The sequence below is a fragment of the Adiantum capillus-veneris genome, chromosome 3 (assembly GCF_014529385.1).
Source record: "Adiantum capillus-veneris isolate H3 chromosome 3, ASM1452938v2, whole genome shotgun sequence".
NCBI lineage: Eukaryota > Viridiplantae > Streptophyta > Polypodiopsida > Polypodiales > Pteridaceae > Adiantum > Adiantum capillus-veneris.
In genome coordinates, this window is record NC_140933.1 from 79,560,609 (window position 1) to 79,704,787 (window position 144,179).

Genomic DNA, 144,179 nt, shown 5'->3' on the forward strand with positions numbered 1-144,179 from the left:
AGGTTTTCCTTCCACCATGTAATGTGTTATGAAGGCATCAACAATTTGGGCTATGAAAGTGTTGATTCCAAACTTAAAGGTGGAGATGTCATCAGAGGATAGTTTTGCATATTCAAATAGAATATGCCTGATTTCAAGGATTGCTTCATTACATTTGCAGGTGGTTATGTCACACATCTTTTTCCATAATTGAAACTCATTGTGACTTTGAAAGTCACATACTTCAAAAGCAAATGCCTTGTATTACTTCCCCTCATACATATTTTATATGGTCAATCTTGTGTGCTTCTTGATGCCTTCTTATCCTCTCTTGGCTCAACCACACCACTATGGAAACCAACACTTGATGGAATGCCTTCAAGCTCACTTATACACTCTTCCCTTCTTCTGTCGGGTTGCATATCTTAAGCATACACGATAGGAGGAAAAATCAAGAACCGCCTCTATTGCTACAGATTACTAAACGGGAATGGAGAGAAAAAACTTTGTGTTTGTCGTCATAGGTACAGTAGTAGACACGATAATGCTTGCAAATAAATATCGACAAATATTACCGCGCTTACTGCCACGCTTATTACCACGGATATAACCACTACACAGCTTCTCAACAATCAAGGTGCTCATTTTGGGTGGCCAAAATTAGCACCTTTAATTTTTACTTGCATAAAATATATGAAAAATCAATTGCATTTTGAAGACTAGTGTATTGAAAAAAATAAATGATAGACTTTGAAATTCCAAGTTAAACCTTATCTTGATATTTTAAAGTACAAAAGAGCAATAATTTAGAAAATTACATATAAGATTAAAATTTAAAATGAATTTTATATGCATGTGATTGTAGAGTTTTTTGTGCCACATTTTGCACTCGTAAAAGACGACTATAAAGAATTATCTATCTGTTCAAGTCCTCCTTCTCTTCCTCATCCTCTTCCTCGTCCATAAGTATATACATATGATAACCCTGACTCTACAATTACCAGAACCAAATTAAACAAATTAATAACTCAATTAATTAATACAATATTATTTCTCCACATTTACCGCCTTTAGAGATTTGACTGCTAAGTCGAATTGCTTGCGAGAGATGTGATGGTTCTCCAACAACCATTACCAAGTATCAAATTTTGTGTGCCGCTCTTGATACTTGACCATCTCTCTGGTCGGACGACTAAGAGTGATATTTTCCTAAGTTAACAATAACAAAAGAAATTAATAAACTAAATTTTTCTTTGAACCGGTTCAAGATCCAATTTTAATAAACTTACATATTTGTCCTTCCAAGCTACTTTGCCTCCCGAATCATAGTGTGTGGGAGTTTGTCTTACTAGAGCATCACGTTGGTTACTATAGGATCAGCCTATGCAGCTTGTTTGCCCTTTTCATACATTTCCACTCCCACTCTGCATCTGCCATGTTGTTGCCCTATGTTGTACCAAAGTCAACTTCACCCGCCATACTTTACTCTGTGGTAGTGCCCATTTGTGTCTGGAATGGGTGCGCCAATGTCCTTGTCCTCTGCATCTAGAGAGGCACTCTCTGAAATAAGGGACAATGTCTCCCCTCCACCATGGAAAAAAAAAAACCTACATCATCCCCCATCGCCACTCTGCCTTTCATGGTGCTCGTTGCGCTGAGACAAACAACCCCCCTCCACCCTTAGGTAGACATGATTTCATACATAGACTTTTGTTTTATGTTTATGGTTCCTTTTTTTCCTATTGAATATTTTATACTAACATGTACTTAAATAATTAGCATATGTTTATTTGTAGCACTTTTAGATGTTTTTCATATGAGTTTTATATTCCTTTTGTACCATTTGAGATAAAAAATTGTATTAACACGCTTGTTTGTTATAGTTTGATGGGCAAAATTTTGCCAAAAGACCACCACATGCCTCTAGATTGTCCACAAGTTAGATCATATGCCACTGCACTTGCATAGAGTATGAGCGCATCCACACGTACATCAATGGTTGCATACTACCGCATGTCCCGTGTGCGAAGAAGCATGCTACAAAACCGGAGTGAGTGGGGTGCACCTACCCCACAAGGTATTGAGACATTTTTAATTAATCCCTCGCATTCAACATGTCATGTTTAAAAGTAGTTCTATCGTGGAGCTTCTCATGTGGCATGTCAACCACCGCACATCACTTTGAGCTTGAGGATGAGCACATGCTCGACATGGTTGATGAGTTATTGTCTCATGAAGGCAACATGTACGAGGAGCATTTTAAACCATGCACTCAACAGGGAGTATCAAATGGAGACTGGGTTTCTATCAAGTACCCAAACACCTCTTGACGATGGTGTACAGTACTCGGTGCTCCGGGAATCGTTGGAAGTCCTCAGTCTAAAAGCAAAAAATTGTTTGGAGCAATGCAAGTATAGATACACTCCTTGGTTAAATTCTATTTCCACATGGCAGTTTCTTCTTAGTTTGGGCTTGCATCTATATTAATACTCTTTCTTCTTGTACTTTGATGGGTAAAGTGATTCCTAAAGATTAGCATGTTAAGTATGGAGCGTGATTTAACCCTTGTAAATTTTTGTGGTAAAAACACACATTTGTAAGGCCCCTAATATGAGGAGAATCCATCGTCCGTGAAGAAAAATCACTGGTCGAAAACCAAAATTTTCACAGAATATTCCTTTTCGCCGAAATATTTTGGTCGGACGGTGGTTGAAAAGTGGTCGAAAAACAATCGATCGGTTGGCCGATTGGCCGGTGGCCGATGGCCTTCTGTCAATGGCCAGGCCGGTAGCCGAATTCAATGGCCGGATTTGTCTTCTCAAGGGTGGCCACACATGGGCGGATTGGAGGGTCCGATTTGGAATTATCTACACAAGGGCGGCTACACACGCCTGCCTCTCATGAGAGAGGGCAGCCCTTTTTCCCTATAAAAGAAAGCCATTTCTACACACATTTAACAGTGTAAAGTTGATGCAACAAGTTGGGTGTGAGTTGGTGAGAGTAGAGCAATGCGGGAGCGCTATTACGGGTTTAATCCCTATGTAACCTACTTCTTGTTTGAAGTACGAAAGCCACTAAGTGGCTTCTTTCCCGTGGATGTAGCCCAAATTGGGTGAACCACGTATATCGTGTTACTCGATCTCTCTCTCTCTCTACTCTATAATATTTTGTGTGTGAAAATTATCTCTCTCCATTAAGTAACATACTCAATTATCTACTTAGCTACGTCATATTTCCTAACAATTGGTATCAGAGCAAGGTTTGCTCGTAGCTAAATTATCTCAAGGAAAGGATTCCTTGAATCGAGAGGGAGTAATGACGGAGGAAGTGAAGCTCGATATTGATAAGTTCAACGGCAAATACTACCAACATTGGAAGATGTAGATTGAAGACTATCTCTACCAGAAGGACCTCTATTTGCCACTAGGCGGTCTTGCAAAGGATCTTGCAAGGATGGCAGATGAAGCATGGATTGTCCTTGATTGAAAGGTAGTGGGAACAATCCGGTTAAGCTTGGTGTCAATGGTGGCCTTTAACGTTTCGAAGATGAAGACCACGACGGACTTGATGAAGTCACTTGACGACTTCTACGAGAAACCATCGGCATCCAATAAGGTATTTCTAATGAAGTGCTTGTTCAATCGAAAGATGGCAGAGAATTTCGAGTTACATAACACCGAAATGACTTTAACACCAACATAAGTCAACTTTGATCGGCGAAAAAAAAAATTCGATGACGAAGTGCGAGCTCTCCTTATACTATCGTCTCTATTGGATAGTTGAGGCAGCCTTGTGATGGCTGTAAGTAATTCTATTTTTGGCACAAATACTCTTAAGTTTGATGATGTTGTGGGTGTTCTCCTAAACGATTAAATGTGAAGGAGAAGCACAGGAGAATCATCAAGTGTTGCACTGTCAGTGGAAACAAGAGGAAGGCCTAAGGAGAGGTTCAAAAACCAAAAGGGTCGTGATCGCTCAAGGCGAAGCAAGTCACATACAAAGTCAGTTTTTTCAATGTTGGAACTGCGGCAAGAAGCGCGACATCAAGAAGGATTGTTGGTTAAAGAAGAAGAAGGAGTTGGAGTCTCAAGACAACAAGCCAACATGAGAGGCCAATGTGGCAGGTAAAGTAGAGCAAGATGCTCTAATTCTCTCATTAAACAATGCGTCTAACTCCTGGATAGTAGATTCCGGGGCTTCATTCCATGCAACACCACACAAGCAACATTTCCAAGATTATACCAAAGGTAATTTTTGGTATGTATACTTGGGAGATGATGAATCTTGTGAAATTGTTGGGTCGGCAAAGGTATAGTTTGTGTCAAAACTGCTAACGGAAATGAATAAAAGCTTAAAGATGTTTGGCATGTTCCTTCTCTTTGCAAAAGTCTGATCTCTACAGGACAGTTGAAGATGAAAGTCACAACATTGCATTCGGAAACAAACGGTGGAAGATCTCAAAGGGATCTCTGGTGGTTGCCGAAGGAGAAAAGGTTGGTACACTTTACTTGTACTCTTAGCACGCAACCTTCAGCTTGTGTAGCAACTACGAAAGTTGACAGTGCGGTGTGGCACTACCGGCTTGGGCATATGAGTGCCAAAGGAATGCAAATCCTTCAAACAAAGAAGCTTCTACCAGGTTTGAAAGAAGTGGACTTACACTTCTGTGAAGATTGTGTTTATGGTAAACAAAAGAGGGTAAATTTCAAAAATCAGGAAATGAAAGAAAAAATAAAAAACTTGAGTTGGTTCATTCTGATGTTTGGGGTTCTGCAAGTACACCATCACTTGGTGGTTCATTGTATTATGTAACATTCATAGACGATGCGACTCGGAAAACATGGGTTTATGTCATGTAGAATAAATCTGATGTGTTTCCCATATTTTAAAGGTGGAAAGCCTTTGTGGAGAATGAAATTGGTACCAAGGTTAAATGCCTCAGATCCGACAATGGAGGTGAATATTGCAGCCAAGCGTTTGAAAGCATTTGTGCTAGCAATGGAATTTAGAGGCAAAAGACAACCCCAAGGACACCTCAACAAAATGGGATTTTAGAAAGGATGAATAGGACAATCATGGAGCGATCATGAAGCATGCGGCTACATACAGGCCTATCGCTTGAACTTTGGGCGGAAGCTATAAGTACGTTTGTGTACATAATCAACCGATCACTCTCAATGGCATTGGATGGGGGAGTTCCAGAAGAGGCATAGAAAGGTAAACCGATGAATTATGCATTTCTCAAAGTGTTTGGGTGTGAGGCTTTCATGCACATAGATGGATGTTGGATCATGGATTCACAAGATGCAATTCGGATCACTACATCTACACGAAGAATTTGGGAGATGGGAAGTTCTTCATCCTATTGTTGTCTATTGATGACATGCTGACTGCAAGTGGTAACATGCAAGACATCAAAGACCTAAAAGAGGAGCTGTCTAAATATTTTTCAATGAAAGATTTAGGTGCTACAAAGAGGATACTTGGTATGAAGATATCAAGGGTAAGGGCGAAGAAGACAATAAAGCTATCAACTACTATAAACGTTTGCAATGCAAAATGAAAAAATGGCTTCTACACCTTTGGCTGGTCACATTAAACTAACCAAGGATATGTGTCTAAAGACACAAGAGGAGATAGCCTATATGTCTAAACTTCCATATGCTGCAGCGGTAGGTTCTCTTATGTATGCTATGGTCTGGACAAGGCTAGACATTGCACATGCAGTGGGAGTTGTAAGTAGGTTCATGAGAACCTAGGTAGAGAGCAGTGGCAAGTTGTAAAGTGGATACTCAGGTATCTAAAAGGGACAACAACAAAAGCTTTGTATTTTGGAGGAAATGATATTTTTCTAGAAGGGTATGCTGATGCAGATATAGAAGGTGACAATGACACTCAAAGGAGCACTATTGGCCATGTCTTCATGATTGGAGGCATAGCAGTAAGTTGGGCTTCAAAGTTGTAGAAAGTGGTCTCACTTTCTACCACGGAAGCAAAGTATGTAGCAAAGACGGAGGCAAGCAGAGAAATTTTGTGGCTTCCCAGATTCTTAGAAGAGCTTGGATTCAAACAAGACAATTGTGTCTTGTACAGTGATACCAAAAACGCTATCCATCTTACGAAGAACTCAACCTTTCATTCAAGGAAAAAGCACATTGAGGTGAGATATCACTTCATACGCACTCTTTTGGAAGAGGGACAACTAAAGCTAGGAAGGTGCATACAAGTGAAAATATTGCAAACATGTTTACAAAGGTTGTCAACAAGGAGAAGCTGAGATTTTTCTCATCTTCAATCGACACTCAAGGATAAGAAGCCAGGATGGAAAGCAGTCTCATAGGTTTGGTTTGGAGATCAGTCTCCAAGTGGGAGATTGTTAAGTATGGAGCCTGGTTTAACCCTTGTAATTTTTTGTGGTAAAAACGCACATGTGTAAGGCCCCCATTATGAGGAGAAGCCATCATGTGTGAAGAAAAATCACTCGTCGGAAACCAAAATTTTCATGGCTAGTCAGAAAACGATCGATTGGTCGGTCTAATGGCCGGTGGCAAGTGGCCGAAGTCGAAAGAGGATTTGTCTTCTCAAGGGCGGCCACACATGGACAGATTGGAGGGTCCGATTTGGACTTATCTACACAAGGGTGGCTAGTCTCGAGCCCAAGCTCGAGACTGGCTTTGCCAGAATATTGTGGCCGGACGGCGATCGAAAAGTGGTCAGAAAACGACCGATTGGTCGGTCGGATGGTCAGTGGCTAGTGGCCAAATTCAAAAGCGGCTTTGTCTTCTCAAGGACGGCCACACATGGAGGGATTGGAGGGTCCGATTTGGACTTATCTACATAAGGGCGACTACACATGGCTGCCTCTCATGAGAGAGGGCAGCCCTTTTGCCTTCAAAAGGAGGCCATTTCTACACACATTTCACAGTGTAAAGTTGTTGCAACAATTTGGGTGTGAGGTGGTGAGAGTGAAGCAAGACAGGAGCTCTATTAAGGGCATAATCCTTTTGTAACCTACTTCTTGTTTGAAGTACTAAAGCCATTAAGTGGCTTCTTTCCCATGGATATAGCCCACATTGGGTGAACCAAGTATATCATGTGTACTGTCTCTCTCTCTCTCTCTCTCTCTCTCTCTCTCTCTCTCTCTCTCTCTCTCTCTCTCTCTCTCTCTCGTTCTCTTTACTCTATAATATTTTGTGAGTGAAAATTATCTCTCTCCATTAAGTAATATACTTAATTATCTACTTAGCTACGTCATATTTCCTAACATACCACATACCTCTAGATCGTCGATGAGCAAGATCATATGTCATTGCACTTGGCATAGAGTATGAGCGCATCCACACGTGTGTCAACAATTGCATACTCTATCTCAATGAGCACACTCATGCTACCTCATGTCCCGTGTGCGGGAAAGTACGCTACAAATCCGGAGTGAGCGAGGTGCACCTACCTTTAAAGGTATTGAGACATTTTTCACTTATCCCTCACGTAGGTCTACGATGAATCTTCTCACATGGCAACCACCCCTCAAATGTTGGAATGATGTGTGTCCCCACCGATTCACTACCGATTCTTGGGCTAGGAGAAATTTTTGGTATGTTATATTCATCCCCCTCACGTTCTACCATTTGATGTTTGAAGGTTTTTTCTAACGATGTGCTATGAGTGCAAGGTTTTCCACATCGGGACATAATGCATGTCCTACTTGTGGGCCATCATTGGTGATGGAAATGCAAGATGCCTTGCGCAAGGTAATCTATCCAAACAACCATTGTTTTTTCCCCAAGGTCATGGAAAATACAAGGCTACAACAAATGGAAAGATTCCACTAAAGCGCACGATGGTAGATTGGGAAACTATTTGGGAAGACCAATACAACAGTGATCCGACCCCAATTACTCCACCAAAAGGTATGTTAAGCGATTCCATATTTTTCAGTCTTCCATATTTTTCTTGGATCCCATGCACATATTCAAGAATGTAGCTCACACCCTCTGGGACCACATTATTGGCAAAAAAGACTCTTTGGGAGCGAGGGAGGATCAAAGGCCATGAAACTTCTCCCCACCTTTGCTACTCCAAGTCCAGCCCCCAATGGGAAGTTTGTGCTTCCTAAAGCACTATGGATGCTAACGAAAGATGAGCTAGATCAAGTCAAGGGTTGCATTGCATCTATTCGCACACCAACAAGATACATGAGGTTTCTAAAGGGAGCTTTCACAAAAGCAAAGAAGTTCCGAAGTCTTCAATTGCATGGGTTGGAGTCCCATGATTGGCAGAAGATAGTACTCATATACTCTAATCATATTGCATAGTTTTAACTTGATTTTATCTTTGTAGTTGATAAACTAGATTTTGATTTTATAGAACCTTTCCTTCTCCTTTCCTTTAACTCAATGTCGTCAAAGGGTCGACACTGTTGTACATGCCACATTGACGAGCTTTGAACCACCATGGATTGTGGCATCATGGGAAATTTTGACACGAATCGTGATGAATCTAGGTAATGTGGGACTATTGAAAGTATACTAAAGGTCAGGTTTTATACCTTCATTTTTGAGTGTAAGTGGTTTGCAAATTTTTCTAGACGGCATGAAAATGGCCTCTACATGGTGGACTCTAGTGTGCATTACACGGGAAGGTATCAAAATTTAGTTTTGTCACGCAATTGTGAGCAGGTGAGTGATTACCTTGTTTACCCTTATTTGCTTGTAACATTAATTATATCAATGTCACTTAGTTTGGACTTCTCTTCTACAGGTAATCTATATCCCAACAATCCACCAACCAAAAAATTGGTTCATAGTTCACGTAAGACCTCAACGGAGAACAATTTTTTCTCTAATGAAGTGGAGACCATCTTTGACCCTCTCCCACCTACTACTTTGGATGAGGAGGACACATAGGAGAGAGAGAGAGAGATCGATGATTCATGTCCCACGGGCACTGTCATTCTTAGTGAGGATGATTGCCATGATGATGATGAGATGAAGGATGAGCAATTTGAAGGTAATGAATCCAACACATCCACAAACGACAGTTCTATTTTTCTCTTTATTGATTTAGGAGCCATAGGCTTAGAATTGGATGACGCTTCTTGTAGAGATCTTTTGAAAGATGATACATAGCATTTTGTATACTTCAAGTTATGAAATTTTTTTGTCGTGTTGTCCATTCATCTCTCTCTCTCTCTAGCTCTCTCTCTCTCCTCCTCTTTTTTCTCTCTCCATTTTCCTAAAGCATGCTAGGTGAGGATGCTTTTTTTATCGAGGGGCTATCTAGTTCATCACAAGGAAGGCCATCCCTAAGCTTGGAGGGTGTAGGTAGAAGACGAGGTGTTTCATTTGTAAAACAGTCTTGAATGGGTTTTTCTATAACATAATGAATTGGTTGTCTCAATTTGTGAGAGCCAATCCAAAACATGATGGATGGATGCCCTGGAGGACACTCCTATGGGCATATGCGAAGTCTAAGAAAGTAGTGTCCATGCCTCAACAAAAGATGTCTTCCATTTTTTGCTTCTCATATCTGATGGTGCTTACTTTACATGGAGGTGCATGCACATAGCCATTGTTTTATGTTTTAACATCATTTTTTTTGCATTTTTTTGAAGTTTTAAATAATGTTCTTTAATTATTATTCACAAGCAAAAAAGAGGAAAACACCAAAATGTGAATGTTTAAGTGCTAAAGCGGGGTTTGGTAATAAGCACGACAATTATAACGACAATACTGGTAGTAATAAATGTGGTAATAGGAGCGGTAATTGTTGAACTAGAGGGAGAGACTGTAGGTAGACTAGAGGAGAGAGAGACGACACCATCATATGCAATCCCCAAAGTGTATGTAGAGCACACACTGAGTACACATATTTAGTGGGGACTCCTACCTATATATATCATAAGTGTGGGCTCTCTATATAGCTGCAACACCCCCACTCAAATAGGAGTCCCTAACTATGGATGACAAAAAAACTTGGGGGTATAAGGGAGAAACCCACAGCACCATATACAAGCATTGTTACATTAACAATTATTGAAGTTTACAAGATTAATTTTTCAAGAGCTACATCCTTCCATAATATACAATATGTTCTTTCAAGCATCTTTGGAAGTACAATAACCCTATATATACAATTGAGTTGATGCAAATTCTTCAAAATCTTTGAGCAGCATCAATATCTTCGAGCCGATGTACACACTACTTGATGTAATTTTTATGTTGTAAACAATATCAACTCAAACAACATATCGATACGTGAAGGTTAGAAATAACCACGCCACATTGTCTTTAGAGACAGTTCGCGGTGCCGCTCTAGAGGAGACATCAAAACAAATGTAATGCCGATGCAATCACATGTACAGATGACATAGAAACAAATGTAATATCAATGTAATCACATGAGCACACATATACACAAAGCCAAGATATATTGAACATACTAGGGTCCCCAAGATCTCAACTAGCTGTTAGATATCATCATCATGGCTTTACGTACCATGGCATCACGGTATTCACCATGGCATTAGAGACGCTTAGAAAAACTTTGAAATAGCAATCACCATCATGGCTTTATGTACCATGGCATCACGGTATTCACCATGACACTAGAGATGCATAGAAAAACTTTGAAATAGCAATCATCATCATGGGTTGACGTACCATGGCATCATATATGCTTTCAACAAATTTAATAAAAGACGTGAAATAGTAATCATATGTACGTACCATGGCATCAAAGACTCTTTCAACAAATCAAATAGAAACTTTGGAATAGCAATCATTATCATGGTTCTACGTACCATGCATCACGGTACTCACCATGGTACATTTTCTGGACATCTCCATGCACTATCAGAATTACTAAACCGTTAGTACATAATAATCAATAGACAGATGATTGCATGGAAGAATCGACTCATAAGGCAAGTCTCTTAGACAAATATGCATTTATTTAAGATTGGTTAGTATAAATGTTTAGAACCTCTTAGAAGACAAATATACACTCATTTAGGATTGGCTCTTATCCCTAGCCGATGAAGATAAGGAAACAACTTGAGTTTTTAGGTCAAAATTGAAGCTTTTGCACTAAAACTTGTGTAAATCTCTCGAAGCGAATAGCACAGTGTGAACGGTTGCACAATGCCAACCACAAAACTGGGATATTTTTTTTGGGGTTATAGAAAGCAGGGCGAGATTATAATATCTAGCTAGCATTACTTTTGGGTGTTCAACGTTCTAGGTAAAATGGCGTAGGTGCCTGGTTCAGGATAACTTGATATCTTATTCTTAAAATGACACCACATGCGCTCTCACTTTAGCACTAAAAACATGGACGCATGTACAATTGCATCGAACAACATCAATAGATAGTGGTGCAAGGTTTACACTACTTTTGGATGCAAGCTATACGTATCCAAGATAGTTAGAGTCTCTACTAATGTAATCATTGTGCAACTCTGAAAATCAAATAGCATCAAATCGGGTTGAACCGTCAAGCAACAAAATCTTTATATGGCCAACGCGCTTCCGTTGTGTTAGCTCTAAAAAGCAACAAACTTTATGGGCCAGTACGCTTTTGCTGCTCAAGTCTGAAAAACAAACAAAGAGATGGTGTATAGAATAGATCACGATATCATATTGGGTGCAACAGTCATAGCCCACTGTTGCAATTGTTTCAAATACGACCATAGTTATTGTGAGTGTTGCTGCAATGCTTCTTATCTCAGACCTTATTGACTGCAGATTTCTCTTGGCCTCCCACCACTTATTGGCAGACCAGCGGGCTCATGGCACTTCATCAATATAGCTTATTTACAATATAACTAGATGCGCTCATCAATTTAACTTGTTAGACTAGGAAGGATAGCACCATAGCAGTGCAGGGCAACAAAAAAGCATTCTAAAAATAGCAGTGCACAGACATAAGAATAGAATCTATGTAGGAAGCAGTGCACGCCAGCAAAAAGCGCTTTTGATTTGCAACTGTAAAACATAGACAACATGAGCAACTTCTCTCTCTTTCGCGTGCATGCAGTGTGTGGATCCACTCTGCTCCTGAACCTTTAGTGAAGCACGTTTTTCTTGGTAGCCTTCACGTTTTTCTGAAGTGCTTGTCAACGCAACCAGAACACACAACAGGTTCATGGTGCTATAGATGCTTGTTGAATCAATTCTTAGTCCGAACTCCTCACCTTATATAGATGAAACTCCTCACCTTATATAATAGGGCTGCCACGTTCCATGCTGAATAGCAAGGATTGACGAAATAGAAAATACTAGATCAGACAAGCCATAGAGCTATTGTAGGACGGACAAGCCATGATCTTACATGCGTGCAAAGGGCACACAAGCCATAGGCTGTAGGGTGTACAAGTCATTAGCAGGGATTACAAGGGTACAAAAGTCCATCATTCATCTCTGTATGACTCGCAGAGTTTAGCGCTCCCTTTAAAAATCCATCTTACTAATCTTAATTAGCAAGAAAAAAACTTATTAAATTTTGTGTGACCATGCTACAATAAAGTCCATAAAGAAATTTATTATTACGAGCAGTAGGAAGATAAAAACTACTTAGCTTCATTGAGGATTGTGCTCTCATACCATGTTGAACTAGAGGGAGAGACTGTAGGTAGATGAGAGGAGAGAGAGAGAGAGACAACACCATCATATGCAATCCCCAAAGTGTATGTAGAGCACACACTGAGTACACATATATAGTGGGGACTCCTAGCTATATATAGCATAAGTGTGGGCTCTCTATATAGCTCCAACAATAATAACCGCAAACATATTTGAAATAAAAAAATATGGCCCCCTTGTCCCCCTCTCTCTTCTTTGGCCAGCCCATTTTGGACTCTCTCTCTCTCTCTCTCTCTCTCTCTCTCTCTCTCTCTCTCTCTCTCTCTCTCTCTCTCTCTCTCTCTCTCTCTCTCTCTCTCTCTCTCTCTCTCTCTCTCTCTCCGCAATTGCTCCACAGTCCGGGCCTGCAACTCGACAAAGTGGACAGTTTCTGCTCCTTGGCCCCTCAACAGCCCACGTGGATCTGGCCCCTCAAAAGCTGAAAACGTAAAGCTCGTTAGCATAGTCTTGATGTAAAGCTCTAAAATAAAAAACACCACCGTCAAAAGCCCCGAAGCTCTGAAAAAAACAGCACCGTCAAAAGCCCCGAAGCAGAATAAAAGTAAAAACAACCCAGTTCCATCATTCTTCTCCACAAGCAGTTTGACAGCAGGTTGACAGTTCGCAGTTACATCGATTTTCTCCACAAGCAGTTTGATTGCAGGTTGACAGTTCGCAGGTTCAGGTTCTCTCTCTCTCTCTCTCTCTCTCTCTCTCTCTCTCTCTCTCTCTCTCTCTCTCTCTCTCTCTCTCTCTCTCTCTCTCTCTCTCTCTCTCTCTCTCTCTTTCTCTCTCTCTCCCTCCCTCGCTTATCCGTAATTGCTTCACAGTCCAGGCCTGCAACTCGACAAAGAGCAATACTCTCGAAATCTACTTCTTGCGTTCTCGTTCTAGAGTAGCCGTGAAGATGCAAGTGTAGGTGATTATCGTTGTGGATACGTAGGAGCTCTAAGGGGCTCAGCTGGGTGACAATGCATTGCTGGCTACTGAAGCTAGAGACAACACACGTGGACAGGAGCGTTGCAATTAGTGGACGCAACAGGGAGACGAAGCTGGGGACTCTCAAATGCATGCATAGTAGGTAGACTCTCTAAACACATTTTGGGCCATCAACTCTAGCTGATAGCACTTACAAAAGTATTACACTTAAAATTTCTTCACTCACTCTAAGTCTTAGGTTTTTACTCAATGGGCACCCCTTATTTGGTGATACTGAACTCCACTAGGCACCCACCAACTGCAATTATTGAGACACTCATCAAGTACAAAAGCCCACCAAAGGCACAACACATATTTTCTTTAATAAAGCAAGGTATGAGTCTTTAGATAGTAGTTGTTCAAACCCAGAGTGTCTGGATACTCTTCTCTCAGATTCTTTTATTGGAATATGTAAAAGATGTATGCAAGGCATGATGGTCTAAGCCAGCTTGGACTTAATTAGCCTCACCTTGTTTCTCTCTGTGGATGGTCGCACATCAAGAATATGTAGGAGGACCTCAAGGGCCATGGAGTACACAACTGGCATTAGCAGACCAGGGATAGTCACATCGCACAACACTACTAGCAAATCCCTCTTTTCAGCTCTAATTGTTTGCTTGGTGATTTACTCGTTTCACAATGCTGCCATTTGTCTTGTAGACCTTCATTACTTGGTAGTGCAAAAGCTTGGCGGTTTCTGGCTAATCGCCATGTGGTTGCATTCAAGGCTTTCCAATCAATCGGTCACAAGACTTTTCCAATCAGATCTTGCGCAATTTGTTGTCCCACTTTGCACTCTCGAAAATTCAATGCTCCAAGGTTTGTGGCGATGATGCAAGGTGTGGTAGTAGTGTTGATGCAATACGATCTACTGCATGCTGTCGATAGGAGTAGTTAGAGGACCTCGAGGGCCATGGAGTACACAAATGGGGTTAGCAGACCAGGGCTAGTCACAGCGCACAACACTACTAGCAAATCCCTCTTATCAGCTCTAACTGTTTGCTTGGTGATTACTCGTTTCACAATGTTGCCAATAGTTCTATAGACTTCATTACTTGCTTGTGCATCTTGCATGGATAACTTATTTGATGTTTTGAGACCATGTCCACCTTGTGCAACGTCTAGGAGGGGAGAGTTATTATGCACGGGTAGGGGGTGTCCATGTTGAGGATAAAGGGGTCTCACTGGAAATTATAGCATCTTTGTGTGTATGTCCACGTTCAACTACCGTACTCAGCTCGTTTCTGCAGGCGCAACTATTTATGGCCTAACTCTACCGTGTCTCATTGCAAACAGACCAAGAGAAACTTGGACAAATCTCCTCTTCATTTGCAACCGCTACATATTCCAGCATGTGGCGAGTAAAAAGTGCCACATTTTAATCTTGAATGTTGAGGACACAGTAAAAAGGAACACACCAAAAATTGCATGCTGCCATGGGAATGGCACGTTCCCTCGTATTATAAAAATTGGGGAGGACATAAGAAGTAAAGAACACATACAAATAATTAGATTACTCTTATAACCTTTAACATTGTGCTATTACTTTTCTAATGCTTCGTATTTATTCTTTGCAAGGGATATTCAGGAAATCAGCTATCGCTTGCCTCTTGCCAGGTCGAAACCCCACAACAGCACAATCCAGCACCAGGTACATGGTTGTTTCAAACGCTTGAACTGTCCGTTGCTTAGACATGACTAGTAAGTAAACATCACAAGGTTCTCATCACATTGAATCATTAAGATTGAGTTCGACTTAAGCCTTCAATGGACCATCACCGAAAGCATAGGATACACCTCAACAGATCGAAAGCGAGACACCGCACTTCAATCAAGAAGAAGGCTAGATTTCTACCATGCTCACAATCATGGATTGATATCGTCAATTTAGTATACCGATGGAGTTCAGACGTTGCAGCGATATTCAGACCTTTAAGCATATGATTTGTTTGTGGTGTAGTTTTCATCCAAAGAAGTGCCTCTTTTGATTGTACTCGAGCTCCAGACGAGAACGATTGCAATGTTTGCTAGCAGCCTATTGGAATCCAGCTTAGAGGCTACACACATAGAAACGCAATGGGTGCAGTGCTCCACTTGTGAGAACTGAAGTGCACGTCGCAGATATTGTGTGCCCTTACTTCCAGACTACACAAGAAGAATATTGAACGGAAATCAGCTTCACATACAACTACTGAGCGTCATTGACATATCTATCAATGCCATCTCAACAGTGACAACAATTGCATGAGGTACACTAGAGAGACGTTCAATATTACATAACCCTCTGCTATCATGGAGTAAAGAGCATAGAACAACCTTCATAGAGAAAGACCTAGCTACATCACAAGTGGCAGACATACTTGCATTCAATCTTGAGAACAACTTGGTACTACAGAAGTACATGTCGATGGCTGAACGACCGAATAAGAAGCTTGGCCTCTGCATACTAAGTCAAGATAGTGTGAGCAAGATCATTCAACAACAACAAGACGACGCATCGTTTGCACTGATGGCGCAGCTTGACACAAGTTTGATGTTTGGTATCATCGAAAACATCGTTGAACCAGCCAAGAGAAGAGCATCATCGCTAGCGATACTTACGAATTTTCTTCTCTGCAGCTCCGTGGCCGTCAACAATTGCTCGAGAAAACATTTACTTTCAAGCCCAATGGCATGCCTGCCGCATCAAGCTCTGTGAACGACATCACAATAGAGACGGCAGCGTTTCCATTCCTGTTCTTTTTTGGGAAAGGCCAGTATGATGGTAAAATCAACTTCAGTATATATGTAGAGGTAGGTGCCTCGACTCTGTTCTCCATTTACACCCTGTACAAGCTACCTGCTCATAATGTACCACTAAAGCAGGCACTTATGTTTTCTAACAATACATACAGAAGCTTGTTGCAAAAGGACATTGACAACTACAAGAGGGCCAATTGTACAGCAACTGTCGAACATACTGTGAGACATGTGCTTCGGTACATCACACCTTCCAGCATGCCCGGTTCTTGCTCGTGGCACCGCAAGAACCTAAAGGACTTGATAGCAATGGTGGATGAATGGGGAATGCCTGATTTCTTTTTGACTTTCACTGCCGATGAGGTCACAGACACAAGATGGCCTGAGTTTGACACGATGGAGCTAATTGCACGTATGTTGAACTCCTCCTTCACTTGGAGAGACTGCAAGTCAAATGCACCCTCACCTTCCACTCTAAGTTCCAAATGCTTATGTCCAAATATATACTTGCGAAAGGTGTGTTGGGCCGTGTGCAACACCACTTGATTAGATATGAGGTCCAAAATAGAGGATCATTGCATGCTCATGTCATACTGTGGATGAATGAAGAAGACAAAGAGCAACTATCTGCTGAAATAGCTGCATATATCCCGACAGAAACTGCCTTTGTGGTTTTGCCAGAAGTAAGCAGGCTCCGAGAACTCATACTTAGGAAACAACTTCACAAGTGTCGTACAAGTTGTTACCACGGTCAAAGAGATGGAGTATGTAAACACGGGTTTCCATTTCATGCGCATCCAAATCCAAACCGAGTCTTCAACAAACAAAATCACAGATGGCAATACTTTAGGCCCCGGCATGAAGACAGAAATGTCGTACAGTACCACCCTACACTGCTCTTGCTATGGGGTGCACATATGAATATACAGTGGGTCACCAATTCATCGCTGTCCTACTACCTCTTGAAGTATGCACTCAAAACTAAACCAATGGGCCATCTCAACATCCGGTCAGAAGATGCAGAGCGCTTAGGCCTGGGTGGCCTTGACACCGTAAAGTTGAAGCTTATCTCAGCCTCTTTACTATTGAAACCTATCTCAGAAAAAAAAGTGGCATTAAATTGTTTGCAAATCCCAATCATTTCAAAGAGCGATAGTGTCCAATACGTCGACTCATCACCCCCGGCACTACGACAACAAATCATTTCTCACAACAATGATGTCGTGCTGCACCCTATTGATCTGTATTGCGGACGACCACAAACTCTAGAGAAGCTTACATTCTACGACTTCCACAAAAATTACATAGTGACAAAGGGAAAACAAAGGAAAAAAAGTATTTCAGAGGAGAATACCTACGGCCAATCGCTGCAGCGGCAACAACGACTGGTCCATTTCACAGACTTTCACCCAGGGAATCACCCGGAGGCTTTCTTTTACAACGTGCTGCTAAAGAGCATCATCTTCAGAAACAAATCCCAGCTACTATAATAGGACTAAATTTTGAAGTTCTTAAAGTCGAAAAGAATGTAGTAAGCCATATCTTTCGTTTAGCACGATTTGAAAAATTGTTGAATAGTCTATTAGATAGAGCTTATATGAATGAGTTTAAGATATTAAGAGAGAAAATATACTCTCTTCTTTTCAAATACTACACCAAAGACATATTTTATAAAGATTAATGAACAACAGATAGTTTGTCTATGAACAATATAATAAAAACGTAATTAAAACTGAGATTTTTATTAGTATCAATGTGTTATATTTATGTGTTTTAGCTTAAAATGCATGGTTAGGCTTAAAATAAGTTGAAAAAGTAGTGGAGACCCAAAAATAGTGTTTTTAGGAGTCGCGACCTAAAAGTTGCGTTTTTTGCCAAATAAAGAGGTTTTTTCAAATTCTGTTTGCGCTGCCTTGTAGACCAAGCCTGTTCCCGTCGTTTTGAGTACCTGGAAGTCTATGTTCTAAGTTTGTTTGATCAAGTTATGACAGAAACAAATTGCCAGCAGCAACACGATAACCTACAAGCAGCAACAAGCTAGCTTACAAACAGATATACACAAGGTAATATCTCTTTTGTTTGATCCAATCAAGAAGTGATTATAATCTTTTATGATGGTACAAAATGATGTTCTGAATTTGATTACCATGTTGATTTGGTTGCAAGAGTATGTTCTTTTGGCTATTTTGTAGACGATGCAGGGTGTCATGATATTGGGATTGTGATCGTGTTGCGATTTTGATTATGATCATTGCTGCCATCAAGAGATTGAGATTGAGAGTGTGATTGTGATTGAGATTGAGAGTGAGAGTGTGATTGAGATTGAGATTGTGCACAACATTGAGATTGAGAGTGAGAGTGAGAGTGTGATTGAGATAGCTCGGGGGTGGTCGGGAGGTTATGAAACGAGCTATGCTCTTCTTGTAATGATTAATTTGTATCCATACAGACTCTTTATTTCCATTTGTTTACTCTGCGTACTCTGTATATTCTTTGTTTATTATCAATGTATTTCGCTCTCCCGTGTCGTGTGACAACTCCTCTCACCAGAGAACACGTCCATGTCATACTATCTTGAGTGCAAACTTAGAAATTTGATAATGACAGATCAGGATCTTGAGATGTACATCACAGAGTACACACAACGAAATATGCTCACGACAGATCAAACACACCAATTTCACAATATGATACTACAGAAGACATCCTCAACAAAGGCTGCCTCATTTCAATCTCCAGATGTCCAAACAGATGACGAGAAACAGGACACATCATCTCGTATCTCTGCCTTTCTAAAAGAGCTTCAAAACGTCCAAAACGCGTCACTGACATCTGAACAAGCAGAGATCTACAAGAATCTCACGCAGCAGAGGGTGGACTGCATGTGATCACAGGCACTCTTGGGAGTGGCAAAAGCTTCCTCATAAGATATATCACAATCCAAGGGAAAACTGTCACACTCGCTGCTTCGACTAGTGCAGCAGCCACGAGGTTAAGCAGCATCGCAACAACTATCCATTACCAATTCAAGATACCAGTGCGCACACAACAATATCCCCTGTCAATCTCCAAAACTAATGACAGATACGTCAGTATTAAAGAAGCGGACACAATTGTCATAGACGAGATTTCTATGTTGACAAAGCAAACTTTTGATCTCATAGTACGACAAATTGTGAATGTCACCAAATGCACACTGCTAGACCCATTCAAAGATAAAAAGATCTTCTTGTTCGGTGATGTGACACAGTTGCCACCAGTATGCAGGCATAAAAGTGATCAGTGCTACTCATGCCACATCACAAGCTCTACTTATTGGTCCACTGCTACTACGTACATTATGTCTTGCTCAGTGCGCCATGCAAAAGATATCTCTTTCATAGAGTTCCTCAATACAATAAGAGTCAGGATCCCCACAAAGAAAGAGATCCACGATGCGCTCGGTGACCGCATCATAAAGCAGGATCAAATAGAGCAACACATGGATAGGAATATGACAATCATTTGCACACACAAGAGTGACGTTAGTTATTATAATAACCTTCTCTTGGAACGCTTCCATCGGCATAGTCACATCATCCAAATTGGCCTCAAAACAAATGCACACAACGTCCCTGAGCTCCAATATGGCTTGAAGATCCCGACATCCACACAATTGACAAAATAGGAGAAGGAGCAAAGGCGTTGATAACAGAGAACAGAGACTTAACAATGGGAGTAGCAATGGATCAATATGTCGTGTAGACAAAATCCTCCAAGATGAAGAAGGAGGTGTCAAAGCAATCAAAGTCACATTGGACACATCCAAACAAGAACTTACACTTCGACGGTCTAAGCATAGCAATCGGACATTCAATGGGCACTGGTACCATAAATCCACATTCCTAGTAGCTCTCGCTTATGCTATGACTGGACACAAGTCCCAAGGCGCAACAATCAACACCAACATTTTGCTCATTATAAAAGAAGTTTTCGCCCCTGGCCTTCTATACGTGATACTGTCACGCGTCATTGAGCAAACTCGGCTACATTTACTAGAGCTCCCTATGCCAGAGATATTCACACCATCTAGATTTTGACCATCTAAACGTGAAAGTTTCCTTCCCCCTCTTCAGTATCAATTCCTCTTTCTATTAAACAGATTGAATCGCGTTGTAACTTCCTTCTATACAAAGTAGAAATTTTTGTTCAACTGCTCATCTTCTCTTCTTTCGACTTGTCATGTTCAATATGTTGCATTGCCGATACATCTTCCCTATCACCCTTGCTCACTCTGATCCACCTTTTGTAAATTTACTTCTCTTTCTTTCCTCACTTCATTCATTTGTGTTTAAATGTTTGTCGGATCTTATGCTTCAAAAATATTGTAAGAGATCATCAAAATAATTATTTTTATGTGCAGGAAACTGAATCAAACAATGGATCACAACACGGTACATTTTTCACGCTTGTCTGATCTTGCATCTTCCTGCGAATCAATCACTCATCTTACTGTGTAGCTCTTCAAGCAATACACGAACAACGCAAAGGAAACGCAACCAATGATACAACCTAAGATATTTTACCTCAAGACTAAGCAGATGAGATTGGCTAACTCAGCAGCCGAGAAACCCCATGCGTATATTGAGGGGTTCCATACTTTTCAAGAGCGTCGCAACTTCATGAATAAGTGCGACTCAAGATATAAAGCTCTAGACCAAACGATGGCCACACCAAACACAGAGACGATGACAACAGGTACTATTAGAAAAGAAAAATATAATGCCTTCTGTCTGTTGTGCTAACCAGCTTGCTCCTACATCCTGCAGGTCTCATGAAGCAAATACTTGAAGAGCTTGATATCCAGTACGAGGATGATGAGAGTATGTTGCGTAATGTTGAAGCACAATAACTCCTCGACACAAAAACTGAAGGAATTACATTGTACGCGATGGAGCAGCTGCGGTTTGGTTACAACATTGATTTGAATGAACTTTCAAAAGCTACTCAAGAAAAATGTGTCGCTATATTGAAAATTTCATGACTTCGGCAAACCACACGCACGATGCAACTAATCCACCTATCACAATCCAAAAGGTAGCATGGCACTACAACGAACACAAGGCAGTAAATTACGTCCAACCAGCCTCCCCATACGAGCTAGTTGCAACAGACCAAGGCAAGTATGGATAACAAGTATCAATAGCTTCCATTCATTTCTCCGTAGCACCGTCATTTTTTTATTTACCTAACAAATCTGCATGGACTGCAGATTTAGACACTCATCAACAACCAGAGACAAGCATTGTCCTTCCACCCGAGAAAAAGCAATGTCACGGGAAGAATACATAGTCTAAAGTATACGATGCACGAAAAACAATAGGAGATATATCGGAGTTACGAATAACATCCATAAACGCATTGGCCAACAAGCGCAATCATTCGAAGAGAATGCGAGCGGACATGCAGACACATATTCCTTTCGAGAACAATTTTAAAATTACCACTTTAGCAACTAGTACCAATATACATAAAGCTAGAAACTCAGAACATTTCTATATTAAACAACACAAAACAACAACTGCATTAGGTTATAACGTTTGTCCCGGACATCCACCAAGGTTCAGAATATATTATTTTCTGAAAAATCACAAGAAAATGTAGCTGCAAACTACTGCCTTCTTTATTTCATTGTTTTGCTCACTGTCTTTGTCACATAGCTTTGATCATTGCCTACAACAATGTCTTTTTGTTTCCATTCAAACTATGACAGACATGACAAGTTATCAACTGCTTTGATTTAAATGCTTTTTCTTTTCAGTTTAGAATGGGTAGGCCAATTTCAGCTGATCTGATTGAGCAGAAGCCAGAATTTGAGACTGCAATGTATAAGTTGCAATATTGTCTTTACCCAAATTTGCAAGAGCGGGTGCTCAGACACTACATGCATAAATGGAGTGAGTTCATTCCATGGCCAGTTCAACCACCTACCCCATGGCATCCACATTACATCACTTGGAATACACTGAGTCGACAAATCACCATCGACATCGCCATGCTGGCTAGTTGCTCCACAAAACACCCTTGTATGTTGTTCGTGCAATTGCGGACGTGCTCGGCCTACTCGAAACTATAGAATTAAATTACTCTGGTGGTCTCCAATATCTCGGACCAAGTGCTATTGAATTAAATTGTCTTGTACAATATTTTACTTGTACTATTTAGGCCCTATCTGCTAAAGGAAGCACTACGTCTGTTCTAGCTTTCATAAGGTTTTCATGTAATCTAAGACATATTCAAGTCTTGCTTGTGCTTGATAGTTATACCCAAATTTAGTTATCAAGGAAATTAAGACTTCTATTGAATGTAGTTTTTTCTTATGCCATATACAATCGAGTATAAAGATAACTTCCATGCTTGTAATCTTCAAAGTAAACCTTTCTAAAAAAATAACTGCAGGGTAAAAGAATCACCTTAGCGAAACGGGGACAAAATGAGCACTCCTCCATGCAACTACCTATATTTATTTCGCCTTGATACTCGACAGAGAGATGATCAACGTCGTCATCGTCTACTATTGTAGTGCACGGGAGTGACGTCTTCCTTGGGGTCGAAGCCGACGCAGCAAGCTGGACACGCTATCTTTTTACAAGCGGCCCGAACGGTGGTCGAATATGGCCCAGATGGCGGCATCTTCTCGTCGGACGGCTGCTCCGTCTCCAGGTTATGCAGCTGACCGCAGTCGACAGTATTGCTGCTTTGCATTTGTGTGTGGATGTGAGTGTAAAGGCGGCTCCAGAAAAAGACGTGGCCCCAGGTGGCCAGCACCACGGGCTCCTGCATTTCATGATTTGGGCGGCTGCCATGAAGGGCTGATTGGGTTGTCATGCCAGCGTTTGGTCGGAGACGAATGAGGGGGGTGGTGGCAGGGGCTTGCGGGATGAGAATACGGCACGTGGGGTAGCTGCGTCGCGTGCACCAGCTGATGTTGGGCCCTGCACGCGTGAGCCACTTTCCAATGCAGGCCTCGCAAAAGACATGGCCCAGGCATACGGCGCATGTCCTGCACCTTGACCTCTCCATATTCGCCAGGAGACTTATATTCTGAGTTTGTGTGAAGCTCTTCGATTCTAATTACTAACATAAACCAAAGTCCCTTCCACGTTTGCATGCCCCTCAGGTCTCACGACTCCTGATTCGACCCATATTGACAATGAGACAGAATGCACAAAGGGAAACTATATATGCTGCGCTTCTTTATAACAGATATATATCGATGGACCTTGGCTTTTTGGCCTAAGTATATTTGCCTGACTAAAGTGTGGACCATATTTGGATAAAGCTTGTCCATTAGCGCCACATGGCAAGCTAATGATGGCAAACCTTTTACTTCCTATTTCTTTGACTGCAACCTCCCTTGGATCAATGCTTCTTCCTCCTTATGATCTTAGTGTAGCCTTTCTTCTGCAGCCTACTCATTGCAAGATTTTGACTCCCGAATTACTCACAGACTCCTGTTCTTATAGGGCATCTATAGGCCTCTAACTTTTCTTGTGCTATCAAACTCCTTCAAGCCACACCCTCCCTAGCTTCTTTAGCGCCATGGTTTTCCCACACACGCCTTCCTCTTGCTTCTTTTGCACTAATAACTTTTCTGCTAATTCGTGTTCCTTTTGCTTCTCTTTGGCTCTCTTGATTAGCTTGGCTTCTCTTGATTCGGATTTTGGATTACTGAAATTGACCTTCCTAACCTTTTTCTCAACATGTAGGTCAAAATTTTGTGGTGTGGGTCACTGCTTGGGCTATAAGCTATGGCATGGGTGGCACTATCTCTGCATTTACTAGAGGGCTATGATATCCTGTATGTGTTGGTTTTTCTTGTTTCCTCCTCTGCTCGTCTTCCTACTTGGGCCTCCTTAGCCCTTCTTCCTGCATCTCCCTCTAAAGCTGGAGCTCTTCTTCCATTTGAAGTATGGAAAGGGGGGAAGTCCTGGGGGGGGATTCTTCTCTGAAAGGTGTGCTTGTGGCATGCATTAAAAATGTAAGATCACCAAAAGTCTATCTCATGCATGATGAATCCTCTCTATTTGTTGGTGGTAAAGGATGTGGGCTTCACAAGCATATTGTGGACGTTACTTCATCACCAATAGAGGTTGCGGATTCTCTATGGTGGATGCCATTTGCGGTGATGTTTGTCTATCAATCATAGACTTGACATGAGTTATTGAGGTTGTAGGTTGATGTAGTGGATTTTGCATAAGTTGATGGTAGCAGATTTATTGTGTGTGATGGGTGGAGGTGCCATTGGCGTGTGTACTGGTTTTTTACTTTCTAGTGTCATCCATGGCATGCAAAAAATGATTGCATGTTGTTCTGTGCTTAAGAGGGTGGCTTAAAATGTGTAAATCAGAAACAATTGATAAGTTATGAGTTTTAAATTAAATAGCTCTTATTTAAAAAAATAAAATAAAAACCTTAGTTAAATTATTTAAAAATTCAAAACCTAAAAAAAAGACCAAAATATGTGCATGAAACCATCAATTGTGCCACAAACAAATGAATTTGCATTACTATATATGTTTACAATAGAGATATTAAATCTGATAGAAATTTGTCAATTCTCTATCCAATGCTTGCCGTTTCATCACTTGCGCCATGCTTTTCCCACATACGTTGTCATGATGCTTCGTGTTCACTAGGAGAAAAGCACAAAATTCATAGATTTTTTTAGAGGTTTTTTTTTTGGTGAAAGCATATCGAGTTTTTTGATGCGGTGTTCACGTTGATGGGAGATAAGTATTGCCCCATGCAGAGAAGTTCATGGTTTGAGGACTTTATTGCTCAAGATGGTGTATTTTGGAGCTCATTGACTATGCAATCGTGACCAATAAGGCAAGATATGTATGTCTATTGCCGTGTGATTTAGAAGGCACAATAAGTGCTTGGGATAGCTTCGATCGAAATGTATGCTAAAAGTCAATGGTGAAGATGTCAAGGATGCGGGTTACTCAATGTTTACTAATCAGTTGATTTTGTATCCTCCTCTGAGAAAAATTATAAGGATAACCTTCTATGAGGATCGTCCAAATGTCATGGCCAAGTTTATGATACACAATATTGAGGTGAAATTGTCTGGTGCTATTTGTAGCCAATATTTGACGGCTTTGTTGATGGTAGCTCGTTTGGCACTTGGGGATGTCGAGATAGAGATAGTAGACAAACTGCGCTCATGGTCTCAATCTTGAGAAAATGGATGTAAATACGGCATTCCTCATGATGACTTAGAGGAGGAAATTTACATGCTTCAACCAAAGGGGTATGAAGTAAAAGGGAAGGAGAAAATGGTTTGCATATTAAAGAAGAGCTTGTATGGTTTAAAGCAAGCATCAAGACAATGGTACTTGAAGTTTGATCAATGGATGTTGGATCATGGATTCACAAGATGCAACTCGGATCACTACATCTACACGAAGAATTTGGAAGATGGGAAGTTCATCATCCTAATGTTGTTTGTTGATGACATGCTAATTGCAAGTGCTAACATGCAAGACATCAAAGACCTAAAAGAGGAGCTATCTAAATCTTTTTCAATGAGAGATTTAGGTGCTACAAAGAGGATACTTGGTATGAAGATATCAAGGGAAAGAATGAAGAAGACAATAAAGCTATCTCAAGAGGATTACATCAAGAAGGTACTAGAAAGGTTTGCAATGCAAAATGCAAAAACGGTTTCTACACCTTTGGCTGGTCACTTTAAACTAACCAAGGATATGTGTTCAAAGACACAAAAGGAGATAGCCTATATGTCTAAAGTTTCATATGCTGCAGCGGTAGGTTCTCTTATGTATGCTATGGTCTGGACAATGCTAGACATTGCACATGCAATGGGAGTTGTAAGTAGGTTCATGACAACGTAGGTAAAGAGCAGTGGCAAGTTGTGAAGTGGATACTCAGGTATTTAAAAGGGACAACAACAAAAGTTTGTATTTTGGAGGAACTGATATTTTTCTAGAAGGGTATGCTGATGCAGATATAGCAGATGACAAAGACACTGAAAGGAGCACTATTGGCTATGTCTTCACTGTTGAGATGTAGAGACAAAGAGAGAGAGAGAGAGAGAGAGAGAGAGAGAGAGAGAGAGAGAGAGAGAGAGGAGACAAGAGACACACCATATACGCTCCCAAAGACTGATTCATATTGAGGACAAGATACAAATATATAGGTGAGACCAAGTTGAGTAGAGTGAGCCATATATAGCTCCAACACCCCCACTTAAACAAAGGTCTCTAGATTGGGATGAAAAAACCCTTGAGGAGTTCAAGGGAAAAACCCAAGCCCCTATACAATGTGAAAATATGAACCAGCGATGATGATGTGAAAGTAAATTGTGCATCTATGTACAAATATTCAAGTGACTCAGAGATCACAATGTGCAAATGTGGAGTGTGCATAGTGCGCGTGCATGGTATCTAAAAGATTACAATGTCATATGTACAAAGCTATTACAATAGCAAAGAAGCTAATCTAGAAAGAGTGAGGCCGGAGCAACTCCAAGCTCCAAGCGCAAGAGGATGAAACGTGACTCATTGAGGCCTTTGGTCAAAATGTCTGCAATCATCTGGTCACTTGGACAGTGTTCAACCATAATGGTTCCTTTGCGTACTTCATACCTGACATAATGATAATGGACAACAATGTGCTTTGACTTATTATGTTGAACATAGTCTTTTGCAAGACTAATAGCACTTTGGTTGTCACACCGAAAGGGTGTGCTAGAAAGAGGAGAGTGACCAATATCAACTAGCATTTGTCGAAGCCAAATCAACTCACAAGCTGCGAGTGATGCCGCAACATATTTTGACTCAGTCGTAGAAGCTGCAACACAACGTTGTTTCTTGCTGGTCCAAGAAACAAGACAACCATTTATAAAGAAGCAATTTCCACTAGTAGATCGCATAGATAAATGTGAGATTGCCCAGTCTGCATGTGTGTAACCCCAAAGAGAAAGAGATTGCATAGAATCTGATGTGAGTTGTCGTCGATAGACTAAACCAAAATCTGTAGTGCCTTTCAAGTATTTCAATACACGCTTTGCAGCAGACCAATGCTTAAGAGAAGGACATGCAAGATGTTGTCCAAGATAATTAGCAGCAAACAGAATATCAGGACGAGTGTTCATGCCAACAAACTGAAGACATCCAATCAAGTTAGCATAAGGTTGATTTGTAACAAGTTGACTGCCATTGTGTGAAGTGTTCTTTGTAGAACTCACAAGACAAGGTGTGTTGGCTGAATGTGCAGATTCCATACCAAATTTTTGAATAGTATCTGCAATAAACTTTGATTGTCGAAGGAATAAAATACCTTTTGTATGGTTCCGTTGGATTTGAATGCCAAGACACGAGTGAATCTCTCCAAGATCCACCATATCCAATGCAGAAGACAATAACTTTTTCACTTGCTGAAGAAATCCCAAATCATTGGAAACAAGGTGAAGAAATCCACATAAAGAGCAGGAATCACAAAACTGCTACCTTCGCGTTTTATGTATAATTTGGGGTCTGAAGAGCAAGAGATGAATCCTTTAGAGGTGAGAAAAAGATCAAATTTTGTATACTAGGCTCGCTGTTTGAGACCATATAGTGCCTTATGGAGTTGAGCAACAAGGTCTTCTTTACCTGGAATAACAAACCCTTCTGGTTGTTCCATATAAATTTCCTCTTCCAAGTCACCATTAAGAAAAGCAGTTCGCACATCCATTTGATGAGATTCTAAATCAAATTGAACAGCAAATGCCAATATAACTCGAACACTTGTAATGCGAACAACTGGTGAAAAAGTCTCTTGATAATCAACACCAGCTACTTGGGAGTAACCTTTTGCAACTAAACGTGCCTTGAACTTGTCAAAAGATCCATTTTCTTTTACTTTTGTCTTATACACCCACTTACATTTAATAGTTGTACGACCAGGAGGTAATTCAGTTAGTATCCATCTACCTTTAGAGATAAGAGAATCGTACTCTGCTTCCATAGCCTCTTGCCATTGATCCTTTTGTGGTGAAGAGATACCTTCATCATAAGTAACGATATCTTCAGCAGTAGAAAAAGAATATATTATCAGCAATATCATCATCATAAACATGACATGAGCCATGTTCAAAATCAATAGGCAGATCAACAAAAATATCAATATCATCATTGGCAACATTTGGAATGGATGGTTGTGAAGAGGGAAGTTGCTCTATAGGAAGAGTTTCATCATCTGAAAGAAATGGAAAAGCCTGAAGCAATGATTTAGTATCATCAGAATCATCCATGGACCGTGAGCCTCCCATAAGCTGTTCGTTAAAAGTAGCTTCACGGTTCACAATTACTTTCTTGGAGGAAGGGTCATAGAATTTGTAGCCTTTAGAAGTGTCAGAATATCCAATAAAAATAACTTTAAGACCAAGAGCATCAAGCTTTGTTCGTGTCTCTTTGGGAACATGAATATAAGGAATACATCCAAAGGTTCGAAAATGAGATACAGAAGAAATGTCACCTGTCCATGCTGTGATGGGTATCTTACCAGAGGGTGCAGTAGTAGGAAAATAATTCTGAATAAATATTGCTATCAAAGTAGCTTCAGCCCAGAAAACACGAGATAAGCCAGAATGAATCAGCATACATCTTATAGCATTGAGAATAGTGCAATTCTTTCGCTCAGCAACGCCATTCTGTTGAGGCGAATATGGAATAGTGTGTTCATGATGAATTCCACTGTCAGCACAATAACTCACAAACTCTCGAGAAACATATTCGCCTCCATTGTCACTACGAAGCTTCTAAGGCGATGACCAGTTTGAAGTTCCGCAACCTTGTGGAATTGTTTGAAAATAGAGAAGGCTTCAGATTTTTGTCTAAGTATAAATACCGTCGTATATCTTGAGAAATCATCAATGAAAGTAATGAAGTAGAGATATTGTGATCTCGAAGAAGGTAGAGGTCCACATATATCAGTATGAACAAGATCCAATATGTCTTGAGAATGAGTTGTATTTGAAAGAGGAAAGGGTTTACGATTGTGTTTCCCAAGAGCACAAAATTCACAAATTTCCAAATGGGGATGGGCTTTAAGATCCATGCCATGAACAAGATCACGACCTTGAAGATCAAGGAGTTTTGAGAAATCAGCATGAACAAAATGGTGATGCCATACTTTGCAATCATGATCACGTGGAGCAGTGACAACATTTGCTACAGCATCGTTGAGAGAGAGTTCAAACAAATTACCATTTCCAGGAGCAGTGGCTATAGTCTGTCCATCTTTCTCAATTCGGCATTTGGTATGATCAAACCCAACAAACAGACCAATCAACAAGTCTAGCAATTGAAAGAAGATTATGTTGAAGATCTGGTACATGTAATACTCCTCGCAAAATTCGAGTTGAAGAAGATAAGGTACCAAGATATAAATCTCCAATACCCTTTACTTGACAAGTAGTATCATCAGCAAGATAAACAACACGTTGAACTGGTAGTGGATGATAGTTATGGAGCCACTTAGACTGATATGTCATATTTCCTGTAGCACCAGAATTGACAATAAAAAGTGATCCATCACGTACATGAAGTATTCTGTCTGGAGCAACTGAACATATGACGCAGCTTGTTTCTGGTACAATGTTGTTTTGATGTTCAGTAGCATATTCTCTATTACGATCTGTGTCGAATCGACGCTTATAGCACATATGAGTGGGATGATAAGATCGTCCACATTAATATTCACAAGAAGAAGAAGAAGAAGAAGAAGAGTCTCTAGATAAACGTGGTTGTTTCGTTGGTAATATTGTGTTCTTCATCATATTGACGTGCCCAAAAATCATCTTCCGTATGGCCATTTCTGTTGCAGTAAGAACTTTGCTTATTAGGAAATTTGAGACGAGAGAAAATATTACCGCGACAGCCACCTCTGCGGTTTTCGCGTTGAAATGGACGCCTTGGAGCATAAAAATCACGTTCCATCTGTTGTGACTCAGTCTCCTCTTGTGAAATCATAACTGCATCGTGACCAGCCTGACATTCTTGACGTTGAGAGTATTCAATTAAAGACATGCAAGCTTGGTCAAAATCAAGACCATCTTTATTAGAGAGAATAGTAACAATGTTATCATAAGAAGAGTCCTTCACCGTATCAAGGAGAAGTGTAATCAGTTGCTTTTGTGGAACAGGATCACCAGGAGCAGCAAATTGATTAATAATAGATTTGAAAGATTCAATATGTTCCGTCATGGCAGTACCAACTTCATATTGTAACTTGTTAAGCAACCCTCTCAAATAAAGTATTTTTGTAACAGATTTCTTCTGAAAGTTTGCAATAAGGTACTTCCATACGTCGTGGGAAGTAGGCAGTTCATACATATCAAGCAAAAGGGAATCAATAAGAGCAGAAACAATATACTGACGAGTTGCTTTATCACGTCGTTGCCAATCCGCAGAGGCAACATTCCAATCTTCAAATATAGGTCCTTCAGTAATAAGCACGTTATCATTATCCGTATCAACACGCTGAGGCGGAAAAACACGATTTCCAAGAACAACATTAGAGAGTTCATCACCTTCAAGAATTAACAACATCTTTGCTTTCTAGCCTGGAAATCCTTGGCCTTGGAAAGGAGGAACAAAACGTTGGACAGAAGGAAAGCCGTTGACGAGAATAGTCATAGCCATATCTTGTTGCGAGAAGACGTTGTGGGCGGGATGGAAACACACACAGTGCCTCTATAACGACCCGACACACACTCTTGGGAAGATACACACACACACTATGGGGCACCACTCGGCTTACACAACACACCTGGCGGAGACAGGGAACACACCTCTGGAGTGAGAGGAGAGAGACTATCCACTTGCCCACTCCACACAGAGATACACACACACACACACACACACAAAAACTCAGCTCAAAAGAGGAGAACTTATGATGTTTAGATACAAATGAGCTTGGGCCAACACCAATGGGGCAAACAGCTCACACAATATGGGTAAAAGATACCAGATACAATCACAAATTGGAGAAGAAGCTTCACTCACCGGAGAAGATTACACAGAAAAACAACAGAAAAAGAGTGAGGAATTTGGCAAAATGGACAGTGCCATCGCGTCCGGAACGGCCCAAAACCCCAGTCTACAATGTCAAAGTGCTCAAATCCGACCTCGGATGAGCAGTTTACGGCCAAAACAGGCTCCAAAAACCCAAAAAACACACCTGCGGCTGTTCCTCCTCTCTTCTCTACGTTTTTTCTGGTCTTCTCTCTGTTTTTTCAGTTCCCACACTCAGCTTTGTTAGTTGGGCACCCTTGGCCTTTTAGATGACCTCAAACGGACCCCGAACAGGCCAAAAACTGACCTCGCAGTGCATAGTTGTCACCTTTTTGCATCATTCGCACACCTGGCACTCAGCTTTTTTCCAATAATGCATCTCGCCACCACATGAAGTGGCCCCAAAAAGTGGTCCTAATGATGACCTTTCTGCATAACTCTCACCACGAAACACCCACGTTGTGTCCGTCCTCATCCGCGTGCAAATATTGACCTCGTTCGCCCTCCTGACGCCACTAGATGCCATCTGACGCACCTGCTGACCTCACGTCGTCAGCCCGCGGATAGCTTCCTTGAGAAGTTTTAGGCGCTATAAACTCCTCATTATTGTAGAAAAAACATACTGGTACTGATGATAGTGAAAATCGTTGCACTATGTACATGCTGTCCTACCTGTACACATGTGGGCCCCACGTAACCACCTGGCTATGGAAATTGGGCAATCCTTTATTTGATGCACCATGCATGTATATGTACATATGCGCAATACCTTGCTCCAAAAAACTCCTGACATAATTTGCCCATCCCCTAGCCTGCTAGATCATTCATGATCAGCAACAGCAAAGAGAGATATGAGACTCGCCGCATCACAGGTCTCCTCATCCTTCACAGACATCACTCGCTCTTCAGAAAACTCATCTTGCTCCACCATCATCAACCTGGCATGATACAACTTAAGACGCAATCCATTTACCCTTGACGTATGTAAAATCCCATCCAGGTTAGCCAACTGATATGTACCATTCGGGAAACACTCCACTACCTTGAAAGGGCCTTCCCACTTAATTTGAAACTTCTTTTGGAAGGTGTTGTCCAGCTTACTGTTGTAGCGCAAAACCAAGTCATGTTTCTTGATACCCTTACTTTTGACCTTTTCATTTATCTTTGCCAAAGCCTTATCTTGCATCTGCCCATAATGCTCCAATGCGCTCATCCTATCCAACTGGACCTCTTGTAACTGCAAGAGCCTCTCTTTGAATGCATCACTAGGCGGCCCAAGCAACTTCTCTAACATCTTGACCGCAGGCAACTCTACCTCCACAGGCAATAGTGCTTCCTTTCCATACACCAAATGAAATGGAGTAAACCCTGTACCTGTCTTCACCGAAGTACGGTAAGCCCATAATGCACTAGGCAATTCCAAATCCCAATTCTTTCCTTGGTGCTCTGTCACTTTAGAAAGAATTTGTACCAAATCACCATTGAATCTTTCATTTAAGCCATTACACTGCGGGTAATAAGGAGTGGTATGCTGGTGCTTAAGCTTCATCTTTGTGCATAAGAAGTCTAGCAGTTTAGCTCTAAATCCTGGCCCCTTATCTGAAAGTAGCTCTAATGGCACCCCAAACTTGCAACATATTTCATCATACACAAATTTTGCCACATCCTTTGCAATGATCTGTTTTACTGCTATAGCCTCTGCCCATCTAGAGAGATAGTCCACTGCCGTCAAGATATAGCTTTTGCCCCTGCTTGTGATAGGTAATGGGCCTATTGCATCAATCCCCCACTTTTCAAACACATCAAACGCCATAATGGTTTTTCGTAGCTCTGGCTTCAACACTCTCTTCCCAAATGCTTGACACCTATTGCAAGACCTACACCAATGGTGAACATCCTTGTGCAAACTAGGCCATACATACCCCTCTTGCAAAATCTTATGCAAGGTGATCTTTAGAGGAAAATGGCCGCCACATGCGCCTTCATGATTCTCTTCCAGCACTCTGTAAAGCTCCTCCCGCCAAAGGTACACGTCTCAACACGAGATCAACCCCTTTCATGTATAAGACATCACCAATCATTTTTTACCTGTATGCTCTACGCACAAAGCCATACTTCTTAGACTTCTGAATCTCCTTTGGAATGATTCCTGTTAGCAAAAGCTCCTCTTCTTGAGCCAAACTTTCTCGGCCATGATAAAGAGGTAAAATGGTCCTCAACACAAATAGCTCCCCAATCATGCCTTGAGCTGCTTCATGTGCCTCTCCATTTAGAGCATGTTCAATGTGTCTGATGCTCCATGCTTCAAAATTTTTTAACAGTCCTTTAATTCTAAAGCACATTTCCTTCAATGAGGTGTTCTTGCTCTTCCACACACCCATCATAAAGTGCTATACCCCCTGAAGCTGCATCGTGGCTCTTTCTGTATGAACCATCAAAGAACAACACATGTGCATTGCTGATCTGTGGCACTTCTTCAACTACCTTTCTCACCACCTCTTCCTTAACAATAAGGGGATTCTCCTTGTAGGTCAACAAATCAGCTAGGGTAGCCCTTGTACTATCTTCCACTAGAAAAGAGAACTCAAACTCTTGCAGCTCAATTACCCATTTCTTCACCACATTTGACATGTTAATACCATTAATTAACTGTGGCAAAAAGGCATAACTCGTCAAGAAAACAAAAGGCCGTGGTAGCAAGTAATGACGAAATCGTCGACAAGCAAATATTACACTGGCCATCACTAGCTCTACTTCCGATAACTTTCTCTCCGCTACCAACTTCACTCGGCTTGCACAATACACTGGCCTCATATAATGGCTGCCCTTCCCCTTTTGCAATAGCATGGCTCCAATGGCATCATCCCCTACTGATGGATTTACATAAAAAACTTTCTCCCAATCAGGAGCCTGCATGGCTGACAACCCCCCTAACACCTCTTTCACCTCTTGAAACACTTCTTCACACTTGTCATTCCATTGCAATGGATCATGCTTTGCCACTTGCTGTAATGGATAAAGAAGCTGCGAAGACAATGGAATAAACCTTGCCATGTACTTCACTTTGTGTATAAAGGTTGCCAATTGCTTTGTACTCATAGGTGATGGAAGAAGAATAATAGACTTCACCTTATCTGGATCATCCTCAATGCCATTTTCTGACACCATATGGCCCAATAACTTCACCCTTGGCTGTGCTAGATGACATTTCTTTGTATTTAGTTGTCCTCCACATTCATCATATCGAGCCAATACCATCTGCAGCTTCTCATGGTGATCAGCCCTACTGCTATAGACACAGAAGTCATCCATAAAAGCTTTAACACAACTACCAATGAATGGTTCCAACACCCAATTTGCTCTCTCTTGATAGAAGGAAGGTCCATTTGACAACCCAAATGGCAATACTGTGTAGCAATAGCAGCCCCATGGCGTAATAAAAGTTGTCTTTGTGCGGTCTTTAAGAGAAATCTTTAATTGAAAATAGCCTGAAAAACCATCACACACACTGTACCTCTCATAACCTGCCACTGAATCCAAGATCTAATCGATGAATGGAAGAGGATATGGATTCTTCTTAGTGGCTGCGTTTAAGGGTTTAAAATCCACACAAATTCTCCACTTCCCATCCTTCTTTGGACTGACTACAATTGGACTCACCCATTCTGTGGTCTCCACTGGAACTATGAACCCCGCCTTCAATAACTTGTCCACCTCTTCTCGCAAGGCTTCCATTTGCTCTTGACCCATCCTTCTTAGCCTTTGCCTCACTGGCTTAGCACCTTCTTTTAGCTCTATATGCATCTCTTCACCCTTGAACCCTCTGATCTCTTCATATGAAGTAATGAAAAAATTAGGAAAACCAGCCAGCATATGCAAAAATATATCCTTCTCCATAGCTGAGAGGTCTCCACTAATCATTTGCGTCATTAATTCCTGCTTCTTTGACAACTCAACCTTGGTTTGCATCAGCCCTTCAATCACTTCATAAGGCCCTTCACTTTCATCTTCAACCTCATTCGCAAATGCAACTAAACCAATCTCCTGGATTTCTTTGTCAATCAAAAGAAATGCAACATCAGCATCCTCATCACTGCTGATAGTGCTATCACTGTCCTCATCTGTCACCGTGGAAGAGTCTTCATCACTAGACTCATCCTCATCTTCATAAAGCTCCTCTAATCGTTTCCTTGTGTCCATATTATAAAGCTTCTTGGTCCCTGTCTTTCCATAGAGGCTAATCGTACCATGTCGCCAATCTTGAACAACTCCCATTGCACGTAACCATGGTCTTCCCAGTATAATAGGATATGCTCCCAACCCTGCTGGCATCACATGAAAATCAATCACTGCCTTTGCATCATATGCCTCCACTTCTAAGCTCTTTACAACACCCAAGCATTTTACTTTTTGATGGTTTGCCAATCTGATCCGAAAACCTGACACCCCAGCCACTGTGAGACCCATCTTCTCAACGCATGAGTGTGTTATGACGCATATTTGGGCTCCGCCATCCACATAACCTTGTCCCAAATTTTTCCTTTTATGCCACACATCTACTATTGGACAAATGTCTGGTAGCTCATCCATTGCCAACACCTTTACTGAACCTCTCTCTGGCTCTTTCTCCATTGGGTTAACCATCCTCTTCCACTGTCGCTTTAGCTTAGGCACCATCTCTATAAGCTGCCCAAAAGTAACATCTTCCTTCCTGCTCGTCAGATCCTCCCTCAAGTCATAGCTTAATTGCCCATCCCCTAGTGGAAAATCTGAAACATGAAACTTTCGACGAGCTCTCCTTTTCCTCTTGGCCTTGACATCCTCGCCTTCATGGCTCTTTCCCTTCTTCTTGCTAGGACCTGGGACACTTCTTCCTTCCTTTTCCTCTGTCGTCCTCTTCCCAATAGGCATCACTAATGTATCCTCTAGCTTTGATGCCTTCTCCAAGGTGACTACACTTAGCACTTTTGTCTTTTCCTTTTCCTCCTGGGTTAATCCGCTGGTTCCTTCATCTCCCTTAATTTCGATGCCATAATCATGCGACCTAGTTAGCACCTGTTTTGGCAATGGATACATGTCTCCCCCCATCCTTGGTGGCTTATCACATTGCGGGCTGATGTGGCCCAACTCTCCGCAATTATAACATGTGGGCGTCTGCCTCCAAAACCTACTATTACTTTGTCCAGCACCATTCCTAGGTCTTTCTTCACCTCCTGGCTGATTTGCAAACCGCCCTCGACCTCGATTATTTCCCACTTGACCTAGCATGTTTAGGCTGAGATTCTTCATCAAATCAACCACTTGCCTCATGTCTTGCCTTAGGCCATCATCTTGCACTGCTGTAGTGACCACTGCTGGCATAACCTGAGTAGTAACAGGAACCACTGGTTCGTGATGAACCCCTGACATGCGACCTTGTAAAGATTCTATAGGCTGAAATTCATACCTCATTGGCAAAGACTCCAACCCTTAACTGGCTCATTTTCCTCAGCTTCCACTCTTTGTTCCTTGCTACCTCTAGTGCATCTTCATATGTCCTAGGCTTCTTTAGCTCCACTCTCCAACGTATATTCTCCCAAAGACCAGCTAAGAACCTGTCCTTCTTCATCATGTCAGGCGGGGGTACCTATGGTGCTAAAGCCTTGCACATTCGCTCCCATGCCAATGAAAACTTACGTATGTACGCATCTACTGGCTCACCTTCCTTTTGCACCAAAGCCTGTACTTCTTGCCACACCTTGTCAGGATCTTCTATCTTCACAAACTCCACTTCCAACCCATGTCGTAGATTGTCCCAACTCAACCTTACAGGTGGATCAGCCACATGCAACTCCTCTTCAAATTCTTTAGACCAAACTCGTGCATCACTCTTCAAACAAATTTGGAGAAGGCGTAACATTTGCGTAGGGTCATGAATCTGGTTGCTAATGCAGGAAACCTCCATCTTTTCCAAAAATTCTTCCACATCTTCATCACTTCTTCCATGAAACTCGGGATAAGAGAAAGCCATGGCTACCCAAATTATGATGCTTTGAGAACCCCTTCGAACACACGTGCAAGAACCCAAAACTTTTGACTACCCAATCCCCAGAAACTTCAATGGAGCTCAACTTTAGATAAGGACAAACACATGCACATCAAATGAGTTTTCATAGTTAATCATCGGAATGACAACAGGCAAAGGACATTCCAGGATCTCTCTCAATCTTCTTGGCCCAAACATAAAGACTATGCGCTGCTGGAAAAAGATCTTCCTGGACACATGAACATTAATCTGAATTCTTTAAGTTAAATGAAAAGGAGTGAACCGAGGGCCATTTTGATCATCCATTAAAGCCAACCATGAAGCTCCCAAGAAGGCACACCTGACTCAACCTCTGATTTTGCCAAAATTTCAGCAGCATAACAGCATAAATGGCTCAAAAGACCAAAAAACCAGCCATCATAACTTGGAAAAATTTTGGCAGAGTTTCCCCAGAAATAGAGCAGTAGGAACCCAAAATATAGACTGTATATGTATGCATAAACTGTCAACAATAGAACCCGAGCATCAAGTAGGACTCACTAGTACATAGCCTATGGCGAGGTCACAAAAAGGGTGCTCCAGCTACCTGTATCACTGAAAGGATCTCTACATTTGAGAGTCCCCCAGCTCAATAAAAACCTCACGCTATCGACCCTCACACGAAGGCTAATGCAAATCGCGTATAGTCAAGTCTCAGAAATGACTATCTTCCAGACCAAGTCTAAGAAATGGCTGGGACTGCCAAATACAACGAAGTATGGCTCCACAAATGCGTACAATGGCAGTTTCCACAAGTAATGTACAATCCAGCACACAATGCGCTCAAATAGGCGCCAAGTGATGCATACCCACAACAACTGCAAGTGACATCACTGCTAGTATATCACTGTACTCCAGCTACCTGTACCTGTGTGAATCACTTGTACCTGTACTTGTCACTGTAACCTGTAACCTATAATCTGCAACCTGTAATCCCGAATCTCGAAGCTTGAAGCTCGAAGCAGAAGGTACTCGAAGAAGATCCTCCGTGGGGGCGCCAAAAGAATGTGGGCGGGATGGAAACACACACAGCACCTCTATAACGACCCGACACACACTCTTGGGAAGATACACACACACACACTATGGGGCACCACTCGGCTTACACAACACACCTGGCCGAGACAGGGAACACACCTCTGGAGTGAGAGGAGAGAGACTATCCACTTGCCCACTCCACACAGAGACACACACACACACACACACACACACACAAAAACTCAGCTCAAAAGAGGAGAACTTATGATGTTTAGATACAAATGAGCTTGGGCCAACACCAATGGGGCAAACAGCTCACACAATATGGGTACAAGATACCAGATACAATCACAAATTGGAGAAGAAGCTTCACTCACCGAAGAAGATTACACAGAAAAACAACAGAAAAAGAGTGAGGAATTTGGCAAAATGGATAGTGCCATCGCGTCCGGAACGGCCCAAAACCCCAGTCTACAATGTCAAAGTGCTCAAATCCGACCTCGGATGAGCAGTTTACGGCCAAAACAGGCTCCAAAAACCCAAAAAACACACCTGCGACTGTTCCTCCTCTCTTCTCCACGTTTTTTCTGGTCTTCTCTCTGTTTTTTCAGTTCCCACACTTAGCTTTGTTAGTTGGGCACCCTTGGCCTTTTAGATGACCTCAAACCGACCCCGAACAGGCCAAAAACTGACCTCGCAGTGCATAGTTGTCACCTTTTTGCATCATTCGCACACCTGGCACTCAGCTTTTTTCCAATAATGCATCTCGCCACCACGTGAAGTGGCCCCAAAAAGTGGTCCTAATGATGACCTTTCTGCATAACTCTCACCAGGAAACACCCACGTTGTGTCCGTCCTCATCCGCGTGCAAATATTGACCTCGTTCGCCCTCCTGACGCCACTAGATGCCATCTGACGCACCTGCTGACCTCACGTCGTCAGCCCGCGGATAGCTTCCTTGAGAAGTTTTAGGCGCTATAAACTCCTCATTATTGTAGAAAAAACATACTGGTACTGATGATAGTGAAAATCGTTGCACTATGTACATGCTGTCCTACCTGTACACATGTGGGCCCCACGTAACCACCTGGCTATGGAAATTGGGCAATCCTTTATTTGATGCACCATGCATGTATATGTACATATGCGCAATACCTTGCTCCAAAAAACTCCTGACATAATTTGCCCATCCCCTAGCCTGCTAGATCATTCATGATCAGCAACAGCAAAGAGAGATATGAGACTCGCCGCATCACAGGTCTCCTCATCCTTCACAGACATCACTCGCTCTTCAGAAAACTCATCTTGCTCCACCATCATCAACCTGGCATGATACAACTTAAGACGCAATCCATTTACCCTTGACGTATGTAAAATCCCATCCAGGTTAGCCAACTGATATGTACCATTCGGGAAACACTCCACTACCTTGAAAGGGCCTTCCCACTTAATTTGAAACTTCTTTTGGAAGGTGTTGTCCAGCTTACTGTTGTAGCGCAAAACCAAGTCATGTTTCTTGATACCCTTACTTTTGACCTTTTCATTTATCTTTGCCAAAGCCTTATCTTGCATCTGCCCATAATGCTCCAATGCGCTCATCCTATCCAACTGGACCTCTTGTAACTGCAAGAGCCTCTCTTTGAATGCATCACTAGGCGGCCCAAGCAACTTCTCTAACATCTTGACCGCAGGCAACTCTACCTCCACAGGCAATAGTGCTTCCTTTCCATACACCAAATGAAATGGAGTAAACCCTGTACCTGTCTTCACCGAAGTACGGTAAGCCCATAATGCACTAGGCAATTCCAAATCCCAATTCTTTCCTTGGTGCTCTGTCACTTTAGAAAGAATTTGTACCAAATCACCATTGAATCTTTCATTTAAGCCATTACACTGCGGGTAATAAGGAGTGGTATGCTGGTGCTTAATCTTCATCTTTGTGCATAAGAAGTCTAGCAGTTTAGCTCTAAATCCTGGCCCCTTATCTGAAAGTAGCTCTAATGGCACCCCAAACTTGCAACATATTTCATCATACACAAATTTTGCCACATCCTTTGCAATGATCTGTTTTACTGCTATAGCCTCTGCCCATCTAGAGAGATAGTCCACTGCCGTCAAGATATAGCTTTTGCCCCTGCTTGTGATAGGTAATGGGCCTATTGCATCAATCCCCCACTTTTCAAACACATCAAACGCCATAATGGTTTTTCGTAGCTCTGGCTTCAACACTCTCTTCCCAAATGCTTGACACCTATTGCAAGACCTACACCAATGGTGAACATCCTTGTGCAAACTAGGCCATACATACCCCTCTTGCAAAATCTTATGCAAGGTGATCTTTAGAGGAAAATGGCCGCCACATGCGCCTTCATGATTCTCTTCCAGCACTCTGTAAAGCTCCTCCCGCCAAAGGTACACGTCTCAACACGAGATCAACCCCTTTCATGTATAAGACATCACCAATCATTTTTTACCTGTATGCTCTACGCACAAAGCCATACTTCTTAGACTTCTGAATCTCCTTTGGAATGATTCCTGTTAGCAAAAGCTCCTCTTCTTGAGCCAAACTTTCTCGGCCATGATAAAGAGGTAAAATGGTCCTCAACACAAATAGCTCCCCAATCATGCCTTGAGCTGCTTCATGTGCCTCTCCATTTAGAGCATGTTCAATGTGTCTGATGCTCCATGCTTCAAAATTTTTTAACAGTCCTTTAATTCTAAAGCACATTTCCTTCAATGAGGTGTTCTTGCTCTTCCACACACCCATCATAAAGTGCTATACCCCCTGAAGCTGCATCGTGGCTCTTTCTGTATGAACCATCAAAGAACAACACATGTGCATTGCTGATCTGTGGCACTTCTTCAACTACCTTTCTCACCACCTCTTCCTTAACAATAAGGGGATTCTCCTTGTAGGTCAACAAATCAGCTAGGGTAGCCCTTGTACTATCTTCCACTAGAAAAGAGAACTCAAACTCTTGCAGCTCAATTACCCATTTCTTCACCACATTTGACATGTTAATACCATTAATTAACTGTGGCAAAAAGGCATAACTCGTCAAGAAAACAAAAGGCCGTGGTAGCAAGTAATGACGAAATCGTCGACAAGCAAATATTACACTGGCCATCACTAGCTCTACTTCCGATAACTTTCTCTCCGCTACCAACTTCACTCGGCTTGCACAATACACTGGCCTCATATAATGGCTGCCCTTCCCCTTTTGCAATAGCATGGCTCCAATGGCATCATCCCCTACTGATGGATTTACATAAAAAACTTTCTCCCAATCAGGAGCCTGCATGGCTGACAACCCCCCTAACACCTCTTTCACCTCTTGAAACACTTCTTCACACTTGTCATTCCATTGCAATGGATCATGCTTTGCCACTTGCTGTAATGGATAAAGAAGCTGCGAAGACAATGGAATAAACCTTGCCATGTACTTCACTTTGTGTATAAAGGTTGCCAATTGCTTTGTACTCATAGGTGATGGAAGAAGAATAATAGACTTCACCTTATCTGGATCATCCTCAATGCCATTTTCTGACACCATATGGCCCAATAACTTCACCCTTGGCTGTGCTAGATGACATTTCTTTGTATTTAGTTGTCCTCCACATTCATCATATCGAGCCAATACCATCTGCAGCTTCTCATGGTGATCAGCCCTACTGCTATAGACACAGAAGTCATCCATAAAAGCTTTAACACAACTACCAATGAATGGTTCCAACACCCAATTTGCTCTCTCTTGATAGAAGGAAGGTCCATTTGACAACCCAAATGGCAATACTGTGTAGCAATAGCAGCCCCATGGCGTAATAAAAGTTGTCTTTGTGCGGTCTTTAAGAGAAATCTTTAATTGAAAATAGCCTGAAAAACCATCACACACACTGTACCTCTCATAACCTGCCACTGAATCCAAGATCTAATCGATGAATGGAAGAGGATATGGATTCTTCTTAGTGGCTGCGTTTAAGGGTTTAAAATCCACACAAATTCTCCACTTCCCATCCTTCTTTGGACTGACTACAATTGGACTCACCCATTCTGTGGTCTCCACTGGAACTATGAACCCCGCCTTCAATAACTTGTCCACCTCTTCTCGCAAGGCTTCCATTTGCTCTTGACCCATCCTTCTTAGCCTTTGCCTCACTGGCTTAGCACCTTCTTTTAGCTCTATATGCATCTCTTCACCCTTGAACCCTCTGATCTCTTCATATGAAGTAATGAAAAAATTAGGAAAACCAGCCAGCATATGCAAAAATATATCCTTCTCCATAGCTGAGATGTCTCCACTAATCATTTGCGTCATTAATTCCTGCTTCTTTGACAACTCAACCTTGGTTTGCATCAGCCCTTCAATCACTTCATAAGGCCCTTCACTTTCATCTTCAACCTCATTCGCAAATGCAACTAAACCAATCTCCTGGATTTCTTTGTCAATCAAAAGAAATGCAACATCAGCATCCTCATCACTGCTGATAGTGCTATCACTGTCCTCATCTGTCACCGTGGAAGAGTCTTCATCACTAGACTCATCCTCATCTTCATAAAGCTCCTCTAATCGTTTCCTTGTGTCCATATTATAAAGCTTCTTGGTCCCTGTCTTTCCATAGAGGCTAATCGTACCATGTCGCCAATCTTGAACAACTCCCATTGCACGTAACCATGGTCTTCCCAGTATAATAGGATATGCTCCCAACCCTGCTGGCATCACATGAAAATCAATCACTGCCTTTGCATCATATGCCTCCACTTCTAAGCTCTTTACAACACCCAAGCATTTTACTTTTTGATGGTTTGCCAATCTGATCCGAAAACCTGACACCCCAGCCACTGTGAGACCCATCTTCTCAACGCATGAGTGTGTTATGACGCATATTTGGGCTCCGCCATCCACATAACCTTGTCCCAAATTTTTCCTTTTATGCCACACATCTACTATTGGACAAATGTCTGGTAGCTCATCCATTGCCAACACCTTTACTGAACCTCTCTCTGGCTCTTTCTCCATTGGGTTAACCATCCTCTTCCACTGTCGCTTTAGCTTAGGCACCATCTCTATAAGCTGCCCAAAAGTAACATCTTCCTTCCTGCTCGTCAGATCCTCCCTCAAGTCATAGCTTAATTGCCCATCCCCTAGTGGAAAATCTGAAACATGAAACTTTCGACGAGCTCTCCTTTTCCTCTTGGCCTTGACATCCTCGCCTTCATGGCTCTTTCCCTTCTTCTTGCTAGGACCTGGGACACTTCTTCCTTCCTTTTCCTCTGTCGTCCTCTTCCCAATAGGCATCACTAATGTATCCTCTAGCTTTGATGCCTTCTCCAAGGTGACTACACTTAGCACTTTTGTCTTTTCCTTTTCCTCCTGGGTTAATCCGCTGGTTCCTTCATCTCCCTTAATTTCGATGCCATAATCATGCGACCTAGTTAGCACCTGTTTTGGCAATGGATACATGTCTCCCCCCATCCTTGGTGGCTTATCACATTGCGGGCTGATGTGGCCCAACTCTCCGCAATTATAACATGTGGGCGTCTGCCTCCAAAACCTACTATTACTTTGTCCAGCACCATTCCTAGGTCTTTCTTCACCTCCTGGCTGATTTGCAAACCGCCCTCGACCTCGATTATTTCCCACTTGACCTAGCATGTTTAGGCTGAGATTCTTCATCAAATCAACCACTTGCCTCATGTCTTGCCTTAGGCCATCATCTTGCACTGCTGTAGTGACCACTGCTGGCATAACCTGAGTAGTAACAGGAACCACTGGTTCGTGATGAACCCCTGACATGCGACCTTGTAAAGATTCTATAGGCTGAAATTCATACCTCATTGGCAAAGACTCCAACCCTTAACTGGCTCATTTTCCTCAGCTTCCACTCTTTGTTCCTTGCTACCTCTAGTGCATCTTCATATGTCCTAGGCTTCTTTAGCTCCACTCTCCAACGTATATTCTCCCAAAGACCAGCTAAGAACCTGTCCTTCTTCATCATGTCAGGCGGGGGTACCTATGGTGCTAAAGCCTTGCACATTCGCTCCCATGCCAATGAAAACTTACGTATGTACGCATCTACTGGCTCACCTTCCTTTTGCACCAAAGCCTGTACTTCTTGCCACACCTTGTCAGGATCTTCTATCTTCACAAACTCCACTTCCAACCCATGTCGTAGATTGTCCCAACTCAACCTTACAGGTGGATCAGCCACATGCAACTCCTCTTCAAATTCTTTAGACCAAACTCGTGCATCACTCTTCAAACAAATTTGGAGAAGGCGTAACATTTGCGTAGGGTCATGAATCTGGTTGCTAATGCAGGAAACCTCCATCTTTTCCAAAAATTCTTCCACATCTTCATCACTTCTTCCATGAAACTCGGGATAAGAGAAAGCCATGGCTACCCAAATTATGATGCTTTGAGAACCCCTTCGAACACACGTGCAAGAACCCAAAACTTTTGACTACCCAATCCCCAGAAACTTCAATGGAGCTCAACTTTAGATAAGGACAAACACATGCACATCAAATGAGTTTTCATAGTTAATCATCGGAATGACAACAGGCAAAGGACATTCCAGGATCTCTCTCAATCTTCTTGGCCCAAACATAAAGACTATGCGCTGCTGGAAAAAGATCTTCCTGGACACATGAACATTAATCTGAATTCTTTAAGTTAAATGAAAAGGAGTGAACCGAGGGCCATTTTGATCATCCATTAAAGCCAACCATGAAGCTCCCAAGAAGGCACACCTGACTCAACCTCTGATTTTGCCAAAATTTCAGCAGCATAACAGCATAAATGGCTCAAAAGACCAAAAAACCAGCCATCATAACTTGGAAAAATTTTGGCAGAGTTTCCCCAGAAATAGAGCAGTAGGAACCCAAAATATAGACTGTATATGTATGCATAAACTGTCAACAATAGAACCCGAGCATCAAGTAGGACTCACTAGTACATAGCCTATGGCGAGGTCACAAAAAGGGTGCTCCAGCTACCTGTATCACTGAAAGGATCTCTACATTTGAGAGTCCCCCAGCTCAATAAAAACCTCACGCTATCGACCCTCACACGAAGGCTAATGCAAATCGCGTATAGTCAAGTCTCAGAAATGACTATCTTCCAGACCAAGTCTAAGAAATGGCTGGGACTGCCAAATACAACGAAGTATGGCTCCACAAATGCGTACAATGGCAGTTTCCACAAGTAATGTACAATCCAGCACACAATGCGCTCAAATAGGCGCCAAGTGATGCATACCCACAACAGCTGCAAGTGACATCACTGCTAGTATATCACTGTACTCCAGCTACCTGTACCTGTGTGAATCACTTGTACCTGTACTTGTCACTGTAACCTGTAACCTATAATCTGCAACCTGTAATCCCGAATCTCGAAGCTTGAAGCTCGAAGCAGAAGGTACTCGAAGAAGATCCTCCGTGGGGGCGCCAAAAGAATGTGGGCGGGATGGAAACACACACAGCACCTCTATAACGACCCGACACACACTCTTGGGAAGATACACACACACACACTATGGGGCACCACTCGGCTTACACAACACACCTGGCCGAGACAGGGAACACACCTCTGGAGTGAGAGGAGAGAGACTATCCACTTGCCCACTCCACACAGAGACACACACACACACACACACACACACACAAAAACTCAGCTCAAAAGAGGAGAACTTATGATGTTTAGATACAAATGAGCTTGGGCCAACACCAATGGGGCAAACAGCTCACACAATATGGGTACAAGATACCAGATACAATCACAAATTGGAGAAGAAGCTTCACTCACCGAAGAAGATTACACAGAAAAACAACAGAAAAAGAGTGAGGAATTTGGCAAAATGGATAGTGCCATCGCGTCCGGAACGGCCCAAAACCCCAGTCTACAATGTCAAAGTGCTCAAATCCGACCTCGGATGAGCAGTTTACGGCCAAAACAGGCTCCAAAAACCCAAAAAACACACCTGCGACTGTTCCTCCTCTCTTCTCCACGTTTTTTCTGGTCTTCTCTCTGTTTTTTCAGTTCCCACACTTAGCTTTGTTAGTTGGGCACCCTTGGCCTTTTAGATGACCTCAAACCGACCCCGAACAGGCCAAAAACTGACCTCGCAGTGCATAGTTGTCACCTTTTTGCATCATTCGCACACCTGGCACTCAGCTTTTTTCCAATAATGCATCTCGCCACCACGTGAAGTGGCCCCAAAAAGTGGTCCTAATGATGACCTTTCTGCATAACTCTCACCAGGAAACACCCACGTTGTGTCCGTCCTCATCCGCGTGCAAATATTGACCTCGTTCGCCCTCCTGACGCCACTAGATGCCATCTGACGCACCTGCTGACCTCATGTCGTCGGCCCACGGATAGCTTCCCCGAGAAGTTTTAGGCGCTATAAACTCCTCATTATTGTAGAAAAAACATACTGGTACTGATGATAGTGAAAATCGTTGCACTATGTACATGCTGTCCTACCTGTACACATGTGGGCCCCACGTAACCACCTGGCTATGGAAATTGGGCAATCCTTTATTTGATGCACCATGCATGTATATGTACATATGCGCAATCCCTTGCTCCAAAAAACTCCTGACAACGTATAAGATAAGATCGTAGAATCTGCACACCATATATGGTTAAGGCCGCAATTGAGAATGAGAGAAATATGAGGACTGCATTCTGTCAACGATAAACGCAAGAAGGAAGCTCAAGGAACGTCCAAAGATGTGAGAGACGTCACCCAAAAAAGGCAAGGTAAAGGAGACGTTAATAATAAAAGAGTCCTCAAAATAGAGTGGCGTGAGACGAAAGATTGACGGCCACAATACGAATAGAAAAAAGCTAAATTTTCTCGAAAAAGTTAACGCCAAAATTAGAAAAACGATCGCGGACGCTTCACGAAGAAGCACGACGAAGAAAGCTGCGTCAAGCTCAATTGCAGTAAAAACAGCATAACTTTCTGCTACCAACTCCGATTGACGCAAAGCTAGAACTCAAATTGAAGAGCTCGAGGAGACAAAACAAGTTTTGGATGAATGACACTTTTTCCGTTTCTCCTAATTTTGAGCAAAAGACCCCCAAAAATTGAGATGAAGTTCAGGGTGTCATCAACAAGAAAACGTAATCAACGATTAGATTGATTAGCAATAAACACCACACAAAACACTAATCATATTCTTCTTAACACAAAACAATCACAGCTAACAAGAATCAACGCTCAAAAATAAAATTTGTAGCAATTTTGAATCGCATACACATACTATTTTATCACCATGAATTGAATCGGCGCGTGATCGTTACCGCTCTGATACCATGTTGAGATGTAGAGAGAAAGAGAGAGAGACGACACAAGAGACACACCATATACACTCCCAAAGACTGATTCATAATGAGGACAAGATACAAATATATAGGTGATACCAAGTTGAGTAGAGTGAGCCATATATAGCTCCAACATTCACGATTGGAGGCACAGCAGTAAGGTGGGCTTCAAAGATGCAAAAAGTGGTCTCACTTTGTACCATGGAAGCACAGTATGTAGCAATGACGGAGGCAAGCAAAGAAATTATGTGGCTTCCCAGATTCTTAGAAGAGCTTGAATTCAAACAAGAAAATTGTGTCTTGTACAGTGATAGCCAAAGCGCTATCCATCTTACTAGAACTTAGCCTTTCATTCAAGGAAAAAGGACATTGAGGTGAGATATCGCTTCGTACACACTCTTTTCAAAGAGGGACAAGTAAATCTAGAAAGGTGCATACAAGTGAAAATCGGTTACCCCTAAATCTTTGCAAGTTGAAGGTTCCTAAAGCCTAAAGACTTTTAAGTTGAATATCTCTATCCCTAAAGATTTGTAACTGAAGGTCCCTAAACCGTAAGATGATGAATCCAACGCATCCATAAAGGATAATTCTATTTCTCTCTTTATCAATTAAGGAGCCATGGGCTTAAAATTGGATGACGCTTCTTGTAGGGATCTTTTGTACGATGATTCATAAACATTGTTTATATTTTAAGTTATGAAATTTTTTCGTTGTGTCATACATTCATCTCTATTTCTCCCCCCCTATTCCTCTCTCTAATTTTGTGAAGCATGCTAAATTATGTTAATCAAGTGATATTGATTAGTTTAGCTGTAATCAAGTGTAATCCCACATAGCTAACTATCGTTCCATGTTTTCATATCTTTCTTTTTATTATTTAAAATTTTTATATTGAATGTCAAATTAATGAGATGAGGGGACGTTTTTGGGGCTAGTCCACTTTTTGAGGATGGCCCATTTACTCCAGCCATCAATATTTAGAATAAAACATAGACCCAAATATTTTATTATTTAAGATTTAGCAATTTTTATGACCATTTACAAAAAAGAAAATCCTACACTCAAAGTTTGACCCCTAGAAATTAGGGGCTAACAAACCCAATATTTTTGTCCACATGGCCTCCTCCTATTCCTCCACCACTTAAACACAGTCATTACGCTTGGGGTAAATTACAGGGCCCAAGAAGACCCCAAACAAGTCCTAATGAGCGTATGGCAGGATACCGAAGGAGGGGTACTCAAGCAGCCTATATCACCATTCAAGAACACCCTAGCTCAAGAAAAACTCACGCAAACGACTCTCCAGAGCCTAAGCAGACTCAAGACTAGCCACAGTGTCAGAAAGGGCACTTACTATCCAAGTCTTAGGAGCGATTGGGTAGTTACCAAAAATCAAGTCAAATTGGCTCCATAGACAGTAACCACACCTGAATGTACATGAGTAACATCACACAAATAGGCACCAAGAACTGTTGCATGCAGTAAACAAAGTCCCTACAAGGATATGCTCTCAAAAGAGCTCACAACAATACGTAGTGCTGTCAAAAACTGCATAAATATGAGATGCAAAACACCCACTGAAACTGAGTAGTACTGCAACCTGTACCTATAAACCTGTGAAACCTGTAAAAAACTCCACTTGATGCAGAATGCTACGCCTCAACCGAAAAGCGATCTATGGTTGGATCTCCAAGGCTAACGCCACATGTAATCCCGATGTCAATGATTGCATACTATACCGCAATGAAGATGCACATGCTACCACATGTCCCGTGTCCGAGGAAGCACGCTACAAGACCGGAGTGAGTGGGATGCAACTACCCTAGAAGGTATTGAGACATTTTTCATTAATCCCTCGCATTCAACATGTCATGTTTAAAAGTAGGTCTATCGTGGAGCTTCTCACGTGGCACGTCAACCACCGCACGTCACTTTGAGCTTGAGGATGAGCACATGCTCGACATGGTTGATGAGTTATTGGCTCATGAAGGCAACATGTATGAGGAGGATTTTAAACCATGAACTCAACACAGAGTATTAAATGGAGAATGGGTTTCTATCGAGTACCCAAACACCTCTTTACAATGGTGCATAGTACTCGGTGCTCCGAGCATCGTTGGAAGTCCTCAGCCTAAAAGCAAAATTTGTTTGGAGCAATGCAAGTATAGATGCACTCCTTGGGTAAGTTCTATTTCTACATGGCACTCTCTTCTTACTTTGGGCTTGCATCTATATTAATACTCTTTCTTGTTGTACTTCGATGGGAAAAATGCTTTCTAAAGATTACAATGTTAAGTATGGAGCCTGATTTAACCCTTGTAATTATTGTTGGTAAAAACGCACATTTGTAAGGCCCCCATTATGAGGAGAATCCATTTTGCGTAAAGAAAAAGCAATGGTCGAAAACCAAGATATTCACGAAATATTCCTTTCCGCCCGAATATTGTGGCCGGACGATGGTCGGAAAGTGGTCGGAAAACGATCGATTGTTTCGTTGGTTGGCCGGTGGCCGGTAGTCGAAAGTCAATGGCCAGTGGCCGGTGGCGAATTCAATGGCCGGATTTTTCTTCTCAAGGGCGGCCACACATGGGCGGATTGGAGGGTCCGATTTGGACTTATCTACACAAGGGTGGCTACACATGGCTGCCTCTCATGAGAGAGGGAACCCTTTTGGCCGATAAAAGGAGGCCATCTCTATACAGATTTCACAGTATAAAGTTGATGCAACAAGCTGGGTGTGAGGTGGTGAGTGTGAAGCAAGGCGAGATCTCTATTACGGGTATAATCCCTTTGTAACCTACTTCTTGTTTGAAGTACTAAAGCCATTAAGTGACTGTTTTTCGTGGATGTATCCCACATTAAGTGAACCACGTATATCATGTGTACTCTCTCTCTCTCTCTCTCTCTCTCTACTCTATAATCTTTTGTGTGTAAAAATTATCTCTCTCCATTAAGTGTTATACTCCATTATCTACTTAGCTACGTCATATTTCCTAACAATTGGTATTAGAGCAAGGTTTGCTCGTAGCTAAATTATCACAAGGAAAGGATTCCTTGAATTGAGTGGGAGTAATGGAAGAGGAAGGTAAGCTCAAGATTGAAAAGTTAACGGCAAAAACTACCAACATTGGAAGATGCAGATTGAAGACTATCTCTACCAGAAGAACCTCTATTTGCCACTAAACGGTCTTGCAAAGAAGCATGCAACGATGGCAAATGAAGCATGGATTGTCCTTGCTTGAAAGGCACTCGGAACAATCCGGTTAAGCTTGGCGTCAACGGTGGCCTTTAACGTTTCAAAGATGAAGACCACGGAGGACATGATGAAGCCACTTGATGACTTCTACAAGAAACCATCGACATCCAAGAAAGTATTTCTAATGAAGCGCTTGTTCAATCTAAAGATGACAGGGAATGGTTCATTTGCAGAACACCTAAATGACTTTAACACCAACATAAGTCAGCTTCGATCGGTGAAAATAATTTCAATGATGAAGTGCGAGCTCTCCTTATACTATCGTCTCTAGCGGGTAGTTGGGAGAGCCTTGTGATGGTTGTAAGTTATTCTATTTTTGGCACAAATACTCTTAAGTTTGATGATGTTGTGGGTGTTCTCCTAAGTGCGGAAATGTGAAGGAGAAGCACAAGAGAGGTTCAAAAACCCAAAGGAGAGGTTCAAAAACCCAAAGGAGAGGTTCAAAAACCCTAAGGAGAGGTTCAAAAACCCAAAGGGTCGTGATCGCTCAAGGCGGATCAAGTATCACACAAAGTCAGTTTTTTGAATGTTGGAACTCTGGCAAGAAGGGCCACATCAAGAAGGATTGTTGGTCCAACAAGAAGAAGGAGTCGGAGTCTCAAGACAACAAGCCAACATCAGAGACCAATGTGGCAGGTAAAGTAGAGCAAGATGCACTAATTATCTCATTAGACAATGCGTCTAATTCCTGGATAGTAGATTCCGGGGCTTCATTCCATGCGACACCACACAAGCAACATTTCCAAGATTACACCAAAGGTGATTTTGGGTATGTATACTTGGGAGATGATGAAGCTTGTGAAATTTTCGGCAAAGGTATAGTTTGTGTCAAAACTGCTTATGGAAATGAATGGAAGCCTAAAGATGTTAGGCATGTTCCTTCTCTTCACAAAAACTTTGATCTCTACAGGACAATTGACGATGGAGGTCACAACATTGCATTCGGAAACAAACGGTGGAAGATCTCAAAGGGATCTCTGGTGGTTGCCAAAGAAGAAAAGGTTGGTACACTTTACTTGTGTACTACCTTCATCTTCTGCAACAACTACAAAAGTCGACAGTGCGGTGTGGTACTACCGGCTTGGGCATATGAGTGCCAAAGGAATGCAAATCATTCAAACAAAGAAGCTTCTACCAGGTTTGAAAGAAGTGGACTTAGAGTTCTATGAAAATTGTGTTTATGGTAAACAAAAGAGGGTAAAATTTCAAAATTCAAGAAATGAAAGAAAAAAAAAAAACTTGAGTTGGTTCATTCTGATGTTTGGGGTCTTGCAAGTACACCATCACTTGGTGGCTCATTGTATTATGTAACATTCATAGACGATGAGACTTGGAAAACATGGGTTTATGTCATGAAGAATAAATCTGATGTGTTTTCCATATTTCAAAGATGGAAAGCCTTTGTGGAGAATGAAATAGGTACCAAGGTTAAATGCCTCAGATCTGACAATGGAGGTAAATATTGCAGCCAAGCTTTTAAAAGCATTTGTGCTAGCAGTGGAATTTAGAGGCAAAAGACAACCTCAAGGACACCTCAACAAAATGGGATTTAAGAAAGGATGAATAGGACAATCATGGAGCGAGCACGAAGCATGCAACTACATACAGGCCTACCGCTTGAGCTTTGGGCGGAAGCTATAAGGACATATGTGTACTTAATCAACCGGTGACCGTCAATGGCATTGGATGGGGGAGTTCTAGAAGAGGCATGGACAGGTAAACCGGTGAATAATGCATTTTTCAAAGTGTTTGGGTGTGAGGCTTTCATGCACATAGATAGAAGCCTAAGATCAAAGCTAGATGCAAATTCCAAAAGTGTTTGTTCATTGGCTATGGAGAAGGTGACTTTAGGTATCACCAATGGAATCTTGAAGATGTTAAAATCTTTAGGAGTAGGGATGTAATTTTTAACGATAAAAATATGTACAAAGATTACTTGGAAAGAAAACAAACAAAATAAACAGGTGATGAGTACATGGAGCTTGAGGATGGTGAAGACTTAAGGACTGCCAAATGATGACAACATGCAGCAACGTCAACCAAATGAGGAGCCTCAACCTATTCCCCGAAGATCCATAAGAGCAAGGAAACCTCCAGAAAGGTTTGTTCCTTCCCTCAACCATCTCTTGATCTCAGATTCTAGAGATCCAGAATCATACGAAGAAGCTATGCATCACGAATCCAAAGAAGAATGGATGAAGAGCATGCAAGTGGAGATGGACTCACTACATCGCAACAAAACATGAGAGTTGGTTGAGTTGCCTAAGGGTCAGCGGGCACTTCAAAACAAGTGGGTGTACAAGTTGAAGGAAGAAGAAGGTGGGAAATGATACTTAGAGGAGGAAATCTACATGCTTCAACCAAAGGGGTATGAAGTAAAAGGGAAGGAGAAAATGGTTTGCAGATTAAAGAAGAGCTTGTATGGTTTAAAGCAAGAATCAAGACAATGGTACTTGAAGTTTGATCGATGGATGTTGGATCATGGATTCACAAGATGCACCTCGGATCACTACGTCTACACGAAGAATTTGGGAGATGGGAAGTTCATCATCCTAATGTTGTATGTTGATGACATGGTGATTGCAAGTGCTAACATGCAGGACATCAAAGACCTAAACGAGGACCTGTCTAAATCTTTTTCAATGAAAGATTTAGGTGTTGCAAAGAGGATACTTGGTATGAAGATATCAAGGGAAAGGGCGAAGAAGACAATAAACCTATCTTAAGAGGATTACATCAAGAAGGTACTAGAAATTTTTGCAATGCAAAATGCAAAAATGGTTTCTACACCTTTGGCTGGTCACTTTAAACTAGCCAAGGATATGTGTCCAAAGACACAAGAGGAGATAGCCTATATGTATAAAGTTCCATATGCTGTAGTGGTAGGTTCTCTTACGTATGCTATGGTCTGGGCAAGGCCAGACATTGCACATGCGGTGGGAGTTGTAAGTAGGTTCATGGACAACCCAGGTAAAGAGTAGTGGCAAGTTGTGAAGTGGAAACTTAGGTATCTAAAAGTGACAACAACAAAAGATTTGTATTTCGGAGGAATTGATATTTTTCTAGAAGGGTATGCTGATGCAGATATGGCACGTGACAAAGACACTCGAAGGAGCACTACTGGCTATGTCTTCATGGTTGGAGACACAGCAGTAAGGTGGGCTTCAAAGCTGCAGAAAGTGGTCTCACTTTCTACCATGGAAGCATAGTATGTAGCAATGACGGAGGCAAGCAAAGAAATTCTGTGGCTTCCCAGATCCTGAGAAGAGCTTGAATTCAAACAAGACAATTGTGTCTTGTACAGTGATAGCCAAAGCGCTATCCATCTTACTAGAACTCAGCCTTTCATTCAAGGAAAAAGGACATTGAGGTGAGATATCACTTCGTACACACTCTTTTGAAAGAGGGACAAGTAAAGCTAGAAAGGTGCATACAAGTGAAAATCCTGCAAACATGTTTATAAAGGTGGTTAACAATGAGAAGTTGAGCTTTTGCTCATCTTCAATCAGCATTCAAGGATAAAAATACAGGATGGAAAGCAGTCATAGGTTTGGTTTGAAGATCAGTCTCCAAGTGGGAGATTATTAAGTATGGAGCTTGATTTAACCCTTGTAAATTTTTGTAGTAAAAACGCACATTTGTAAGGCACCCACTATGAGGAGAAGCCATCATCCATGAAGAAAAAAATCTCGTCGAAAACCAAAATTTTCACAGCCACTCTCGAGCCCAAGCTCGAGACTGGATTCATCCAAATATTCCTTTTCGTCGGAATATTGTGGATGGATGGCGGCCGAAAAGTGGTCGGAAAACGATCGATCGGTTGCCGTGGCCGGTAGTCAATGGACGGTGGCCGGTGGTCGGAAGTCAATGGCCAGTTGTCGGTGGCCGAGTTCAAAAGCGGATTTGTCTTCTCAATGGCGGCCACACATGGGTGGATTGGAGGGTCCGGTTTGGACTTATCTACACAAGGGCGGCTACACATGGCTGCCTCTCATGAGAGAGGGTAGCCCTTTTGGCCTATAACAGGAGGCCATTTCTACACACATTTCATAGTGTAAAGTTGATGCAACAACTTGGGTGTGAGGTGGTGAGAGTGAAGCAAGGCGGGAGCTCTATTAAGGGTATAATCCCTTCGTAACCTACTTCTTGTTTGAAGTACTAAAACCATTAAGTGGCTTCTTTCTAGTGGATGTAGCCCACATTGGGTGAACCATATATTGTGTGTACTCTCTCTCTCTCTCTCTCTCTACTCTATAATCTTTTGTGTGTGAAAATTATCTCTCTTCATTAAGTAATATACTCAATTATCTACTTAACTACGTCATATTTCCTAACATACCGCATGCCTCTGCATCGTTGATGAGCAAGATCATATGTCACTGCACTTGGCATAGAGTATGAGCGCATCCACACATGTGTCAACAAATGCATACTCTATCTCAATGAGCACACTCATGCTACCTCATGTCCCGTGTGTGGAAAGTACGCTACATATCCAGAGTGAGCGAGGCACTCCTACCCCCAAAGGTATTGAGACATTTTTCACTTATCCCTACGATGAATCTTCTCACATGGCAACCACCCCTCAAATGTTGGAATGATGTGTGTTCCTATCGATTCACCGGCATGGAGGCACATGGAGACTCAGTGGGGCGAGAGTTTTGACTAGAACCTCAACACTTGAGACTTGGGTTGGCAAGTGACGGTGCCAATCCCTTTGGGACAAAGTGCACCTCATGGAAGACTTGGCCTCTAGTAATCATCAAGTTATAAAACATTCCACCATGGAAGGACCAACAAAGTAAATATACTTCTTTCTTAGCTTGTGCTAGAGAAGTACAAGGTGGAAAATATTGATGTCTACGTCAAGCCCCTCACAAGGAGTTTGAGGAGTTATGGAGAGGCATACCTATTATAGATGTCTCACTTCTAAAGTGGAGGAGAGAGGCCATTATGAGGGGAATCCTTATGTAGACTATGCACGACTATCCTGGGCTTGGAGAAATTTTTGGTATGTTATATTCATCCCCCTTGCTTTCACCATATTATACATCCACTGTTACATTAACAATTATTACAGTTTCCAAAATTCATTTCTCAGGAGCTACATCACTCCATAATATACAATATGTGCTTTCAAACATCTTTGGAAGTACAATAACCCTATATATACAACTGAATTGATGCGAATTCTTCAATATCTTTGAGCAGCATCAATATCTTTGAGCCGATGTACACACTGCTTGATGTAACTTTTATCATGTAAACAATATGAACCCAAACAACATATCGATACGGGGAGGTTAGAAATAACCACATCACATTGTCTTTAGAGACAGTTCGCGACACCGCTCTAGAGATGACATAAAAACAAATATAATGCCGATGCAATCACATGTGCAGACGACATAGAAACAAATGTAATATCAACGTTATCACATGAGCACACATATATACAAAGCCGAGATATATTGAACATACTAGGGTCCCCATGATCTCAACTGTCAGATATCATCATCATGGCTTTATGTACCATCGCATCACGGTATTCACCATGGCATTAGAGAGAAAAACTTTGAAAGAGCAATCATCATCATGGCTTTACGTACCATGGCATCACGATATTCACCATGGCATTAGAGATACATAGAAACAAATGTAATGCCGATGCAATCACAGGTGCAAACGACATAGAAGCAAATATAATATAAACATAATCACATGAGCACACATATATACAAAGTCGAGATATATTGAACATACTAGGGTCCAATGATCTCAACTGTCAGATATCATCATCATGGCTTTACGTACCATGGCATCACGGTATTCACCATGGCATTAGAGACGCTTAGAAAAACTTTGAGATAGCAATCATCATCATGGCTTTATGTAACATGGCATCACGATATTCACCATGGCATTAGAGATGCATAGAAAAACTTTGAAATAGCAATCATCATCATGGCTTGACGTACCATGGCATGAGAGGTGCTTTCAACAAATTTAATAAAAGACGTAAAATAGTAACCATATGTACATACCATGGCATCAAAGACACCTTCAACAAATCAAATAGAAACTTTGAAGTAGAAATCATCATCATGGTTCTACGTACCATGCACCACGGTACTCACCATGGTACATTTTTTGGACATCTCCTTGTTTATCAAAATTACTAAACCGTTAGTACATAATAATCAATAGACAGATGATTGCATGGAAGAATCGACTCATAAGGCAAATCTCTTAGACAAATATGCATTCATTTACGATTGGTTAGTATAAACATTTAGAACCTCTTAGAATACAAATATACACTCACTTACGATTGTCTCTTATCCCTAGCCGATGAAGATAAGGAAACAACTTGAGGCTCTCCCGGTTTTTAGGTCAAAATTTGAAGCTTTTGCACTTATTAAACTTGTGTAAATCTCTCGAAGCGAAGAGCATAGTGTGAACGGTTACACAATGCCAACCACAAAACTGGGGTATTATTTTTGGTCTTATAGAAAGCAGGCTCAAGATGGAGCCTCAGGGCCCACAAGAAAAGGCATGTGGTGCAACCACATCGGGCTCAAGAGGATGAGCCCCACCATCAACCCTCTTCTTTCAACCGCACTATCAGACCTTCATCCAGATCGTAGCGGATCTAAGCAAGGGAAAACAAGAAGAACCAAGATGAGTGATTCTCAGGTTTGTTTTCGTCGTCCAACAAAGGCAGGTTTGTTAAGAACATGTCAAAGTTCTTCCAGATCTAAACAGATACATGTGAGCATTTAGGCCCAACTCAAGCAACAAGCTTCAAGCAGCGAGCAAGGAACAAAAGCGGATCGGCCAATCTTCTTCTCTACGAGTTAACAACTTAAAGTCTTTCCCTCAAGTTTGCAAGACTCACATCAAAACATTCAGGTTCAACCGAGTCCTGAAGTATGCCAAAGCTTCAAGGTATCAATGGGATTGACCCTCCGGCAATCTCAGGAAACCCTTGGTTTGTATGCCAAGGAAGGAATCAGATAGGCGTCATCTTTTTGGTCAAGGGATGGACTGGTGCTCAATAAGCCTAAAAGGTACCCTTCTGCAATGTACCTTACTTCAACGAGTAGGTAAGCTCATATCAAGACTCCAGATCTACTCGAGCACTCAGTAAGTGCTTCAAGAAGGAAAATCCAAAGGCCAAATCTTTCCGAGGTCGTGGAGCCCCTCGGCAAATCAAGCCTAAGGATCCAATTCGGCAAAGTAACTTACTCTCCATGGAACGCGAAGCGAGCAAATCTTTTTGGTGCACAGAATGCAGTCTCTGCACCATGCAATCAACTCCGCTAAACGCGAAGTGGACCTTTGTTGCCATTCAGGAAGGAATCAACACGAAGTCAGTCAAATCAGCTTCCAAGAAGCAGTGGGAATCAACGTGACTTGGTTCTCACCCTCAAGACAAGAGCTGCATCGTCACTACAGCATCAGGTATTATATCCGGAACAGACAGGTTCCTCGGCATGGATCAACACAGCAACGTGGTCTATGCCACTCAATCTATATATTCCTATCAGTTAAGCCCTAGAAAAAGTGCCAAGCGGACTTGGTAACCATAGCTTTTCTGCCTTTTAGCAAGCACGTCGGCTGTTTGAGATAGACCCTACCTTCTCAGTAAGACCGCTAATGCATCACATTTTGGATTTCATAGACGCACTAGATTCTACACCCTCCAAAGCATTAACCAGGGAGTTTCCTGCCCTAACTATGGTACTCTCGAGTCGAGAGTTTTCTAAGGGGGGGGTGTATGTTGGACCTCGGTCAATTCGGGGGTCTCCGGGGTGACGATGGACGGTGACCGCCTGATCTTGGCAAACCATGGATCGGTGCCACGGGGCATGCGATAGACCCGGTTGGGGACGACGGACGATAGGACATAGTCCTGACCTTGATTTTCTCCTCACCTCACTGTTCTAGGTACTACAAACGCGTGTAGGGGTTTGAGAGTGCTTGGTAACGGGAGTGTCCCCCTCCACTTCATCACGTGGAGGTAATTGGGGGAGTCCGGCACGGACGGGGACTCCATGACCCCCGACTTCGGGGCCATCGGCTCATAGTGGGCGGGACTCATCGACGAGCATCAGCAAGGCGCTACACGCAGACGGGTTGTCCGTTTTGGACGTTCAAGTACTCCACATGGGGGTCTTGACTTCCTGTTCGAGCTCAGCCATGTACATTCATGAATGCGCACCGAGGGACACCTCGTTCCTAGCCGAATGCTATCGGTAGATTCATAGTCGGTTCTTTTCGGCGAGCGTTGGCTCGACCCTACACGCGGACTTCTTGTCCGTTTTGGACGTTTTGGTACTCCACGTGGAGACCTCGGCTTCCTCTTTGAGTTCAGCCATGCACACTCATGAGCACACACCCATGAGCGCACACCCGTGGCGCTCCTCGTTCTCAACCGATAGGCTGCTGGCAGGTTCAGCCCACCCCGACCCGAGGCGGTCTGGGGATACAAGCTATACCTATCCAAGACAGTTAGAGTCGCTACTAATGTCATCGTTGTGCAACTCTAAAACGCAAATAGCGTCAAATTGGGTTGAACCGTCAAGCAACAAAATCTTTATATGGCCAACGCGCTTCCGTTGTGTTAACTCCGTAAAGCAAGAAACTTTATGAGCCAATATATACACTTTCCCTGCTCAAGTCTAAAAAACAAACAACGAGATGGTGTATAGAATAGATCACGATATCATATTGGGTGCAATGGTGGTAGCCCACCACTGCAATTGTTTCAAATACAACCATAGCCATCGTGAGTGCTGCTACAATGTTTCTTATCTAAGACCTTGTTGGCTGCAGATTTCTCTAGACCTCCCACCACTTATTGGCAGACCAGCGGGCTCATGGCACTTAATCAATAGAACTTATTTCCAATATAACTAGACACACTCACTTGTTAGATTAGGAAGGATAGCGCCATAGCAGTGCAGGGCAGCAAAAAAGCATTCTAAAAATAGCAGTGCACAGACATAAGAATAGAATCTATGTAGGAAGCAGTGTAGGCCATCAAAAAGCGCTTTTGATTTGCAACTCTAAAACATAGATAGGATTTATAGCATGAGCAACTTCTCTCTCTTTCAAATGCATGCAGCGTGCGGATCCACTCTGCTCATGAACCTTTAGTAAAGCACGTTTCTCTTGATAGCCTTCACATTTTTTTGAAGTGCTTATCAATGCAACCAGAACACACAGCAGGTTCCTGGTGCTATAGACACTTGTTGAATCAATTCTTAGTCCAAACTCTTTACCTTATATAGATGAAAATCCTCACCTTATATAATAGGGCTGCCACGTTCCATGCTGAATAGCAAGGATTGACGAAATAGAAAATACTAGATCAGGCAAGCCATAGAGTTGTTATAGGGAGGACAAGCCATGAGCTTACATGCGTGCAAAGGGCACACAAGCCATAGGCTGTTGCAGGGTGGACAAGTCATAAGAAGGGATTACAAGGGTGCAAAACTCCATCATTCATCTCTGTATGACTCGCAGAGTTTAGCGCTCCCTTTAAAAATCCATCTTACTAATCTTAATTAGCAAGAAAAAAACTTATTAAATTTTGTGTGACCATGCTACAATAAAGTCCATAAAGAAATTTATTATTACGAGCAGTAGGAAGATAAAAACTACTTAGCTTCATTGAGGATTGTGCTCTGATACCATGTTGAACCGTAGGGAGAGACTGCAGGTAGATGAGAGGAGAGAGAGAGAGAGACAACACCATCATATGCAATCCCCAAAGTGTATGTAGAGCACACACTGAGTACACATATATAGTGGGGACTCCTAGCTATATATAGCATAAGTGTGGGCTCTCTATATAGCTCCAACAATAATAACCGCGCAAACATATTTGAAATAAAAACTTGTCCCCCTCTCTCTTCTTTGGCCAGCCCATTTTGGACTCTCTCTCTCTCTCTCTCTCTCTCTCTCTCTGCAAAACGCGGTAAAAGCTTGCACTAAACATTTTGAGAAGGATCCTAAATTCATCTTGACTATGCATGCCTATCCCCATGCTCACCTTGATCTTACAAATATATTGAGTGACTTTGCGTACAAAGAATTTCCTATATCTCGGACCAAGTGCTATTGAATTAAATTGTCTTGTACAATATTTTACTTGTACTATTTAGGCCCTATCTGCTAAAGGAAGCACTACGTCTGTTCTAGCTTTCATAAGGTTTTCATGTAATTTAAGACATATTCAAGTCTTGCTTGTGCTTGATAGTTTCTAGATTGATACCTAAATTTAGTTATCAAGGAAATTAAGACTTCTATTGAATGTAGTTTTTTCTTATGCCATATACAATCTTCAAAGTAAACCTTTCTAAAAAAATAACTGCAGGGTAAATCCGTCTTGAGAGATTCTCCAAAAGAATCACATTACCGAAACGGGGACAAACTGAGCACTACCTATATTTATTTCTCCCTTTCCAGAGAAGATCGAAAGTTTCTCCCGCTTATTAATCCTCGTGCATGAGGCTCACGTATAGTTGTAGTTGAATCTTCTTGCATGAGGCAGCCGGAAATGGGGGAGCCGTCGAATATGGCCCAGATGGCGGCATCTTCTCGTCGAACGGCTGCTCCGTCTCCACGTCATGCAGCTGACCGCCGTCGACAGTATTGCTGCTTTGCATTTGTGTGTGGATGTGAGTGTAAAGGCGGCTCCAGCAAAAGACGTGGCCGCAGCTGGCCAGCACCACGGGCTCCTGCACTTCATGATCTCCGCGGCTACCATGAAGGGCTGATTGGGGTGTCATGCCAGCGTTTGGTCGGAGACGAATGAGGGGGGTGGTGGCTTGCGGGATGAGAATACGGCACGTGGGCAGCTGCGTCGCGTGCACCAGCTGATGCTGGGCCCGGTCACCAGATTTTGCGGCCATGTCTTTTGCGAGGCCTGCATTGCAAAGTGGCTGACTCGTGCAACTGCTTCGTGGGCTGTGGGCCCAGGCATACGGCGCATGTCCTTGACCTCTTCATATTCGCCCAGGAGACTTATATTCTGAGTTTGTGTGAAGCTCTTCGATTCTAATTACTAACATATCCCAAAGTCCCTTCCACGTTTGCATGTTCTATGCGCAGCTCCCGACTGGCCTCACGACTCCTGCTTCGACCCATATTGACAATGAGACAGAATGCACAAAGGGAAACTATATATATATATATATATATATATATATATGCTGCGCTTCTTTATAAAAGATATATATCGATGGACTAAGTATGGCCTGACTAAATTGTGGACCATATTTGGATAAAGCTTGTCCATTAGTGCCACATGGCAAGCTAATGATGGCAAACCTTTTCCTTCCTATTTCTTTGACTGCAACCTCCCTTGGATCAATGCTTCTTCCTCCTTATGATCTTAGTGTAGCCTTTCTTCTGCAGCCTACTCATTGCAAGATTTCGACTCCCGAACTACATAGACTCCTGTTCTTATAGGGAATCTATAGGCCTCTAACTTTTCTTGTGCTATCAAACTCCTTCAAGCCACGCCCTCCCTAGCTTCTTTAGCGCCATGGTTTTCCCACACACGCCTTCCTCTTGTTTCTTTTGCACTAATAATTTTTCTGCTTCCTGTCTCTTTTGCTTCTCGTTGGCTCTCTTGATTAGCTTGGCTTCTCTTGATTCGGATTTTGGATGACCGAATATGACCTTCCTAACCTTTTTCTCGACATGTAGGTCAAAATTTTGCGGTGTGGGTCACTGCTTGGGCTATAAGCTATGGCATGGGTGGCACTATCTCTGCATTTACAAGAGGGCCTTGATATTCTGTGTTGGTTTGTCTTGTTTCCTCCTCTGCTCATCTTCCTACTTGGGCCTCCTTAATCCTTCTTCCTGCATCTCCCTCTAAAGCTGGAGCTCTTCTTCCATTTGAAGTATGGAAAGGGGAGAAGTCCACGCGGGGGGGGGGGGATTCTTCTATGAAAGGTGTGCTTGTGGCATGCATTAGAAATGTAAGATCGCCAAAAGTCTATCTCATGCATGATGAATCCTTTCTATTTGTTGGTGGTAAAGGATGTGGGGCTTCACCAGAATATTGTGGAGATTACTTCATCACCAATAGAGGTTGCGGATTCTCTATGGTGGATGCCATTTGCAGTGATGTTTGTCTGTCAATCATAGACTTGACATGAGTTATTGAGGTTGTAGGTTGATGTAGTGGATTTTGCATAAGTTGATCCGGGTATCAGATTTATTGTGTGTGATGGTGGAGGTGCCATTGGCGTGTGTACTGGTTTTTTACTTTCTAGTGTCATCCATGGCATGCAAAAAATGATTGCATGCTGTTTTGTGCTTAAGAGGGTGGCTTAAAATGTGCAAATCAGAAACAATTGATAAGCTATGAGTTTTAACTTAAATAGATCTTAATTTAAATTAAAAATTAAAAACCTTAGTTAAATTATTCAAAATACAAAACCTCAAAAAAAAGAGCAAAATATGTGCATAAAACCATCGATTGTGCCACAAACAAATCAATTTGCATTACTATATATGTTTACAATAGGGATATAAAATTTAATAGAAATTTGTCTATTCTCTATCCAATGCTTGCTATTCCATCACTTGCGCCATGCTATTCCCACACACGTTGTCATGATGCTTCGTGTTACTAGGAGAAAAGCACACAATTCATAGTTTTTTTAAAGGTTTTTTTTGGGACGAAAGCAAATCGAGTTTTTTCATGCGGTGTTCACATTGATGGGAGATGAGTATGCCAAATGCAGGGATCTTCATGGTTTGAGGACTTTATTGCTCAGGATGGTGTATTTTGGAGCTCATTGATTATGCGATCGGTCCAATAAGCAAGATATATATGTCTATTGTCATGCGATTTAGAAGGCACATTAAGTGCTTGGGAAAGCTGCAATCGAAATGCATGCTAAAAGACAATGGTGAAGATGTCAAGGATGTGGGTTACTCAATGTCTACTAATCAGTTGATTTTGTATCCTGCAGTGAGAAACATTATAGGGATAACCTTCTACGAGGATCATCCAAATGTCATGGCCAAGTTTAAGATACACAGTATTGAGGTGAAAGTGTCTGGTGCTATTTGTCGGCAATATTTGACGGCTTTGTTCATGGTAGCTCCCTTGGCACTTGGGGATGTCGAGATAGAGATAGTAGACAAACTAGTATCTATACCTTACGTGGACATGACTCTGAAATTGACGGAATGTTTTGGAGTGAAAGCAGAGTGAGATGATGATTGGTACAAGTCCACCATCAAAGGCGATCATACTTACAAGTCTCCAAGAGATGCGTATGTGGAAGGGGATGCATCAAGTGCCAGTTGTTTTTTTGCTTTGCTGCTATTACTGGATGCACGGTTACAGTGGCGAGCTTCTAGAATTAACAAACATAATAAAGCAACAAGGCTATTTTAATAATATAAAGGAGAAGCAAATAAAAGGGCTCAATCAGAAAAGGTAGAGGAGTCACCGTCGAGTAGCAGGGGGGCCGGCCATGAGCAAGAGAACGAGCATACACAGGAGGAGTCTCATACAAGCCAAGGGAGACTAGAGGACGGTTGGTGGTAGACGAGCAGGATACAAAGAGAATCTGGTGGGATTCGGTGGCCAACCAGCAGGCAACAGAGAGGAGCTGGCGGGAGTTGGTGGCCGACAAGCAGGAAGAAGAGAACCTGGCGAGCCAAATAGTGCTGGTTGATTTGAGGACTCGCGGCTTTTGTAGCACAATTGACGAGCAACAGGTAATTAGCACGGCTAACAAGAGGCTTAAAAAGGTGTTGGCATCTGAGAGGAGCACAAATAGGAGAATGAGCCAGAGGCCATGAACGAGAGTAGTCAAGCAACATTTCTTTTAACTATTAATTATTTAAAAAGATTGAAAGGGTTGTTCATGCATCGAGCCTCGGTAAAGTAAAACAAAGCAGAAGGGTAGACGCTTCATAGAAACTAAAAGCATCAAAGGAAGAGATCGATAGTGGGCAACATAAAGCAAGGACAAGAAGTTGAAGTTCACAAAGAGATGGAGAAGCAGGTTTCTTAGAGATTCTTTTTGAGTTCAAGAAAGATCGAAGCAAAGGAGGCATAGCTTGTTCTTGTGAAGGTAGTCAAGAAGAGCAAGGGAAGGGAATGGAAGCAAGTAAATACAGGGGGAAGACACTACAAGAGGCTATTCATATTAGCGACGCTCAAAAAAGAATTTCCCGGTGTCGCTATGAGCGTCGCAAATTTACAAGTAAATTTGCGACGCTCATAGCGACGCCGACTGGGCTAAAAAAAAAACAGAGAGCGCCCAAAAACTCAGATCTCAGATCTGAGTTTTTCGGCGCCCTCAAGCAAGGAGCAGGTAACGCTCTCCCTCTCTCTCTCTCTCTCTCTCTCTCTCTCTCTCTCTCTCTCTCTCTCTTTCTTCTCCACACACACACACACACACACACACACACGAGGAGAGGAAGGAGAGCCAGGTATGCTCCTTCCCTCTCCTCACTCTCATGTTCCCTTCCCCTCTTTCTCTCTCCCTCTCTCTCTCTCTCACACACACACATACACACACACACATAGTGTTTTTGAGAGAGAGAGAGAGAGAGAGAGAGAGAGAGAGAGAGAGAGTACAAACATAAACAAAAACGTACACACACATTGAGAGAGGAAAAGAGAGAGAGAGCATGCATAAACAAAAAATGCACACATTGAGAGAGGAAAAGAGAGAGAGAGAACATGCATAAACAAAAAACGCACACATTGAGAGAGGAAAAGAGAGAGAAAACATGCATAAACAAAAACGCACACATTGAGAGAGAAAGAGAGAGAAACTAATTTAACGTCGTAGGAAACTAGTTGAAATTAAAAGACCTAAAGATCTAGCCGACGAGGAGTTGAACTCAAGACCTATTATTCAAGAGGGAAATGGCATAACCAATCTATCATACTTGGCATGGGTGATAGAAAGGTTATACCATTTATCTCTTTTTATTTGCACACACATCCACACACGCGCACACACACAAGAAGAAGAGAGTTATAACGTCGTAGGAAACTATCCTGAAAGACGTTAAAGATTAGGTTAAATGTAGACTTACGTTAAATTAGATTTAGGTTTATTTAAGTTAAATTAGATTAGATTTAGTTTTATTTTTAATTAGATTTACGTTTATTTACTCTAGATTTAGATTTACGTTATATTAGATTAGATTTAGGTCTCCATAGACTGCGATGCCTGCATGAAGCGGGTGAAGAAAGCCCTCAATGGAATATAGGGTATTGTTGCGTTCACTCATGGTGGGCTTCGTCGATCCAAAAGTACTGGTGAAATGTCTTCAGAGGATAGGGAAGAAGGTGGATCTTCAATGCGGCAAGAGTCACTACATCCCCGACACAATGACCATCTAGACAACCTCTAGTCATTCAACAGCAACTTCAAAGTTAGTAACAAGAGCAAGAACGGTCTAAAGAGCCAATTGCTGTCGTCAGATGCGGATGGAGATGAGGCAGCGTCACCGTCGGAAGTTAACTCTCACATCTTTAGTGATGAGAATGCCAACTCTTGCCAAGTTATGTGAAAAATTATGTGTTAAATCAGTTTTAAGGTTCTTATAATCCCTGTTAGTTTAGTTCTTTGTTTTTAATATAACATAATTTACGTTAGATTTAGATTTATGTTATATTAGATTAGACTTAGGTTTATTTAGGTTTATTTAGGTTTACCCACACACACACACACACACAAGAAGAAGAGAGTTTTAACGTCGTAGGAAACTATCCCAAAAGACGTTAAAGATTAGGTTAGATGTAGACTTACGCTAAATTAGATTTAGGTTTATTTTTAGTTAGATTTACGCTTATTTACGTTAGATCAAGTCCACGCAAGAATTACTTACGGTTTAGGGTTTAGAGTTAGACGAACAGTGAAAAGATCTATTGTGAAAAGATGTTAAGATGCTGTGAAGTGCTACAGCTAGAGAAGAGGCAAAGGGGTTTTGTCCACTACATGCAGTATCATGTAGACGTGGGTCTGTAGATTTCTTGTACCCACAAATATAGGTATTGACCAATAAAGACGAGATTATAACCCGGTGGTTCTGATCTCCGTGCACCTCTAGACCGAGGTGTGAGGGGATTGGACATGACTAGAGAATGTGAGGTAAAGAGAGAGAGAGAGAGAGAGAGAGAGAGAGAGAGAGAGAGAGAGAGAGAGAGATAAGACGAAGAATGCCAATAGAATATTAAATTTGTTGTCCAGGTTATAAGATTTTTATCCTCATTATGAGTAGTGACGAGGATGTGGGACCGTCCAACCAAAACACCTATCTCTCAACGAGGGTCTTATGTCCTTGTAATCAATGCAAGCATGCTGTGCGACGGACAAGACGTGTTTCTTTGCAGCACGTTCGTGAATTTGGCGAGTTTGATCCATCTATTATAGATCGAGTTGTTGCCAATTATAACTTGTTGGACTCTGACGCTGGCCAACAAGCAGCAATCTTGCAACCCAATAGACGTGTTCGCAGGCGCTTTGGTCAAGCAGCATATGTGAGGCCACAAGATGTAGCCTCTGAGAGCTCGGGGGATGATCATGCAGAGCACATTCCCAACGAGGCAATGTTTGAGCCCGAGATTGATGAAATGATCGAGACGATCATGGATTCAGAAAGGCTTATCTATGATGATATGAAAAGTGAAGCCGATACGCCATTGTATAATGGAGCACGTATGTCTATATTGAAAGCACTCCTGGTTCTTCTCAACATGCAGGCAAAGTTTGGATGGAGTGACACTAGCGTCACAGCGCTTTTCAGGTGATCTATTACAATTAGTTTACTTTAATAAAACTCTATTTGTATAATGATCTGATAGATTTTTACACGACTGTATCGTATTTTTATGTTGTGTAGATTGCTTAAAGAGCACATACTACCAGCTGACAATGTGATGCCAGATTCCAGAGATGAAGCAAGAAAGATTTTGCGAAACTTGGGGATGGATTACAATTCTATCCACGCTTTGTCCTAATGACTGCATTCTTTTCAGAGGGGAATACATAGACATGGAGAAGTGTCCGAAATGTGATTCCGAAAGATATCGAGTAGATCTCCACGGAACAAAAATTCCACAAAAGGTTTTGCGACATTTTCCTCTGCTTCCTCGCATCAAGCATTTCTTCGAATGTAAGTCCATGGCCGCCCTAGCATCATGGCATGAGGAGAATAAATCTTCGGATGGTGTGCTACGAATTCCTGCAGATTGCGCAGCATGGAAACATATAGATGGAACAAGGTCGGATTTTGCCAGGGAAGCTCAAAATTTGCGCTTAGGCCGGGCTATGGATGGCGTAAATCCATTTGGTCAAAGATCAACATCTTACAGTGTATGGCCCGTTGTCATCGTCAACTACAACATTCCCCCGTGGTTGACTACAAAGAAGGGGCACCTATGGCTAAGCTTGATTGTGCCAGGGTGATATAAAGTGGGGAATATGGATGTGTATCTTCGTCCACTATTGGAAGAGCTACAACAATTGTGGATTGGCATAGAGGTGGTGGATATGAGCCGACACACAGGACGACGGAATGCTTTGATCAGAGGCATTCTAATGTGGACCATGCATGACTATCCCGGGCTAATAGAATGCTCAGGTGATCTATTGACACTCCTCACTCAGACACTGTAAATCTTGTTTTTTCCCATAGTTGATCTATTATCATGTGTATACATGTAGGGCTTCAAACAAGCGGATACAGAGCATGTGTCACATGTGGACCTAGACTGAATGCACGTAGGGCTCCCTCACTGAAGAAGCAAATATACGAAGGTGATCATCAAGCGTATCTTCCAGAGAATCGTGTGTTACGCGACGGCTTTTTGGGAAGAGAGCCACCAAGGATGTCTGCACAAGCATGGTTAGAGCAGAAGGAGATGTGCGATGACGGATTGCCTCCAGGGATGAAGAGACTATCTCTATGGTACGAGTTACCATACTGGCCCCGACTCATGATCAATCACTTGCTCGATCCAATGCACATATTCAAGAATGTGGGTAATCTACTATGGGACCATTTGACCGGCAAGAAAGATACTTTGGGAGCCAGAGTTGACCTTAGAAATGTGGATCGTATGGAGAAATATTGGCCGCAAACAGCATCTAATGGATCGATAAAACTCCCTAAAGCACCATGGATTTTCACAAGAGCCCAAGAACGCAAAGTAAAAGAGACCATTCGATCTTTGCGGACCCCCACTGGCGTAATGCACTCGCTCCGAACGTGTTTTACTAAAGAAGGAAAGCTTACCGGTTTGAAGTCACACGATTGGCATAAAATGTGGCAGGTACGTTCATAGTGGACTTTAATATCAACGCATAAAATGTGGACTTTAATATCATTGCTGCACATACTTTACAGTTTATTTTACCGGTTGCCATTGAGGGATGTTTGTCTCTCGACATCCGTAACACAATCTACAAACTTGCAAAGATGGTGCAATGGATCTCACAAAAGGAGATCAACGTAAACCCAAACTAAATGCTGCGGAGCTTGTGTGCATGTTTGAGAAACATTTTCCTACTACCATGCTAAACATTCAGGTGCATCTTCTTGTTCACATAGTTGATGAGGTGGAAATAGCTGGCACAGTTCATTCCAGATGGATGTTCTTCTTAGAACGTTTCATGAAAACGCTTAAGGGATATGTGCATCAAAAGGCACGTCCGGAGGGTAGCATGGCAGAAGGTTGGTTGGTATCAGAGTCCCTATTGTACATTGGAGAGTGGCTAGACGGATTTGATAAAGCCCGGGACACGCTATGGCAAACCATAGATGATGAGCGCATATCTGGGATTGTCATGTGCAATCCCGGTGTTGAGAAGAAGATGACGGAAGATCTAGAGGCTAAAATCAACCGATTTTGCATGCTTCACAATCCAGTGATGCAAAAGTGGATTTCACAATATGAGGATGCAAAGCAAGAGCGACAAAGGGCACGAATCGAGTGGAGACGGGGAAGACGACCACCGATGCACTATCCGACGGTTCTGGAGAGCCTACCAACCTTCATGAGCTTAAGATGGTTGCACAACCAATTGAAAAGTGCACAACAATGCGGTGACGAAGTGACTGAGGAAGAGTGGGAGTACTCTCGGGGTTGCGCAACCAAGGTAAGTTTGCAATGTACGACTAGCTAGTGAATTTATTTCTAAACGTTTGAATGGCCACTCATAATCTTTGTTCGTTGTAGTATAAGTCATACACAGCAGCATGGTGTAAAGGTCGACATTTTAGGGTGGAACGAATCGACAAAAAGCGTTTTACTCAAGATTGTGGAATCATGGAAAAATTTGAATAGTCTAGTCCACGACGTTCCTCTGATGCAGATCCTGTGGTGGCGGAACTCACTTACTTCGGCACGCTGCAAGAGATTTTGAGGATCGATTACGGAGGATTTTTTGTCGACTTGTTCGACGTGCAATGGTTCAAGATAATCATGGAGGGTCACAACGCTACTGTGCGTAGAGGAGAGTCTGGTTTTCTTGAGGTGGATTCTACTAAGAAATGGACTGACCTAAGAGACACTTTCGTACTACCCGAGCATTGTGAACAAGTAAGTATGTAAATAGTTAACATCCCCCTTTTACAAGTTATGTGCTTGAAAGCTCTCATATAAGTTATGTGGCTCTGGCAGGTAATATTTTATCCTACAAAGTCTACATCAAACTGGTTGTACGTCATAGAGGTAGCCCCTCATAGTGCAAGGACGTATGAAGGCTACCATGTGCCAATCACAACGGCATCAATGGAGGAGATTAGAGAAGATGCTCAATCAGAAGCCGCTACGGTGGTGCCAGACGAGCATCAAGATGCTACTACTCTATATGGGGTGCATGCAGAGGAGCTACAAAATGAAACAGAGGATATGTGTTTAAACGGAGATCTCTATATAGATATAGGAAGTTATGCTGAGTTATGCGAGGATGAGAGAGAGATCTCTTAAAGCCACAAATATTGTATTTGAACAATTTTGCTCCGTGTTGTAAAAGCTCTGGCTCTCTAAGTACCTTCCATGGTGTATAACGCTCTTTTCTACTTGCGCTCACATCTTTTGATTGAAAATTCTGAGTTTTCGACTTGCCTCTTCTATCACTCAATTCATTGCGTCATTGTATTTATATGCGTCATTACGTCATTGTATTTAATGGTCTTTGCATCATTGTCTACTCTATTCATTCAATATTAAGTTTAAATATTCGTGTGTTTAATGCAGGTATGGATGATGAGGAGTTTCTTTCTTCTTTGTCACTGCAGGAGAGATAGTGGTACGTGGAGCGTCATCGCTCTGGCGCATCATCGCGCGTTCCTGCTCCATCCGCATCTCCCTCTCTTTCGAAGAATTCGGTGCGCTCCGAAGCTTCGACGTCGACGAGACGAGCTTCACACTCGTCTAGACACCGGCGCTCTAGTGGTGGCGGTGGCGGTTGTTGTGGGGATTCTGCCACCGATGCCTCCATACCGCCTCGTGTTCGACGAGGCTCTTTACCCTCCCCTTCTTTTCCCGCCCCCACACCAGCCACAGCATCGCCATCTACACCAAGTTTTGCACGGCTGACTGTTCCTAGCAGCTACACACCTCTACCTACTCCGCCAGGAGCCACCCCACTCGACACTCCTCGCTTCGGGGCCCAGATGCCGGTGGAGACACCTGACGTCCGTACCCCCATCGACACGCCGCTGGAGACCCCTGCCGGGACACCCAGGTTCACGCGTCACCGGCCAGAGGGCTTGCCTTACTCCGTCGACTTCAGCGGCGGCATCATCATGGATGATGACGGCAAGAAGGTGATCTCGCGCATGCGTGGTCTTTGCTCTCAGCTGTTTAGACACTACATACTAAACAAATGGAGTGAAGTACCAAGTGATTTGAAAAACAGAGTCATCAGCATACTTCATGATGAGTTTCCCGTTCCAACACGGGATCAGCGCTTCAATGAAGACCTGATGAAGATTCGAATGCGCGAATACTGCAAACACAAGCGTTCCGAAGTGCAAAAAGCAATCAAGCATGGGTGGAACAGGCCAGATTGGTTGGCCAAAGAAGATTGGAAGAATGCAAAGAAAGCAGCGCGCGAGAATCCCGACAAGTGGAAGCAACAAAAGGATGCAGCCAGAGCGCGAGTAGAGGCAGGGAGCTCGCACCACTTGGGAGCGGTGGATGGACATCATTTGAGGCCGATTTTGTAAGTGTTTTCGCATTGCTCTTTATGTTCGATAGTTTAGGGTTTATGAGTTTTTTAATTCTAACATAATGAATTCTTTGTATGTTTTGACAGTGGTCGATGACAGGACGTGATCCCACACCGTACGAGCGCGAGTACGCAGGCAGGAAGGGCTTAAATGCCCTGATGGACATTCTCAGTTCTCGCGGCAGCATGGTTAGTATTAGGGTTTACTCTTCTCTATTTTTTGTATTGTTTTATAAATGTCGTTATATGTTTATACTTACTGAAAGCTGTCTTATTGTCTTTTTTTGCAGAATCCGACAGATACGCCGCTTGGACGCGATGAGACGTCTGACTAGACGACGTCAGTTTAGCCGTAGCTAGATAGCATTAGTTTAGGGTTTCTCATAGCTTATGTATCATGAGACGGATTTTATACGTCTTTTTGAACCATGTATATTATTACATTTGTCACCGCAATTCATTTTGCCAATCAATTCTTTATGCCTATGATGTTGTACAATTGTCATTATTACATTTGCCAATCAATTCATTTTGCCTATGATGTGTACAATTGTCAATTTTACGCTTGTCAATTTTGCAAACAATGCGTCTTGTGGGTGACTATTTTGGGTCTTTTATCTACCCTTGCACTTTTTTTAAAAAGTGAATTAAGTACAATATGGTTGATGGGTGGCAAGGCATTCAATGCCCTGTCACCAAAAAAGATTTCTATCGGGCGTCGCTATAACCATCGCTATTTATGGCTCTGGAGCGTCGCTATAGACTTCTGTGTAAATGTCGCTATAACCGTCGCGATGACCGTCGCTATGAGCGTCTCTATATAGCGATGCTCTCGTAGCGGCGCTATTAGCGACGGTTTTAGCGACGCCGCGGGTTATAAAAACCCAGTGTATTTCCGTCGCTAACAGCGTCACAAGAGCACACAACCTCTTGTAGTGAGAGCAAAGACGGGAGAAAGGAAGTGCGCCTTCACTCATGCTCACCTTAGTCAAAAACTGTGGAATTGGTACTTCCGCTCATAGTCTCGACGGGTTCAAGAGCACATGCTACCTATTGTGGTCAAGTTTTTTTTTGTATTCAGATTTTATGTTCATCAAGTATATCAATTTAAGGTTTACAAGGTGTCCTTTGTATCATGATTCTCTTGTGTTGAGCATCTCTCTCTCATTGTTTTCCACAACTAGCAGCCCCATGCTGACCCAACTTACCTCTCGAACATTAAAACCCCGACATCTTTGGTGAACCCGAGGTGAAACGAGCCGGGGTGGGAAATTTTGGCAGAGGATGACGACAACGTCTCAAGTAGAAATGATACAGCAGATGATGCAACTATTTGATGCTTTGTTGCAGCAACAGATAGCAATAGAAGGTTACCTATGAGGAATTTGGTTTAGGCCAAGCAGATTTGTTACGAGGGTTTTCTCGGCCGGATGAAGCCAAGATAAAGCAAGCAAAAGTGGATGAAGAAGTGGAAGAAGCATTGGGTAAAGTTTATGCTGAAATAGGTAAGTTTGATCTTTATGATAGTGAAGGATATCTTGCATGCTACACCAACCAAGCATATGATCGAGGAGTTTGACCAGTTAGTAGCTCCAAAATTATGTGATCAAATACAAGAGCTTATTGGTATGTATATGTAAAATTTGAAGAAGCAGTCATACAAGTGGTTGATCGGCATATAGCCTTGGAAATAAAGCAGATGACTCAACAAAAGCTGGTTACTTTTATTAAAGGTGACGAAGATCAATTGCAGACAATCATCTATGATGAATTTTAGAAGGAGCTTCATGCAAGAAGTAAAGCTAAAGCAGATGCAGCTTTCCAAGTATCAGATTTAGCCCCAGAGGATCATGCTTCAAGTAACCTAACAAGTAACCTAACATGGGTGAATAATCAATTCCATCTTAAAACCATTGGTGAAAGTTTTTCAAATGTTACTCGCCTCGAAGCTACTTCCATCACTGATTCTTGCACGGATTTAGATGAAGATAGAGATAACGGTGACGGGCCTACCTATGCAAATGTTTGTAAAGAAATCCGAGTTAAGCTTGAAGCTGTTGTAGATGAGTGTCTACTTGAAAATGACAAGTCCTTGTAGACTTAAGATGATCAAGGAAGTTCAAAGACGGTTTATGTAAAGGTTGGGATTCCATATTCTACAAATCCACTTATGCCATTGGATAAGAATGACGTGATATAGGGTCTACAGATACATGAGGATTTAGATGGCTTGGATGTGCTAGAGCAGATATCTATTGAAGCTGCAGATGTACATGGTTTGGCTGTGCGAGGGGAGATATATGATGAAGTTGAAGATTTGCATGGCTTATCTGTACCAAATGAAGCTCCACAAACAGAGGAGTATAAATGGAGCAGTCTAGATCTGCTGCTAGATGAGCTAGGTGAATCTACATAGGGACGCATACAAGTGCATAATTACAATCATGTACATGTTCTTATCGATGACGGGCTAGATTCACCACTTAATGCATACATATTTTGTGATCTTGACTTTCAACCGATGGTAAGTGAACTTAAACCACCCAAGTATACAGATTACTTAGTGCTTAGTATCAGTTTAGAGGGGGTGCAGGAAGGTGTTGTGCAGTCATACAATGCTCTTGTTAACCCAATCTATTATGATGATTCTCTTACTAGAAAGATTAACGACATCTTTGAGATGCATTCGAGATCTTGTGCTGATGCACTTGAACAAAATTGGATGGAGAGTAAAAGGGATGCCAAGTGTCTTACCAAACCGATGATCTCTATGCATGCTAATACTTATTTACATCAAGGTTCAAGGAGTTAATTACTGGTTTACGTGGACCAAGGTATACAAGCTTTACAAGATTCTTTCTCAATTGAGAAAGATCTAGAGCTTATTACTCTTTTGGATGATACTTCAAGAGACTTTTTTGTTCCATATGGGAAGGACGTTTGAGGCTTGCATTTCATAGAGGCAACTTAGAGCAACGAAAAGAAGCAGATGATAGAGAACTCATGAAGATACTCGATGAAGCTCTAGAGGATTTCAAGCTCATCAAAGATGACTTGCCTAGATTTTCTCAGGTACATTCAGATGGTATGGATAAAGATGGTTTCTTGTTGCATAATAATACCTCCCATGCCAAACGGGTGATGTTGATTCAGTACCAATTATGCCAGAGATTGAGGTGACTACTTATTTGCTTCAGTTTGATGATCTTCTATCGATCAATTATACATGTGGTTATAAGGAACGTTACAAAGATATGATTAGCATGTTTGTAAAGTATCTTATGCTATTTGATCCAGGAGGACATGGTTATGTATTTGCAATATGGCAGTTGAACTATATGTGTTGTATGGTCCTGATAGAGTTCGAGATGCTTACAGATTATAAAAATCGGCTTATAGGTTTTACATTGATGCAACAAGTCTATGGGCTTTTGGATGGTTACACTTCAGTGACAAGAAGTTTTTGAGTTTTCCTTTTGATCCTGGAGGTTTATGCCGGGGTTTATGCCTACCTGAAGTCAAATTCTTGAGAGGTTATTGAAACCATGCTTACAGTGAGCAGTGGTTAGATTTTTTGCTTGCAAATTTTGAAGATGGTTGGCACATACCGAAGAATGTGAAAGTTCAGAGGGGGTGGATGTTCTGAAGCTTCGTCCTTAGTAGGAGAAAGGAAGAGGGTACATAGAATTAATGTTTTTTTTTGGCGAAAGAATATCGGGTTTTTTTATGCGGTGTTCAAGAGTACCGTTGATGGCAAATAAGTATACCAAATGTAGAGAACTTCATGGTTTGAGGACTTTATTGCTCAGGATGGTGTGTTTTGGAGATCATTGATTATGTGATTGTGACCATAAGGCAAGGTATGTATGTCTATTGTCATGCGATTCAGAAGGAATAATAAGCGCTTGGGAAAGCTTCGATCAAAATGTATGCTAAAAGTCAATGGTGAAGATGTCAAGGATGGGGGTTACTCAATGTTTACTAATCAATTGATTTTGTATCCTCCACCGAGAAAAAATATAAGCATAACCTTCTACGAGGATCATCCAAATGATCATGGCCAAGTTTATGATACACAATATTGAGGTGAAACTGTGAGGTGTTATTAGTAGCCAATATTTGACAGCATCTCCCCTCGCACTTGGGGATGCCGAGATAGAGATAGTAGACAAACTAGTATCTATAGCTTACGTGGACATGGCTCTGAAACTGAGGGAACGTTTTGAAGTGAAAGCAGAGAGAGATGATGATTGGAAAAATCTCACCATCAAAGGCGGTTAGACTTACAAGTCTCGGGGGCATGCGTATGTGGAAGGGGATGCATCGAGTGCCAATTATTTTCTTGCTAGTGCTGCTATTACTAAATGCATGGTTATAGTGGTGGCTGCTAAATTTAAAGAACATAATAAAGCAACAAGGCTATTTTAATCATATGAAGGGGAAGCAAATAAAACGGTACCATCTGAAAAGACAGAGGAGTTTCCGTGTCAAGCAACAAGGGGGGCTGCCCACCATGAGCAAGAGAACAATCTTAGATAGGAGGAGCCTCTGACAATCCAAGGGAGAATAGAGGAGGGTTGGTGGCCAACGAGGAGGAAGAAGAGAACCTGGCGAGACATACAATGCTGGTTGATTGAGGACTCGTGGATTTTGTAGCATGACTGACAAGCAACAGGTAATTAGCACGGCTGAGAAGAGGCTTAAGAAGGAGTTGGCCTCTGAGAGGAGCAAGAATAGGATAACGAGCCAAAGAGCGAGAGTCTTCTACAGAGGAGAGGCCATGAGACGAGAGCAGTCAAGCAACATTTATTAATTATTTAAAAATATTGAAGGTGTGGTCCATGCGTTGAACCTTGGTCAAGTAAAACAAAGCAGAAGGGTAGAAGCTTCATAGAACTTAAAAGCATCAAAGGAAGAGATTGATAGTGGGAAGCATAAAGCAAGGATGAGAAGTTGAAGTTCACAAAGAGATGGGCAACAGGTTTTCTAGATATTCTTTTTTAGTTCAGGAAAGATCGAAGCAAAGGAGGAGTAGCTTGTGCTCGTGAAGGTAGTCAAGAAGAGAAAGGGAAGGGAATGGAAGCAGGTAAATAAAGGGGGAAGAGCAAAGATGAGAGAAAGGAAGTGCGCCTTCACTCGTGCTCCCTTATAAGTCAAAAGATTCGGCATTCGTACTTCTGCTCACAATCTCGATGGGTTCAAGAGCGCATGCTACCTATTGCGGTCAAGTTTTTTTTTGTATTCACATTTTATGTTTCATCAAGTATATCAATTGAAGGTTTACAAGGTGTCCTTTGTATCATGATTCTCTTGTGTTGAGCATCTCTCTCTCACCGTTTTCCACAACGAATAGCCCCGTGCTGACCTGGCTCACCTCTCAAACATAAAACCACCGCAACGTCCTCCTCTTGCTTATTTTGCACTACTTTTTTTGCTTCATGTTTCTTTTGCTTCTCTTTGGATCTCTTGATTAGCTTGGCTTCTCTTGATCCGAATTTTGGATGACCAAGTATGACCTTCCTAACCTTTTTCTCTGTTGAGAAAGAGAGAGAGAGCACATAAATAGAACCCCAAAGTGTGTAGAATAAACACATGAGATGATGTATATATAGAGGGGACCTAGGTGCCATATATAGAGAAGCCATATATTGAGTAGCTTCACATATAAGCTCAACACCCTGCTCAAACAAGGGTCCCTAACTGTGGATGAAAAAAGCCTTGGGGGATCAAGGGAAAAACCCACAGCTCTATATACACCCACCGTTATATTATAAAAATCATTGAATATACAAATGTTCATGAGGAGCTACATCACTCCTTTTACAATGAATGTTTTATGAGGAGTTACATTACTCCTATCCTATCAAATAAAATAATGAATACAAAGGTTCAATAAAGAGGTGTAAATGCTATCGATTAGCTCATAATCAGAAGTGTCTCCATGAATCTGCTATGTAGCTTGTCATCACTATGGTATCACCAAACACATCTTCATGTTGTCATCAATATGGCATCACCAAACATGTCTTTATAAATCTTTTATTGTCACCAAGTTTGTCTTCATGGAATCAATTCTTTGATCAACCCTACATAGATCATAGACTCAAAAAACATAGTCATGAAAATTATTAGCATCATTAGTGAAATAATTACGTTCACAATGCCATAAGAGATGGTTCACGACGCCACTCTTTTGACGACATATATACGCATGACAACATATGTGGGCATAAAGTATGAACATAAAAAGTACAAGATGCATGATACATGATGCAAATGACATGTGTATATACTACATTAAACGACATTTATCAATGTAGTGATATCAATGAGTATCATCAAAGTATTAACAAAATATCATCACTATATCAATAAAAATGAATAAATCATCATGGTATCAACGAAAAGCATCATAGAATAATCATTGTATCAACGAAACAACATCATGGTATCACCGAGAATAACCATGGTATCACCAAAACAACATCATGATATCACCGAGAATAATCATTGTATAAACGAAACAACATCATGGTATCACCGAGAATAACCATGGTATCAACGAAACAACATCATGGTATCACCGAGAATAACCATGGTATCAAAGAAACAACATCATGGTATCACCGAGAATAACCATGGAATCAACAAAATATCATCATGGCATCACCGAGTATAACCATGGTATCAACGAAAATCACCATGACCAAAGTACTAACAAAACATCATCATGGTACCATCAAAATCACTATGGTATCAACGAAAGATTATCAATAAAATAGTGTAAAGTATATCTCTAGAAGAATAATTATACGAGAATCAATGAACGAGTATATCATATAACAAAAGATCATGTACCAACAGTAGCTCGATAGAATTTGGACGATCATCAACGGCTCGACTGAATCGGAACGATATGTAACTGGCTTCTGCAGTTGCAAAGTTACGTTAGTAACAAATATATGATTGATGAAGAAAAAATATAATTGAGAAGTTTTCAATTATAAGGAAAATCAAAAGCAAAAAGTAAAATTAGCTTTTCAAACATATTCGCAGTACGAGAACGATAACCCAAAATCGGTGCAGAATTTAGAGAAACTTTCTACTTTATACACCACATCATTTTTCTGCATAGTTTCTGCAAAAATTATTTGCAATTAGCAGAAAAATCAAAAAACCAAAAACAAAAGTTTCTTTTCAGGCATGTACGCAGTCCGTAAACGATAACTAAAAATCAATGCAGACCATATGGATTTCAGTGCCTCTGCAGGCTGTTTCTGCAAAATCGTTCTCAATTAGGAGAAAAATAAAAAAACAAAAACGAAAGTTTCTTTTCAGGCATGTACGTAGTCCGCCAATGATAACTCAAAATCCATGAAGATTTTGAAAAAAATTTCATCTACAAAGTTGTAGACCACATCGATTCCAGTGCCTCTCACGGGTAGTTTCTGCAAAATCGTTTCCAATTAAGAGAAAAATCAAAACCATAAAACGAAAGTTGCTTTTCAGGTATGTACGCAGTCCACGAACGATAACTCAAAATCGGTGCAGAATTTGAAAAAACTTCCTTCTGCAAAGTTGTAGACCACATCAAATCCGATGCCTTTGACAAGTAGTTTTTGCAAAATCATTTTTGGTCAGAAAAAAATAAAAAACAAAAACGTACTGCTCTAATACCATGTTGAGAGAGAGAGCACAGAAATAGAACCCCAAAGTGTGTAGAATACACACATGAGATGATGTATATATAGAGGGGACCTGAGTGCCATATATAGAGAAGCCATATATTGACTAGCTTCACATATAAGCTCAACATTTCTCGATATGTACGTCAAAATTTTGTGGTGTGGGTTACTGCTTGGGCTATAAGCTATGGCATGGGTGGCACTATCTCTGCATTTACAAGAGGGCCTTGATCTCCTATGTTGGTTTGTCTTGTTTCGTCCTCTACTCGTCTTCCTACTTGGGCTCCTCTTGACTCCTACACCCTTCTTCCTTCCTCTCTCTAAAGTTAGAGCTCTTCTTCCATTTGAAGTATGGAAAGGGGGAAAGTCCGAGGCATGGGCTGCCCGGGGGGGGGGGGTTGGGGAAGGGGGGTTCTTCTAGGAAAGGTGTGCTTGTGGCATGCATTAAAAATGTAAGATCATAGAGTCTATCTCATGCATGATGAATCCTCCATATTTGACGGTGATAAAGGTTGTGGGGCTTGTGGAGCTTGTGGAGATTACTTCATCACCAATAGAGGTTGTGGATTCTCTATGTTGGATAACATTTGCGGTGATGTTTGTCTATCAACCGTAGACTTGACAAGTTATTGAGGTTGTAGGTTTGATGTAGTGGATTTTGCATAAGTTGATGGTAGCATATTTATTGTGATGTGGTGGGTGGACGTGCCATTGGCGGTTGTACTGGTTTTTCATTTTCTAGTGTCATCCATGGCATGCAAAAATTGATTGCATGTTGTTGTGTGCTTAAGAGGGTGGCTTAAAATGTGAAAATCAGAAACAATTAATAAGTTATGAGTTTTAACTTATATAGCTTTAAAAAAAAAACCCTAGTTAAATTATTAAAAATTCAAAAACTCAAAAGAAGACCAAAATATGTGCACGAAACCATCAATTGTGCCACAAAAAAATAAATTTGCATAACTATATATGTTTACAAGAGAGATATTAAAGTTGATAGAAATTTGTCAATTCTCTATCCAATGCTTGCCGTTTCATCACTTCATTTCTAATCATTTCCGGGGATGATCTCTTGCATAATTTGAGGCATGATACAATTGTTATTGCCTCACGTTAAAAAATTTTAAATCCTACATCTAATTAAGACTACTTTTGATGCAAGACTTCTTCCTCTCTCTTTTTGCTATAGAACGTATTGAACATCTCATGTAGCGCATTGCTCCTTTTCCTCCCATCTCTATGTCCTGTATTTTGAAGTAGATTCCTTTTGCTTGATAGTGTGACTGTTCTATTCTTTAATTCTAAGAAATACACAATGAACCAAAAATGCACCACATGGAAAAGTTATATGTTGCAAATAAATATAGATGACTTTAGTTCAAATCCGCAAGCGATTCCACTATTGAGATTAGGTTTTCCTTCCACCATGTAATGTATTATGAAGGCATCAAAAATTTGGGCTATGAAAGTGTTGATTGCAAACTTAAAGGTGGATAGTTTTGCATATTCAAATAGAATATGCCTAATTTCGAGGGTTGCTTCATTACCTTTGCAGGCGGTTATGTCACACATTTTTATCCATAATTGAAACTCATTGTGACCTTGAAAGTCACATAGTTTAAAAGAAACTGCCTTGTATTACTGTCCCTCATACATATTTTATCCGGCCATCTTGTATGCTTCTTGATGCCTTCTTATCCTCTCTTGCTCAACCACACCACTATGGAAACCAACACTTGATAGAATGCCTTCAAATTCTCTTATACACTCTTTCCTTGTTTTTGTGGGCGGCATATCTCAAGCATACACTATAGGAGGAAAAATCCAAAACCGCCTCTATTGCCGCAAATTACTAAATGGAAATGGAGAGAGAAAACTTTGTGTTTGTCGTCATAGGTACAGTAGTAGACACGATAATGCTTGCAAATATTTTATATCCATGTGATCATGGAGTTTTTTGTGCCACATTTGCACTCGTAAAAGAGGACTCCAAAAATTATCTATCTTCTCAAGTCCTCATCCTCTTCCTCGTCCATAAGTATATACACTTGATAACCCTGACTCTACAATTACCAAAACCAAATTAAACCAATTAATAGCTCAAACAATTAATACAATATTATTTCTCCACAATTACCGCCTTTAGAGATTTGACTGCTAAGTCGAATTGCTTGCGAGAGATGTGATGGTTCTCTAACAACCATTACCAAGTATCGAATTTTGTGTGCCGCTCTTGATACTTGACCATCTCTCTGGCCGGGCAACTAAGAGTGATATTTTTCTAAGCTAACAATAACAACAGAAATTAATAAACTAAAAAGTTTTTTGAACCAGTTCAGGATCCAATTTTAATAAACTTACATATTTGTCCTTCCAAGCTACTTTTCCTCCTGAATCACAGTGTGTGGGAGTTTGTCTTACCCGAGCATCACGCTGTTCAGAGTGTAGGATAAGCCTATGCAACTTGTTTTCACTTTTCGTACATTTCCACTCCCACTTTGCATCTACCATGTTGTTGCCCTATGCTGTATCAAAGTCAGCTTCACCGCCATACTTTACTCTGTGGTAGTGCCCATTTGTGTCTGGCATGGGTGCGTCAATGTCCTTGTCCTCTCCATCTAGAGACGCACTCTCTGAAATAGGGGACAATGTCTCCCCTCCACCACGGAAACAAGCAAAGTTACATCATCCCCCACCACCACTGCGCCTCTCATGGTGCTCGCTGCCCTGAGACAACTGCCCTGAGACAAACAACCCCCCTCTACCCTTAGATAGACATGATTTCATACATAGCCTTTTGTTTTATTTTTATGATTCTTTTTTTCCCTATTGAATATTTTATACTAACATATCCTTAAATAATTAGCATATGTTTATTTGTAGCACTTTTAGATGTTTTTCATATGAATTTTCTATTCCTTTTGTACCATTTGCGATTAAAATTGTATTAACACACTTGTTTGTTATAGTTTGATGGGAAAAATTTTGCCAAAAGACCACCACATGCCTCTGGATTGTTGACAAGCTAGATCGTATGCCACTACACTTTCATAGAGTATGAGCACATCCACACGTACATCAATGATTGCATACTATATAGCAATGAACACGCACATGCTACCGCATGTCCCATGTGTGAGGAAGCACGCTACAAGACCGGAGTTGGTATTGAGACATTTTCCATAAATCCCTTGCATTCAACACATGTTTAAAAGTAGGTCTACCGTGGAGCTTCTCACGTGGCACGTCAACCACCGCTCCAATGATAGAATGATGCGTATTCTGCCAATTCACGTGCATGGAGGCACATTAAAACTCAATGGCCAGAGTTTAGATTGGAGCCTCGACACTTAAGTCTTGGGTTAGCAAGTGATGTGTCAATCCATTTGGCATTAAGTCTACTTCAGGGAGCACTTGTCTTGTGGTGATCATCAACTACAATATTCCACCATGGGACAAAACCAAGAAGGGCAATGTACTTCTTTCCTTGCTTGTACCACGGAAGTACAAAGTGGAAAATATTGGTGTCTACCTCAAGCCCCTCATCGAGGAGTTATGGAGAGGCATCCTTGTTGTAGATGTATCACTTGCACAGGACAGAGAGGCCGGATTCCTTGTGCAAGGTAATATATCCAAACAACCATCATTTCTTACCCCAAGGTCATAGCAAGCACAAGGCTCCAACAAATGGGAAGACACCTCTAAAGCTTATGATGGAAAATTGGGCAACTATTTGGGAAGAGCACTACAATAACAATCCGGCTCTAAGTACTTCACCAAAAGGTATGTCAAGGTATTCCATATTGGAAGGACTTAAAAATACAACACCTCTTGGATCCCATGCACATATTCAAGAATGTAGCTCATACCCTGTGGGACCACATTATTGGCAAGAAGGACTCATTGGGGGCGAGGGAGGATTTGAGGGGCTTGAAACGTTTCCCCACCTCTGCTACTCCACGCCGTGCCCCCAATGGGAATATTGTGTTTCCTAAAGTGCCATGGATGCTAGCTAAAGAAGAATTGGACCAAGTGAAGGGTACCATTGCATCTATTTGCACACCAACAGGATACATGAGGTTACTAAAGGGAGCTTTCACAAAAGTGAAGAAAGGTGGAAGCGTTTAATTGTATGGGTTGAAGTCCCATGATTGGCACACGATGCTTCAAGTAATGTCCCTTTCTCTATTCTCTCTATTGTTTGTTTTTTAGGACACATATGATTTGTGTGTATGAATTTCTCTTAGTTTTTCTTGAATGGGAGTAATCACGAGGCTACGTACCAAAGATAGAATACTCATATACCTAAATCATATTGTATAGTATCTTTGTAATTGATAAAATATATTTTCCTATTTTGTAGTGACTTTCCTTTAACTCTATGTGGTGAAAGGGTTGTCACTTTTGTATGTGCCACATTGACAAGCGTAGAACCACCATGGACTGTGGCATCATGGGCAACTTTGACACAAATGGTAATGAAGCCAAGTAATGTGGAACTATTGAAAGGATACTAAAGGTTAATTTTAGAACCTTTCATAACTTCAAATTCAAGTGTAAGTGGTTTGCAATGTGTCTAGACGGAATGAGAATGGCCTCTACATGGTGGACTCTAGTGTGCATCACACAAGGAGGTATGACAATTTAGTTTTTCCACGCAATTGTGACCAGGTGAGTGACTACCTTTTTTATTCTTATTTTCTTGTAACATTACTTATACCAATATTAATCACTTTGATCTTGTCTTCTATAGGCCATCTATATCCCAGCAATCCACCAACCAAAACTTTGGCTCATAATTTTCGTAACACCTCGGCGGAGAACGATTTTTTTCACTAATGAAGTGAAGAGCATCTTCGACCCTCTTCCACCTCCTACTTTGCATGTGGGGGAGACAGAGGAAAGGGAGATCGATGATTCAAGTCCGGCGGCTCCAAGTCTTAGCGAGGATGATTGTCATGATGATGATGATGATGAGATGAAAGATAAAAAATTCTAAGATGATGAAGCCAACTCATCCACAAACGACAATTCTATTTCTCTTTTTATTGATTAAGGATCCATGGGCTTAAAATTGAATGACTCTTCTTGTAGGTATCTTTAGGAAGATGATTCATAAATATTTTGTATACTTTAAGCTATGAAATTTTTTGGTTGTGTCATCCGTTCATCTCTCTTTCCCCCCTATTTCTCTCTCTAATTTTGTGAAGCATGCTAAATTATGTTAATCAAGTGATAGTGATTAGTTTAGTTGTAATCAAGTGTAATCCCACATAGCTAACTATTGTTCCATGTTTTCATATCTTTCTTTTTATTATTTAAAAATTTCATATAATTTTCTTTAGTTTTTATTAAGGGGGAGGGAAACACTAGAATTTGAGGGGGAGGGAATGTTTAAGCCAAAATTTAAATGTCTAGGTGCTAAATCTGGTTTCGAGAATAAATGCAGTAAATTTCACGGCAATAAAAGAGGCAACTGTTGTGGTAATAAGAACGGAAATAAAATTAGTAATATTTGAAACGAAAAAAAAATCCCCCCCCTGCCCCACCTCCTCTCTCTTCCCTCTCCAGCTGATTTTGGACATTCTCTCTACAATATGCGGTAAAAATTTGTGGTAAACAATTAGAGATTTTCATAGTGCATCACAAAGACTGCCATGTCCCACCTCATAAATCCCATGTCAATGTTCCTCGCGCCCAGGTCTATGAGGTTGTCCTCCCCTTCCTCTCGGTATTATTCCTTGGTGAGCCCTTTGATCACCCTACCCAATTTGAAGCGAAAACTATTGTCTTCTTTGAAGGTGTGCTAGAGGAGATCTGCTGGCACCCACAAACCTTCTTAATCTTCAAAATTGATGGAGTACTTTACTATGTGTATGTCCATGTAGGATGTAAGTGCTTCAAATTCATGAGCATGCAGTTCGATGGTAGCCTCCATATCAATAAATACCTGGAACACGGTGCTAAGCTTATCCATCATGTGTCCTAGGTCATGTGCAAGGAGTTGGGCCACGAGGGCTTGATTAGCAGTAGCATCCAATCTTATTGATAGAGTGCAAGGGAAAATGGAACATGCTTGGAGATGGATAGACCAAGGAAGCAGTGGAGAATAAGAGAGAAGCCCAAAAACAAGAAAGTGAATTTAAAATGGACCTTGCAAGTCACTTATACAAGAGACAATTAAAAATACGAAACTTTTATAAAACTTAAAGACTCAACGGTGATTAAAGTTTAAACATTCTCTTCCACATAGCAATGAGCCGAACTCAAAATGGTGAGCCTGGGAAGTTCCGGAGAGTGCCTCTTGAGGCTCCCATTTTATAAATGTTGATGGAAAAATATATGCACAAGCCAAACACCATACCCACAGACTTTCGGCCTCATTATAGATACTTCATGTGAAAGCATAGCGTTTGCTACAAACAATACTAGAAGTACTTACAATTAGCAGGAAAGCGCTTGCAATGGACATCGATGATTCGTAGTTGAGAAGCTTTGTAGACGTGTTGTATCTTCACTTGCTTGCTTCCATCGGCCGCCTGCTTCATCTTCAATATATGACGCTTTTAATCATGGGACTTCAGTCCAATGAATAGAGGAGAGAGTTTGTGGGCTCCCTTTGTGCTTGGCCGCATTGTCACTCACATGCATGATACAAAGGTTGTGGTTACCAATGGTCGTCTCTCTCAATGCTGCATCAGAATGAGTCTACCCTTGAATGAGATCTACGACTCATGCTATCCAAGCTTCTTGCACGTGCAAGCTGAAGCTCCCTAACCCCTAGATCTTTCCAAGTTGAAGGTTCCTAAAGCGTAAAGCCTTTTAAGTTGAATCTCTCTAACCCTAAAGCTTTGCAACTGAAGGTCCCTAAACCGTAATCTTGGTTAGATAAAGCTACCAAGCTCTATAAGATGTATGTGATCTCCCAAGATGAGTGTGGAGAATGGGAAATCATGGCAGGAAGACCTCCAGGAAAGGAAAAATAGATTGTATTACAAGCTCTCCATAGCCAAAAAGGAGCCAAAACTCAGAACTAGGCTTGGGAGAGAAGGGGAAGGTAGATTGGAGAGAGAGAGAGAGAGAGAGAGAGAGAGAGAGAGAGAGGAGGCCAGAAAGATACTCCTTCAATACGGGAGAGAGTGAAAACCAAGATTCTTAGTTCTACGGAGGAGAGGGTCAGATCTTGTATGTAGAGAGAGAAGGAGTTAGTGGAGAAAGGAAAAAGTAGACTTCAATGTAAAATTAATGAGACGAGGGGACGTTTTTGGGGCTAGCCCACTTTTTGAGGATGGCCCATTTACTCCAGCCATCAGTATTTAGAATAAAACATAGACCCAAATATTTTATGTTTGCAGACTTGGCAATTTTTATGACCATTTACGAAAAAAGAAAAGCCTACACTCAAAGTTTGATCCCTAGAAATTAGGAGCTGACAACATGGCTTCCTCCAATTCCTCCACTACTTAAACACAATCATTAGGCTTGGGGTAGATGAAAGGGCCCAAGAAGACCCCAAGAAAGTCCTAATGAGCCTATGGCGAGGATACCGAAAGAGGGGTACTCCAGCAACCTATATCACCGAAAGTGTCTCAACATTCAAGAACACCCTAGCTCAAGAAAACCTCACGCAAACAACTCTCCAAAGGCTAAGCAGACTCAAGACTAGCCACAGTCTCAGAAAGGGCACTTCCTATCCAAGTCTCAAGAACAATCGGATAATTGCCAAAAATCAAGTCAAATCGGCTCCATAGATAGTAGCCACAACTCAACGTACATGAGTAACAACGCACAAACAGGTGCCAAGAACTATTGCATGCAGTAAACAAAGTCTCTGCAAGGATATGCTCTCAAAAGAGCTCACAAAAATACGTATGTGCTGTTAAAAAATGCATAAATATGATATGCAAAACTCCCACTGAAACTCATTAGTACTACAACCTGTACCTATAAACCTGTGAAACCGGTAAGAAACTCCACTTGTAATGTTGATGCAGAACGCTTTGCCACAACCAAAAAGAGATCCATGGTTGGATCTCCAACGCTAACTGCGCCTATAATGTCGAGGTCGAATCTACACATCTGAGCAATGTGCGCAGGAAATTTCGTCTCTTGAGAGACCACTATAACAAAGAGTAGCTACTCTCCATGTTCCACTAATCGAGAAAAAGTCTATCTCATGGTGGGAATCATGGACTCAAGAAATGTCCATAGGTGTATGCATCAACAATCCACAAAAGACATACGTAAGGACATGGCTCCTATGGGCAAGGCCACCTTCAAGGCCGAACAGTGTGTACGCTAGGGGGAGGCATTATCACCACCCTTTCACTGATATCCGAGCTATTTTTTAGGGAAAGGGGAAAAGTGGGTTGCATATGCATGCGACTCGCTGCCTCTTTCCCACATTCCGCAGATAGTGATTTCTCTGATGTGCAGCAAAAGAAGGAAGGCACAGCTTCCCGTGCACAGCATGCATAGACAGCGGTCAGCGACCGCCCTCCACAACAAGCGACTAAGGCGGGAGACCAAGGAACACTCAACCGGAAACTCGACGGCACCGAGGCTCTGAAGGCTTTCGTTAGCGTCATTAGATGTGCACGTAGGAAGGCCTGCTTAACCCTTGCATGAAGGAGGGTTGAACCCACCCCATGAGGGTAAGAGGCCAGCACTTTATCATCCATCTATTGACCCTTGTTGTGTATAACAAGGAAAGATAGCATACTTGTGTTGAAAAGAAAACTAGAAGGAAAGGGAAAGCTTCAAATTTCAAGGAAGTAGTTTCACCCTTCCTTTTCACTTCTTGGAGGAAGACAAATTTTCCTCCAAAAATTATTTTTTCCTCAAAGAGGTAGCTTCAAAGTGAACAAAAGCCTTCACAAAAACAACGAGTTTTTGTGAAGAATCAACAAAGGTGTTCTTACGATGAATGACACGTGAAGCGCTCAATTACCGCAAGGTGAGGTTTGCATGCAATGCAAATCGTGGAGCATACAAAACACAAAGACTTCAATTTCACAAGGTACAAGTTGACGTTTTGTTTTTCTCTCTCTACATTAGTGTGTGTTTACCATGGCCAGTGAGGATATCCCACCTACACAAACTTTTGATTTTGAGCACGTAGATCAAAATCGGGGCACCACGGGTGCTACTGACACTAATATGCATGACGATGATGATCTAGGAGATCATGGCCTTGTAGATATGGCTGCTTTCAAGACTTTGGAAAATTGCCAAAACGAACTTCAACGCAACTTCTCTGCACTCAATGCAAACGTTACCAATCTTACGGAGTTACTTGGGAAATTTATGAATTCACAGACGCTCAAGAAGCCACAAGTGGCACGATTCAAGGGAACCAAGATCGCATGACTCAAGGAGTCCAAGAGAATATGCAAAAGGTAGCAATGCATTACTTAAGAATATCACCATTCTCGAGTTTCACGAGGAAGAGCGTGATCGCAACAAGGATGCATTCAATACGTTCCTACACAAATGGAGTGATATTCATAGATTGAGACACACCCTGGATATAAAGACGGCTGTGAAAACCAATCTATCTCTTAAAGGCAAGGCCTATGAGTGGTGGATGACATTTCCAATAGATGCTCGTCATTGTCTTGGGTTGCATTTCAAGCTTCTTTCTCCAAAGAGTTTTTGGACTCCAATGAAGAAGACAAGAATTGGTTAGCATGGGATGCATTGCCGCATGTATGGCCGCTCTCTCACACAGTACCTTTTGAAGTATCGGGAAATCATATTTAAAACTAGAAGGTGTAGATGAATTTCAAAAGATACGGGGTTTTAATAGGGGTCTTGACAAAGAGTATCGTCTTCATGTCAAGACCCAACATCCAAAAACTTTGGAAAGCCACAGTCATGCCCAAAGATATGACGATGACCAAGAGAGGAGAGGAAATGTTCCCTACTCTAAGAATAATTTTGCTAAGAGCAATGTGTCTAAGAGCCAATGGCAAGGTAGATCTCCCACACGTCCCAAGAGGAATAAGAGATAATCTACCTCTCCATGCCCACAAGAGGCTAAGAAGCCTAAGCAATCACGAGATACTCCACGTGGGTCTCTCACAGCATTGTTGATTTTGAGAGTGCAAAGAAACACAATTTGTGTTTTGGATGTCTTTTGGACTATCATAACAAGAAAGATTGTCCTCTTTTTCAAGGCAAATAAAAGTCCATACACACGGTGCAACACCTCAAATTGGATATATCTCCTAAATATTGTGATGTAGATATTCTTCATATGGAAGAAAAGCACAAGTGTTGTGTGCCTACTTCAATATGGCAGCCCACCTTTGGCCCCCATGGTTTGATTCGCATGCATGGCACTATTAATGGACAACGTGTTCGTATTTTAGTGGATGATGGTGCAACTCATAACTTCTTGAACTATATGCTAGTCAAGAAATTGAAGCTTACATAGACTCCTTGCTCCCACAAGTATGTGGTGGAGCACATGTCTGGCAATGATAAAGTAGTATGGGACACGGTAGCTCAAGGGGTTGAGCTTATTGTTCAAGATCATACGATGACCCTTGAGTTTTAAGTTATGAACATGGACCTTGCTGATGTTGTTTTAGGATGGGAGTGGCTGCATGGTTTAGGAAACACATTGCACACTAGTTATGAACACAGCTCCTTATCCTTTATGACCAATGGTAAACATGTTCTTTTTTTGGGTGAGGAAAATATACCATTTGCACCTCTTATATGTACAGCCGAGCTCTCTATTCTGCAGGAAGTAGAATTAATAGATGAAGTCTTTTTGTGTTATTGCTTGTCTCCAAGTGAATTCTCAAGAGCAAAGTGCGGTGAATCTAGTAATGGCATGCAAAGTGCAATGAATTCTAATGATAAGCAAAGTGTTAACAAATCTAACGAGCAAAGTACTCTCAATTTTAATTCTATAGAGCAACATGCAACTGTTGTAAAACAAATATTACAGGAATTACAAGATTCTCCATCCCAACATAACTTTAGTTTACTTTCTTCTTTTGCATGGCAAAAGCTGACTCACTTACTCAGGGAGTATAGTGATGTGTTCTCAAGTGATTTACCACCAGGTTTACCTCCTACACGTGATGTGCAACATGGCATAGATGTCTTGCCAGGCAGTAAACCGGTGAGTAAACCACCTTATCGTATGAGTGCTAAAGAAGCCAAGGAAGTTGAAAATTGGTTGGCTGACTACCTTGCCCGTGGTTTCATTAGACCTAACACTTCACCTTGGGCATCACCAATTCTATTGGTAAAAAAGAAAGATGGTACTATGCGCATGTGCGTAGATTATCGCGGATTAAACGCCATAACCATCAAGAACAAGTATCCTCTACCAAGAGTGGATGAGTTGTTTCATCAACTCCATGGGGCAAGATACTGTACAAAGATAGATCTTCGTTCAGGATACCACCAGGTGCTTATCCTTTTGCAAGATATCTCCAAAACTGCCTTTAGAACACGGTTCGGGCATTTTGAATTTTTGGTTATGCATTTTGGTTTAGCCAATGCTCTAGCTACATTTATGACACTCATGGATAGTGTCTTACGTCCCTATCTTGGAAAATTTGTTGTGGTCTTCCTTGATGACATTCTCATATACAGTAAGACTGAAGATGATCACATAGAACCCTTACGATTAGTGTTTGAGCAGCTACGAGCTCACGCACTCTATGCTAAGCAAAGCAAGTGGGATTTCTTTAAAACATAGATACATTACCTCGATCATGCGATCTCTTATTCTGGCATCAAAATGGACACTGACAAGGTCCTTGTCATTCTTTGATGGCCACACCCCAACATGGTTGAGGAGCTTCAAATATTTTTAGGCATGGCTGGATTTTTTCGATAGTATATCCATGATTATGCCAAAATCGTTGATCCTATCACGGATTGGCTTAAACCCAAAGGTAAGACCTTTTCTTGGGAAGAAGCCCAAAAACGTAGTTTTGAATAGCTCAAGGTAGCTATAGCCACTGCTCCCATCCTCGCAATCGTTGACCCACTTAAGACGTTTGTGGTAGAGACTGATGCTAGTGATAAATCAATTGGTGCGGTAATTCTCCAGTAGGGAAGACCTATAGCCTTTGAAAGTAAAAAGTTAGATAGAGCTCAACAGAATTATTATGTCTATGAGAGAGAACTCTACTCCATAATTCACGCTTTATGAAAGTGGAGACACTATTATATGGTGCCGAGTTTGAAGTAGTTTTTGACCATGACAGTATCAAATGTTTTTCTACTCAAGCGGACTTGAAGGACCATGAAGCTATATGGGAAGAAATCCTTCAAGATTATGATTGTAAGCTACAATATTGCAAGGGGCGATATAATGTAGTAGAGGATGCACTAAGTCGGATGCCTCAAATTAATTCACTTGATTTCACAGAAATAAAGAGTGGATTTTTTGAGTCATTACGTGGCAAGTGTGCACAAGATCAATCATATGATAAGGTGTGGAGTGCAGTTTTAAAAAGGGATCCCTCACACTCACATGTATTTGTACAGCCAGATCAGCATGTCTTTGCACGCCCAGATAAAAACTCCAACACACATAGCCCCACCCCTACTCAACAAGAGTTTAAGCGATGGAATAATTTTTTCATTGATGATGGCTACTTACTCCACAAAGGTAGAGTATGTGTGCTGAAGGACTCAGACACTATGCGCCAAATCTTATTTGAGTGTGACGCTAGTCCAAGTGCTGGTCATCGAGGTATTCAAAAGACGTATGCCTTAGTTCAACGGTAATTTTATTGCCTGGGCTTACATCATGATGTTCAAGAATACGTACTAAACTGTCAAAAGTGCCAAGTTAATAATACAGAGCACCTCAAGGTAGGTGGCCTTTTACATCCTTTAGAGATTCCACAAGGTAAGTGGGAGAGTATCTCTATGGATTCTGTAGTAGGACTATCTACTACAAATTGTGGTCATGATGCCATATGGGTAATTGTCGATCGTCTCACAAAGATAATACTACCTTTAAGACACCAGAATTAGCATGGCTATTTGTAGAGCATATATATAAACTCTACGGTCTTCCAGCTAGTATCATTAGTGATAGAGATCGAAAGTTCGATCATCACCTGGAGAGCTGTGTTCCAATAGTTGTCTACTAAACCTAATCTAAGTACGACTGATCATACAAAAATGGATGGTCAAACAAAAGGAGTTAATTAATCAAGTGCTAGAGGATATGCTACGAGCGTACGTTAGCAAGAAGCAAACCAATTGGGAAGACTACTTACCTATATTGGAATTTTCTTATAATAGCTCAAAGCATGTGACTACAGGGTTTAGTCCATTTATGCTTTCGTATGGATTTCAACCTAGATCACCCATTACGGTGGGGTTGGCTAAGGAGAAGATACAACAAGCGAAGAATTTTCTCCAAGACCATTTTGACATGCTTCTAGCTGCTTGACAGAATGTTAAATAAGCTCAAGATCAATATAAGAAGTACGCAGATGAGCATCATCGTCTTGCTACTTTCGAAGAAGGATACAAGGTTTTCTTCAAAGTTCCGGAGCATTCAGAAAGTCCGAAAACTGGAAAAGTTGCTAAAATTTCACCATGCTATTGTGGACCGTTTACCATTCTCAAACGTATAGGTTAAGTGGCCTATAAGTTAGCTCTTCCAGAGCACTCACGAGTTCATCCTGTTTTTCATGTTAGCCGTTTAGAAAAATAGTTAGGATAGAATGATAATGTCATTGACATAGGTGTGTTAGTTGACCTTATCGAATTGCTTTTCATTCCTCATGAGCCCGAAAAGATTTCGGATTCTCATGAGCTTCGCACCAGACATCATGTCAGACGACGAAAGGTGTTGGTAAAATGGCTAGATAGACCTGAAGAAGGTTCTACATGGAAGAATGTCTCCGCATTCAAGAAATGTTTTCCTGCGTTCGTTTTCGAGGACGAAAACGATTCTCCAACGGGGGGCTAATGTAAGGACATGGGTCCTACGGGCAAGCCCATCGGCACAACTGGACAGTGTGTACGCTAGGGGGAGGCTATAAGATAGCACGATTGGGTGGAGACTAGCACACGCATTACCACCACCCTTTCAACATACATCCTATCTCTGTCTGTATCTGAGAGTGATGTCGATGCGAAAAAACGATGTCGGAGATGTTGAAGCTAGAGAGGATGATGCCGAAGAGGATGGTGTTGATGTTGAAAAATGAATACACACACATTGTGTGTGTCGATGTCAAACTCAAGAAGCCGGAGTCAAAATTGGAGAAGCCGGAGATGATGTCAGAGAAGCCGGAGGTATCGAAGAAGAAGCCGGGGATTCACACACGCTATGTGTGTTTGATAAAACTCTCTCTCTCTCTCTCTCTCTCTCTCTCTCTCTCTCTCTCTCTCTCTCTCTCTCTCTCTCTCTCTCTCTACATTGTAGCACTAGGTTCCCCTTCTCCTCGCTCTCTGTATTGCTGCAGAGCTCCGAAAAAATTTCCAATGGTTTTTACTTTTCTTTCTATAGCAATGTTGTGAGCATTAAAAAATTACAACGCTATGGTTGTTGTAGCTCACACTACCTTCTGCTAGAGTTAATTTCAATGCTAGACGCCAATCAGCTTTGCTGATATGATTTAGAGACCCTCAGCTCATGTGTTAAAAAATTAATGATTTGCCTCTTTCTTTTTGTGTTGAGCTTCCGTCTCACCGTCGATGGCCTACACAATCGACTAATGTGCTTTTACAATACTCTATTCCCAGTGCTATTCACTCTCTACTAATCAGCCAAGTCCTGCTAAAGTTTACAAAAACTCAGTGCATGTACCAAGAGAAGGTCGCGGAGGTACCAAAGCTCTAATACCACTTGAAAAGTGCACGAACTGTGCGAGTGCGGGAGAGTGTGTATGTGCAGGTCCTTATTGCTTTGTATTAAACAATAAGGTGAAACAAATGATGGGTGGGTGCCCGGCCGTCCAGTTGCCCCGAAACCCAACACCTAGTCGCTTACAATTCTCTAGGGGAGGAAGTTCTCTCCTACACCCTTGTTGTCCACCACTCTCAAAGGGAGGGATTTTTTGCCTACACTCTACTACCACCATTCTCTAGGGAAGGCACTCTTTTGTATGCCTATTTAGATGGAACACTTAGACCCCACTAAAGGTATCTTTGAAATTTTGATGTGCCCAGATACAAAGGGGAGGATTTTTAGGATTTGTGCATAAGACCACACTATACAGCTCTTCCCTTATTCCATTTTGTCTAAATTCAATGTTTCTATCTACTAGACTTGCCTACCACTTTTAGTTGATGCTTGCATGACTACACATGGTACACACACACTTTTGGAGAGGCATGCATGACCTAGAAGAGATTTGGGCTAATCTTGATGCCTACCATCACCTATGATGTCATTCAAAGCTCCTTCTAGAAGCCTATACGATGGCACACTATGTGCTTGCAAATCTAGTTCAATAATCAATCCAATTTGTGCTTACTCTCTTTGTGCATTGAGTCTCATGATTGTGCTTAGTGTGGTTGCACATAATGCTCTCACCACCATCATGAATGCAAGCCTAATATATCCACCTTAATCTAAGTACTTAACATCCAAGTCAAACTCTTTCTAATCCACTCATAATTTCATGTTGTATTCCAAAATACACAATTTCACTACGACCGACTCTACATATCATGAGCATTGTCAACGAAACTGTTGGATCTTAGCCATGACTCTATAATCAAAACATTAATAGTTTGTGTCGACCCTCTCCCCAAGTGATTGTGTATGACTCGTAACTGGTTTAAAAACCCTCTACAATCTCAAGAGAACTCCCACCCCTCATCCCAAAAACTTCCAGTATCTAATCCATATTGATGCATTGACTTAGTGTCACACTACCGTGTGAAATTCATCTAGAACGCATAGGTCCCTTAAACCATCCATCCTTTTTTGCTCATTTAGAGCTAGTAATAAACAAGTGAATAGTTTACAATGACATGAATAAAATATTGGGAAATAACCAAAATGCCCCAAAAAATAATATCCATCCTACCCCTCATTTTGGACAAATTTTGCCATAATTTCCTTTATGCCCCTTACCAAATTCAAAAACTCTCAAGACAATATTTTTTGCAAGTTTTCAAAAGTGAAAGTGATGCTCTATGGATAAAAGATTATATAATTGAGAATTTTTATCACTGTGAGCTCACTATCACATTTTTTGAAGGACGAAATAATTAGGACTCTTTTATCACCTTGTGAGCTCCTTCTCAATTGGAATAGTTGGTTATTCACAGTGTCATTCTAGTTGTGTTCATCAGTGAAAATTTGTGTCTAAAATACTTAAAGGTAGATCTTTATCATTTAATAGAATCAATTGTTTTGACTCCATCCATGCAAAATTGATAAAGGGTATTTCAACTAGTCTTGCTTGGTTGGCCTTGCCATATAGAATGTTATCAAGAACGCTGTGATTACCAATAATGGTTTGTAGTGTAGAGAGAATGGCATTTTGACAAAAATTGAGATACGATTTGATAAACATGAAAATGAAGACATTGACAACCAACGAGCAAGTTTAAAATTATAGACCTAGAATTGGACTTAAAAGGGCGTGTAGATTGACATCAAGCATCTAGTACTAAAGAAAAAAGCAATCATGTGGCTGATACATTATATAAGATAGATTTACAAACTATAATAAAAGAAGTGCATGTTATTTATCAAACATATACGCTGATTGATATTGAGCATCTACCAATCAAGAAAACATGTAGCTAAACTAAACTAAAGGCAACCTTAGTGAATTGAAAATATAGAAAGCATTGATGAACTCTAAAAATTTAAGCACACTACTCACCTTGTAATCGTGTACGGGTGTCATCCAAGTGTGCAAGACAGACCACATTTTTTGTGTTAAGATACATTCAAAAAATGTGAATGGCAACATTTCGTCATGCAATTAGGCATAGAGTGAAACAAATATAGTGCACGTCACACAGAAGTGCCATACAAAAGTATGGTGGAGAGTTGGTACTATGTCTCTCCAAAAATTATAGGGAACAGAAGACGTGCCTTACCATGCAGTCTTTATGTGTTGTTCAAGGAAATTCATAAGCATGGAGGTTTGGACGTAGATCATGAACGTTGTAATTTTGTCGAGGTAGATTCGTACTTGTCTATTCAGAATGCCCACTACTGTGAATATATATGCTTCCTATGGTATATATTGCAAGAATTAAAACTCGCCCATCTCATAAAAGTATGCAAAGCATGATCTAAGTTACTCCTGTTGTGAAGGAATATTAGGGTGCATTGGTTTTTCCTTGATGTGCATCTTGCAAGAGCACTTAGTCTAAACGATGTACTTCCTCTCCAATTCACTTGGTAGTTTGGCTTTTGGCTGCGAGAGGAGGTGTTAGGTGCATGCCAGTAGGGCAATGGATTATCATTTTCATACAATTTTTAAGTTTTACACATCAATATGGTCCCTTTTTTATCCTGTCAAGAAGAAAGGCCGAAGGCAAGTGCCTTACCAAATGCATTCAATTTCTGCTCGGGCATGTCATGCACAAAGATTCCTACAAAACAAAGTCCCTGAGAAAGATGTTGCTCTCATGATTTTGGTGTGGAATCTCCCCAAAGAGTGGGATCTCCCCAAACATGATTCATATCTTTTATGATGAAATCGAACATGGTCCTTTGTTGATGCTCTCCTAACTATCTTTTGCCAAAGCAGATTGTGTCAATGAAGTTCTATGAAATAAATTGTTTGGATTTCTTATTATTTTTGCAAGAGACACATCAATGGTGGAGTACGTTATTTGATCTCTTAATAAGGTTGTCTCATCCTCATTGAGTTAAAGTTTAAAGCTCTTTTCATTTCCTTCGCCTTGATAAAAGAGTCAAGATCTACCACCATCATAATTGGGCTAATTTCTCACATCCAAGAACCTTGATGCATGCACAATCCCTTCCTTTCGAGAACAAATCAATCTTGATCCATGATTCATGAAACCCTACCTCAGTAAATATTGAACAACTCAAGTTCCTTTGGTTGATGCACTTTTGAAAAGGTAAGCATCTCGATCCCTCCTACTCCGGTCTCTACATAGTCATTGTTATCATTGGGATTATCATGCTCTTTATGAGTCTACATACCTACGGCTACAATCCCTTCTATATTCAAATTTTGTTCTCTCTATCAAGGTATCTTCGTCTTTCATAATTTTCTCATGTCGAACATGTCTACCCCAATCTCCATTGACATGTCTATTGCAATCTCCATCGCCATCTCTTCCATGACTTCTGCCCTCGTGTCGACTATAACTTTGATTGTCCCTTTTTCATAACAGCCAGAAATCCCATGTCTGCAGTATACCTTTAATGCAGAAGAATAGCATGAATGCTAGTGAGAACTTTTGGTAAAACACTCAAGAAACTCATCACCAATAGAGGGAGAGAAACTTTGCATAGCCGGTAAATAGAGCTTCCACCATAATCTATAGCATTGATTACCAGTCCTTCATCGCCACCCTCCATTGCCATTTGGCACACTGAAAATACACATAGCAACACAGCTAGCATAGGGTTTAGACATGAGTCTTGTTGAACTCTACAAGTAGCTGTTGATCACAAACATGCCTCCAGTGTTGACTGCTAGCCTTGCACCTACACGTTGCCATACTAGGCAATGTCCCATTAGCCAGCTGAAGGTCTCGACCTCCCTGTGCAAGCCCATTATCTGAAGGTTCCAAGATCCATGGTGTCTCAAAAACCGGAACAATATGGGGACGATGACGTGTGATGAGGCCCAAGGCGTTGAGAACTTGTGGTGTTGATGACGAGTAGACCTTCCAAGATCCGTGTCCTGCTTCATTACAGCACAGAAGTGGTCGTCTCCATCCACATGCTAGGCCCTCTCCCGATATGCACACAAGAGAGCGAATCCCAATATGCACACAAGAGAGCGAATCCCGATATGCACACAAGAGAGAGAACCCATCAGCAGCAGAGAGGGACGAGACTGGTTTTTTTCTTTGTTGGTTGTCATAGATTTCCAACATGGTGATGATTGAGCAAGAGTAACCCACATGGAAAACGTTTTCGGAGAGAAGACACTAGCAGAGAGGGGGGGGGGGGTTGGCAGGCACCAAATGCTCGGCTGTTGTGATAAGAGAGAGAGACCGGGAAGAAAAACATTGTGTTGTGTTGTTTATTAATTAGCTATCAACCATTGCTTATATGGCTGCATGCTTTTCATGCAGAGCAACACGGATTGGCTGTACAATGATGGTAGTAATAATTCCCCCCTCTTTAGACCATTTGAAGTTTGAAGCTTTTTGCTAACGATGTGCTATGAGTGCAGGGTTTTCCAAATTGGGCCATAATGCATGTCCTACCTTTAGGCCAGATGTATTGCACAAGGTATTCTATCCAAAGAACCACTGTTTCTTGCCCCAAGGGCATAGAAAATACAAGGTACTATTTGAGAAGATCACTACAACAGTGATCCAGCCTCGATTACTCCACCAAAAGGTATGTCAAGGTATTCCATATTTTTAAGGCTTCCATATTCCTCTTGGATCCCATGCACATATTCACGAATATATCTCACACCCTATGGGACCACATTATTGGCAAAAAAGACTCTTTGGGGGTGCGGGAGGATCTTAGGGCCTTGAAATATCTCCCCACCTTTGCTACTCCATGTCGAGCCCCCAATGGGAAGATTGTGCTTCCTAAAGCACCATGGATGCTAACCAAAGATGAGCTAGATCAAGTAAAAGATTTCATTGCATCTGTTCACACACCAAAAGGATACATGAGGTCTCTGAAGGAAGCTTTCACAAAATCAAAGAAATTTGGAATTTTTCAATGTATGGGTTGGAGTCCCATGATTGGCACAAGATAGTACTTATATACTTTAATCGTATTGCATAGTTTTTTCTTGATTTTATCTTTGTTATTGATAAAATATTTTTTTAAATTTTATAGAGCCTTTCCTTTAACTCAATGTGGTCGAAGGGGCGACACTTTTGTACATGCCACACATTGACGAGCATTGAACCACCATGGATTGTGACATCATGGGAAATTTTGACACGGATCATGATGAAGCTAGGTACTGTGGGACTATTGAAAGGATACTAAAGGTCAATTTTAGAACCTTTCATACCTTCATCTTTGAGTGGAAGTGGTTTGGAAATGTGTCTAGATGGCATGAAAATGGACTCTACATGGTGGACTCTAGTGTGCATCACACGGGGAGGTATGAAAATTTAGTTTTGTCACGCAATTGTGAGGAGGTGAGTGTTTACCTTATTTACCCTAATTTGCTTGTAACAGTAATTATATCAATGTTACTCACTTTGGACTTCTCTTCTACAGGTAATCTATATCCCAACAATCCACCAACCAAAAATTTAGTTCGTAGTTCTCGTAAAACCTCGAGGGAGAACCATTTTTTTTTACTAATGAAGTGGAGACCATTTTTAACCCTCTCCCACCTACTACTTTGGATGAGGGGGAGACAAAGGAGAGAGAGATCGATGATTCAAGTCACACGGGAACTATCAGTCTTAGCAAGGATGATTGCCATGATGATGATGATGAGATGAAGGATGATGAATTTGAAGGTAATGAAACCAACACATCCACAAACAACAATTCTATTTCTCTCTTTATTTATGTAGGAGCCATGGCCTTAGAATTGGATTACGCTTCTTGTAGAGATCTTTTGCAAGATGATTCATAAACATTTTGTATACTTCAAGTTATGAAAACTTTTTGTCGTGTCTTCCATTCCTCTCTCTCTCTCTCTCTCTCTCTCTCTCTCTCTCTCTCTCTCTCTCTTCTCTTGTTTTTTTCTTTCTCAAATTTTGTGAAGCATGCTAGGCAAGGATGCTTTGTTTAACAAAGCGCTATCTAGTTCATCACAAGACAGGCCATCCCCAAGCTTGGAGGGTGTAGGTAGAAGATGAGGTGTTTCACTTGTAAAATAGACTTGACTGTGTTTTGCTATAACAACCAAATGAATTGGCTGTCTCAATTTGTGAGAGCCAATCCAAAACTTGATGGATGGATTCCATGGAGGACGCTCCTACGGGCATATGCGAAGTATAAGATAGTAGTTTCCCAGGTAGTGTCCATGACTCAACAAAAGATGTCTTCCATTTTTGGCTTCTCATATCTAATGGTGCCTGCTTTACATGGAGATGCATGCACATATCCATTGTTTAATGTTTTAATATCATTTTTTTCAAGTTTTAAATAATGCTCCTAAATTTTTATTCAGAAGAGAAAAAGAGGAAAACACCAAAATTTGAATGTTTAAGTGCTAAAGCGGGGTACAGTAATAAGCACGGCAATTATAGCGGCAATATTGGGAGTAATAAATGTGGTAATAGGAGCAGTAATAAACACAATAATATTTGAAATACAAAAAAGGGTCCCCTTGCCCCTCTCTCTTCTTTGGTCAGCCCAATTTGGACTCTCTCTCTACAAAACGCGGTAAAAGGTTGCAATAAACATTTTGAGATTCTCATAGTGAAGCTTCTTCTGAAGAAATATGATTTTTTTCTCAAGTGGCACCTTCTTCACGTCAATATTTCCACATAACTAATACTTGATAATGAATGTGATATCATTTTTATAACTCATGAGTTCATGATTTGTTCAAGTTCATGTAGTAGACTCAAAGATTCAATGAAATGAAGCCAAGAATGTGTCTTGCTTATGGGTTTACTACCTTCAACGACATCAATCATGTGTTGCACATCTTGTTCAAGTGGTCAAACAAAAGGAAAATATTTAGGGAAAACAATGTAGCCCCTAACATTGAATTCTACCTCATGCTTAATCCTCATTTACTCTCCAATTATGGAATATGTCCCTACTATTCTTTGATATGACTGCTTAAATTCATTTTTATCACTCCAAAGAGTGGGTTTGTGTTTAGAGTAGCTTGAAATACTTGCACACTTGCGTAAGAAGGATCCTAAATTTATCTTGACTATACATGCATATCCCCAAGCTCACCTTGATCTTACAAATATATTGAGTGACTCTCTATGTACAAAGAATTTCCAATATCTCGGACCAAGTGCTATTGAATTAAATTGTCTTGTACAATATTTTACTTGTACTATTTAGGCCCTATCTGCTAAAGGAAGCACTATTGTTCTAGCTTCAATAAGGTTTTCAGGTAATCTAAGACATATTCAAGTCTTGCTTGTGCTTGATAGTTTCTAGATTGTTACCCAAATTTAGTTATCAAGGAAATTAAGACAAAGTTGTTCTATTGAATGTAATTTTTTCTTATGCCATATACAATCCAATATAGAGATAAAATGGGCTTCTACATCTTACTTAGTTCCACTTACATCCTTGTAATCTTCAAAGTAAATCTTTCTAAAAAAATAGATGTAGGGTAAATCCGTCTTGAAAGAATCTCCAATAAAATCACCTTAGCAAAACGGGACAAAATGAGAGCTCCTCCATCCAAATAACTATATTTATTGCCACAACTAAAGGTAACAAGTTCTTCCTTTCCAGAGAAATCAAAAGTTTCTCCCGCTTATTAATCTTCTTGCATGAGTCTCATGTATAGTTGTAGTTGAATCAGCTCGTAATCGAGGGTTTCCTTCCACCATGTAATGTGTTATGAAGGCATCAAAAATTTGGGCTATGAAAGTGATGATTGAAAACTTAGAAGTGGAAATCTCATTAGAGGATAGTTTTGCATATTCAAATAGAATATGGATGATTCTGAGGGTTGCTTCATTACCTTTGTAGGTGGTTATGTCACACATCTTATTCCATAATTGAAACTCATTGTGACTTTGAAAGTCACATAGTTCAAAAGCAAATGCCTTGTATTACTACCCCTCATACATATTTTATCGGATCAATCTTGTGTGCTTCTTGATGCCTTCTTATCCTCTCTTAGCTCAACCACACCACTCTGGAAACCAAAACTTGATAGAATGTCTTCAAATTCTCTTATACATTCTTCCCTTCTTTTTGTGGGCTGCATATCTCAAGCATACACTATAGGAGGAAAAATCCAGAATTGCCTCTATTGCCCAGATTAATATATGGAAATGGAGAGAGAAAACTTTGTGTTTGTGTTCATAGGTACAGCAGTAGACACGATAATGCTTGCAACAGATATATATATCGGCAAATATCCTTGCGCTTACTGCCGCGCCTATTACCGCGGATATTACCACTACACGGCTTTTCAAAAATAAAGGTGCTCATTTTGGGTAACCAAAATTAGCACCTTTATTTTTTACTTGCATAAAATATATGAAAAATAAATTGCATTTTGAAGAGTATGGAAAAAAATAAACAATACACTTTGAAATTCCAAGTTACACCTTATCTTGATATTTTAAAGTACAAAAGAGTAGTAATTAAAAAAATACAAATAAGATTAAAATTTAAAATGCACAAGTACATACGTTTGATAACCCTGACTCTACAATAACCAAAACTAAATTAAACAATTAATAACCCAAATTACTAATACAATATTATTTCTCCACACTTACCACCTGTAGAGATCCGACTATTGAGTTGAATTGCTTGCAAGAGATGTGATGGTTCTCCAACAAGCATTACCAAGTTTCGAATTTTGTGTGCCACTCTTGATACTTGACCATCTCTTTAGTCGGGCGACTCAGAGTGATATTTTCCTCAGTTAACAAGAACAAAAGAAATCAATAAACTAAAACATTTTTTGAAGCGGTTCAGAGTCCAATTTTAATAAACTTACATATTTGTCCTTCCAAGATACTTTGCCTCCCGAACCATAGTGTGTGAAAGTTTGTCTTACTTGGGCATGGCATTGTGGAATGTAGGATGAGCCTATGCAGATTATTTTCCCTTTTACTACATTTCCACTCCCACTCTGCATCTGCCATGTTGTTTCCCTATGATGTACCAAAGTCAACTTCACCGCCATACTTTACTATGTGGTAGTGTCCATTCATGTCCGGAAATGGGTGCACCAATGTCCTTGTCCTCTACATCTAGAGAGGCACGCTTTGAAATAGGGGACCACTTGTGGACTCTTGATGATGCTTGGGTGAAACAGGAGTTGAATGCAATGGTGTGGAACCCTATGATGGAAGGAGAGTGGGTCCCTGGAATGGGAGGGAAGTAAATTGTTACAGAATTTCATAGTGATCACAACCACCCCCATGTCCCACCTCATAAATCCCATGCCAATAATCCTCGTACCTAGGTATATGAGGTTGTCATCCCCTTCCTCTTGGGAGTGTTCCTTGGTGAGCCCTTTGATCACCCTACCCATTTGAAGTGAAAACTATTGTCTTATTTGAAGGTGTGCTTGAGGAGATTTGCTGACACCCACAAACCTTCTTCATCTTCAAAATTGAAGGAGTACTTTACTATATATATGTCCATGTAGCATGTAAGCGCTTCAAATGCATCAGCATGCAGTTATGGTAGCCTCCATATCGATAAATACCTAAAACATGGCGCTAAGCTTCTCCATCATGTGTCCTAGGTCATGCATAAGGAGTTGGGCCATGAGGACTTGATTAGCAACAACCATTCTGACTGGTGGAGTGCAAGGAAAAGTGGCACATGCTTGGGGATGGATAGAGCAAGGAAGCAGGGGAGAATAAGAGAGAAACCCAAAAACAAGAAAGTGATTCTAAAATGGGCCTTGCAAGTCACTTATAAAGGAGACAATTAAAAATAGGAAACTTTTATAAAACTTAAAAAACTCAACGGTGATTAAAGTTTAAACATCCTCTTTTGCATAGCAATGATCCGAACTCAAAGTGGTGAGCCTCGAAAGTTCCGAGGAGTGCCTCCAGAGGCTCCCATTTTATAAATGTTGATGGAAAAATATATGCACAAGCCAAACACTAGTCATGTAGACATGTTGTATCTTCACTTGCTTGCTTCCATCCGCCACCTGCGTCATCTTCAATTTACGACCCTTCTAATGATGGGACTTCAGCCCAATGAATTGAGGAGAGACTTTGTGGGCTCCCTTTGTGCTTGGCCGCATTGTCACCCACATGCCTGTCACAAAGGTTGTGGTTACCCAATGGCCATTGTCGTCTTGCTCAATGCTACAGCAAAATGAGTCTACCCTTGAATGAGGTCTACGACTCATGCTATCCAAGCTTCTTGCACCCTGAAAGCTGAAGCTCCCTTACCCCTAAATCTTTGCAAGTTGAAGGTTCCTAAAGCATAAAGGCAAGTTTTAACATGAATCTCTCTGACCTTAAAGCTTTGCAAATGGATGAGGTATGTGCATTTTCTCTATCTCTTTTTGTTTTAATATTTATGTGTGTGTGTGTGTGTGTGTGTAGTATAATATAATAGGGAAAGATGGGGGGAGGGGAGGGGGAAGGGAGGAGGGTATGTGATTACCTTGACTTGTAGATTAGGTTGAGAGTCCTAGATAGTTCGTTGTTAGCCCTTGTCCACAATTACTCCTTCAAACGTTATCCGAAATAGTTTGTGTGTGTGTGTGTGTGTGTGTGTGTGTGCGAGAGAGAGAGAGAGAGAGAGAGAGAGAGAGAGAGAGAGAGAGAGAGAGAGAGAGAGGGGGGGGGGGGGGGGGGGGGGAGACATGGGAGATAGAGATAGATAGATATGGTGGAAAATCCTAAGCAGGTGAGATGGGGGTGGAGAGTTTGAGTACAAAATGCTACAAATACGCAACATACTCTGCTCCCCCCTTCTTTTTTATGTGCCAGATATTACTGCGACTATTACTGTGCTTATTATTTCATGCATGATAGCACCTATTATTGTGCAGGATTTTCAAATAGATACAGTCTTTTAAATTTCTTAATATGTCTTTTTTTATTAATACTTGAGCTATTTTTGTACTAACATACTATACTATTCAATCTAAAGGGCACATGTTTATTTCTTTTAATTTTATAGAATTTTTTTACTCTTTTATTCCTTTTATACCACTTACTATATAAAAATTACTATTTTACTCTTTTATTCCTTTTGTACCATTTACTATTGACCATCTACTCTAGTAACTATTCAAACTATAAAACACATATATTTTCTTAAAATAGAGATTCTTGGAGTTTCTAATTTATTGTAGCTTTTTTTAATTAATCTCAATACATTTTCACGCGTGTGCAAGAGGATTGGGATGATCATGGCCCTCCAAATGCCCTGAACGTGCTTGATGGCTCAAGAAGAAACTCCCTTATCCTTGTGCCAAGTGCAAACGGACAATCTCTTGCTTGAGGCACATTGCTTTGTTTTGGGGGTTCCATCAATGCATAGCTCCAATGAACACATAGTTATCAATCCGGAGGGATGAGCTACTTGACTAGGGCATGGAAACACTCAGAAAATTAGTGAGCTAATCATGGCAACACGAATGGTTGACTCTATGAGGTAAGCTTCTTAGCCTATGGAGGAGCTAAGCCACAATGATGGGAAGTCTCCAAATCCACCTCTAATCAACCCAATCCCACACACTAATGATTGCAAGATGCACACAACACTAATCCTATCATGCAACACAGTAATCGCAAGCACACATGCATAGATCTATCGAGCACCACACTCCATTCAAACCTACATGCACACACAAGCAAAAGAAGGCAATCACACAAGATTAGAGCGGGATTAACCACTAATTATTTAAGATATATCTAATCAAAGCATCATAGCCAATCACAAGAAGCATGAGAGAGGCATAGTGAAAGAGAATTAAGCATTGGTTTGTATTAACTAAGTCACATGAGCATTGATTAGTGTTAACCAAGTCTAATGCATATGTCCAACAATGGGACATCCTATTTATGCATACACAAAAATGCATGAAAAACAATATGCTGTACAAGAAGGATTTTGAGGGGAACTTCTTTAGAAAGACGGTGTAGCTATAAAGACATATGACATGGCTTTCAAGCTGGAACCCCTTTAAGAATGGTTTTTTCTGTCAAGGATATGTGCTCTCATCATACTGTGCACTGTGCGTGAGTGTTGGACTCTACGACACTCCACCAATTGTAAGTTAATAGACTTCGACTCTTATGCTCATCTCATCCAGCATGAGCGACATGACTTAGATATGCTCAACTCTTCCAGCTTGAGCGTAAGCCTAAAAAATAAGACTCTTAGCACATATTTTAATATGACTTGAAGCTTTGCGACTAATGCTTTGCTCATTTTATGGCTTGGCAACCCGACTCTGACTATACCAAAGAGTGTTTTTTGCACCTTGGCGACTTGACTTTCTACATTCTTGTGCTTACTACTACAAACATTTCTTGAGGCAAAAGTAATCTTGAATCCTCAAAAAGAGAATTAGTGAAGGACCAAGTTGGCATTGAAGGTTTCTTTTGACATACATGTTTTATCATCTTTGAATCTGCATTCATGTTGGTTGGGTTGTCTTTCTTTGAATGTGAAGACTCCATTATCTGTTTGATTCTCCAATTAGGCCTGTTGTAAGAAGTCTTTGATGTTGTTGTAGGCCTTTGTTGTCTATCGGCATCTGGCTTTTGACTCGGTTTATTGAAAGACTTAGGAATCCAAATCTTTTGAGGACCTTTGTAACTCCCTTGTTGACTTTGTTGAGCTCTACGTCTTGTTGAGTTCTTGAGATCTTTGTGCAAGTTTGGTGTAGTTGCAATTGGCTTGTGGTTGACTGGTAGCCAAATCTTTGTATAACCTGTGTAGAATCCTTGTCCAAGAGGAACATTCTTTGAGATCCATGTTTGATCTGTATCCTCTTGTGTGTTGTGGTAGACTTCAGCATCTTTTGATGGTGTTCTGCTATATACCTGTTCCTTAGGTATCCTAGGATATTGTCAAGGTTAATACCTTGTGGGCCTTATTTCTTGGGAGGGACTTGACATTACTTCATATGCTCTAACCTTCGGTTTTGGTACCCATATTTGTATGTTACCTCCATAGTACTTCTGTTCTTTTAAGCTCCATTGTGATGCTATCCATCCCATTTGTTTGTCTTTTTGTGTTTATTTCTTGTCTTTAATCCAAACTGGATCATTGAATTTGACTAAACTGCTCAGAACAAACACTTGTTTGACTTTCCTTTGCTTTCTTGAGTACTTTGGTTGAAATATCTTTTCTTTTCTGGATGTCTCCTTAGAGGTTTTAGTTGGGTCAGCAATTGACTTGAAGTTTTGAAAGCCTGACTTTCTTGAAGAAGTTGATCGATGAGGGTTCTTTGATTTAGAGGCATACGATGTCACACCTTCTTTACTAGTCGGTGGAAGTTCCACTTTGGCTTTACCTTTTTATGTAAGATTTGTCTTTGATTCCTATGACTTTTGCAACTTTAATTCCAGTATTAATAGTACTCGTAACTGTTTTTGGCTACGTCTTGGTGGCAAAGATAGTATTAGCATTTTATTTTCGTTGTAGGCCTTGTGTTGATCTAACCACTAATGTCCAAGGATGACATCTGCATGCATTTCCTTTGAAGGCATCAACTAAAAATTTACCTGCTCTTCATAATTTTGGATGCTAAGGGTAGCAATCATTAAGTTTTTACTTGTAGCCTTACCCATGATTTCTTTGTTACTAGGCTTGCCCTTAGTAATTTTTAGAATGCTTTGAATGTTGTCTACAACCATATTGCACTTCGCTTCTTTATCTAGTAAAGCATTGCATTTGGCACTTGCTCCTTTTGTACTGCTGAGAACTATAGCTATTCTCATTACTGGTTCTATTGAAGATTTCTGTCATGCTTTTGCCATGGTTTCCACTTTCTCTACCTCTCTCTCTCTTTCTCTATCTCTCTCTCTCTACTTCCTCTCTCTCTCTACTTACCTCTCTCTCTCTCTCTCTCTTTCTCTACCTCTCTCTCTCTTTCTCTATCTCTCTCTCTCTACTTACCTCTCTCTCTCTCTCGCTCTCTACTTCCCTATCTCTCTAATGATCTAACGAGCAACTGATCTAGGGAGATCTAGATGCCCACGACTGCGGAGGACTACACAACATCGACAAAGGCTGCATCGGAGGATCTAGCTAGGTCACTTTGGCTCGACATGCACAACGCTCGGTCAGAGTACTGACCATGGAGGAGATCTACCTATCCCAACTAGCTCGTTTAGCCGTTTAGTCCACACCTAGCAGTTTAGGATTCCATAATATTTTATTTTGTCATCTTCTTACTCTGACTTTGTATCAGATCCATCTCATGTCTCATAGGTCACTTTGGCCTTTCGAAGACGTTAATATAACATTTCATTTTATTTCTCTCTTTAATTTTTTTTTCTTTAATTTTAATTTCCTAAGAATACATTAATTCTCTCTCTCTCTTTCTCTCTCTCTCTCTTTGATTACCTACACACACACACACACACATTTCTCTCTCTCTCTCTCTCTCTCTCTCTCTCTCTCTCTATCCTACACACACACACACCTCTCTCTCTCTCTTTCCTACACACACATGCACACACCGCTCTCTGTCTCTCTATTTCCTACACACACACACATACACACACCTCTCTCTCTCTCTTTCCTCTACACACAGATACACACACACACCGCTCTCTCTCTCTCTCTCTCTCTCTCTCTCTCTCTCTCTCTCTTTCCTACACACACACACACACACACCGTTCTCTCTCTCTCTCTCTCTCTCTCTCTCTCTCTCTCTCTCTCTATATATATATATATATATAACTCTCTTTCTCTACCTCTCTCTCTCTTTCTCTATCTCTCTCTCTCTACTTACCTCTCTCTCTCTCTCTCTTTCTCTACCTCTCTCTCTCTTTCTCTATCTCTCTCTCTCTACTTACCTCTCTCTCTCTCGCTCTCTACTTCCCTATCTCTCTAATGATCTAACGAGAAACTGATCTAGGGAGATCTAGATGCCCACGACTGCGGAGGACTACACAACATCGACAAAGGCTGCATCAGAGGATCTAGCTAGGTCACTTTGGCTCGACATGCACAACGCTCGGTCAGAGTACTGACCATGGAGGAGATCTACCTATCCCAACTAGCTCGTTTGTCGGTTAGTGCACACCTAGCAGTTTAGGATTCCATAATATTTTATTTTGTCATCTTCTTACTCTGACTTTGTATCAGATCCATCTCATGTCTCATAGTTCACTTTGGCCTTTCGAAGACGTTAATATAACATTTCATTTTATTTCTCTCTTTAAATTTTTTTTCTTTAATTTTAATTTCCTAAGAATACATTAATTCTCTCTCTCTCTTTCTCTCTCTCTCTCTCTTTGATTACCTACACACACACACACACATTTCTCTCTCTCTCTCTCTCTCTCTCTCTCTCTCTCTTTCCTACACACACACACACACACACATTTCTCTCTCTCTCTCTCTCTCTCTCTCTCTCTCTCTCTCTCTCTCTCTCTATCCTACACACACACACACACCTCTCTCTCTCTCTCTTTCCTACACACACATGCACACACCGCTCTCTGTCTCTCTATTTCCTACACACACACACATACACACACCTCTCTCTCTCTCTTTCCTCTACACACAGATACACACACACACCGCTCTCTCTCTCTCTCTCTCTCTCTCTCTCTCTTTCCTACACACACACACACACACACACCGTTCTCTCTCTCTCTCTCTCTCTCTCTCTCTCTCCTACACACACACACACGATGTAGAGAGAGAGAGAGAGAGAGAGATAGGGGTTGGGGAGGGTGGAGATGGACATAATACCTGTGCAGCAGGTTTCGGCCAAGACCCAAGCAGGCAAAAATGTCCCCTGCACGCGGGTTTCACTTTTTTTTCCCAATTTTTTTTGCGTCGCTATACGCGTCGATATACGCGTGGCAAATAAAAGCCTTTCCATGCGTATATCGATGTACACTACGACACATATAGCGACACCCGCTAATGTCGTCGATATACGCGTGGAAAAGCATGGCCGTCGATATATACGCGTCGATATCTTCATTTAGTGTTGTAGTGATCAAAGCATCTTGAAATATTGGATTGCACATAGCATTGAACGATATGCCACACGCAACAAATACTTGTGTCCATTTTAAATGCAACTCAAGCAACCATTGTTTACCTAATGCTTCAGGCATTGTCTATCCATTGGATGACGCTCTGCCGGATTTTCTTGTGCTAGGAACTCCTCCTGATGTAGAAGCATGTCCATGAAGAGGGTTTAATTGAGAACTTTGATCGTTTACTTGAGTGGTACACACCTCTTCTGTTGCCTCATTGCATACAGATGGTTCCATATTTGCATGAATATCTTTAGAAACATCACCTTTATGTTTAGCTGCAAGAATCAACTTTACTTTGCGAGAATACATGGCAAATTTTTCATGAATATCTTTTGGTGGTGCCCCGCACTTTTCAGCATTGCCAGGGACTTTAAATAAATGCTCTTTAATTCTGGTTGCATTACCACTAAACTCGTGGCCACAAGATTTACATTTAAGTCGAGATGTATTTCTCCCAGCTTTCAACTCATGCACATAACTCCACTCTTGTCCTTTCACCATGATGCACAAAAGTAATTTGCTAGTAAAAACAAAGTCAATGACCATTTTCATAATCAAAATCAATTAAAACATTAAACTAATTTAACTAACAATGATTGAACGAAATTAAAATAATTAAAAACAACGATTGAACAAAAATACAATAATAAAAAACAATACAATTGGATTACATATAAATTGCATCGATTTATCTAAAGTGCGAGCTTGTAGCTTTAATACATTACGATAATCAATAATTACAATTAAATTAAGTATTAAAATGATTATCATTATAAATTGCTATACATACAAGAGCTATAAGTGACATTTTTAAATGTCAAAATGATAATCACTTACAGTACTTGATAATTATCGTATCTATGTAAAGTGCAAACAAAAAGTTCTTACACTTTACCATAGATTTTAAAGCGATTATATATCTACAATGCGAGCATGTGTATGCTCTCACACAGTACGGTAGATTTTGCAGTTTAAATATCTGACACGAGAATATCAATATTTTTGGACATGTTTTTCCTAAATTTTTACTCTAGTGAGAGCATAGCAGTGTGAATAGCTCTACACAAAACGTAAAAATATAATTTTTGTTTCATTATATTCATTTTGAAGTGAGAGAAAATCTCTACACATCAAAATCGAACTTTAAATTACATAAAATTAATTTTTATGTAATTATATTTTTAAACTAATTATCTTATGTGAGAGTACACTCTACACACAACGATAATATCTTACTGTTTTTTTCTTAGTCACTTTCAAGTGTCAATTAATTGAACACATTGACAAGTGATTCTTATAATTACAGTTTGTATCAGGTGAGAGATTAAACTCGTCACAAAATACAAACTTTCAACTATTTACTAAGTTTTTCAAAACAAATTCATATATTTGAATCACAAAACTTAAATTCTATTTAATTTTTATTTTTATTAAACTAAAATTATTTTATTTTTTTACAAATTACTTTTTTTGATCGTTTGGTGAGAGTACTCACATGGACAACACTGATTGTGAAAGCTGGTATAAGGCCTGTCGCGTGCTGCTATATATACTAACATATTTGATCGTTATAATTTTCGTTCGAAAAAAATTTCGATCGAAAAATCAAGAAGTTATACGATTACCCGTTTATGCTGATGTGGCACCGTATAATACGGCCGTATAATTTAGATAAACGAATAATACGCCCATTATTCGCGTATTATACGTCTCCCGAATAGCGAATAATGCAACTTAGGTTTTGTCTACGGCTTGCCCAAACCATCCATAGTTGATTAGGTAAGTTTAAGCTAAGTCAAGAGCACGTATGGCAAGTTGTAGACAAAACCGCAAGAAGAAACACCAAATATACGAGTCATTTCTAAAGTCCATTCGCGTTTTTCTACGGAAAAATGGAAACGGACTTTGAAAAAGGCTTCAACACTTGTCCAAACCATCCATAGTTGAATAGGTAAGCTTTAGGCAATGTCAAGAGCGCGTATGTCAAGCCATAGGTAAAACCGCAAGAAGAAACACCAAACACAAGCCGTTTTTGAAGTAAAGTTTGTGTGCATTTTTCTACGAAAAAATGCAAACGGACTTAGGAAACGGCTTCAACACTTGCCCAAACCATCCATAGTTGATTAGGTAAGCTTTAGACAAAGTCACTAGTGTATACGGCAAGCCGTAATAAAACCCCAAGAAGAAACGCCAAACACAGAAGCTGTTTCTTAAGTCCGTTCGCGTTTTTTGCGAAAAAATGCAAACGGACTTCGGAAATGGCTTGTGTGCTTGCCTAAACCATTTATAGTTGATTAGAGAAGCTTTACACTAAGTTAAGAGCACGTATGGCAAGCCGTAGATAAAACCGCAAGAAGAAACGCCAGATATACAAACCGTTTTCGAAGTCTGTTCGCGTTTCTCTATGGAAAAACGCAAATGGACTTCAGAAACGGCTTGTGTGTTTGCCCAAACCATCCATAGTTGATTAGGTAAGCTTTAGGCAAAGTCAAGAGTGCGTATGGCAAGTCGTAGACAAAACTGCAAGAAGAAACGCCAAATATACAAAAAAATTTAAATCAAAATAAGCCCTTGATCTCATGTACCATTGTGTGTTTCAACAGTAGGAGTTCCCTTCTGTAGCCTGATGTCGTCCTTTGGTACCCATGTTGCACGCAAGAGCTTTCTTGCGGTGGCAATGACACTAAAGAAGGACCCCGTCGCCCGCCAAGAAGCACAAATCACAGCCCTTGAGGCTCATATTCAAGAACTCAGCGGGGAGAATGAGAGACTTAAAGAACATTTACGAAAGCTTGAAGATGTGAAGGAAGAAGAGAGCCAAGCTCTGCTTGAAAAAGAACATGCATTCGAAGTGGCAGAAGAATCACATAAAACAACACATAAGAAGATTGACACCAAGATATAGGCGGCCCTACAAGAATGCCAGCTACAAGAATCTCTTGGCCTCAAGGTCAACATATGGGGTCTACACTTATGGTGGTGTACCTTGGAGGACACCCTTCAGAAAGAAATCACCAAGCTCAATGGCATTCTTCAACCTATCTACATCAAGCCCGAAATTGTTGCTTGGATCAATGATACACATATACATGTGCCACCCAAGCATTGCATACTCACTTTCAAGGGCAAAGATGAGCGTATGAAGTTGCTACGTAAATCTCGACTTCTCAAGGTAAAAAAGCTTTGGAATGCAAAAGAATGGACCATGAATCAACTCAAGAGTAATGCAAGCAAGCTCAAGAAAATTCACAAAGCATGCAAGCAAGGTAAATGGACAGTCTATCAAGGTGGCAAAGCGATCATCCAGGAATTTCAATAACCCAAACCGGCTCTCCTCTCAGCCGACCCTTAGGTTTTTGTTCTCTCTTTTTTCCTACTCTACCCTCTTGATGGACCCTCAGTCCTTAACTTATATGTATCAGGCCGCATTGAGAAGCAATTGTTGTAATGTTGTGTTTTTGTTCTCATGGGTCATATAAGACCTCCGTGGATGACAATTCAATCTCTCTCTCTCTCTCTCTCTCTCTCTCTCTCTCTCTCTCTCTCTCTCTCTCATACTAAAGATATATTAGTTGAAAGAGCCATTGAGCTCGAGAGAGCTAGACGTCCACAATATCAATCGAGGCTCCATCAGAGGATCAAGACTACTCTAGCACGATATGGGAGATACCCATTATGTCTATTTACAAAGGCATACATTGACAAAGCTCTTCACCGACCGATGCACTACTTTCTTAGACAACGCCAAATGTTAGAAATTGATGAAGATGATGATGATTTTAGTCTTCCACTTTACTTCACTTTTATGTTTGTACCTACACATTATATTAGATGCACAAGGAGTTTATCGGATTGGTCATTTTGGCATTTTGAAGACATTAAATATATCATTTCATTTCATTTCTTTATCTCTCTCTCTCTCTCTCTCTCTCTCTCTCACACACACACACACACACACACACACACACACACACACACACTGTGTAGAGAGAGAGAGAAAGAAAGAGGGGAAGGGAACATAAGAGAGAGGAGAGGGAGGGAGCATACGTGGCTCTCCCTCCTCTCCTCATGTGTGTGTGTGTGTGAGAGAGAGAGAGAGACAGAGAGACAAGGGGGGGGGGGGGGGGGGGGGGGAGGGGGGGGCAGGTATACGTATTGTGCAGATAGCGCCGAAACTCAAATCTAAAGATCTGAGTTTTGGGTACTCTCAAATTATTTTTACAGGGTCGGCGTCACTATGAGTTTCTCTATGAGCGTCTCTATGAGCGTTGCTATAAGTGGCTCTATGAGCGTCTCTATAAGTGTCGCTATAAGCGTCTCTATGAGCGTCACTATAGGCGTCTCTATAGTCTTTGTTATATAGCGACTCATATAGCGATGCCAGGCTTTTTCCCATTTGAGCGTTGCACTACGAGTGTTCCTACATTGAAGGACCTCTTGTAGTGCATGGAGAACGAAGTGATTTGGCATCCTTGGAAAAGCACTCGAGTAGATGAGAGCGCCGCCCACCCCTTGATTGAGGATGCCCCCCATTGTCGATGGTGGTGCTCTAGGGTGCAAGGCCAAAATTCAACGACAAGAGCAATTGGGAAAATGCATGGCGCATGGTGACCCTCCCACTAGCTCTACCTCGACAGCTCCTCCACAGCGTCTCAGGGACACTTTGAGCTTGAGGATGATCACATGCTTGACATGGTTGATGAGTTATTGGCTCATGAAGGAAACATGTACGAGGAAGATTTTAAACCATGCGCTCAATAGGGAGTATCAAATGGAGAATGGGTTTCTATCGAGTACCCAAACACCTCTTTACGATGGTGCACATAACTCGGTTCTCTAGACATCGTTGGAAGTTCTCAACCTCAAAGAAAAATTTATTTGGAGCAATGCAAGTATAGATGCACTCCTTAGGTAAGTTCTATTTCTACATGGAACTCTCTTCTTAGTTTGGGCTTGCATCTATATTATTACTCTTTTTTGTTGTACTTTGATGGAAAAAATGCTTCCTAAAGATTACCACATGCCTCTCGATTGTCCTGAGCAAGATCATATGTCATTGCACTTGGCATAGAGTATGAGCGCATCCACACATGTGTCAACAATTGCCTACTCTATCTCCATGAGCACACTCATGCTACCTCATGTCTCGTGTGTGGAGAAGTACGCTACAAAACCGGAGTGAGCGAGGTGCACCTACCTCCAAAGATATTGAAACATCTTTCACTTATTCCTCACGTAGGTCTATGATGAATCTTCTAACATGGCAACCACCCCTCAAATGTTGGAATGATGTGTTTCCTTGCCGATTCACCGGCATGGAGGCACATAGAGACTCAGTGGCCACAATTTTTCCTAGAACCTCAATATGACTTGAGGCTTGGGTTGGCAAGTGACGGTGTCAATCCCTTTTGGACAAAGTGCACCTCATGGAGGACTTTTCCTCTAGTGATCATCAACTTATAAAACATTCCACCATGGAAGGACCAAGAAAGGAAATGTACTTATTTCTTTGCTTGTGCTTGAGAAGTACAAGGTGGAAAATATTGATGTCTACCTCAAGACCCTCACAAGGAGTTTGAGGAGTTATGGAGAGGCATACCTATTATAATTGTCTCACTTCTAAAGGGGAGGAGAGAGGCCATTATGAGGGGAATCCTTATGTGGACTATGCACGACTATCATGGGCTTGAGAAATTTTTGGTATGTTATATTCATTCCCCTCTCTTTTTACCATTTGAAGTTTGAAGCTTTTCTCTAACGATGTGATATGAGTGCAAGGTTGTCCACATCGGGCCATAATGCATGTCCTACTTGTGGGCCATCATTGGTGATGGAAAGGCCATATGCCTTGCGCAAGGTAATCTATACAATAACCATTGTTTCTTGCCCCAAGGTCATAGAAAATACAAGGCTACAACAAATGGAAATATGCCACTAAAGTCCATGATGGTAGATTGGAAAACTATTTGGGAAGAGCACTACAATAGTGATCCGGACCCGATTAATCCACCAAAAGATGTGTCAAGTGATTCCATAGCATTAAGGCTTCCATATTCCTCTTGGATCCCATGCACATATTCAAGAATTTAGCTCACACCCTCTGGGACCACATTATTGGCAAAAAAGACTCTTTGGTAGCGAGGGAGGATCAAAGGCCTTGAAATGTCTCCGCACCTTTTCTACTCCATGTTGAGCCCCCAATGGGAAGATTGTGCTTCCTAAAGCACTATGGGTGGTAACCAAAGATGATCTAGATCAAGTGAAGGGCTGCATTGCATCTATTCGCACACCAACAAGATACATGAGGTCTCTAAAGGGAGCTTTCACAAAACCAAATAAATCTGGAAGTGTTCAATTGCAGGGTTGGAATCCCATGATTGGCACAATATAGTACTCATATACTTTAATAATATTGCATAGTTTTTTCTTGATTTTATGTTTGTAATTGATAAAATGGTTTTTTTGATTTTATAGAGCCTTTCCTTCTCCTTTCCTTTAACTAAATGTGGTCAAAGGATCAACACTTTTGTACATGCCACATTGAAGAGCGTTGAACCACCATGCATTGTGGCATCATGGGAAATTTTGACACGGATCTGATGAAGCTAGGTACTATGGGACTATTGAAAGGATAATTTTCATACCTTCATCTTTGAGTGTAAGTGGTTTGCAAATGTGTCTAGACGGCATGAAAATGGCCTCTACATGGTGGACTCTAGTGTGAATCACACGGGGAGTGTATGAAAATTTAGTTTTGTCACGCAATTGTGAGAAGCTGAGTGATTACCTTCTTTACCCTTATTTGCTTGTAACATTAATTATATCAATGTTACTCACCTTGGAATTCTCTTCTACAGATAATCTATATCCCAACAATCCACCAACTAAAAAATTTGGTTTGTAGTTCCCGTAAAACCTCGACAGAGAACCATTTTTTCCACTAATGAAGTGGAGACCATCTTTGACCCTCTCCCACCTACTACTTTGGATGAGGAGGAGACACAGGAGAGAGAGATTGATGATTCAAGTCCCACGGACACTGTTAGTTTTAGTGAGGGTGATTGCCATAATGATGATGATGATGAGATGAAGGATGAAGAATTTGAAGGTAGTGAAGCCAACACATCCACAAATGACAGTTCTATTTCTCTCTTTATTGAATTAGGAGCCATGGGCTTAGAATTGCATGACGCTTCTTGTAGAGATCTTTTGAAAGATGATCCATAAACATCTTGTATACTTCAAGTTATTCCTCAACAAAAGATGTCTTCCTTTTTTTGCTTCTTATATCCGATGGTGCTTGCTTTACATGGAGGTGCATGCACATTGCCATTATAATGTTATTTAATTTTTATTCAGAAGGAAAAAAGAGGAAAACACCAAAATGTGAATGTTTAAGTGCTAAAGTGGGGTTTGGTAATAAGCACGGAAATCATAACAACAATACTGGCAATAATAAATGTGGTAATAGGAGCGGTAATTGTTGAACCAGAGGGAGAGACTACAGGTAGACAAGAGGAGAGAGAGAGTGCAGGTAGACGAGAGGAGAGAGACACGACACCATCATATGCAATCCCCAAAGTGTATGTAGAGCACACACTAAGTACACATATTTTGTGGGGACTCCTAGCTATATATAGCATGTGTTGGCTCTATATATAGCTCCAACACCCCCACTCAAATAGGAGTTCCTAACTGTGGATGAAAAAAACCTTGGGGGTATAAGGGAAAAACCCACAGCATCATATACATGCATTGTTACATTAATAATTATCAAAGTTTACGAAATTCATTTTTCAAGAGCTACATCACTCCATAATATACAATATGTGCTTTCAAGCATCTTTGGAAGTACAATAACGTCCCTATATATACAATTGAATTGATGCAAATTCTTCAAGATCTTTGAGCTGATGTGCACACTGCTTGATGTAACTTTTATTATGTAAACAATACCAACTCAAACAACATATTGATACATGAAGGTTAGAAATAACCACGTCACATTGTCTTTAGAGACAGTTTGCACCACCGCTCTAGAGACGACATAAAAACAAATGTAATGCCGATGCAATCACATGTGCAGACGACATAGAAACAAATGTAATGCCGATGCAATCACATGTGCAGACGACATAGAAACAAATGTAATATAAACATAATCACATGAGCATTTATATATACAAAACCAAAATATATTGAACAACTAGGGTCCCCAAGATCTCAACTCTCAAATATCATCATCATGGATTTACGTACCATGGCATCACGATATTCACCATGGCATTAGAGACGCTTAGAAAAAGTTTGATAAACTTAATCATCATCTTGGCTTTACGTACCATGGAATCACGGTATTCACAATGGCATTAGAGATGCATAGAAACATTTTGAAATAGCAATCATCATCATGGCTTGACTTAACATGGCATTAGAGGTGCTTTCAACAAATCAAATAAAAGATGCAAAATAGTAATCATATGTACGTACCATGGGATCAATGAAGCTTTCAACAAATCAAATAAAAACTTTAAAATAGCAATCATGATCATGGTTCTACGTACCATGCATCATGGTACTCACCATGGTACATTTTTTGGACATCTCCACGCAGTGTCAGAATTACTAAACCATTAGTACATAATAATCAATAGACAGATGATTGCATGGAAGAATCGACTCATAAGGCAAATATCTTAGACAAATATGAGTTCATTTACGATTGGTTAGTATAAACATTTAGAACTTCTTAAAAGAAAGATATACACTCATTTATGATTGGCTCTTATCCCTGGCCGATGAAGATAAGGAAACAACTTGAGACTCTCCCGATTTTTAGGTCAAAATTTGAAGCTTTTGCACTAAAACTTGTGTAAATATCTCGAAGCGAAGAGCACAGTGTGAACGGTTGTACAATGCCAACCACAAAACTGGGATATTATCTTTGGGCTTATAGAAAGTAGGCCAACATTATAATATCTAGCTAGCAATACTTTTGGGTGTTAAACGTTCTACATCAATCTGCCCGATTTTTGGATGTTGAAAATAGCATGAGGTAAAATGGCGTAGGCACCCGTCTCAGAATAACTTGATACCTTATTCTTAAAATGATGCAATATCTTATAAATATAGCTACCATAGATAGCATTGTATCAGGCTACACTCGGGAACTTGGTAAAGATCACCACTTGCGCTCTCACTTTAGCACTAAAAACATGGACGCATGTACAACTGCATCGAACAACATCAATAGATAGAGGTGTAGTCATGCAGGGTTTACTCTACTTTTAGATGCAAGCTATACGTATCCAAGATAGTTAGAGTCGCTACTAATGTAATCGTTGCGCAACTTTGAAAAGAAAATAGCGGCAAATCGGGTTGAACCGTTAAGCAGCAAAATCTTTACATAAAAGCAAGATACTTTATGGGCCAATACGCTTTCACTGCTCAAGTCTGAAAAACAAACAATGAGATGGTGTATAGATTAGATCATGATATCATATTGGGTCCAGCGGTCGTAGCCCACTGCTGCAATTGTTTCAAATAGGACCATAGCCATCGTGAGTGCTGCTGTAATGCTTCTTATCTCAGACCTTGCTGATTGCAGATTTCTCTAGATCTCCCACCACTTATTGGCAGATTAGCGGGCTCATGGCCCTTAATCAATATAACTTATTTACAATATAACTAAACAAGCTCATCAATTTAACTTGTTAGATTAGGAAGGATAACGTGCATTCTAAAAATAGCAGTGCACAGACATAAGAATAGAGTCTATGTAGGAAGGAGTGAAGGCCAGCAAAAAGCGCTTTTGATTTGCAACTCTAAAACATAGAACGGATTTGAAGCATGACCAGCTTCTCTCTCTTTTGCATGCATGCAGTGTGTGGATCCACTCTGCTCCTGAACCTTTAGTAAAGCACGTTTCTCTTGATAGCCTTCACGATGAAGTGCTTATCAATGCAATAAACACACAGAGCACGTTCATGGTGCTATAGATGCTTGTTGAATCAATTCTCAGTCCAAACTCCTCACCTTATATAAATGAAACCCCTCAGCCTATATAATAGGGCTGTCAGGTTCCATGCTGAATAGCAAGGATTGACGAAATAGAAAATACTAGATCAGACAAGACATAGAGCTGCTGTAGGTGCACAAGCCATAAGCTTACATGGGTGCAAAGGGCAGACAAGCCATAGGATGTTGTAGGGTGGACAAGTCATAAGATGGGATTACAAGGGTGCAAAACTCCATCGCTCATCTCTGTATGACTTGCACAGTTTAGCGCTCCCTTGAAAATTCCATCTCACTAATCTTAATTAGTAGTAGGAAGATAAAAACTAATTAGCCTCATTGAGGATTGTGCTCTCGTGCAATGTTGAACCAGAGGGAGAGATTGCAGGTACACGAGAGGAGAGAGAGACGACACCATCATATCCAATCCCCAAAGTGTAGGTAGAGCACACACTGAGTACACATACATGTAGTGGGGACTCCTAGCTATATATAGCATAAATGTGGGCTCTCTATAAAGCTCCAACAATAATAACTGCAATATTATTTGAAATACCAAAAAATGGCCCCCGTGCCCCCTCTCTCTTCTTTGGCAAGCCCATTTTGGACTCTCTCTTTGTCTCTCTCTCTACAAAACGTGGTAAAAGGTTGCGCTAAACATTTTGAGATTTTCATGTTGAAATTTCTTTTTAAGAAATACGAATCTTTTCTCAAGTGGCACCTTCTTCACGTCAATTTTTCCACATAACTAATACTTGATGATGAATGTGATATCGCGTCCATAAGTCATGAGTCCATGATTTGTTTTCAAGTTCATGTAGTAGACTCGAAGATACAATGAAATGAAGCCAAGAATTTGTCTTGCTTATGGGTTTACTACCTTTAACGACATCAATGATGTGTTGCACATCTTGTTCAAGTGGTCAACCAAAAGGAAAATATTTATGGCAAACATTGTAGCGCCTAACGGTGAATTCTACCTCATGCTTAATCCTCATTTACTCTCCAATTGTGGATTATGTCCCTACTATTCTTTGATATGATAAAAAAAATTCAGTTTATCACTCCAAAGAGTGGGTTTGTGTTTAGAGTAGCTTGAAATAATTGCACACTTGCGTAAGAAGGATCCTAAATTCATCTTGACTATGCATGCCTATCCCCATGCTCACCTTAATCTTACAAATAGATTGAGTGACTCTTTGTGTACAAAGAATTTCCAATATCTCGGACCAAGTGGTATTGAATTAAATTGTCTTGTACAATATTTTACTTGTACTATTTAGAAAGCCTACTGTTCTAGCGTATAAGGTTTTCATGTAATCTAAGACAAATTCAAGTCTTGCTTGTGCTTGGTAGTTTCTAGATTGATACCCAAATTTAGTTATCAAGGAAATTAAGACTTCTATTGAATGTAATTTTTTCTTATGCCATATACAATCGCGTATAAAGATAAAATGGGCTCCTACATCCACTTCCATGCTTGTAATATTCAAAGTAAATCTTTCTAAGAAAATTAGCTGCAGGGTAAATCCGTCTTGAGAGATTCTCCAAAAGAATCACCTTAGCAAAATGGGGACAAATTGAGCACTCCTCCACCTATATTTATTTCACAACTAAATCTGAAATTAAGACTTCTATTGAATGTAATTTTTTCTTATGCCATATACAATCGCGTATAAAGATAAAATGGGCTCCTACATCCACTTCCATGCTTGTAATATTCAAAGTAAATCTTTCTAAGAAAATTAGCTGCAGGGTAAATCTGTCTTGAGAGATTCTCCAAAAGAATCACCTTAGCAAAATGGGGACAAATTGAGCACTCCACCTATATTTATTTCACAACTAAATCTAACAAGTTAGAGAAGATCGAAAGTTTCTCCCGCTTATTAATCTTCTTGCATGAGGCTCACATATAGTTGTAGTTGACTCAACTCATAATCGAAGGCGGCAGCCGGAAATGGGGGAGCTGCAGGCCGATTAGGGATTTTAAGAATCTGTTGTCTTGCCGGCCTTAATGTACTACTGCTGCATAAGGCGCTGGTCTCATTACTATATATGTTTACAATAGAGATATTAAATTTGATAAAAATTTGTCAATTCTCTATCCAATGCTTGTCGTTTCATCACTTGCGCCATGCTTTTCCCACACACGTTGGCATGATGCTTCGTGTTCACTAGGAGAAAATCACACAATTCATAGATTGGGACGAAAGCATATCGAGTTTTTTGATGCGGTGTTCACGTTGATGGGAGATAAGTATGCCAAATGCAGGGAAGTTCATGGTTTCAGGACTTTATTGCTCAAGATGGTGTATTTTGGAGCTCATTGATTATGCGATCGTGACCAATAAGGCAAGATATATATGTCTATTGTCGTGCAATTTAGAAGGCACATTAAGTGCTTGGGAAAGCTGTCAAGGATGTCAAGGATGCGGGTTACTCAATGTCTACTAATCAATTGATTTTGTATCCTCCACTGAGGAAAATTATAAGGACAACCTTTTACAAGGATTATCCAAATGTCATGGGCAAGTTGATGATACACAATATTGAGGTGAAACTGTCTAGTGATATTTGTAGCCAATATTTGACGGCTTTGTTGATGGTAGCTCCCTTGGCACTTGGGGATGTCGAGATAGAGATAGTAGACAAACTAGTATCTATACCTTATGTGGACATGACTCTAAAACTAACGGAACGTTTTGGAGTGAAAGCAGAGCGAGATGATGATTGGTACAAATCCACCATCAAAGGCGATCATACTTACAAGTCTCCAAGACATGTGTATGGGGAAGGGGATGCATCAAGTGCCAATTATTTTTTTGCTAGTGCTGCTATTACTGGAGGCACAGTTAGAGTGGGGAGCTTCTAAAATTAACAAACATAGTAAAGCAACAAGGCTATTTTAATACTATAAAGGAGAATCAAATAAAAGGGATCCATCAGAAAAGGTAGAGGAGTCACCGTCGTGCAACAGGGGGGCCGCCCATGAGCAGGAGAATGAGCATAGACAAGAGGAGTCTCATACAAGCCAACGGAGACTAGAGGAGGGTTGGTGGCAGACGAGCAGGCAACAAAGAGCAGCTGGGTTGGCAGGAGTTGGTGGCCGACGATCAGGCAACAGAGAGCAGCTGGCGGGAGTTGGTGGCCGACAAGTAGGAAGAAGAGAACCTGGCAAGCCAAACAGTGCTGGTTGATTTGAGGACTCGCGGCTTTTGTAGCACAATTGAGGAGCAAGAGGTAATTAGCACGGCTAAGAAGAGGCTTAAGAAGGTGTTGGCATCTGGAAGGAGCACGAATAGGAGAACAAGCCAAAGGGCGAGAGTCTTCTACAGAGGAGATGCCATGAGACGAGAGCAGTCAAGCAGCATTTTTTAAACTATTAATTATTTAGAAAGTTTGAAGGGGTGGTTCACGCGTCCAACCTCGGTAAAGTAAAACAAAGCAAAAGAATAGAAGCTTCATAGAAACTAAAAGCATCAAAAAAAGAGATCAATAGTGGGCAACATACAGCAAGGACAAGAAGTTGAAGCTCAAAAAGAGATGGAGAAGCAGGTTTCTTAGAGATTCTTTTTGAGTTCAAGAAAGATCGAATCAAAGGAGGCATAGATTGTTCTCATGAAGGTAGTCAAGAAGAGCAAGGGAAGGGAATGGAAGCACGTAAATAAAGGGGGAAGAGCAAATATGGGAGAAAGGAAGTGTTCCTTCACTCGTGCTCCCCTTAGTCCAAAGCTTTGGCATTCGTACTTCCGCTCATAGTCTCGATAGGTTCAAGAGCGCATGCTACCTATTGTGGTCAAGTGTTTTTTTTTGTATTCATATTTCATGTTCATCAAGTATATCATTTTCAGGTTTACAAGGTGTCCTTTGTATCATGATTCTCTTGTGTTGAGCATCTTTCTCTCATCGTTTTTCACAACGAGTAGCCTTGTGCTGACCCAGCTCACCTCTCAAACATAAAACCCCCGACATCTTTGGTGAATCCGACGTGAAACGAGCTAGGGTGGGAAAATCTGGCAGAGAGTTTGATGACAACATCTCAAGTAGAAATGATGCAGCAGCTAAAGCAATTATTTGATGCTTTCTTGCAGCAACAGAGAGCAACGGAAGGTTTAGGCCAAGCAGATTTATTACGAGGGTTTTCTCGGTCGGATGAAGCCGAGACGAAGCAAGCAAAAGCGGACGAAGCATTGGGTAAAGTTTATGCTGGAAGAGGTAATTTTGATCTGTACGATAGTGAAGGATATCTTGCATGCTACACCAATTAAGCAGATGATCGAGGATTTTGATCGGTTATTAGCTCCAAAATTACGTGATCAAATGCAAGAGCTTATTGGTATGTATACGAATAATTGGGTAAAACTTGAAGAAGCAGTTGTACAAGTGGTTGATCAACATATAAACTTAGAAATAGAGCAGATGACTCAACAAAACCAGGTTACTTTCAGTAAAGGTGATGGAGATCAATTGCAGACAATCAGCTATGATGAATTTTGAAAGGAGATTCATACAAGAAGTCAAGCTAAAGAAGATGCAGCTTTGCAAGTATCAGATTTAGCCCCAGAGGATCATGCTTCAGGTAACCTAACATGGGGAAATAATCAATTCTATCTTAAAACCATTGGTGAAATTTTTTCAAAGCCTGCTCACCTGGAAGCTACTTCCATCATTGATTCTTGCACGGAAGCTACTTCCATCACGGATTCTTGCACGGAGGTATGCAAATCAGCAAGGAGGTGAAGAAAGGCCTAGGAATGGTGTTGGACAAAGCAATGGTAGGTTTTGGAGGGAGACGCCAACATGTTATAATTGTGGAGAGTTGGGTCACATCAGCCCGCAATGTGATAAGCCACCAAGGATGGGGGGAGACATGTATCCATTGCCAAGACAGGTGCTAACTAGGTCAAATGATTATGGCATCGAAATTAAGGGAGACGAAGGAACCAGTGGACTGACCCAGGAGGAAAAGGGAAAGACAAAAGTGCTAAGTGTAGTCACCTTGGAGAAGGCATCAAAGCTAGAGGATACATTAGTGATGCCTATTGGGAAGAGGACCACAGAGGATAAGGAAGGAAGAAGTGCCCCAGGTCCTAGTAAGAAGAAAGGAAAGAGCCATGAAGGCGAGGATGTCAAGGCCAAGAGGAAAAGGAGAGCTCGTTGAAAGTTTCATGTTTCAGATTTTCCACTAGGGGATGGGAAATTAAGCTATGACTTGAAGGAGGATCTGACGAGCAGGAAGGCAGATGTTACTTTTGGGCAGCTTATAGAGATGGTGCCTAAGCTAAAGCGACAGTGGAAGAGGATGGTTAACCCAATGGAGAAAGAGCCAGAGAGAGGTTCAGTGAAGGTGTTGGCAATGGACGAGCTACCAGACATTTGTCCAATAGTAGATGTGTGGCATAAAAGGAAAAATTTGGGACAAGGTTATGTGGATGGCGGAGCCCAAATATGCGTCATAACACACTCATGCGTTGAGAAGATGGGTCTCACAGTGGCTGGGGTGTCAGGTTTTCGAATCAGATTGGCAAACCATCAAAAAGTAAAATGCTTGGGTGTTGTAAAGAGCTTAGAAGTGGAGGCATATGATGCAAATGCAGTGGTTGATTTTCATGTGATGCCATTAGGGTTGGGAGCATATCCTATTATATTGGGCAGACCATGGTTACGTGCAGTGGGAGCTGTTCAAGATTGGCGACATGGTACGATTAGCCTCTATGGAAAGACAAGTACCAAGAAGCTTTATAATATGGACACAAGGAAACGATTAGAGGAGCTTTATGAAGATGAGGATGAGTCTAGTGATGAAGAATCTTCCACGGTGACAGATGAGGACAGTGATAGCACTACCAGCAGTGATGAGGATACTGATGTTGCATTTCTTTTGATGGATAAAGAAATCCAGAAGTGTGGTTTAGTCGCATTTGCAAATGAAGTTGAAGATGAAAGTGAAGGGCCTTATGAAGTGATTGAAGGGCTAATGCAAACCAAGGTTGAGTTGTCAAAGAAGCAGGAATTAATGACGCAAATGATTAGTGGAGACCTCTCAGCTATGGAGAAGGATATATATTTGCATATGTTGGCTAGTTTTCCTAATTTGTTCATTACTTCATATGAAGAGATCAGAGGGTTCAAGGGTGAAGAGATGCATATAGAGCTGAAAGAAGGTGCTAAGCCAGTGCAGCAAAGGCTAAGAAGGATGGGTCAAGAGCAAATGGAAGCCTTGCGAGAAGAGGTGGACAAGTTGTTGAAGGCAGGGTTCATAGTCCCTGTGGAGACCACATAATGGGTGAGTCCAGTAGTAGTCAGTCCAAAGAAGGATGGGAAGTGGAGGATTTGTGTAGATTTTAAACCCTTAAATGCAGCCACTAAGAAGAACCCATATCCTCTTCCATTCATTGATCAGATCTTGGATTTAGTGGCAGGTTATGAGAGGTACAGTGTGTGTGATGGTTTTTCAGGCTATTTTCAATTGAAGATTGCTCTTAAAGACCGCACAAAGACAACTTTTATTACGCCATGGGGCTGCTATTGCTACACAGTATTGCCATTTGGGTTGTCAAATGGACCTTCCTTTTATCAAGAGAGAGAAAATTGGGTGTTGGAACCATTCATTGGTAGTTGTGTTAAAGCTTTTATGGATGACTTCTGTGTCTATAGGAGTAGGGCTGATCACCATGAGAAGCTACAGATGGTATTCGCTCAATATGATGAATGTGGAGGACAACTAAATCCAAAGAAATGTCATCTAGCACAGCCAAGGGTGAAGTTATTGGGCCATATGGTGTCAGAAAATGGCATTGAGGCTGATCCAGACAAGGTTAAGTCTATTATTCTTCTTCCATCACCTACGAGTACGAAGCAATTGGCAACCTTTATACACAAAGTGAAGTACATGGCACGGTTTATTCCATTGTCTTCGCAGCTTCTTTATCCATTACAGCAAGTGGCAAAGCATGATCCATTGCAATGGGATGACAAGTGTGAAGAAGTGTTTCAAGAGGTGAAAGAGGTGTTAGGGGGTTTGTCAGCCATGCAGGCTCCTGATTGGGAGAAAGTTTTTTATGTAAATCCATCAGTAGGGGATGATGCCATTGGAGCTATGCTATTGCAAAAGGGGAAGGGCAGCCATTATATGAGGCCAGTGTATTGTGCAAGCCGAGTGAAGTTGGTAGCGGAGAGAAAGTTATCGGAAGTAGAGCTAGTGATGGCCAGTGTAATATTTTCTTGTCGACGATTTCGTCATTACTTGCTACCACGGCCTTTTGTTTTCTTGACGAGTTATGCCTTTTTGCCACAGTTAATTAATGGTACTAACATGTCAAATGTGGTGAAGAAATGGGTAATTGAGCTGCAAGAGTTTGAGTTCTCTTTTCTAGTCGAAGATAGTACAAGGGCTACCCTAGCTAATTTGTTGACCTACAAGGAGAATCCCCTTATTGTTAAGGAAGAGGTGGTGAGAAAGGTAGTTGAAGAAGTGCCACAAATCAGCAATGCACATGTGTTGTTCTTTGATGGTTCATACAGAAAGAGCCACGATGCAGCTTCAGGGGGTATAGCACTTTATGATTCAGAGGGGAAGCTAGTATGCAAGAGAGGGTTCAAATTGGATGCGCATAGTAACAATGAGGCTGAATATGCTACATTGGAAGCCGGATTAGACATTTGTTCGAAGCATGGGGTTCGAAGGTTGAGCTTAAAGGTGATGCCTTGTTAGTGGTGAAGCAAGTGCTGGGTGTGTGGAAGAGCAAGAACACCTCATTGAAGGAAATGTACTTCAGAATTAAAGGCCTGTTAAAAAAGTTCGAAGCATGGATCATCAGACACATTGAACGTGCTCTAAATGGAGAGGCACATGAAGCAGCTCAAGGCATGATTGGGGAGCTATTTGTGTTGAGGACCACTTTACCTCTTTATCATGGCCGGGAAAGTTTGGCTCAAGAAGAGGAGTTTTTGCTAACAGGAATCATTCCAAAGGAGATTCAGAAGTCTAAGAAGTATGTCTTTGTTCGTAGAGCATACAGGTACAAATTGATTGGTGATGTCTTATACATGAAAGGGGCTGATCTCGTGTTGAGACGTGTACCTTGGCGGGAGGAGCTTTACAGAGTGTTGGAAGAGAATCATGAAGGCGCATGTGGTGGCCATTTTGCTCTAAAGATCACCTTGCATAAGATTTTTCAAGAGGGGTATGTATGGCCTAGTTTGCACAAGGATGTTCACCATTGGTGTAGGTCTTGCAATAGGTGTCAAGCGTTTGGGAAGAGAGTGTTGAAGCCAGAGCTACGAAAAACCATTATGGCGTTTGATGTGTTTGAAAAGTGGGGGATTGATGCAATAGGCCCGTTACCTATCACAAGCAGGGACAAAAGCTATATTTTGACGGCAGTGGACTATCTTTCTAGATGGGCAGAGGCTATAGCAGTAAAATAGATCACTGCAAAGGATGTGGCAAAATTTGTGTATGATGAAATATGTTGCAAGTTTGGGGTGCCATTAGAGCTACTTTCAGATAAGGGGCCAGGATTTAGAGCTAAATTACTAGACTTCTTATGCACAAAGATGAAGATTAGGCACCAGCATACCACTCCTTATTACCCACAGTGTAATGGCTTAAATGAAAGATTCAATGGTGAGTTGGTACAGATTCTTTCGAAAGTGACAGAGCACCAAGGAAAGAATTGGGATTTGGAATTGCCTAGTGCATTATGGGCTTACCGTACTTCGGTGAAGACAGGTACAGGGTTTACTCCATTTCATTTGGTGTATGGAAAAGAAGCACTATTGCCTGTGGAAGTAGAGTTGCCTGCAATCAAGATGTTAGAGAAGTTTCTTGGGCCGCCTAGTGATGCATTCAAAGAGAGGCTCTTGCAGTTACAAGAGGTCCAGTTGGATAGGATGAGCGCATTGGAGCATTATGGGCAGATGCAGGATAAGGCTTTGGCAAAGATAAATGAAAAGGTTAAAAGTAAGGGTATCAAGAAACATGACTTGGTTTTGCGCTACAATAGTAAGCTGGACAACACTTTCCAAAAGAAGTTTCAAATTAAGTGGGAAGGCCCTTTCAAGGTAGTCGAGTGTTTTCCAAATGGCACATATCAGCTGGCTAACCTGGATGGTGTTTTACATAAGTCAATGATAAATGGGTTGCGTCTTAAATTGTATCATGCTAGATTGATGATGGTGGAGCAAGATGAGATGTCTGTGGATCAAGCAGTGTTGGTGAGGGATGAGGAGCCCTGTGATGCGGCGAGTCTCATATCTCTCTTTGCTGCTGCTAATCATGAATGATCTAGCAGGCTAGGGGATGGGCAAATTATGTCAGGAGTTTTTTTGAGCAAGTGATTGCGCATATGTACATACACATGCATGGTGCATCGAATAAAGGATTGCCCATTTGCCAGAGCCAGGTGGTTACGTGGGGCCCACATGTGTACAGGTAGGACAGTGTGTACATAGTGCATCCATTCTCACTATTACTAGTACCAGTGTGTTTTTTCTATAATAATGAGGAGTTGGTAGTGCGTAAAACTTCTCGAGGAAGCTATCCGAGGGTCGGCGACATGAGGTAAGCAGGTGCGTCAGATGGCATCTAGTGGCGTTAGGAGGGCGAACGGGGTCAATATTTGCACGCGGATGAGGACGGACACAACGTGGGTGTTTTCTGGTGAGAGTTATGCGGAAAGGCCATCATTAGGACCACTTTTTGGGGCCACTTCACGTGGTGGCGAGATGCATTATTGGAAAAACGTTGAGTGCCAGGTGTGCGAATGATGCAAAAAGGTGACAACTATGCACTACGAGGTTAGTTTTTGCCCTGTTCGGGGTCCGTTTGAGGTCATCTAAAAGGCCAAGGGTGCCCAACTAATAAAGCTAAGTGTGGGAACTGAAAAAAGAGAGAGAAGACCAGAAAAAACGTGGAGAAGAGAGGAGGAACAGCCGCAGGTGTGTTTTTGGGGTTTTTGGAGCCTGTTTTGGCCGTAAACTGCTCATCCGAGGTCGGATTTGAGCATTTTGACATTGTAGACTGGGGTTTTGGGCCGTTCCGGACGCGATGGCGCTGTCCATTTTTCCAAATTCCTCACTCTTTTCCTGCTGTTTTTCTGTGTAAGTTTCTCCTATGAGCGAAGTTTCTGCTCTAGTTTGTGATTGTATCTGGCTTATTTTACCCATATTGTGTGAGCTATTTGCCCCATTGGTGTTGGCCCAAGCTCAATTGTATCTAAACATCAGAAATTCTCCTCTTTTGAGCTGATTTTTTTGGGTGTGTGTGTGTGTGTGTGTGTGTGTCTGTGTGGAGTGGGCAAGTGGATAGTCTCTCTCCTCTCACTCCAGAGGTGTGTTCCCTGTCTCGGCCAGGTGTGTTGTATAAGCCGAGTGGTGCCCCATAGTGTGTGTGTGTATCTTCCCAAGAGTGTGTGTCGGGTCGTTATAGAGGCGCTATGTGTGTTTTCATCCCGCTCACAGCGTTACTCAATGTTTACTAATCATTTGATTTTGTATCCTCCATCGAGAAAAATTATAAGGATAACCTTCTACGAGGATCGTCCAAATGTCATGGCCAAGTTTATGATACACAATATTGAGGTGAAACCGTCAGGTGCTATTAGTAGCCAATATTTTACAACTTTGTTGATGGCATCTCCCTTCGCACTTAGGAATGTCCATATATAGATAGTAGATAAACTAGTATCTATACCTTACATGGACATGACTCTAAAACTGATGGAACGTTTTGCAGTGAAAGTAGAGCGAGATGATGATTGGCAAAAGTTCACCATCAAGGCAGTTAGACTTACAAGTCTCCGGGTCATGCATATGTGGAAGGGGATGCATCGAGTGCCAGTTATTTTCTTGCTAGTGCTACTATTACTCGAGGAACGGTTATAGTGGCGGCTACCTATTGTGGTCAAGTTTTTTTTTCTATTCACATTTTATGTTCATCAAGTAAATCCATTTTATGTTCATCAAGTATACCAATTGAAGGTTTACAAGGTGTCATTTGTATCACGGATCTCTTGTGTTGACCATCTCTCTCTCATCGTTTTCCACAACGAGCAGCCTCGTGCTGACCCGGCTCACCTCTTGAACATAAAACCACCGACAACGTCCTCCTCTTGCCTCTTTTGGACTAATTTTTTTTCTTCGTGTTGCTTGTGCTTCTCTTTGGCTCTCTTGATTAGCTTGGCTTCTCTTAATTCGGATTTTGGATAACCGAGTATGAGCTTCGTAACCTTTTTATTGACATGTAGGTCAAAATTTTGTGGTGTGGGTTACTGCTTGGGCTATAAGCTATGGCATGGGTGGCACTATCTTTTCATTTACAAGAGGGCCTTGATATCTTGTGTTGGTTTGTCTTGTTTCCTCCTCTGCTCGTCTTCCTACTTGGGCTCCTCTTGTCTCCTAAACCCTTCTTCCTCCCTCTCTCTTAAGTTGGAGCTCTTCTTTCATTTGAAGTATGGAAAGGGGGAAAGTCCGTGGGGCGGGGGCCGCCCGTGGGGGGGGGGGGGGTTCTTCTAGGAAAGGTGTGCTTGTGGCATGCATTAAAAATGTAAGATCACCAAGTCTATCTCATGCATGATGAATCCTCCATATTTCATAGTGATAAAGGCTATGGGGCTTCACAAGCATATTGTGGAGCTTGTGGAGATTACTTCATCACCAATAGAGGTTGCGGATTCTCTATGGTGGATTCCATTTGCGGTGAAGTTTGTCTATCAAACTTAGACTTAACATGAGTTATTGAGGTTGTAGGTTTGACGTAGTGGCTTTAGCATAAGTTGATGGTAGCAAATTTATTGTGATGTGATGGGTGGAGGTGCCATTGGCGTGTGTACTGGTTTTTTAGTTTCTAGTGTCCATGGCATGCAAAAAATGATAGCATGTTGTTGTGTGCTTAAGAGGGTGACTTAAAATGTGCAAATCAGAAACAATTGATAACTTATGAGTTTTAACTTATATAGCTCTTATTTTTTTTTTAAATTAAAAACCTTAGTTAAATTATTAAAAATTCAAAAACTCAAAAGAAGATCAAAATATGCACAAAACCATTGATTGTGGCACAAAAAAATCAATTTACATAACTATATATGTTTACAATAGAGATATTAAATTTGATAGAAATTTGTCAATTCTCTATCCTATGCTTGTCGTTTCATCACTTTGTTTCTAACCATTTTTGGGGATGATCTCTTGCATTTGAGGCATGATACGATTGTTATTGTCTCACGTTAATAATTTTTTGATCCTACATCTAATTACGACTACTTTTGATGTGAGACTTCCTCCTTTCTCTTTTTTTGCTATAGAACGTATTGGACGTCTCATGTAGCGCATCGCTCCTTCTCCTCCCATCTCTATGTCCTGTATTTTGAAGTAGACTCCTTTTGCTTGATAATGTGAGTGTTCTATTATTTAATTCTAAAAAATACACAATGAACCAAAAATGCACCACACGCAAATAGATATAGATGACTTTAGTTCAAATCCACAAGCAATTCCACTATAGAGGTTAGGTTTTCCTTCCACCATATAATGTGTTATGAAGGCATCAACAATTTGGGCTATGAAAGTGTTGATTGCAAACTTAAAGGTGGAGATCTCATCAGAGGATAGTTTTGCATATTCAAATAGAATACGCCTTATTTTGAGGGTTGCTTCATTGCCTTTGCAGGCGGTTATGTCACACATCTTTTTCCATAATTGAAACTCATTGTGACTTTGAAAGTCACATAGTTCAAAAGAAAATGCCTTGTATTACTGCCCCTCATACATATTTTATCTGGTCAATCTTGTGTGCTTCTTGATGCCTTCTTATCCTCTCTTGGCTCAACCACACCACTATGGAAACCAACACTTGATAGAATGCCTTCAAATTATCTTATACACTCTTCCCTTCTTTTTGCGGGTTGCATATCTCAAGCATACACTATAGGAGGAAAAATCTAGAACCGCCTCTATTGCCGCAGATTACTAAATGGAAATGGAGAGAGAAAACTTTGTGTTTGTCATCATAGGTATAGTAGTAGACACAATTATGCTTGCAGATATATATCGACAAAAATTACCGCGCTTACTGCCACGCTTATTACCGCGGATATTACCACTACACGGCCTCTCAAAAATAAAGGTGCTCATTTTGGGTGGCCAAAATTAGCACCTTTATTTTTTACTTGCATAAAATATATGAAAAATCAATTGCATTTTGAAGAGTGTACAGAAAAAAATAAACAATGGACTTTGAAATTCCAAGTTACACCTTAGCTTGATATTTTAAAGTACAAAAGAGCAATAATTTAAAAAAATACATATAAGATTAAATTTTAAAATGAATTTTATATGCATGTGATCGTAGAGTTTTTTGTGCCACATTTGCACTCGTAAAAGAGGACTACAAAAATTTATCTATCTTTTCAAGTCCTCCTCCTCTTCCTCATGCTCTTCCTCTCCATATAGCAGGCCGTAGGCAAATTCGCAAGAAGAAACTACAAACACAAAATCCGTTTCTTAAGTCCGCATTTTTTTGCGAAAAACTCAAACGGGCTTCGAGAATGAATTGTGTGCTTGCCCAAACCATTTATAATTGGTTAGGTAAGCTTTAGGCAAAGTCAAGAGCGCGTATGGCAAGCCGTAGATAAAACTGCAAGAAGAAACACCAAATATACAAGTCATTTTTGAAGTCCGTTCGCGTTTTTCTATGGAAAAACACAAACGGACTTCAGAAATGGCTTGTATATTTGGCATTTCTTCTTGCAGTTTTGTCTACGGCTTGTCCAAACCAGCCATAGTTGATTAGGTAATTTTAAGCTAAGTCAATAGCACGTATGGCAAGCCATAGAAAAACCATCCATAGTTGACTAGGCAAGCTTTAGGCAATTTCAAGAGCGCGTATGTCAAGCCGTAGGAAAAACCGCAAGAAGAAACACCAAACACAAGCCGTTTCTGAAGTCCGTTTGCATTTTTCTACAGAAAAATGAAAACAGACTTAGGAAACGGCTGCAACACTTGCCCAAACCATCCGTAGTTGATTAGGTAAGCTTTAGACAAAGTCAATAGCGCATACGGCAAGCCGTAGTAAAACCGCAAGAAGAAACACCAAACACAGAAGCTGTTTCTTAAGTCCGTTCGCGTTTTTTGCAAAAAAATGCAAACAGGCTTCGGAAATGGCTTGTGTGCATGCCCAGACCATTTATAGTTGATTAGGTAAGATTTAGGCAAATTCAAGAGTACATACGGCAAGCCGCAGACAAAACCGCAAGAAGAAATGCCAGATATACAAGCCGTTTCTGAAGTCTGTTCTCGTTTTTCTATGGGAAAACGCAAACGAACTTCAGAAACCGCTTGTGCGCTTGCCCAAACCATCCATAGTTGATTAGGTAAACTTTAGGAAAAGTCAAGAGCGCCTATGGCAAGCCGTATAGAAAACCACAAGAAGAAATGTCAAATAAAAAAAATATAAAAAAATCAAAATAAGCCCTTGATCTCATGCACCACTCTGTGTTTCAATAGTACGAATTCCCTTCTGTAGCTTGATGTCGTCCTTTGGTACCCATGTTGCACGCAAGAGCTTTCTTGTGGTGGCAGTGACACTAATGAAGGACCCCGCCGCTCGACAAGAAGCACAAATCACAGCCCTTGAGGCTCATATTCAAGACCTCACCGGGGAGAATGAGAGAATTAAAGAACGTTTACAAAATCTTGAAGATGCGAAGGAAGAATAGAGTGAAGCTCTGCTTGAAAAAGAACACGTAGTCGAAGTGGCAGTGGAGAAAGAATCACATAAAATAACATATAAGAAGATTGACACTAAGATATAGGTAGCCCTACAAGAATGCTGGCTACAAGAATCTCTTGGCCTCAAGGTCAACATTGGGGGGCTACACTTATCGTGGTGTACCGTGGAGGACACCCTTTAAGAAGAAATCACCAAGCTCAATGACATTCTTCAACCTATCTACATCAAGCCTGAAATTGCTGCTTGGATCAATGATACACATAGACATGTGCCACCCAAGCATTGCATACTCACTTTCAAGGACAAAGATGAGCGTATGAAGTTGCTACGTCAATCTCGACTTCTCAAGGGAAAAAAGCTTTGAAATGCAAAAGAATGGACCATGAATCAAGTCAAGAGTAAAGCATGCAAGCAAGGCAAATGGGTAGTCAGGTAAGCGATCATCTAGGAATTTCAAAAACCCAAACCGGCTCTCGTCTCAGCGGACCCTTAGGTTTTTGTTCTCTCTTTTTTCCTACTCTACCCTCTTGATGGACCCTCAGTCCTTAACTCATATGTATCAGCCCGCACTGAAAAGCAATTGTTGTAATTTTGTGCTTTTGTTCTCATGGGTCATATATGACCTCCGTGGACGATAATTCAATCTCTCTCTCTCTCTCTCTCTCTCTCTCTCTCTCTCTCTCTCTCTCTCTCTCTCTCTCTCTCTCTCTCTCTCTCAAGATATATTAGTTGAAAGAGCCATTGAGCTCGGGAGAGCTAGACATCCACGATATCAATCAAGGCTCCATCAGAGGATCAAGACTACTCTAGTGCGATATGGGAGATATCCATTACGTCTATTTACAAAGGCAGACATTGACGAAGCTCTTCACCGACTGATTCACTACTTTCTCTGACAACGCCCAATGTTGGAAATTGATGAAGATGATGATGATTTTAGTCTTCCACTCTACTTCACTTTTAGGTTTGTACCTAGACATTAGATTAGATCCAGAAGGAGTTTATCGGATTGGTCTCATAAGTCATTTTGGAATTTTGAAGACGTTAAATATATCATTTCATTTCATTTCTTTATCTCTCTCACTCTCTCTCTTTCTCTCTCTTCAAGTCTCTATGCATGTGTGCGTGTGTGTGTGTTTTCTTTGTTTACGCATGTGTGTGTGTGTATGTGTGTGTTCTTTGTTTACGCATGTGTGTGTACATTCTCTCTCTCTCTCTCTCTCTCTCTCTCTCTCTCTCTCACACACACACACACACACACACACATAGTGTAGACAGAGAGAGAGAGAGAGAAAGAAAGAGGGGAAGGGAACATAAGAGAGAGGAGAGGGAGGGAACATACCTGGCTCTCCCTCCTCTCCTCGTGTGTGTCAGTGTGTGTGTGTGAGAGAGAGAGAGAGAGAGAGAGACAAAGGGGGGGGGGGGGGGGGGGGGGGAGGCGGGCAGTTATACCTATTGTGCAGAGAGCGCCGAAACTCAAATCTACAGATCTGAGTTTTGGGTGCCCTCAAATTATTTTTACAGGGTCGGCGTCGCTATGAGTGTCTCTATAAGTGTCTCTATGGGTGTCGCTATAAGTGGCTCTATGAGCGTCTCTGTGAGCGTCACTATAAACGTCTCTATAAGCATCGCTATAGGCGTCTCTATGAGTGTCTCTATAGTCTTTGTTATATAGCGAATCTTATAGTGACACCTATAACGACGTCGGGCTTTTTCCCATTTGAGCATCGCACTACGGGCATCGCTACATTGAAGGACCTCTTGTAGTGCATGGAGAAAGATGTGATTTGGCATCCTTGGAAAAGCACTCGAGTAGATGAGAGCGCCACCTACCCCTTGATTGAGCATGCCCCCCATTGTCGATGGTTGTGCTCTAGGGTGCAAGGCCAAAATACAACGACATGAGCTATTGGGAAAATGCATGGCGCTTGGTGACCGTCCCACTAGCTCTACCTCAACAGCTCCTCCACAGTGTCTCAGAGACACTTTGAGCTTGAGGATGAGCACATGCTTAGACATGGTTGATGAGTTATTGGCTCATGAAGGCAACATGGACAAGGAGGATTTTAAACCATGCACTCAATAGGGAGTATCAAATGGAAAATGGGTTTCTATCGAGTACCCAAACACCTCTTTACGATGGTGCATAGAACTCGGTGCTCCGGGCATCGTTGGAAGTCCTCAACCTAAAAGCAAAATTTATTTGGAGCAATGCAAGTATAGATGCAATCCTTAGGTGTTCTATTTCTGCATGGCACTCTCTTCTTAGTTTGGGCTTGCATCTATATTAATACTCTTTCTTGTTGTACTTTGATGGGAGAAATGCTTCCTAAAGATTATCACATGCCTCTCGATTGTCATGAGCAAGATCATATGTCACTGCACTTGGCATAGAGTACGAGCGCATCCACACATGTGTCAATGATTGCATACTCTATCTCAATGAGCACACTCATGCTACCTCATGTCTCATGTGCGGAGAAGTACGCTACAAAACCGCAGTGAGCAAGGTGGACCTACCCCCAAAGGTATTGAGACATTTTTCACTTATCCCTCATGTAGGTCTATGATGAATCTTCTCACATGGAAACCACCCCTCAAATAATGGAATGATGTGTGTCATTGCCAATTCACCGGCATGGAGGCACATAGAGACTCAGTGGCCAGATTTTTGACTAGAACCTCAACATGACTTGAGGCTTGGGTTGGCAAGTGATGGTGTCAATCCCTTTGGGACAAAGTGCACCTCATGGAGGACTTGGCCTCTCGTGATCATCAACTTATAAAACATTCCACCATGGAAGGACCAAGAAAGTAAATATACTTCTTTCTTTGCTTGTGCTAGAGAAGTACATGGTGGAAAATATTGATGTCTACCTCAAGCCCCTCACAAGGAGTTTGAGGAGTTATGGAGAGGCATACCTATTATAATTGTCTCGCTTCTAAAGGGGAGGAGAGAGGCCATTATGAGGGGAATCCTTATGTGGACTATGCACGACTATCCTGGGCTTGAGAAATTTTAGGTATGTTATATTCATCCCCCTCTCTTTCTACCATTTGAAGTTTGAAGCTTTTCTCTAATGATGTGGTATCAGTGCAAGGTTGTCCACATTGGGCCATAATGCATGTCCTACTTGTGGGTCATCATTGGTGATGGAACGGCCAGATGCCTTGCGCAAGTGTTACCATATACATGTGGTAGTGATGTGTGGGAACACACTAGGACCGCCCGGGCATTTTTTCCCTCTTTAGGAGGTTTTTTCTCCCAATCATTGTATATACGCCCATCACTCTAGGGCTATCTATCTTTCCCTTTCACACTAAGTAACACACTCTCTATTGTGTGCCTTGAGATTCCTTCATCTTCTCCAATCTATGTGCGTTTCTCTGCAACCCTAATTCCAACAATTGGTATCAGAGTAGGTTGCATCCTCTTGGGCTTAGTCGTCAGCTGCTCCAGCACACGCCTGCTCACTTTCTCCGATTTCAGTGAGCTTTGGCAAGCGTTCGCAGGTCGACAAATACTTTGGGAGAGCGTGTAGAGCTTAGTCTTCTCAGATTTTTGATTCGGGCTCATTTCGACCTCCGTTTCCACTACATGCAGTACTGCACAGGCTATTTCGTCATTTTGTGCAGAATTTTTGGCAGTGCCATTTTTAGCATAACAGGTGCCTCATAGTCTTCTATGGTTTGTGCTATATAGCACAGGTTGTTCCCGCTCCGTTTCTCCTATTTTCGGGCAGTTTTCACATCAGGTGCAGCATTTACCATGGCTGACAACAACAACATAGATGTGTTCAAGATGTTTTTTGCTGAGGACAAGTTGGATGGGGACAATTACCTATGTGGGCTTATATGATGCAGCACGTTCTTGTGTCAAAGGGTGCAGGGCATTGATGTACGTCCCCATTCTGAGGATGCAGGCGATGTTGAGGATGTTGCAGGTCTTGCTGCAAGGATTTCTGCTATTAGAGTTGTTTTGCCTACGACAGAACAAGATCGTTGGGATGTAAAGGATGCGCAGGCTCATACATTGATTGCGTTGTCTGTGAAGCACACCATTGTTCCTCACATCCGTTCAGCAAAATCTGCAAAACACTCTTGGGATATTTTGGCTAGTCTTTATGCAAGTCGCAATGAGTCTAAAATTGCTTCTTGCATAAAGAGCTGGAGTCAAAGATTATGCATGAGGAAGATGATATGGAAACTTTCCTTGCTAGTGTCAAGGATATCAATGAACATCTTTTTTCTGCAGGTGAAGTCATTTCAGACAGTTCCCTTGTGCAGAGTGTTCTTGATGCCTTACCAGATTTTTGCTAGTACTTGGAGACTTATGACCCAAGGAAATCCAAAAGTTGTCAAGTTTGATGCATTATGAACATTGTTGTTGTAAGAGTCACTTTCCAAAAAAAACAGGACAAGACAGCGTGCAATTGAACAGGCTTTTATTGCTTCTCAAAGAAAGGGTGGTAACAGCAATGCAGTCACTTCTTATGGTTCTGCCGCGAGTGGCAAAACTTCTGTTCCTAATGCTTCTGCTGGCAGAACTTCGTCTGGCAATTCTAGTTATAAGGGAAAAAAGAAGATGCGTTGCCATTATTGTAAATCTAATGATCACTTGATCAAGTCGTGTCCTAAGTTGAAGGCCAAAAGGGGCTAAGAAGAAAGAGGGTGGTTACACTGCAAATGCTGGTTCCACTACAAATGCAGCCATTGTTGAGTCTTCTGTGAAAGGAGACTTTGTTGCTGATGTTGATGTAGAATGGGCTTTTAGCGCAGACTGCACTTGCAATCCTGTTGTCCATGATGTATGGTTGCTGCAGATTCACATGTGTGGTATTTCGCCAGTCGTGCTACAAAGCACATAACCTCACATTGTGAATTGTTTATCTCTCTCGAGTCTGTCCCTCATGGGAATTCTGTCACGTGTGCCAACAATGCCTCTTATCCAGTTCAGGGAGTTGGAAAGATTCTGCTTACTACTGCAAATGGCAGTTCTCTCACACTTGTTGATGCACTTTATGTACCTGAGATCAAGAAGAATCTCTTGTTTGTATCCGCACTTGCTAGACTTGGACTTGTAGTCAAATTTGTGGATGACAGATGTACAGTTCATGATCTCAATTTTGGTGATGAAATTGTTGCATCTGGCCTTTTGTGCCGTGGGCTGTATAAGATCACTTTGTATGACAAGTGTGGACAAAATTTTTCAAATGCTGTTGCAGATTCAAGGGCTATTTCAGATGCGAAACTTTGGCATGCACGTTTTGGTCATCTGAATTTTTCCAATTTACTGCATTTGCAAACATCTGATATGGTTGCTTCTTTGCCGCCTCTTGAATCACCTGTCAAACATGTCTGTGAAGGCTGTATATTGGGTAAGATGCAGTGTTCTAAGTTTCCAAAGGATGGTTCAGTTCGGGCCACATGCAGGTTGCACCTTGTGCATAGTGATGTTTGTGGGCCCATGCAAACTCCTTCCTTGGGCAATTACCTGTACTTGGTGACTTTCATTGATGATTACTCTAGGCATGCATGGGTATTCCCGCTTAAAGCAAAGTCTGAAGTTTTTATGTGCTTCAAACAATTTCTGGCTATGGCTGAAAATGTCTCGAAATGTACTATGGGCACCCTCCATTCCAATCGAGCGGGGGAGTATATGTCTCATGAATTTAATGCATTCTGGCTAGTCGTGGGATAAAACACCAATGTACAGTGCCTTATACACCTCAGTAAAATGGTGTTGCTAAGAGGAAAAACAGGTCACTGATGGAAATGGCATGATGTATGGTGAAAAGTCAAGCTTTTCCGCATTCTTTTTGGCTTGAGGCCATCATGTGTGCCACTTATGTACTTAACAAGTGTCCTAAAAAAACCTTGCAGTCTATTAATCCATATGAAGCATGGCATGATAGAAAGCCTTCTATTGAGCACATGCGTGTTTTCGGCTGTTTGGCATATGCTTTGGTGCCACAAACACAGCGCAGTAAATTAGATGATAAGGCTATCAAATGTTTTTTTGTTGGTTATAGTGCTGAAAGCAAAGGTTACAGGTTGTATCATCCACAAACAAAACATATTCTGGTTTCACGGGATGTAGTGTTTGTGGAGGATTCCGTTCAACCCTTGCTGTCATGTACTAGAGACAGTAATGTAAGCTCACACGCTATTTATGACACTTTGTTGCCTCTTTTTAGTGGTGGAAATACGAATGTAAGTTCCAATGAGGCAAATGTATAGCCTATGGGGGTTTCTGAAAATGTTACATATTAGCCTATTTAGTGATGCAGATGTACATGATGTACTTGATGAGGAAAGGACTGAAAATGAGCAGGCTAGAGGTATGCCAAAATGGCTGGTGCACACTTTGCGTGACAGTAAATTGGATGCACCTTTGTCTAGTCGTACTCGTCCAGGCTCTCGCCATGCATCTTATGCATCAGATTGTTATGCTTTGGATGTGTCTAGCTTACATGATGTTGAGGAGCCTCTGTCTTTTGATGAAGCATAGAATTCAAAAAATTGGATGGCTGCCATGCAATCAAAATATGATGCACTTAAAGAAAATGACACATGGACTTTATGTGATTTGCTTCCTGGAAAAAAGGCCATTGGTATGAAGCGGGTTTGCAAGTTGAAATTCAAGCTGGATGGTGAGATCGATCGCCATAAGGCTCGACTTGTTGCAAAGGGTTATGCATAGCAAAAAGGCATAGATTATGAAGAGACTTTTGTTCCCACTTGTCATATGACTACTATGCATTTTCTATGTGCATTGGCATCTCATTTTGGTTGGGATGTACATCAATCAGATAGTGTTACTGCTTTCTTGAATGGTGACATATTTGAGGAAGTTTATGTAACGCAGCCTCGCGGTTTGGTCATAAAAGGATAAGAGGACAAAGTGTACAGATGTAAGAAGGCTTTGTATGGATTGAAGCAATCTCCTCATGCTGGGTATGAGAAAACTGACACTCATTTGGTCAAACGAGGCTTTCATAACAGTCCAAGAGAAAGCACATTGTATGTAAAGCGTGAGGGTGATGTATTTCTCATTGTGGTTCTTTATGTCGATGATTTGCTGATCACTGGACCAAATGAGAAACCTATTTCTGAATTTAAGGCTTATTTGAATGCTACTTTCAAGATGAAAGATTTGGGGTTGTTCCATCATTACTTGGGTATACAATTTATGCAGTGTGATGGCGGTATTGCCTTGTGTCAGAAAAGTTACATAGAGACATTGCTATGTAAGTTTGGACTTGAGGATTGCAAACCTATTGCCACTCCCATGGAAACAGGTTTGAATTTGAGTCTACATGATGCTGGCGATCCTGCTGATGTCACTCTTTACCAAACTACTATTGGCTGCCTCATTTATGTATGCAACACGAGGCCAGATATTCAGTTTGCAGTCTCACAGGTCAGCAAATTTATGCATAGCCCAGGGTCTAAGCATTGGCAGGCTGTCAAGAGGATTTTCCGCTACCTTAGTGGCACTTTACATCTTGGGTTGTCTTATCCCAAGGGGGGATCATTGCCGCCAGACTTACATGCTTTTTCGGACTCAGATTGGGTTGGTTGTTTTGACACGCGAGTGTCCACAAGTGGTTTTTGTTTCATGATTGGCAGTTCATGTATATCATGGTTGAGCAAGAAGCAACCTACTATGGCCACTTTGAGTTGTGAGGCTGAGTACAGGGCAGTCTTCACAGCTACGGTTGAGTGTGTATGGCTTAGACGCCTTATGGCTGATTTGGGTGTTGGAAAGGACACTGCCAACACCATCTACGCTGATAGTCAGAGCGCATTGGCAGTTACGAGGAACCCAGTTTTTCATGCTCGCACGAAGCACATTGAAGTGCATTACCACTATGTCAGGGAGAAGCTCTCAGCAAGAGAGATCAGCTTGGCTTATGTGCCAACACAGGACAACCTTGTAGATCTTTTCACAAAGGCATTGTCTCATGAGAATCTTGAAGCTTTCCGCAAAGCTTTGGGCTTACTCCCCTTTGTGGAGTGATCATGTCCTCAAGGAATGGCACTTCCCTTTACTCATGTGCTAGCTCACGTTCACCGCATCACTCCGGGGGGGATTTGTTACCATATACATGTGGTAGTGATGTGTGTGAACACACTAGGAACACCGGGGCATTTTTTCCCTCTTTAGGATGTTTTTTCCCCCGAGCATTGTATATACGCCCATCACTCTAGGGCTATCTATCTTTCCATTTCACACTAAGTAACACACTCTCCATTGTGTGCCTTGAGCTTCCTTCATCTTCTTTAATTTGTGTGCGTTTCTCTGCAACCTTAATTCCAACAGCAAGGTAATCTATACAAACAACCATTGTTTCTTGCCCCAAGGTCATAGAAAATACAAGGCTACAAGAAATGGAAAGATGCCACTAAAGTGCACGATGGTAGATTTGGGAAGAGCACTACAATAGTGATCCGGCCCTGATTACTCCACCAAAAGTATGTCAAGCGATTCCATATTTTTAAGGCTTCCATATTCCTC